Genomic DNA, 144179 nt, shown 5'->3' with positions numbered 1-144179 from the left:
TAATTACCAGAGGCTGGGATGTACAGAGAGTGGAATGGGGGGAGGTAGGTAAGGAGAATCTAAACACAGTTAGACAGCAGCAACAAACCCTAATGATCTACAGAACAGTGGGTGACTATAGTTTACAGTAACCTATGATTTATCTGATGGAAAGCTATTAAAGAGAGGCTTTTAAAGTCTCCAAACATAAATAAATAATAAGAAAATATTAAATACCCAAATTTAATCATTACATATTGTAGATATTGAAATATCACACTATATCTTGTAGAGACATATGATTGTTACCTTACTTAACAGAAAAGATAAAAATAAATACCCCTACTACCTGTGAACATTTCAAATGTATTTTTTAGCAACCATCACTACAATTGTGAACATGTGGGTATAAGAACAAATAGTGGAGTACTCACTGTAAGATGTTTAGATCATTAATCCTGTTCATATTTTAAGCACGGGTGAATATCTGGGAGAATCTAACAGTTTTTCCCCCAAATTATAAGGGGCCTGAATAAGGATAAGGGCCTGTGTAAGGACAAAATTCCTTACAGAGGTACACATAGGTCTTCAGTTCCGGGCCTCCACGCTTGTTCTCCTGAGTATCTTTGGAAACTTGTCAATAGACTGCCTACCTGATGCTTCTGGAAAGATGCAGTCTTGCCAGGTCAACTTCAATAACACTCATACTTAATGCTGGTCTCCAAGTCATTGGTGGTATGAAAGGACAACAGTTGGGCAGATGGGGCCCTGAAGCCAACAGAGGCATCTGTAGCTAGCCCTTATCACCAGGGCTGTCCATCAGCAGGGACATAGTCCCACAGGACACAATGCCACAGTGGCTCACACATCTCCAGTGTTTTTCTGCCATTAACTTTGCAGAAATATACCTGCCCCCCCCCCGCCCAAAGAGAAACATTAGTGGCCAAGAGCAAAGCAAAAACGAATGTGCTTAATCTAAACCATAAAGTGAAATTTTAGACTTGTTGAAAGGTGGCATGCATTTAGCAGAATTTGGGTAGAGCCCTGGGAAAAATGAGTCCACAGTACAGTACTGAATTCTGTGCATTTGTGGCTTTTCCTTAATGGTAGTCTTCGTAGAATCACATTCCTGTGGATACTAAGGGTCTACTGCAAAATAGTTTGATCAGTATTATTTTTAAGTTGTGATTGAAATAGATTTTATTTTATATATAATGAATATGAATGATATAAACATATTTTATAAATATAATTATTTTATTGCATTTATTATATGAAATCAGTGCTATTGTTTTGCATGCCTTTAACATGCCATATGTGTGCTACCAAAGTAAACTCCAGCCCTTATTGTTTTGGAGTATACCCCTGCATGTGTGGAAAAGTGTAATGTAAGGAGCATGCTGTGTTCCACTGGTGGCAGCCACACAAAGCTCAGGGTTTCCATTTCTCTTGATTGCATCCAGAGGCCATGGCCTCTGGTTGACCTGTACCATCCAGGTTTGTGCAAATATGCTTTGTGATGTGCACATGACAACAGGGTTACCCATGAAATATTTATCAGAACACATTTTACTTCTTAGGTGATGCATAAGTACTTTCCGAAAGATTAGATGATACTATAAAGAAGTAAAGACTTATAATCATATCTGCGATTTTAGAGGTAAGTGGTGAGGGGATGATAACTCTGAAAACACAAAGGGGAAATAAGAACAGAAAAATCTTGGGTGGAATCCGACCTAAATGCAAGGAAGAGGCACAAACATCAGTAATAATTGTAAATGTTGGCCTACCTCAGATCTAGACTGGAAACATAGGAGTGAAAATTAATAGAGAGAGTGGAATCATATTTGATAATTTAACCAGAAAGAAAGTCTGAGAGAAAAGGTGAAAGTGGGGAGAGAAAGAGAGAGAGAGAGAGCTGGGCACCGATGGCTCACACCTGTAAGCCTAGCTACTCAGAAGGCTGAGATCTGAGGATTGCAGTTCAAAGCCAGCCCAGGCAGGAAAGTCCATGAAACTCTTATCTCCAATAAACCACCAGAAAACTGGAAGTGGCGCTGTGGCTCAAGTAGTAGAGCTCTAGCCTTGAGCTGAAGAGCTGAAGGACAGTGCTCAGGCCCAGAATTCAAGCCCCACAACAACAAAAAACAAACAAACAAAAAATCAAAGAGAAAAGGGAGAGACTGACAGACACACATACACACATACACGGAAACAGAGACACATAGAGAAACAGAGACATAGGGCTGGAAAGGTGGCTCAGTGGTGGAATGCTTGCCTTGCATGCATGAGGCCCTGGGTTCGATTCTTCAGCACCACATAAGCAGAGAAAAAAAAGCCAGAAGTGGCGCTGTGGCTCAAGTGGTAGAGCGCTAGCCTTGAGCTGAAGAGCTGAGGGACAGCACCCAGGCCCAGAGTTCAGGCCCCATGACTGGACCCCCCCCAAAAAAAAGAGAAACAGAGACATACATATACATGTATATATCTCACTAAATAGATATCTATATTTATATAGATATAGATACAGTTATAGATATCTATATTGAAAGAGAACACAAGGTGAAAATGACCTTTGATAAATGGACAAACGTTATCCATGGAAGGAACCACAGGAATCTAGGAGTGTTCTGGCATTTAAAAGACTAGAAAGGGGGCTGGGAAGGTGGCTCAGTGGTAGAGCGCTTGCCTTGCAAGCCTGAGGCCCTGGGTTTGATTCCTCAGCACCACCAAAAAAAAAAAAAAAAAAAAAAAGACTAGAAAGTTGCAGGAAGCTGAGGGTGATAAAAACATGAGATGAAAAAAAGTATTTCTAGTCAAGAAATGAAACAGATCCACTCTTAGCCTTTTTCCTCTGAGTGCGTAACACACAAAAATTGTCTTATGGTGAACGCTTATTAAGCCCATCCCATGAAATCCTTGTGGAAGGGATCTGGTTCTAGGACCTCTACAAAAAATCCACCCAAATCTGTGGATGCTAGATACATGGAGTGTTTAACTCACGGTTTTAAGGCTAAAAGTTCAAGACCCAGTGGTTCCATTTGTTCTGACTCTGTTAAGGACTTTATCTATATCACAACATGAGTTTCATGATAGGAATGCATGCATATGTGCATGTGTGTGTGTGCATGTGCACAAGCATGCACTGTGTGTGTGTGTGTGTGTGTGTGTGTGTGTGAAACTCAGAGATACTGTATTCTTGACATACTGATTTTTTCTGCTATTTAGCTTTCTATTTTTCTCATGTCTTTGGTTATTTTTCTATACTAATTATATAATAAGTAAATATTTTTGAATGTAGAATTTTAAATTTCAAAGTTTTGCTTCCTTTTGGTTTTTACCCCCACAGTGATTGCTCTAAGTCTTATCATACACATCCTAACTTACCAAAATCACATTCCTATCTTCACTAACTTGGTTCTAGTGAGATATAGAATTATTACAACCATAAGAGAATTATGTTTTCTTGTCTTTTGCACAATTACTGTTTTATAAATAAATATTACAAATTTAATAATAAATCACTATACTTACTTTGTTACTTAGTGCATGTATCTTTAATAATATGGGAGAAGAATATTTTTATCTTTGTTATAATACATTTCAAAAGATAATTTCTTGTGTTCTTCATTTGTTTCTGGGAATTTTCACTATCATGCGGAATCACTTCCTTAAGCCAATATAATTTGGCTGTTATATATTACATTTCTGTATGTTTAGGCCCAACTGTTTTGTACAATTTTTTTTTTAAACTCAGCAAGGAGGAAGAAAGGCATGGAGTATTCATATATTCTACTTTGTAGGTGCAGTTATCTTTACCCATGCCATTTGTTTTTCTGTATGAATTCGAATTGCTTTTAGTGAAAGAATTTAATATTTCTGGTAGGACAAGAAACTCTCTTCACTTTTGTCCATCTGGATGTCTTTATTTTGCCTTAATTTTGTACAATGGGTTTGCTAGATGCTGGAACCTTGGTTAATAGTCCTGTTTTGTATTTTTAGCATTTTATGTACACTATTTTCTCATCTTGTATCTTTCATTGTTAAACTTACTGCAATTCCTTTGGAAGCAATGAGCCATTTTTCTCTTGCTACTTCCTTTTTTTTTACTCCAGGTCTTTGGATTTCAGTATTTTTACTCTGTATTTGTGGAGTTTGGTGTTTACTCCAAATTGAGTTTATTGAGCTCTTTAGATGTTTAGATATGTTTTTCAATAAGTTTATGGATGAATTATTCTGCTCTGATTTTTTCAGTCCAAGTTTCCACTTGTTTCTTATTTATAATTTATTTGTAATTTATTAGTATACAGCATCAGATCTGACATTGTCATAATAGCTGTTTATTTCTTTGAACACAGCTTTCTTTTGGTCTTTATATATTTAGAGTGTATTCATCACCATGCATTTGATGGATTCATAATAACTACTTTGCAGTTTTTTTTTGAGTGGTTATCTTTTAAACATGGTTCCCAGTCATCCTCATAGGCTTTTCTCTTGAATGCCACAAAAGTCATATTTTACTCTTTCTTCGCATGGCTTATACATTTTCGTACATATTTGACTATTTTATGTACTAATATTAAAGAAACTCTAGTTACAAGTCTGCCTATGCCTAATGCAAGACATTCAATTCTTGATTTCACAATTTTCTTGGCTGGATTATTTCAGGTAACTCTGTCTTCTCCAACATTACTGCAGGGCTAAAGCCTCTGATTTTGCCTGTTTAGGGGACACAGTCTTGGGCAGACCACAGCCACCTTTACAAGATGATACTTTACCTGAACTTACCTGACACACTCATATCCTAAATACCACAACTTGCCTGATCACTGTTCTATGAGTTCAACAATGTCCTAGCAATATGTTTCTGCAGAAAATATTAAATACTATTAAAGTCAGGCTTTTCTGAAGGGACTGTTATTGTGGTTAATGTTTGAGGTTTTCTTTCCTGACCTTTGGAAGGCTTCTCCTGGCACATCAGTGGTATGAGGCTGAGGAGAATCCACATGGGAATGGAGCCTCTGGGCAATCAGTGAAGCAGAAAGCTCAGTCACGGGGCTCTGGTCCTCTGAGCAGCTCTGCCATAGTGTCCAATCTATGTTCTACTTCTTTATTAATTTCACTAGGGGATTGAAGTCAGTACCTTGCATGTGTTGGGCAGGTGTTCTTATAGCCCTTTGTGGGGTGTGTGTGTGTGTGTGTGTGTGTGTGTGTGTGTGTGTGTGTGTGTGTGTGTGTGTGTGTGTGTGATTCCTGGGCTTGAACTCAGAGCTTGAGTACTGTCCCTGAGCTTCTTGAACAACAGCAACACTTTTGGCTATTTTTCCCTGAGTAGTTTATTGGAGATAGAGTCTCATAGACTTTCTTGTGTTGGCTGGCTTTGAACTATGATCCTCCTGAGTAGGATTATAGGCATGAACCACCAGCATCTATCTGCTTTAGTTATTTTGAGTCTTTGCCCAGGGATGGGCTTATTGTGACCCTCCTATCTGTGCATCTTTTGTAGCTGGGGTTACAGGTGTGTACCACTGTGCCAAGCTCTTTAATGGTTTCTTAAATACACACACACACACACACACACACACACACACACACACACACACACATACACACACACACACACACACACACACACACACACACACACAGTAAAAGGAAAGATTCTCCTGGCTATGTTTAGAGAGCTCCATAAATGATACTGAGCAGGCAGAATAGCCTAATCTGAGGATACTGGCCACGAGCAATAGACTGAACTTGCTAATGATGTTATATGGGTTCTGTGAGTTCTGAATGTTCCTATAAATTTCAGTATGAACTTTAATACATATTATGATACACATACTATCCTGGCCATTCTGCAAGTAGGATGTCAATTTCTTTTTTAAAAATTATTTTCGGGGCTGGGAAGGTGGCTCAGTGGTAAAGTGCTTGCCTTGCATGCATGAGGCCCTGGGTTCGAGTCCTCAGCACCACATAAACAGAAAAAGCTGGAAGTGGCGCTGTGGCTCAAGTGGTAGAGCACTAGCCTTGAGCTGAAAAGCTGAGGGACAGCGCCCAGGCCCAGAGTTCAGGCCCCACAACTGACAAAAAAAATTATTTTTGAATTAATATACACTAATAATACTAGGGATGTTTCACTATGACAATTCTCTCACTGAACATGGTGTTTTCCTATTTCACTTTCTTGCAAATGACATAGTATCATTTTTCTTTGTGGCCATGTTATATTTCATCTTATGTGTACACACACATTCTTTATCCATTTATCAGTTCTTCAACACCTCATGTGACTATTATGAACTGAGTTGTGATAAACAAGGATGTGAAGGTATCTTTCTTTCTTTCTTTTTTTGTGGGTGGGGGGGGGGTTCGGTCCTGGGCCTGGACACTGTCCCTCAGCTCTTCAGCTCAAGGCTAGCGCTCTACCACTTGAACCACAGTGCCACTTCTGGCTTTTTTCTTTTTGCTTATGTGGTGCTGAGGAATTGAACTCCAGGGCCTCAGGCATGCAAGGCAATCACTCTACCACTGAGCCACCTTCCCAGCCCCAAGGTATCTTTCTTTTTTTTTAAATTTTATTTATTTTTTTTATTGTGGAAATACTGTACAGAGGGTTTACAATTAAATGGGCAAGATAATGAGTACATTTCTTATCAAGCATTGTAGCCTCCTCCTTTGTTTCCCCTTCCCATCCCTTCCCATCCTCTCCCCACCCCCTCTCCTCTCCGCCCCCCCCCCCATCAAAGTTGTAAAGTTCGTTTTCGACATAACAACTTGTACTTCTCATTGTTGCAATGGGTCCACCTGTCCCAAGGTATCTTTCTTGTACATTGATTAGAATGTGAAATTTTTAAATGCAGGAACCATGTACTGAATGTATTTTTCTTCTGTAACTGATGAAGTGTCTCAAAAAATAATACATTACCCATGTAATGTAATGGGTACATACATACATTTGAGAAAAGTAGATATTTTTCATATGTAGATGGAGAATAGAACCATGTTATTTACTATTTTATTCCTTCATTAATGGCTTATTCATTGCTTCTGGATGAGAGGAAATATTTTCACTGCTTCTTACTGGGAGAATTTCTTAGTATAAAGACTTAGAAAATTGAAATGAGAAATTGGGTCATAGTCTTTTTTTGTTACTGATTATATTATTGAAGAAAGAACTTATATGAAGGAGCTAAAGGAAGTTTCACTGTCTATTGAAGTACATAGATACAATCTAAGAATTTACTGCATGCTAATATACTATAACTATGCCATAGTTAAATTTACTGTGGTTGAGCATTTGAATAACTTCTAGCTTCGGCAATTGTGCAAATATTGTCTATATGAATAGTCTTACATATTGTAAGGGGTGCACATAAAACCAAGTCTTTCTAGAGCATATACCTACTTGTAGAAAATATCTCAGGGTGTGAATATATGCATGCACATGTGTGTGTGCCGGTACTGAGGCTTGTTTGCTCATGGCTAATGCTCTAAAACCTGATCCATGCTTCTAATTCCAGCTTTTTGCTCATTAATTAGAGCTAAGACTCTCTGGGATTGGTCTGCCCAGGCTGACTTGAAATCCTGATTCTTAGGTCTCAGTCTCCTGGGTAGCTAGGACTACAGGTGTGAGCTACTGGTGCCTGACTTGAATATTTCTAAAATATGTCTCTAACACCAAATTGTTTCTAAAGTGACTGAAGCAACATGTTACAAGAAACACTAAAGTGTTTTTTTTATTGTTCTCCAGTGTTATCCACATTGCTAATATAGCCCTTTAATTTTAACCATTCAAGTGAGTGTGTAGTGTTAACCTTTTTCATGCAAACTAATGAGACTGAATCCTTTTTTAAACCTTTATTGAACCTTTGGATATTCTTTTCATGAAGAAGCTATTCATATCTCAGAGCATTTTTGTTAGTTTAGTTTTTATAGTTCTATAATTTTTAGGAGGGATTAATTACACTTTATTAGATGAGTCTTTTGCCAGGTTTCATATACTTTCTTGCCTCATTCTGTGAACTGCTTCATTAAATCTTCAGATTGTAAAATAAGGAATAAATACAGAAAAACATCCAAACAGATACATAGCTTCTTGAATCTTTCACAAGGCCAAATTACTATTGACATGAAAAGTAAAAAGAACTTTCCCAGCCAGAGATCCATCTATAGCCCTCAAAACCTACTCCTCTGCAAGTTTTTCCGTTATTAATTTTATGCTAGTCAGTTCCTTTGTTTTGTTACGTGTCTTGCCTTAGCCACTCTTTAAACAGTATCTTTTAAAAAAAATAAGTTTTAATTGTTATTATAAAGGTGATGCATAGGGGAGTTACCGTTACATAAATCAGGTAAAAAATATATTTCTTTTTTTCCCACACTTTTTCTTTATTGTGAAAATACCGTACAGAGGGGTTACACTTGCATGGGCAAGGTAATGCATTTCTTATCAAGCATTGTTGCCTCCTCCTTTGTTTCCCCTTACCATCCCTTCCCATCACTGTCCCCCCCCCCGCCACCTGCTCTCCCCCATTCCCCCACCCCGCACCGAAGTTGTAAAGTTCATTTTTGACATAACATATTGTACATCTCATTGTTGCAATGGGTCCACCTGTATCCCTATTTAAACAATTTTTTCCCTTCCCCTCCACAAATTATACCAACATCAAATACAGTGAAAACAGGGGTTATACCGTGGGGGAGGGACATACAAAACAACAGAGAAATATCTTATAAATATGTTAGAAACAATAGCAAAAAAAGAAAACCCATTTGAGTCCTTATCTTGGGGTTCATTTCGCTTAGCATCAACTTATCTGACCATTTCTGCTTGACTCAGACATATACTAGTTATTGCAAATAAGGGAAAACATGGGACCTATGTTTCTTTGGGCCTGGCTTACTTCACTTAATATAATTTTTTCCAAGTCTTTCCATTTCTTTTTTGACAATGTCATCCCTTCCCTCACTCTCGCATCTCCACCCACAAGTTGTATAGTTCTTTTTCAACCGAGTATCTAGTGAATACCATTGCTGCATTTGTTCACCCTTTGCCTCTCCATTCCTATGCCTCTCTTTTCCCTCCCAAAGACAGATAAATGAACCAACAAGACAAAAGAAAAGAAAATAAAAACAGTCACAAAGAAAAAACTTCTTGTTTCTATATCCTGGAGGTCATTTTGATACATATTATATTATATAATCAGATGCACATAGGCATGGCACTTTTGTGTTCCTCTTCTAAGTATATCTTCCCTTGGTCTCAGTACCTGTGAATGCCTACAGTCCTGTGTAATTTATCATGTCCCTGAACAGTGTCTTCTTTTTTTTGAAGAGGGGCAGTCCTGGGATTTAAACTCAGGACCTCTCACTTGTTGGTCAGATGCTCTGCAATTTAAGCTCTGACCTCAGCACTGTTTGCTTTAGTTATTTTTCAGATATGATGTCATTAAAAATTCTGGGCCTCTCTTGGACCATAGTCTTTCCAGTTGCCATTTGGCATATGAAATTAGGGGCATGAATAACTATCTCAACATTTTTTGCTGCAATGTTGTCTCAATAACTTTTTGCCCAAACCAGCCTCCAGCCATGATTTTTAATCTCTACCACCTGAGTAGATAAGATTATTCAGCAATAATGCATTATTAATAACATCTCTCAGTTTTAGATTATAAATCTTTTACAGTCAGTTGAGATTCTCTAAGATTTACTTATTCCCTCGATTGGATAACATGGTGTCAAGAGAAGAGCCAAAGGAAAAAATACCTTTGCTATTGAAGAGATGAAGACAGGCTGAAGATTGCTGAGTTTAGTTCTGCACATGGGCTGTGAAAAGTCCATGTAAGGTACATAAGCATGCAAAAGTAATCTTAATTAACATAGAAAATTATTTTCCCAAAAGGTTTTTTTGTCATTTGTTTCTCCTTTGTCACTATTTTTTGTTTTCTGTACATGTTTGCTGTACATTCATCTGTTTTGGGAATAATAAAGGGGAGTACAGAAATGGTGGGACAAAGAGTGAACAAATGCAGCAATGATACTCACTAGACATATTGAAAATGAACTATACAAATTGTGGGAGGGATGCTGGGAGAGAAAAACTGAGAGAGAGTGAAGGAAGGTGTGACACTGTTCAAGAAGGAATGTACTCATTGCCTGATGCGTGCAACTGTAACCATTCTGCACATCAACTTTGCAATAACAATTTAAAAATTAAAAAAATTGTTGATATCCATTATTTTGTATAGTTTAAAATATTTCATATGTAGAAGAGTTAGGATTGTTCAGATATTCTTGCACAAATTTTATATCCCGAGTTAACAGCAAAGTTAACAGAAAAGATTCAGGAAAGTTTCCATCCTTTTGTTTCTGAATATTTAACAAGACTACCTAATATTCTTCTGTGATAGAAACTTTAACTATCTCCCTTTCCCTCTCTTCTCCTGCACCGTCTCCTCTCATTTCCTTTCCTTTCCTATTTTTTTGTTCCTGATATAAAGAACTGATGCTACTTTATCTGATTTCTTCTTTTGTACATTAAATGCATTGTCAAAATTATCTCAAAATACTTTTCCAATTCAAATATCTCAATATCATGATATAGATAATTAACATTTGCTTTTGAATATCTTCATTTTAGAATAAATAGAAACATGTATCCCAGACTCCTGGTTCTCCACATCATGGAACCTATAGTTATTAATGTCTTGTTTACTCACATGAAATAAGTAAGTTTTCCCATACTCTAAGAAGTTAGAACTTGGCAGTCATCAGAAAGTCACAGTCAAAAACAGGATATTTAAAAAATCAATGCTGTGAATACTTAACCAATATGTTTGTTTACATGTGTTGTCTGTGTGTGCATGTGTATATCCAGGTATGCAGAAAGAGATAGTGGATTTTTTTTTGCACAATATATCCTCTCTCAGAGAGGATAAAGGAGAGAGAGATAAAGGAGCCTCCAGTCCAAACAGAAGCCACAAGTTGTCCACATGCAACATTGGTCATAAGCAAGAGTTATCTGAAAGGATTGCAAATGGCCACAAAGCAATCATATCCCATCAAAGTGAGAATGATACAGTTTATACCACCAAGTCCCAGAAAGAAACACATCTGCAAGCTACAACCTGTGATTGAAATGCTTCTGTTCTTGGCCAGGAGATCTATCAGCATCTTGGGGATATAGCCAATGTGTAGCAGGTCTCAGAGTAGGAAGGTACACTAAGGAAGAGGTACTTAGGGGTGTGGAGAAATCTGCCCACCCAAGTCAAACCCATGATGGCAGGTTACCTGCGAGGATGAGAAGGTAGAGGCACAAGAAGATCGCAAAGAGGAACGTCTGCATGTGTGAGTAAACAGAAAAACCAATGAGAATGACTTCTTCCAGGAGTGTCCGGTTTGTCTTCATTGTTTGAATATCTGAAATTAGATAGGAACAAAAAATAAACATTCAGTACTCGATATCCTCACATAAAAACGATGGTGTGAATAAAACAAATCACAAGACTTCCAAACACCACCACTCTTTCATTTAATTTAGCAATACCTTGCATATGTTTTATTGTCTGCTTATTCATTTCTTCTAACTGCTAATTATTGACAAATTATAATGTGACAAGATGGTTTGCTTCAGTCTACTTTTTAGAACTTTATTGACTGGTAATATAATACAGGAGAAAATATTCCAATTGATGTTCAGGTGAAGATTCAGGTACGTTAAGTAAGCCAGATTCACCTACGATTCTGAACAATGAGCAATACCAAGTGGTTGATACATAGAGTGAAGGTCAAACATAGCAACTTCCACAAGACATATAGTCTGTAAATATCTGCTGAATAAAGACTGGCAATTTTTTTTCTTTTTCTTTTTTTTGTGGATCATGGGGTTTGAACTCTGGGGCTGGGCGCTGTCCCTGAGCTCTTCAGCTCAAGGCTAGCACTCTACCTTCTTGAGCCACAGTGCTATTTCTGGTTTTCTAGTGGTTTATTGGAGATCAGAGTCTCACAGACTTTTCTGCCCTGCTGGCTTTGAACCGCGATCCTCAGATTTCAGCCTCCTGAGTAGCTAGGATTACAGAAGTGAGCCAACGGCGCCTGGCTTGGCAATTTTTTTCCTGGCAATTTAGAACTAAACTTGGATAACAGCTTACAAATGTTAGAGAAACCTGAAGTTATCATTCCTTCTTTAAGGAGACACGTAGTTCCTAAAATATTAAAGGACATTAGTAAATTTTATCCCTTCTGGCTACTATGAGTAGATAGAATATGCAAGGTTTAATGGTGATTAATTACAACTTGTAATAATAATTGATGAAGATAATATATAAAGAACAGGTGGTGATTGAGATTTTGTGCATTTCCTTGATGCCAAGATAATTATTAAAAAAAATAATAGGTGGCTCAGTGGTAGAGTGCTTGCCTTGCATGCATGAGGCCCTGGGTTCAATTCCTCAGCACCACATAAGCAGAAAAAGCCAGAAGTGGCGCTGTGGCTCAAGTGGTACAGTGCTAACCTTGAGCTGAAGAGCTGAGGGACAGTGCCCAGGCCCAGAGTTCAAGCCCCACAACTGGCAAAAAGAAAAGAAAAGAAAAGAAAAAGTTACTAAGGCATTAAATCGTCTTCAGCATTTCTAATCTCCTTCTTTAACCCAGATATCTCTTTTAATCTCCTCCTTTTGACTTCTACAAGTTTTCTTGCCTTTATATTTAACACACTCAGCTTTATACAACAAGCTATTGTTTCCCTTGTCCCACATGACATAAATATGCATTATGAAGCTGCTAGGATAACTTTAGTCATTTCAGAAATAAGTGTACCAAAGAAGTAGTGAATTTGTAGCTGGAATCAAACCATTTTGTCTTTAACATCATTTTTGTTTTTTTTTATCAGTGCTTTCTCTCTGAGGAAAGAGACTGTGAGCTATTTATTTCTGTGTTTCTCAATGTGACAATGCAGGACACATTGAGAAGATAGTAAACTCCAGTAAATCTTAGGTGTATTGGTCAAGAAAGTGTTTGATCTATAATTAGTTTTGTTTTATTCTGTTACTCAGCACTGTTTTTTTTTTTTTGTGGTGCCAGTATTAAGGCTTGAACTCAGGGTTTGAGCCTTGTTCCTGAAATTTTTTCTTTCCCTCCCTCCCTCCTTCATTCCCTCCCTCCTTCCCCGTCTCTCTTTTTCTTTCTTTCTTTTTTCCTTCCTTCCTTCCTTCCTTCCTTTCTTCCTTCCTTTCATTCTTCCTTCCTTCCTTCCTTCCTTCCTTCCTTCCTTCCTTCCTTCCTTCCTTCCTTCCTTCCTTCCTTCCTTCCTTCCTTTCTTTCTTCCTTTCTTCCTTTCTTTCTTTTCTCAAGGCTAGCACCCTATCACTTAAGCCACAGCTCTTCTTCCTGCATTTTGGTGATTAATTAAAAATACGAGTCTCATGGCCTTTCCTACCTGGAACCTTAGTTACTAGTCAGGATTAGAAGTGTGACTCACCAGTGCCCAGCCTAGCACTGTGATTTTTGATCATATAGCTAAATTAGCATTCCACACTAATTAGATTTAGTTCAAGTTAAGATAAAGTTTTCTAATTGTCACTGATGGTGAGAATAGGTGTAGTAAAATAATCTACAGCCCTGTGGACCTAACCCATTGTTACCTTTGATTCCTCTGTCCTCTTAGACTTGTCCAAACACTTATTATTTCATCGTCATACATGAGTTGCAGGCTCTAATCTCTTTTTAACTCCTGCCAACCCTTTATCCATTTCAGTTTGCCTATCTCAAAGGTATTTGTACCTTCTCATTTATGAAAAGGAAGGTATTGTGGGTTGTCTTGTCTTAGAAGCTATCATAGCTTCTGAAAAATCCCCTTGGCCTTCTTCATGTAGCCTTTTAATATCTAAATCCCTTAGTATCTAAATTTAGTATGAGTTTTCCTGGTTTCCACAGCCACTAGAAGATTATTGTTTCATTTTTCTTTATAATGTTTTCTGCAGCATTCTGGCTTTTAATCCTTTCCCTCCCCCAATATTATGTCATTTCTGTTACCTAAGACATTGTAAAAGCAAATTCCTCCTATCTATAGAGTACTTCACATACCCAGGGTTTTAAATGGGCAAGTGCTTTACCACTTGAGTGACTCCACAACCTTTTGTTTACAAACTAAGATGAATCTCATAATGTATTTCAGACTGGCCTCAACCTCACACTACTCCTGTTTCCCAAGACCTGAGATGAAGACATGTACCACCTTGCCTAGATTCCTATGACTACTAACACTAAAAGGAAAAAGAAATATATCTAAAATAAATAGGATTCTAAAAGCTGCTTTAACCTGTGGCATTGTTCTTGGAGTAAAACATATGATCTCTAACACAAATCGATTGGTACAACCTATGTTACCCCTTCCAAGATAACCTGGGCACATAGGGTTGTTTGCAAAGCCATTATTAAATTCAGAAGCATTCTGAGAAAACAAAGACTCACTAATATAAATGTTAAGACAGATTTTTCTTTATCTAGCCTTACTTAATGGTGAATCAGCAGCAGTATTATATGAATGTCAGAATATCTGAATACATGTCGGGGGTGGGGTAAGGGTGAGGATCACTCTTCCCTTCTCTGCTATCTGGACATCTTTAAGCCCACTTGTATTAAATTTAATTCAGGCTAGGCATCTACTGTGAAAAAAGAGGTACATATACTTGCCAAAGTCAAAGAGAAACAGTAACTGAAAGATGATATGCAATTCTATCTAAAAGATCCTTTCTTGTTGTGGTAACAAGTAATTATGATACAAGAATGTTATGCAATCTTGAATAGTCTCCTACTTGTCTTTCATTGATCTCCAAGGCCAGTTCACTGTCATAGTTATATTCTTCCAAAACGTGGTCTTCACACTGTTGTTAGAAGCATGTTTTTTACTCTACTGAGAAGGGATAGAAAATTTCCCAGTACTTCCAAGTATCTAGAGTCTTACTTTTAAATCACAATTTGTTTAGTGACCCAGAGAAAGTTGCAGGACCTTCTAAATTTGAGTTTCCCAGATGGGAAATAGGGAGTGGTTCTGATTGTTGGCAAGTTTCAGCTTTCTATGGGTTTTGAATTTTGAGTCATGAATTTATGAGGGCAGGCCAATTGTGCTGGATCGGTGCCCATCACCTTTTAAATGATGGGGCAGGAAGCTTTGTTATTACCAGTTTGGAGATAGTGTCTAATTATTACAGAAGGTTAAGATTTCTTAGCTCTAGAGCTTTGGGTCTGGCTAGGATATCCCAGGGGATTCCTCTCATGGTTCATCAGAGCAAGCAGAAAAGTTGCTCATGCAACTTTGTAATTTCCTCTCATTAGACTTTGGGTAACATGTGACTTATAAAAACATTTCTATTACTCTCTGGAGATTTAAGACTTACAGAGTTGCATTCCTGCACAAACAAGGTTTCCCGCCCCCCCCCCCCCCGGATATTGTAAGTTCAGTTTTGCCAGGAAAGTTGAGTAAAGGTTGTAACACTGGTACTCATGCACTTGATTCTTTTACTGACCAAACTTCCATCAAGGTCCACTAAGGTCTTCATGCCATGGGCATCAGGGTCCCTTCTAGCTAGACCTGTGTGTGTGCCAATTCTATGGAGACTGTTACAAAGTCAATTTTTTGAATATTCATTATTATCTTTAAGTAGTTCTACAAAGGAGTTGCCATTCAACAATGCAATTTATTCATACGTTGCAAATCTTGAGAGTCCCCTATCCTTGATATTTGAACATCCTCACTTATTTGATCAAATTCTTTATCTACCAACATCTTCTGGGTAATATCTGGTTATTGGACTGCCTATAGCAAGAATCTTTTTAGATAAGTTGAACCAGAATCCTCACTTTTAGTAATTTTTCATCCATAACATGCCTTCCTCATTCATAGCTAAAAAATCCCCACTTTTCTATGCTATATTCAAAACTGAACCCAGTACTGAATTGATATTTCTTTTCCCCTGTTGCAACAATTCCTGAATAAAATCCATTTTGTTGGTTATAATATACTGTGATTTTATTTGGCATCACTTAGTACAAACACATGATTTCTCACTGACTCCCTTCCTGGTTATATAAAGAGGGATAATAATATATTAAAGGGTGCAACAAACATTGTGGAAGAACCCAGGGAAATATAAAGCATGGTATCATCTTAGAAGTGGCTTAGGCCTTATATAGGAAATGAGATCAGGCCAATGAAAAGTAAATTATGCCATAGCATATATGCTGAGGTCTAGAACAATGATCAGACAAGATCAGACAATGATCTGACAAAATAGAATGAAGACCACTGGGCTAGGATGATCAGAGAAGGTATGCTGTGGGAAAAGTTTCCAATTAAGTTTTAATATGGCAGTATAGTTCTTGTGATTATTTAATGATTGTATGAAATTAATCAAGCATATTTCAAAAAATTATCAAATGCATCAGATATGTACTCTGACATGTAAGTACATTAAAAACACTAGCAAGAAAAAAAACCACTTGTGCCACCATCTTGGGATACATTTTGCTTAACATTATCTCATGTGGTCATATGTACATAGTCTTTGACCTCCTCTGCTTGTCCTAGACATGTACTAGTCATTGTAAACAAGGGAAACCATGGGACCTATGTTTCTTTGGGCCTGGCTTACTTTACTTAATACAATTTTTTCCAAGTGTTTCCATTTCCTAACAAACAAGGCAATGTCATTCTTTCTGATGGAGGAATAGAATTCATATATATATATATATATATATATATATATATATATATATATATATATACATAATATTTTCTTGATCCAGTCATCTACTGAGGGGCATCAGGGTTGGTTCCATCTCTTAGCTATGGTAAATAATGCTGCAATAAACATGGTTGTGCTTGTAGCTTTAGTATTTCCTTTTTGTGATCATTTGGATAAATGCCCAAAAGTGGGATTGCTGGGTCATAAGGGAGCTCTATGTGGAGTCTTTTGAGGAACCTCCATACTGCTTTCCACAGTGGTTGGACAAGTTTACACTCCCACTAACCCTTTTGGCCACATCCCCTCCAGCATCTGTTGTTACTAGATTTCTTGATTATAGCCATTCTAACTGGGGTGAGATGGAATCTCAACATTGTCTTGATTTGCATTTCTTTTATGGCTAGAGAAGTTGAGCATTTCTTCATGTGTCTATTGAACATTCTTATTTCCTCTTCAGAGAAGTCTCTCTAAGTCTTTAGCCCATTTATTAATAGGGCAGTTGGTTCTTTGAGGATTTGTTGTTGGGGGATTTAGTTTTTTGAGTTCTAAGTACATTTTAAATACGAGGCCCTTGTCTGTTTTATGGCTAGTGAAAATCTTCTCGCAGTCTGTGGGCTTTCTATTGATCTTGCTAGCTATGTCCTTTGCCTTGCAGAAGCTCTGTAGTTTCATGCAATCCCATTTGTCCAACCTTTCCTTGATTTGTTGTGCTTCTGGGTCTCTATTAAGAAAATTTTGGCCTGTGCCAAGGAGACCTAGAGTTTCTCCTATTCCTTCCCGTAATGTTTTCATGGAGTCTGCTTTTATTTAGAGGTCTTTGATCAATTTGGAGTTGATTCTGGTGCAGGATGATAAATATGGATCTAGCTTTAGTTTTCTACAGGTGATTAACTAATTTTGCCAGCACCACTTACTGAAAAGGTTGTTTTTCTTCCATTCTATTTCTTTAGCTCCCTTGTCAAAGATTAGGTGGCTATAGGTCTGTGGGTTCATTTCTGGGTCTTCAGTCCTATTCCATTAGTCCTCAGGTCTGTTCTTGTGCTAGTGCCAAGCTGTTTTGATTACTATGGCTTTGTAGTAGAGTTTGAAATTTGGAATTGATTTTCCTCAAGCAATGTTCTTTCTACTAAGGATTGTTTTTGCTATTTGGGGTCTTTTATTGTTCCATATAAATTTTTCCATTGCTTCTTATATTTCCTTGAAGAATGAGGTTGGGATATTGATAGGTATGACATTGAATTTGTAGATAGAGCCTTTGGCAATATTGCCGTTTTCATGGTGTTAATCCTCCCAATCCAGGAACATGAGAGGTTTTCCCACTTGCTTAGTTCTGCTTTAATTTCCTTTTTCAGGTTTTTATCATACAGGCACTTCACTTCTTTTGCTAACTTAACTCCTAAGTATTTCATTTTATTTTTTTGTGGAGCTATTACTAAAGTGGTTGCTTTCCTAATTTCAGCCCCAATCTTCTCATTATTGGCATACAGGAAAACCATTGGTTTCTGAGGGTTAATTTTATACCCTGCTACTTTGCCAAAGTTTCCAATCAGCTCAAATAACTTGGGAGTGGAGTCCATGGGGTTCTTTAAATACAAGATCCTGTCATCTGCAAAGAGAGAGAGTTTTACTTCATCTTTTCCTATTTGGATCCTCTTTATGTCTGCATCTTGTCTTATTGCCCTAGCTAGGCATTCTAATACTAGGTTGAAGAGGAGTGGAGAAAGTGGACACCCTTTCTGACAAGATTTTATAAAGACTTAGCTATATGTGGGTAGGAAATAAGCACTAGAGACGATGCTCAGCATTATCACTCATTAGAAAATGTAAATGATATCACAATGATTCTACTATAAAACTACCTGAGATAAATGAACAAAAGGATTGACTACATGATTGTTGGTAAGAATTTGAAAAAAATGCAACTTATGTACTGTTGTGAGGGGGTGTATAAATTATAGAATTGTTTGGAATTTTGGAAAAATCATTGTTATTTTCTTGAAAACTTATTCAGGTCCCAGGCAAGAGTATATGAGACAGTCTATGAAATTGTTGCCCTGCTTCTCATTGTTAGCGTAGCTAAATAACTTGGGAAAAAATCCAACAATTGTCAGTTGGCTTTAAAGTTGAAAAGAAAGGAGAAGTAAACTAGACAAGGCACATTGGAACTTGAAGAACATGACTTCTATGAACTAGTTAATTTTGGCATGTGGGGAGTCCTGGAATTGCCTATGAGTGTAGTAAGAAACAAAGGAAGAAAAGGGCCTCAATCATCCACTACAACACAGACAGCAGAACCAACGTGCTTAATTCATCCTCTACCTAACCCATGTTGGCAGCACTGGGCTAGGCATTTCTGAAAAGAACAGTCTGTTGTGGCCTATTACTTATCCAAGCAACTTTGTTCCAGATATCACATCAATAAAGTGTCCATGCTAAACCCAAGTAAGGAAACCTTCTATTAGAACTTCTGACTTAAATACAGTAAAAAGTTGTAAGCCCTCTGTACAGTATTTTCACAATAAAAACAAAAAAAAAACTTGTGACTTAATTAAGACCTAAGTCTCCTAACATAATAATCTATATCTATATCTATATATTTATTGTGAGAATACTGTACAGAGGAGTTACAATTACATGGGCAAGATAACGAGTACATTTCTTATCAAGCATTGTTGCCTCCTCTTTGTTTCCCCTTCCCATCCCTTCCTATACTCCCCCCTCCCCCACCTGGTCCTCCCCCCACCCCCCACCAATGTTGTAAAGTTCGTTTTTCTACATAACGACTTGTACATCTCATTGTTGCAATGGGTCCACCTGTAACCTAGTTAAACGATTTGTTTTTTCCCTTCCCCTCCACAAATTATACCAACATCAAATACGGTGAAAGCATCAGTTATACTGTGGGGGAGGGACGTACAAAGCAACATAGAAATCATCTTATAAATATGTTAGAAAAAATTGCATGAAAGGAAAAAAAAAACAAAAAAAACATTTGAATACTTATCTTGGGGTTCATTCCCCTAACATCAACTTATCTAACCTTTTATGCTTGACTCAGACATATACTAGTTATTGCAAATAAGGGAAACCATGGGACCTATGTTTCTTTGGGCCTGGCTTACTTTACTTAATATAATTTTTTCCAAGTCTTTCGATTTCCTAACAAATGGGGCAATGTCATTCTTTCTGATGGAGGCATAGAATTCCATTGTGTATATATACCACATTTTCTTGATCCATTTATCTACTGAGGGGCAACTGGGTTGGTTCCATATCTTAGCTATGGTAAATAATGCTGCAATAAACATAGTCGTGCTGGTAGCTTTAGTGTGGTCTAACTACCCAATAAATAAGTGGGCTAAAGACTTAAACAGAAACTTCTCTGAAGAGGAAAGAAGGATGGCCAATAGACACATAAAGAAATGCTCAACCTCCCTAGCCATAAAAGAAATGCAAGGGGCTGGTTAGGTGGCTCAGTGGTAGAGCACTTGCCTTGCATGCCTGAGGCCCTGGGTTCAATTCCTCAGCACCACATAATCAAAAAGAAAAAAGCAGGAAGTGGTGCTGTGGCTCAAGTGGTAGAGAGCTAGCCTTGAGCTGAAGAGCTGAGGGACACTGCCCAGGCCCAGAGTTCAGGCCCCACGACCGGACCCCCCCCCCAAAAAAAAAGAAATGCAAATCAAAACAACATTGAGATACTACCTCATCCCAGTTAGAATGGCTATAATCATGAACTCTAATAACAAAAAATGCTGGAGGGGATGTGGACAGAAGGGAACCTTATTGCATTGTTGGTGGGAGTGTAAACTTGTTCAACCACTTTGGAAAGCAGAATGGGGGTTCCTCAAAAGACTCCACATAGAGCTTCCTTATGACCCAGCAATCCTACTTTTGGGCATTTACTCAAATGATCACAATCAAAATATATTTTAAAATCACTCATAGTACCAAGAACCAGCAAAATGTCAGCTCAAATGAGGAAAGCAATCAACTAACACCATATCAAATGATCTAGGTAGTCAAACACTGACAAAAATTTTAAATTAACCACCATAAAATTGATTCAATAAGCAATTACAGATCCCTTTATAACCTATAAAAAGACCAGCAAAGAATGAAAAATTATTGAAAAGAATGTAAATTGCAAAGATGAAAAATACAATAACCATAATAAGCATTTTTGGAGGGAGGAATCAATAGTAGAATGGAAATAATAGATGATAAATTAATGAAATTGAAGAGATAGCAGTAGAATTTACTCCACTAAGACCATAATTTGGAACAAAGACAAATCTTGAGGAATTCTTAGACCATAGGAGATTTGTCATTTGAACCTCTAGAGCATCAGAATGACAGATGAATGGTTTGGGGCTATGACAAAGAAATGTAGTTGAAAGATCAAGCTTTATAAAAGACAGTTAAGAAGCTGAGATCTCTCTTTAATGATGTAAATCTAAAGAAATTAATTTCAAGACACTTCATTATTAGACTCATCAAACTAAAGACAAGAAAGAAAAAAAAAACAAAGAAAATTTTTTGAGGCAATCGAAACACACTGGCTCATGTATAGTAAACACCAACCTAGGTGACAATGGATTTCTCATGTGACTCCACTGAGGTAAGAAGGAAGAGGCACATTATTTTCTCAAGTGTTGAAAGAGAAGAACTGTCATTCACCAAACTATTTTTAGAAATCACAAGGGTGGAAGGAATAGCTATGTCTTCAGAAGAAAAGAAACCAACAGATTTCTTTTCTACTAAAAAGCCAGCCTATAAAGAATGTCTAAAGGGTATTGTATACACAGAAAGAAAATAATAGAAACAGCACTAAGACATCAGAAAGGAAACAATTTTCTGTGAAAAGGAGCAAATGTAGGTTATTCATCTCATTAAGTCTCTTGATTAGCATGTATTCATTGTACAAAGGACATGTTTGATTGATCAATAGCAACAAATGCAGGCGACTATTCAAGGTAAAAGGGGACCTAATATACTGTTGGTGGGAATGTAAACTAGTGAAACCATTATAGAAATCAGTATTAAGATTGCCCAAAAGACTAAGCCTAGAACTACACTCTGATTTGGTAATAGCACTCCTGGGCGTTTATTGAAAAACTGCATGATAGTATACAACAAAGACGCTTGCACATCCATGTCCATTGCAGCACAGTTCATAATAGCCAAGTTATGGAAACAGCCCAGATGAATGAGCCAAATAATGTGACCTTTCTCTCTCTCTCTCTCTTTCCCTCCTTCCCTCTCTCTCTCTCTCCCTCCCTCTCTCTCTCTGTCTCTCTATTTAAATTTTATTCAGCTATCAGAAAGAGTGAAATTATGTCATTTGCAGGAAGGAAAATGGATAGATTCTGGGAAAAGTCAAGTCAGAGCAGTAAAAGACAAAAGGTGCATATTTCCTTTCATATAAGACTGTTAGACCCCCCAAACACAATCTCTCATGTAAACATACACAGGTGCATATACATACATACACAATGAAGTTGACTAAAAGATAGTATATACAGGAATGAAACACTATGATATCAACTCTTTGAACACTTAGCAGACAGTTTGGCAAAATAAATTTCAGGAACCTGAAACATGTTTTGAATGGAGGGAGCGTACTGGTGGGAGAGGCTGGATGAATGGACAAAAAGAATGGTGGACAAGTAAGAGTCCTAATCCCCAGTGTATGCATGTGAAAAAGGAAGAAGGGGGAGGGATAGTTGGGACGGACAGTGATAAAAGGGGTGACTGATCAAGATGCACTGTACACATACATAGACATGTTAAACTATAACTTCCTTGGATAACCATTTAAAGATAAAAATACTAGGAGAACAGAAGCTGCGAGGGAGAAAGAAAAAAGACAGCAAGGAAGCAAGGGGAGAAGGAAGGAAGGGAAAGAAGAAAAATAAGGAAGAGAAAAAGAGGAGGAAGGGAAAGAAGAACAAGAAAAAGGGGAGAAAAGGGGAGGAAGGGAGAAAACAATGCAAGGAGAAGGAGGAAGGGAAAGAAAGGAAGGAAGGAAAGAGAGAAGAAGTGAGGGAAGAAGGGAAGGAGGGAAGGAAGAAATGTGGACATATATCACATGGACCCTATTTGAGGGTCATCTCTAAAACTCATGTTGAAATCTGGTTGCCACTGTAAATATATTAAAAGGTAGGACCATTAAAGACTGTTGAGTGCACAAAAAAGTATAAAAGAAGGAAGTGGTGTTGAGAGATATCAGGACAGTCTTCAGATCAGCTTTGAAACCAGACACCTCCATGAGATAGACTCACAGCAGCGAAAAGATGACTTCTTGTTTTATTACTATTATACTTTAAATAATAGTATGAATTTAAAAGCAATGCTTCTGAGCTCTAGGATCTTGGATTGATCATTTCAACTGTTCTAGGCATAGGTTACCCTTCCATAAAATGCAACTCTTAACCTTTCCTCACCAGATTGTAAGTTTTGAGAACTTTTTATTTTTGCCGGTGCTGGGGCTTGAACTCAGGGCAGGGGCTCTATCCTGAGCCTCTCTGTGCTCAAGGTTAGAGCTCTACCCTTGAGCCACAGTGCCACTTCTGGCTTTTTCTGTTTATGTGGTAGTGAGGAATTGAACCCAGGGCTTCAGGCATGCTAGGCAAGCACTCTCCCATTAAGCCACATTCCCAGCCCCAGATTGTAAGTTTTAAAAGGTACTTATTGTATGAAAATGTTTAATAAAATATTTAGTCCATAAACTATTTATCAAACCACAGTCTCAGCACCTCTTTGTTCATATTCCATTTCCTGTTTTCCCTAAAGGATATTGTGAACTAATGATAAGAAACACAATTAGATGTGCTCCCTGAGACGCCATCCCAGGGGATGGGAGAATCCACAGAGAGAAGCTGTTTGGATGAGAATGATTGTGGTTCGCCACCCAGAACTAGAGGTGTGGAAGACCTTGCTGGTATTGTGTGAAGACTTCACCGCGGAGTGGGAACACCTGAGCTAGATCTCAGGTGTTTCTCTGCAACTCAGCCTGTTGAGAGGCAGTCCAGAGCACCATTTCCCAGAAGCAGGACTTGTTGTCATGGTGATCCCCTTCAGGTGAGTGGAGAATCCTCCTTCCGTCCAATTTCCACCATGCTTTGGTTCATAGTAAAGTAAGGAAGGAGGAAGCAGAACCTGATGGCGATATTGGAGCGAAGGGCTGCCTGAGACACAGCCTGCCCTGAGCCTCATCCTTTCTTCAGCATTCAGCACAGTCCTTTTTCTTTTTGAAAATATGTTTTTATCATTACTACAGAGGTGATGGACAGAGGGATAACAGTTATGTAAATCAGGTAATGAGTACATTTCTTTTTGAATGCTTCACCCTCTCCCAGTTTTTCCCCTCCTGTCCCCATAATGTCTAGTGAGTATCACTTCTGTATTTGCTCACCCTTTGTTCCACCTTTTATGTGCTCATTTACTCTCCCAAAGACAAACAAACTAGCAAACAAGATAAAAGGAAAAGAACAAAAATGGCAACAACACTTGGAAAAAATTATATTAAGTGAAGTAAACCAGACCCAAAGAAACATAGATTGCATACTTTCCCTCATTTGGGTAAAAGAATGTGCCTATAATTCCACAAGTAAACACTGGATAGTAATATATATGTATAATTTATATACATAATTGTATCCTAATTATGTATATAAATGCATACATAATGACATATATAATTCATCATATCTATATCTATATATGTATATCTACAGGCCTCTAGACATTCACACAGTGAGACCAAAGGAGGATATTCATAGGAGTACAGATCATAAAGCCTCAATGCATATGATGTTCACTGCAGCATTATTTTCCATAGGCAGGATATGTAATCAACGCAGATGCCCCTCAGTAGATGAATGGATCAAGAAAATATAAACACACAATGGAATTCCATGCTTCCGTTAGAAAGAAAGGCATTGCCCCATTCATAAGGAAATGGAAAGACTTGGAAAAGATTATATTAACAGAAGCGAGCAGACCCAAAGAAACAGGCTGCATGGGTTCCCTCATTTGTAGTAACTAGACTATGTCTATGATATTCTTAGCAGAGGATCACAGTAGCTCAATAGCTATGTGCATATGACCATATAACATGATGTTATCAAGAAATGGAAATAAGAGGGTTTTTTAAGTACTGTTTTCAGTTATTTCTCTTTATTTTTCTTTTCCTCTTTGTTTTTGATTTCTGTACCCTTTGTCTTGTATATGTTTATCTTATTTGAGGAGGGGAAGGGGAAATGCAGAAATAGTGAGACAACCCATTGCAACAATGAGAGGTACAAGTTGTCATGTTGAAAACGAACTTTACAACTTTGGTGGGGGGAGGGGGGAGGATTGGGTGGGGGAGGGGGGAGTATAGGAAGGGATGGGAAGGGGAAACAAAGAGGAGGCAACAATGCTTGATAAGAAATGTACTCATTATCTTGCCCATGTAATTGTAACCCCTCTGTACAGTATGTTCACAATAAAAAAAAATAAAAAAATAAAAAAAAGAAATAGTGAGACAGAGTGAACCAATGCAACAGTGATACTTATGTTGGAAATGAGGATAGTTGAGGGGGAGTGGTAGAAAATGAAGGAGTGGGTAACACTTAAATGTAACTGTAATCCCTCTGTACATCACCTTTAGAAGAAAAATTTTTAAAATAATATTTTTCAAAATGAACTCCAAGAAATGGAAACAAGAGATTGCTGCTGATGCTGCTGTTTCAGTATAGTCAACACAAGAAAAGGGCTTGCTCTATCAACCCAAGAAATTTGGAAAGGATAAAAATGACGCAAGAAAGGGATAAGTTACAATCAATTAATATGGAACAGATGTTTCTCAATCTACATTTGTGCTAATAAGTGTACCAGACCAGAGTGTGGAGGGAATGTTATCATTGTAGGGGAAGGGATGGTAATGTTAGATCAGAATCCACCATATTTGTTCTTTTGTCCTGCTTCTGTGTGATCTTAGGAAAGTAACTCCACTTCTCTTGGCTTTTATTGCCTGATCTATAATATTATATTTATGAAATCTCCCATCTACACTCTGTATCTAAATGTGTACCTTACAAATGAAGTTTGTATTCGTGTGTATGGGATGCATGAATCTTCACATCTGTTTGTGGATGAGTACATATGCCCTTCCTGTGCCAAGGCAGAACTGATATATTTGTGGAACTAGTAATTGGGATAAATGTGTTCTGCATAATTTTGAATGTGTAAAAATATGTATGATTATATGTGAGTGCTTTGACTATGCTTGACTGCATATATGTAGTCACATGTTTGTGTATGTTTACACACCAATGTGTGAGATGTCTACTTATGCACATACATGTGCATAAGAGTGGATCCTATACATTTTTGTCTAATGTTAACCAGCCTTTTCTGCTGTCTTTCCTTTTCCAGTTAAAAAAGGCACAAAGGAAACGAGAACCCATCCCATCTTCATCTTAAAGAAGCCAGCCATCTCCTGGCATGGTGGAAGGAATCAGGAAAACCACTGAGAATGGTGCAGCCCAATGTAACCACGTGGTGGCGTGGCTTTGTCTTTCTGGGCTTCTCCAGCTTTGGGCAACTGCAAGTCTTGCTATTTGTCTTGTTCCTTTCTTTGTATCTCATCACCCTGACCAGCAATGTCTTCATCATCATAGTGATCAGGCTAGATAACCATTTACACACCCCCATGTACCTCTTCCTGTCCTTCCTCTCCTTCTCTGAGACTTGCTACACTTTGGGTATCATTCCTAGGATGCTGTCTGGCCTGGCTATGGGGGACCAGGCTATTTCTTACGTGGGTTGTGCTACCCAGATGTTTTTCTCTGCTTCATGGGCTTGTACCAATTGCTTCCTTTTGTCTGTCATGGGCTTTGACAGGTACGTGGCCATCTGTGCCCCACTGCACTATGCCAGCCGCATGAATCCCATCCTCTGCGCCCAGCTAGTGGGTGTCTCCTTCCTGAGTGGCTATCTTTTTGGACTGGGGATGACACTGGTCATTTTCCGCCTCTCGTTTTGCAGTTCCCATGAGATCCAGCATTTTTTTTGTGACACACCGCCAGTGTTAAGCCTTGCCTGTGGGGATACAGGACTGAGTGAGCTGGGGATCCTCATCCTCAGCCTGCTGGTCCTCTTGGTCTCCTTCTTCTTCATCACCATCTCCTATGCCTACATCCTGGTGGCCATCCTGAGGATGCCCTCTGCTGAGGGGAGGAGGAAGGCTTTCTCCACCTGTGCCTCGCATCTCACAGTCGTCATTATCCACTATGGCTGTGCTTCTTTCATGTACCTGAGGCCCAAAGCCAGCTACTCTCTGGAGCGGGATCAGCTTATTGCTGTCACTTACACTGTAGCAACCCCGCTGCTCAATCCCATCGTTTACAGTCTAAGGAATCGGGCTGTGCAGACAGCTCTGAGAAATGCTTTCCGGGGGAACTTATTGGGAAAAGGATGAAGGCAAGTCCAAAGAGTCATTCTTCTCTGTGTCACAGACCAGACAGACCCAGTCCAGTGGGCCAGGAATTCCAGGTGTCAGGCCCCAACTGTCCTGGCCACGCCCCGCGGGGGCACCTCAGCCTGAGGGGCCCTTCCTCCCAAGTTGCTTGAGAATGCAGAGACAGACAGGACTTCCTATTTTGGTAAGTGTGAGCTCAAAAAATCTGAATTTTTACATTAATCTTCACAGATATCACCCCTAGTTACTGAAGCCCATTAAGAAATAGAGTTTTCTTAATGCATGAAGATCACTGTTAATTTTCCAACTCAGCTGAACAGAATGAGGAAGTTTGGAGCATTCAAGGAAGAACAGGTGGGAGTTTTTTTTTAATTTTTTTATTGTAAAGATACTATTCAGAGGGTTACAGTTACATGAGTGAGGTAATGAGTACACTTCCTCTTGAACATTGTCAGGTGGGAGTTTTTATCAGGGACACTTAGAAGATTCAAAAATATTTAGACCCTTTGAGTTGTAATGTTCTTTGAAGATCTGAAATTCAGTGAATAGAAGTTTGGCAGATTAGCTTGATAGCTTGAAAAATGGAAATATAGGTTCTCTTTGTCTTCCACTAGGTGTCTTTTATCATTTACATAACTTAGATCTTAAACTCTCTACCTCATTATTTTACTTTCCCCATTTTAATCTAAGCTGCATAGATTCTATTTCAGAAAATCTAATTTTCCTATCTTCCTTGATAATTATTGGTGCTCTCTTGTGTCAAGAACTCTGGGGTCATTACCTAATATGGGTGTTATTTTTTTGAATCTACTCTACCTATGGCACTTTCTACCTACATTGTTTCCTATGTGGTTCCAGGAACTGTTAGGAATGAGCAAAAGTGTAGTGAATTCCTACAGCTCTTAGGTAGGAGTTCAAACATAAGCTTTTGCACTAACAATCTGAGCAACCCTAGATATTTTGCTTAACCTTTGTCAGCTTCAAAGCCTTCATCTGTGAAATGTTTTTAGCCTGAAAGTTTGTGTTCTCAGAGAAAAAGCATCATTCATATAAATAACTTAGCATAATACTTGGGTCAATCTCATCTTTTACTAACAATGTGTTATGAAAAATGATGCTGGCTTTTACTTTGGTAAGGGTTACTCCAGGGTGAGAATCAAAGAAGGCTCCATGCCAAAGGTAGTACTTGAACTTGCCCTAAAGGATGGATCTTGACTCGTGACAGAGGAAAAGTCATAGAAGTGTACAGAACAATCAGATTCTAGATGGTAATAGAATATATGAATTTTACAAAGGGGCTGAAAATGGCTCAAAATGCTTCTGAGAAAGTTGCTTGGGTTGAGATTACATTTTTTGCAGGGTATGGGTGACAGTTTAAAACCTTGCTTCAGACAGATCATTTTGAGGAGACAGGACACAGTAAAGCTTTGAGCAGAGAGTAGAACAGCGTCTGTGAAGTGACTGAACAAGATTAACCTTAGTAGAATGGAGGCTGATGGATTTCAGGAGGGAGAAACCAGAGGTAAGAGGATAAATAAGACATCCATTGTCATCTTCTTAAAGAGAGGCAGAGACTTAAGTGTAGAGAAAAGAATAAGCTAGAGAAAAGTAAGCAAATTCAAGTCAGATGGTAGAACGGGTCCGGGTCAGAGGAAGAAGGTCATCTTAGGCTGCCACCCCCCATTGCACTGGGGCTGTCTCAGCAAGTTCATGTCCATGGCCTATTCAGACCACGCAGCATAACAGGCCACAGATACACCCTGACTAATGGTAGACTAAGGTTGTTCCAAGAATTATTAAGTAATATTCAAAGATCTATTTACATACCAAATGCAGCAATTTTAAGTAAGGAAGGGTTCAAAAACCACTTGGGGGATTTTGAAAATAGATATTCATAGGTTTTATACCTTCAGATCTTGACATCATTGATTGGGGATGGAGATAGCAGAAATAAATCTACAAAATCTCACCAAATGATTCAAATTTCATATGCTAAGTAAGGATTTGATCATATGTTTGAAAGGGCAAGCTCTCTCTCTCTCTCTCTCTCTCTCTCTCTCTCTCTCTCTCTCTCTCTCTCTCTCTCTCTCTCTCTCTCTCCCCCCTCTCTCATACACACACACACACACACACACACACACACACACACACACACACATACACAGAATTATGTCTTGCTTTCCACTTCCACAATTGCAATTCAAGTCCTGTTGCAGCTTTCTCCAAAGCATTCACCTCTGAGTGGCAGCCCAGTGGAGACAGGACTTGCTGAGTTTTTTGGTTTTTTTGGGGGGGGGTCTGGTCATGGGGCCTGAACTCTGAGCCTGGGCGCTGTCCCTCAGCTCTTCAGCTCAAGGCTAGCACTCTACCACTTGAGCCACAGCGCCACTTCTGGCTTTTTTTCCCTGCTTATGTGGTGCTGAGGAATGGAACCCAGGGCCTCATGCATGCAAGGCAAGTGCTATACTACTGAGCCACCTTCCCAGCCCAGGACTTGCTGAGCTTTAAGCATAGTCTTGTCACCTTAAAAGAAAAGATATGTGACCTAGGAAAGTTTTGTTTTTAAAAAATACTTTATGACCCCCATTGCAAAAATGGAATGATAATAATCTCTCTTTGATAGAGCTTTTTTGATGAAGATTATTATAATGCCTTTAGAAAAAAGTCAGTTACACATTAAATGCACAATACTATTTTTATTTAGTGCTTCTAGAAAATATCACCTTAGGATGCTAAATCATTTTGCTAATTGATTCTAGCAACATCCAGCATCTTGTATTTCATGAGGCAGAGGGATCAGTAAGTATCATATGCCATCACTCTGGCATTGTGTCTGACTGGATCTACATCCCAGAGACTTGGGAGGATAAAATGCTGGGAAGTAGGTCCAGTTGAATATAGGCAGAACATGGAAACAAGAAAAGGAGATGAAAGGTACCAGAGAGTTTCACAGATGTTAAAGAGAAGTGTTCTACTAGAAATGAAATAACTTTGAAAGCCAATGAAGCAGTAGGAATCAAGAAAGAAAAAAAAAAAAAACAAGGATGCAGCCACAGTCTGAGGCTCAGGGACAGACGCTAATATGTAAGTTATAAAGGAGACCATTAGCAAAGTGAAGGCAAGGAGTACTGTATGAAGTCAGTAGTGAGGAGTCAGGAAAAGATGAGTATTAATTGGAAGGAAATTACCTCTGAGATCCAGAAGGATATTTGATTCAAATTCTAGTTGTTATGATACTAAACTATTTATAGCTTCTATTTTATGTAATTGGTTCCAATGTTCCTTTTTTTCCTTTTTGCTTGAGTGTAGTACGTAGATCAGAGTCTGAATCTGAGCTGTATGAAGTTAAGAGCTTCTTATGGCATTCTTCTTATTGCTTTTTTAGATAATCATTGCAGTTCCTGGCGGTATTATTCAATCCCTTTCATAATTGTTCTTTGCCTTAGAGAACACATTTTACTGACCACATTCCTCATAATCTGATTTTAGCCTAAAAACCCTTGGCAAGCTTGGAACAACGACTGCAACCATCCTCTCTTCTTTCTTTCTTTCTTTCTTTCTTTCTTTCTTTCTTTCTTTCTTTCTTTCTTTCTTTCTTTCTTTCTTTCTTTCTTTCTTTCTTTCTTTTTTGGTCGGTTGTGGGGCTTGAACTCTGGGCTTGGGCACTGTCCCTTCACTCTTCAGCTCAAGGCAAGTGCTTTACCACTTGAGCCATAGCGCCACTTCCGGTTTTCTAGTGGTTTATTGGAGATGAGTCTCACGCACTTTCCTGCACCAGCTGGCTTTGAACTGTGATCCTCAGATCTCAGCCTCCTGAGTAGCTAGGATTACAGGCATGAGCCACCAGTGCCTGGCCTCTCTTTTCTTTGATATTCTCAACATGCAAAGTTTTAGAAAATCCATACTTGGTAATTGTGATATTAGATGATATTGATTCTCCATGGCCTATTTGACTATACTGTTTGCAATTGTAAAATTTCTGATTACTTGTAATCATGTATATTTAAAAACTTGCCATTAATTTTCAAAGTTTTTTTTCTTGATTGTTAGATGTCATTGTATTTGGTTCTTCTTATATAAACCAATAAAATCGTTAAATGTTATTATGGGTAAAGACAATTTTTTAGTTGGAAATAAATTTTTTTTCAAGTGACTCCTGTGACAAGATTTTTTCCTAGAAAAATCTCCCCTAAAAAAGGATTAATTCCTACAAGAGGAAAGAATTGACTCTTAAGATGGTTGTCCAGGGGCAGTGTTCATTTGGGAGAGAAAGGCTGTAAGTGCAGGATACTAGCAGTTTTACACAAGGCAAAAACCAAGACAGCAATAAAAAAAGCCCCAAGAATTCTCACCAGCAAATTACACCAGTAACTTGTATAAATCAGATCCAAATGCTGGTATTTGAACCTACTCATACCAAATCTGTCCTGAAGATTCCTGGATACAGTTCCATCTCCTGTTTTTTTTTTCCCCCCTTAGTTCATCATTTTTAAAACATTTCTACTGAGCCTTACTGTAACAGGATATGGAAACAAATAGACACAGATGTTATTTTTATCACACTGAAATAAAGAGTGAATTCAGGGGGTTGGAAGACAAGATGGAGGAATCCTGTCATGCTGCAATTTTGTCATTCTGAGAGTAATGACATCAACTCTAATGGCACAGAATGGAAAGGGACCAAATTAAGAAAAAAACAGGTGTTTAGCTTTATTTCACAAACAAAAATATCCTAGATTCCCAGTATCAAATATACTACTTTTAAACTATAAAAATTCAAGCACACTCTAAAAATAAGTTGTAAGTCATCTTAGGTTTTATTTGTAGTTTATTATGGCTGTTTATCACAGTCTAATTATCTGCCCAGATTTAGATAATAGTATAGTTCTCAGAAATGCAGAATCCCAATTGGGGCAGAAACAGTTTAATCTCTCTTTAAAAAAGAAATGCTTCATCCTATAATGAAAACATGCTAAAATGATAAAAATATGCAGAATGCAATGAATAAAAAATAAAGACTTTGGAATTTCCTAATAGTGACCAGGAGAGGAGTTGTTCTTCAACATCTCTATTAGCTCCACACCCTTCCCCCCAGGCTTAGCATAATACACACACACACACACACACACACACACACACACACACACACACACACACACACACATACACACACACACACAGAGTCTTTTCACCCTCCACACTTGCCTGTCCACTTCAAACCCAATACTTCCCACCACACCAAACTTTTCTATGATCTGCTTATGAGTTGCCAAAGAAGGAATTGGTAAAGCCCACGTAGTCATAGCCGGCAGGATGACCTCGACCTCGTGGGTCCATGTATTGCTGCATATGGATGGTACAGAATGACACCTGCTCCGGGGTTAGGGCCTGCAAAGAAAAGAAAAAGATAAAGATATAGTCTCTGAGATTCAACTAGATGCATCCCCTTGGTTTCTAATGTGCTGGAAATGTGATAGGTGGAGAACCTTTGAAAGAAGAAAAAAGCCCTGTTTCTATGATGCCCTTAAAAATGTATGATTTTCAGTGAATAAGACCAATATAGAGCTCATCCACTCTATTTCTACTTCTCACTTCTTAGATTTATCTCATTAAATGAAAGTGGCAAGAAGCAGCCTTAAAACTGAGTTGCAAGTTTTGAATGAACTCTGACAGGCAGAGAACCACTCTGTTTTTCAGCTAGATGAAAACAGAATGAAGTGGCCCAGACAAGTGGCATTCTGTGAAAGAGGAGATCTGAGGAGAACAAGTGGCCAGGTTGCCAGAGGCCTTCAAAGCAGGCAACCAGTAACAAGATGGCCAAAATCTAGATTATGATGAATGCATAGTGGTAGCAGAAGCCATGGGAATCTGACCTGCTTCAAGTCCTCTTTGGTGATATAGGCCTTGCCCTCTGCCAAGGCTTGGAAAGCACTCTCTATGTCATCGCTGGTCTTGATATTCTCCGATTCCTTGTCAATCAGGAATGAGGTATAGTCTTCCAGAGAGATATAGCCCTTCCTGTGAGGAGAGTAAGAAGAAGATGAAGGGGGAGGGGAAAGGGAGCGAGAGAGGAGAGAGGAGAGAGAGAGTGAGGAGAGAAGACAGTAGAGAGAAGAGAGAAAGGAGAGAGAGAAAGAGGAGAAGGAAGAGAAAGAGTAGAGAGAGAGAGGAAAGAGGAGAGAGGTAGAAGGAGAAGAGAAAGAGGAGAAAGAAGAGAGAGAGAGAAGAGAGAGGGGAGAGATAGAGGGAGGAGAGAGAGGAAAGGCAAGGAGGGAGAGGAGAGAGAGAGGAGAGAGAAGGAAAGAGACAGACACAGAGACACAGACACAGAGAGAGAGACAGACAGAGACAGAGAGACAGAGAGACAGAGAGATGTAGCTTCCAAAGACAGAAGCAGAGCCCTATCCTAAACAGGGTTGCAGAGGCAGAATGAAGTCTGAACCTCTACGGTCCTCCTTCAAATAAGATGTCTGGTAATGTGGCTATTCTGAACCCCCTCCTCACTCCCTTAGGCAAATAAACACTGTTTCTTAAACTCCGGACTGTTTCTATAGAAACAGTTCCAGAATGTTCTACCATCACCAGCCCCAGGTACTTAAATCATTTCTGATTTTCTTCTATGTTTAATGATCAGAAAGAATTAATCTGTCATAATGGCTTGATTTATGTATAACTCTGTTGCTCCCCTACAAGTCCACACAATTCCACCCTCCATGCCTTTGAGTCATGCATATTTCCCTCCAAATCTCCCATACATGAAAGGACTCTTAAGTCCTGTGCTTACAGCCAGCTAAAACTCATAGATCAACCATTTGTCATGAATTGGGCAAGTTGCAGAGCTAGAATTTGAGTAACAGTTAGTGTTACTTCTGAGCTAGCTTTGAAAGAACACCAAGAGATGCCCAATTCTTTTCCAAACTCTTTCCAAATGAATGAATTGCATGCATGATCAACAGTTTACTTGCTGATAGATTCCTTCCAAGCCCCGATGACTGTTCTGTTGACCTGTGGTCCTCCGTTTACCTGCTTGGATCCACAGCATCCAGGAACTTTTGGAACTTGGGCTCGGGTTCATCCTCCTCCACCATGGGCAAATAATAGTTGAGTCCTCTCAGGCAGGATCGGAAATCTTTGTGACTCAAGCGCCCTGTCAAATTCTCATCAAAGTGTCTAAAGGGTGAAAACATTTTATGAAGTTCAAAAGAACATCAAGTTACAGAAGAAAAGAATAGACCTTATTGAATCAACTAGAGAGTTATTAACGTGTCATTGTTTTCAGAGAACTCAACCTGTCTGTTTGTATTGCTGTAAATTTTTTTAAACATGATGAATAGGAAGAAAGTCATAAAGCACAGAGCATAAATGAGATGTGTTTTCCAACTCCTGGAGTCTCACAGACATTATATTTAAATCAATGACTGAAAGCACTTACATATATCTAGAGCTTCATTTTAAGATTCCATGCAGCCACACAGAGAAAACTATTAGTCATTTGTAAACTTATGAAGAATGGGCAAGTAAACAAAGTGTCAGTCAACTCTGAAGTTATACTCACTTATAAGTGGTGCTAAACTCCTTTAGTGTCTCCTCACTCACACCTATGGTATCTCTGAAAGAAAAAAATCCCACAGAAATTAACCCATCAACTAAAAGAGAAAAATAGCAAGAGACATGCCATATGAAGGAGAATTAGAATGGAAAATATACTGTCAGATTCATCAATCTCACAGGCTAGCAAAATATGTTCTGTGAACCAGAGTCAGCCTGCCATCTGCTTCCATACAGCCCATGAGCCAAGAATGGTGGGTTTTTACATGATTGACTATCACTGAAAGAATATTTTATGAAACATGAATGTTTATTAAATTTAAATTTAATGTCCACAAATAAAGTTTTATTGGAACATAGCTATGCTCATTCATGTGTGAAATTATCTATGGCTGCTCTTCAGCTGTATTAGCAGAGATAAAAGGTTCCAGCAGAAGATGCATGACTCCTGGGCCTGAGGAATGGCTCAACAGTCGAGTGCTTGCCTGACAAGCAAGAGGCCTGGAGTTCAAACCCCAATATCATAAAAAAGAAGTTATACGACTCATAATGGCTTAATTATTAATAACAAGGCCCTTTAGAGAAAAAGTTGTCCAATTCCTCATCTGGACAAATAAAACCCCATACTGCCAGGAAGCTATTGAAACATAAGGGTGCCTTAATGTAATTAACTGACCTAGGAAAACTAATTTTTCTGACATGTTAGTCTGTACTTTGGTTATTCCTTCCATTTTTGATATTATATTCTTGACTGGAATTTTATAAAATGGAATCCTTTATGAATATCAGATGAAGGGACTCTAAGAACTGGATATTATTTGGGCGTATAATGAATGTGCTCTTGGGGAGAGGCATGTCTCTTATTCCCTGATAGATTTCACTATATGAAAAAAAAGTCCATCTGTGAGGCCATGAAAATAAAAACACTGGCTTTTCCAGTGCGTGTACTATATCTGAAGCAGCTTTTTTTTTTTTAAACAGATCTTAAAACTGTAGCCATTGTTATGCTCTTAATACCCAGTACCATCTTCACCCCTCCCTGTCCTGGCTTATAGACCCTCCATACTTGGCCTGGATTTGTTGTTCCAGATTGTGTTGCATTCGCATCCCCAGCTGGTGGAGCTGGTCCCACTGCTGGGCCAGTCCAATGGTGCTGTATTTGATGTCAAGAATCAGAGCCTCCTCCATGTTGTCCCCTAGGTCCTCAATCTTGGTCAGATGGCGCTTCATCGCTTGGATCTCCTTCTGCTTCCTCTGGAGGGAAAACAGAGAAGAGAGATAGATAGTCTCATCAGCTACAAACCCAGAGATGAGAGGGAAGATGCAGATTAGCTCGAGTTTCTCTTAAATTGCTCCTTTTTGATTATTTTTAGGATGCTTTTTTTTGCCCTCTATGAAGAATTAGCAACTTGGGAAAGCTGGTTCACTTCTGCAATCATTTCTAAGATAGTGAGAAGTTTAGGTGTGATGAATTCTGTCATTCTGATACTCTTCACATGTATAGCTAAGTGTGAACAAGTGCCTACTGCAGACAAAGAAGAGTAGAATTTCTGCTACTAAGGCATCATCAGCATCCAGTGATCACATTGTAAATTATCTATGCTATTGGCTGAGACTGAGTTCTTAGGTTCATATCAGCTCTGCACTGTCCAGTACTGGACCTCCTTCATCAGTGTGGACAGATGTGCGTGGGCACCTTATGTGCCAAATTTCTACATCTTTCCTACGCTTTCTAATGAAGTAATATTGTTCCCTAAGAAGAATAGGAGCAAAGTGATTCTGATGATGAAGAAATGCATGAGAAAAAAACATATAATACTTGTGTTCTCAAATTCTATCAGTCATCTTACCTCTTCTCCTGTCAGGAAAAAATTAAATTTAACTAAACTTTTTTGTTTTCTGAAAAGAGGCGATGAAATAAAATTGAAAAACATTATTTCGTTCAATTGTCAGGAGATAAGATAATCTAGGTTGGATAACATCACTTGATCACATTAATTGCTGCAGATATTTTCTGGTGTTCAGGCTGTAGGCTGGGGAATTTTATATCTGTTCTGTTCATCATTATAACAACTTGGAATGTAGACATTAACTCTGTTGTGTAGTTTGATACATTGATATATTGATAGGCTGAGGGCTATACCCACAAAGTAGTGGCTTATAGTTATGGATACAAATTGAGAGTGTAGTGGGACGGCAGCCTTCGTTTCATGATTTTAGATGATATTTGCCTAGAAATGTAAGCAGAGTTTTTCTCTTAAGTGGTTTTCCTTTCACTCTTAATAATTCTAGCAATAGCTTCAGCTACTGAACAAATGTTACTTACTTTATTTGCTTCCAGTTGGGATTCTAGAGTTCCTGTTTCTTTGAGCAAAGATCTAGTTAAAGATCAAGAGGAAACATTATTCATATAGTCAGAGGTCAATATTTCATGCAAACATACCAACTCAAACCACCTATTCTGCTTCTACTTCTCCCAAGTTACTTGGCTTGTTTTGAAAAGATGCATAAAGCCTAATCTTTGTAATCAAATCCTTCCATCTCTGGCAATCTTTCCAGATTAATGAGAAAGGAAGTAATGTCTATCCCAATTTTTCTCTGCCTAGAAGAGGGCTTTCACTTTGTCTCTCCTAGGTCTGTTCTCATACACAGTTATTCTTATATATCCTTGGGAAATTAGTTTGAGGATCATGTGGCTACCAAAATGGTGAGCGCTCAAGTATCATAAAGGATTTGCATATAACCCACATATTTTTCCATACACCTTAACTAATCTCTAAGTTATTGATAATGCCAAATACAATATAAACATCCTGCAAAGTAATTGTTAGCTCATAATGTTTAGGGAATGTCTGTATGTGTTTCTCACAGACACATTTTGCTTTCTGAATATTTTCTTTTCCCTTTTTGGGATATTTATTCTACAGGAGATGTGAATCATGAGGGCAGAGGGTCAGAAAATCAGCTGCAATGAATGCTGTCAGTCTATGCTAATCCACAGATGGAGGCAACCTAGACACAGAGGGTTGACTCTGCAATGAAACAATGAAGGCAGGGTGCCACCTGCTGGAGGATAAGTAGAATGACCTATTTCTCACCCTACATTTTAGTTTAGGTACTATCAGATCACAATGGGATAATGATGCATCATTACTGAGGCCTCTCTATCTAATGCTTGCATAATAACATGAGAAAGAAAGCATGATAAGGTAAAATACTGACCCATCCAGAAAATAGGCCCTGGATATGGAGAGCATGGAGCAGGAATCAGAAGAAAGAAAAGAGAAACAATACATTAACATGGATCACTTTAATAATCTTATTTCTTCAGGTTTACAAAACATTCTAAGATTTTTTCAGTCACAAAATATAAACCTGTCCACATGCTGTTTCCAGGGGGCCTCTCTCCAAGAAGCTCAGCATTCCACAAAGCTCTTTGCTTCAGCACAGAGAACACGCATGTCAGGGGATGTGCTTAGCACCGAGCATCCACTGCCAGGGTATGACAAAAGGTCAAAAGGCAGAGGCAAGGGGAGGCCTCGTGCTTCTTCTGATCTTTGTCAGATGTGTTATAGACCTGACACAGGGTCTTACTTTGTTCATTGTTTCATTTATCCTTACCAATGAGTATGTAGGGATGGCCATACTTTAATCCTCAAAACACAATTCTGACCCACGTAATGGACACAGTCTACTAACTTTGAGCTTTTATCCGAATAGATTCCACCCTCTGTACCTATTCTGTTCCAGGTCATCACCCAGAAGGCAAGACAAATTTTATCTTCACATACAAAGCATTTTACATTGATTAATATAATTAGCCTAGATTATCTCGTTTGATTCTCATGACAGCTTGGGTGGTTGGGTAACATGACAGCTTCATATTTTTGCTTTGTATTGTATAAGTTGCATGGGTAAATATGTATGTGACCTTTAAACAAGTCAAGTAGTCTATTGAAGTTCCTTTCACTCTTGGGAGCAGAGGTACAGAGGTAATGACAACTGCTCTGGGTACTTTTCAAGGTAGCTCTGAAGGTTATGTAAATACAATAATGGATATGGAAGTAGTTTGAAAAAATACAATGGATCATATACACGTGATTTTTATTGTTCTGATGTGCAATTATTTCCTTCAGTTGAAGGAAAATCAGGGGGATGAAGAGAGGGCCCTCGATGGACAGCAATTCCCTCTCATGATTTTTGCCAGGACTGATCCAGAAACAAATTCTAATGGACCATAAAGAATAGACAAAATGTCATGAGTTGGACATAGACTACATCACATAAGAGCCCCTTCATTTACTTAAGACACATGCCGTATGCCGGGCGCTGGTGGACACATGCCGTATGCCGGGCGCTGGTGGACACATGCTGTATGCCGGGCGCTGGTGGCTCACGCCTGTAATCCTAGCTCCTCAGGAGGCTGAGATATAAGGTTTGCGGTTCAAAGCCACCCGCACAGGAAAGTCCGTGAGACTCTTATCTCCAATAAACCACTAGAAACCCGGAAGTGGCGCTGTGGCTCAAGCGCTTGCCTTGAGCTGAAGAGCTGAGGGACAGCGCCCAGGCCCAGAGTTCAAGCCCATGACTGACACATGCCGTCCCATAACGTGTGCAGCCTAAGCACGCAGGTTTGGAGGGCGCAGAGCCTACCTCGTCTCCTGAACCCACTGGAGGAAGGTACTGGCATTCTGTTCAAACTCCTGGCACATCTCAAAATTCTTCACCTGTCTCTCCTCTTCCTTTTGCAGCTCCTGCTCCCGTTCCTAAAAGCCCAAACCACAGACAGTAGAGTTCACATCACAGGCCTTTCATTGCAATAAAGGAACCAGTTTGTAGACTCAGCTGCACTTCCTTCTCTCAAAATAGTTCCCATCTCCCACAAACGAATGTCCATGTGCTTATGCAAAAACCATGAACTTTTCAGAACTCATTACAACTTCAGTCTTCTACTGGGGCTTCCATTCACTTCCATGAATCATTTCTCAAACCCCAAAGCATGAGATTATCCAAACGATGGCACATCAAGTATGCCAATGGTACTGTAGATAATACAGGTTTTCCAATTTTTCTCAATCTTGGTTCATGGCTTGATACTGACAGTCTTCCTTTATTTCTCAAAAGTCCCTCGATTCTGATAATATACTATGTGGTCATGGTCACCACAGACAGAAAACATCTTAGTGCTTCCCTCCGCACCTTACCTCAATGATATCAGGCAGATGCTTCCAGATCCTTTCTAGCACCTCCACTGTTAACCAGGTATAAGGGCTAGAAGGCACATCTAAGGCCTTAATCTTCTGGTCTAGCTCTAGCAAATAGTTGAAGTCTTCTTGAGCCCCAGCCAAGGAGGCCAAGAAAGCCTCGTGGTCCTTTCGCAGCTGGCGAATCTCATTGAGGGAGACACAATGCACAGGCTCCGATAAGTCCTCTTCTGCATTCTCACACCAATTGTTGAAAGCCGACGCCTTGTGTGCAAATTCCATGAATAGCTCCTCAGCCTGCAGGGAAAGCAAAAGATACCCCCATCTTTCCTGATAAAACCTCAGCTAAAGAGAAGGTTGAGGATCAAAATAAATGACAGATGGTCCCAATGCAAACTAAAACCAACAGGCACAAGGTGGTCATATATATATGGTATATATATGTAAAATCACCAGTCTAATTGCTTTAGATTTTCATTTGAGAATTATTTCTATAGGCTCTTCAGGAGAGTAGAAATTAACTAGCAATCCAGAGTCTCTGACTTGCATGTTTGTTTCTCTGTATCTCTAACTCTGTGCCTTAACTTCTTGCCAAGTGCAGTGTTCCTTTTGGTCTAGGGGTATTCAGTAATTTTACTAACCCCTGAGATTTGTTTTTTTTTTATTTTTATTATCAACATTGCAGATACTGTAACAGAAAGTGCTGGAAAGAACATTTGAATCACTCCTTCTATACAGGACTTACTAGTCTACACTTATGTCTAGATCCATCTTCTCCTTTAAATAGTAATAGCTCAGAAAGGTAAGAAATGGTGTAGGCAACATTGTCTTATTTCATAAGAGGATGCCACCAGTTCAGAGATATTACATGACTCCTGGAGGCGATCTCATGTAAGAGTGGTTAGTACAGTTGAGAACACATGTTATCGCTACTTTTCCTGTGCTCCATTTGCTCCTTGAACAAAGCACAAGGCCAGCTTTGATCTTTGCCTGTCAGTTTTGTTTCATTTTACTGTGAAGTAAAGCCTTCTACTCTCTTGTCCACTTGCCCTTTCCATTATATGTACCTTACTTCCACCTCAAATCAGTTGCGTAACTGCTCATTTTAAAAAAGCTTCCATCTTAATGGATGAGTCATACTCTGTTATGAACATATGCCACATTTTCTTTATCTATTTATCCACAGATGGGTGTCTAGGCTGTCTACATGACTTGGCTATTGTGAATAGTGCTTCAATAAACATTAGTATGAAGATATCTCCATTATAATGAAAACCATTATTTTGTACAATTAATAGATACTAAAATTGCTTAATAACTTCCTACCAATCTAAAAAATGAACTCTTTGTTGCTCTGTAAGATTATTTTCTTGACTGTGTGTGGTACTTCATATCCATAATCCCAGATACTTGAGACACAGATCATAGCTTGAGCCTAGCCTAAGCAAAAAGTTAGCAAGATCCTATTGCAACAAATAAGCTGGGCATAGTGGTACATACTTGCTATGTAAGAAGCACACAAATAAGCTGGGCATAGTGGTACATACTTGCTATATAAGAAGCACAGAAAGTATGATTGTGGTCTGTGATGGGCCCTAGGTAAGAATATAAATTCTATTAAAAATAAAGCAAAAAAGAAAAAAGAAGAAAACAACCCTCAAACAACAAAAACAAACACAAAACGTGAGTTCTTGGCTCAAGTGATACAAAATCTGCCTAGCAAGCACAAGATCCCGAGGTTAAAACCCAGTACTGCCAAAAACTAAATGTCTTCTTGATCACTTTTAATGGCTTAAAACATTTATAGATTCTGTAAGCAGATTTCTAGTATTTCTAAATTCTGCAACCACTATCCAGATGATAGAGATGGAGCATGCTTCATCACTTTTCCTTGTTTTACCTTCTGTAGAGGCAGTTGCTTCTCTAACAATTTCTGTCTGTGGTCTGCAGAGGCTTCGAGCAGCTGCTCCCAGCGCCGCAGCAGGGCAGCATGGCGCTCCTCAATGGCTTGGCTCTGGTGATGCTGAGCAGCCACAAGTTGGTCCTTCAGCTCAGTGATCTCTGCAAGTCGCTCTTGCTGGAAACTCTGAAGACTGGCATCCAGTGTGTCCTAAGAAGACCCATAGACAGGTTATTAATGGGAGAATTGAAATAGGCCAAGGGCCAGGCACACCCAATGATGGCCTGCTTTTAATTATGGACAAGATAAAAAGTGAAGTGAGCCAGTCCCAAAGAAATTTAGGCCCCATGGCTTCCCTTATTTGCAATAATTAGCATTATGTATAGGACAATCTTATCAGATGAGCTGAAAAGCTCAAACATTATGTACATATGATCATATAAGTTGATGCTAAGTGAAATCAACCCCAAGATATGGACACAAGAGGTCTGTCTTTGTTGTTGCTGTTTTAAATGTACTAGGTGATTTTTTTTTGTTTCCTCTGTATGTTCTTTCCCCTGTGGTATATCCCCTATTGTCACTGTACTTGATTTTGGTACCTTGCATCTTGTATGTATATTTGTCTAATGGGGAGGGAAAGGGGAATAACAAAATGGTGAAACAAGGACACAGGATGACCCATCGCAACAATGAGACCCACAGGACAGTATATTGGAAACGAACTTTACAACTTTGGGTGGGGGCAAGTGGGGGCTGGAGAGTATGGGAAGTGAGGGAAGGAAGGGATAGTGGGGCATCAACAAGGGAAGTGGTAATAATGATCAACAGCAATGAATGGACTCGTTGCCTTATTCATGTAACTGTAACCCCTCTATACAACATCTTTACAATAAAATTAAAAGAAAAAGAAGAACAAAAAAAAGAGTTGGAACAAAGAAAATATGTAAGTAGGGTTGGAATGATTGCTATGTTCCAATTACATAACATAATATAGTATATTATATAATGTTATATATTATATATAAATAGATATATACATGTATATAAATAAATACAAACATACATAGATATATACATACATTATATATATTTATATATATTTTTTATATATATTTGGTCGAGTGGCTTAAATGCAGGGTCGGGACGCTGTCCCTGAGCTCTTTTTCCTCAAGGCCAGTGCGCTACCACTTTGAGGCACAGTTCTACTTCCAGTTTTCTGGTGGTTAAATGGAGATTAGGGTCTAAGAGTATCACAGACTTTCCTTTGAACCATGATCCTCAAATGTGAGCATCCTGAGTAGCTATGATTACAAGTGTGAGCCACCGGTGCCTGGCAAGTGAATGCATATTTTAGAATTAGATTTTAAATTATGTCAAAAGTTAGTACGATATTGGAATGTGATACAGTATTTGAACCTAGCAGTTTCTCAATCCAAGCAAAATACTCAGGAAGACTGAGCTTCTGTGTGATGCAGGCTGAGGCTGTCACCCTGCGTCCATCCGTCTGCTCTGACCTGCTTTGCCAGGAGAGTGAGGAAAGCAGTGAGATCCGCGCCACCGTCCTTGGCCTTCATGCTTGTTTCCTTCTCACCTAAAGAGTCAAGAACAACAGTAAGAAGAGAAAGATGGTGGCTTTTCTTTCTTTTTGTTTTTAATTGTGAAAATACCATACAGAGGGCTTACAATTACATGGGCAAGGTAATGAGTACCTTTCTTATCAAGCATTGATGTCTCCTCCTTTGTTTTCCCTTTCCATCCCTTCCCATTCCCCCCCACCCCCACCCCTTACCCCCCTCTCTCCCTGGCCAAAGTTGTAAAGTTCTTTTTTTGACATAATGTCTTGTATACCTCATTGTTGCAATGGGTCCACCTGTATCCCTATTTAAATGATTTGTTTCTTCCTTTCCCCTACACAAATTATACCAACACCAAATTCAATGGAATTCTATGCCTCCATCAGAAAGAATGACATTGCCCACTTGTTAGGAAATGGAAAGACTTGGAAAAAATTATATTCAGTGAAGTAAGCCAGGCCCAAAGAAACATAGGTCCCATGGTTTCCCTTATTTGCAATAACTAGTATATGTCTGAGACAAGCAGAAAAGGTCAGATAAGTTGATGTTGGGTGAAACAAACCCCAAGACAGTGGTTTTTCTATGTGCCTTTGTGAGGAGGAAATGGATATTTAAAATAAAGAGCAAGAAAATCTCTTGATTCTTTGGGTAAGCAACCCATTGATACGGGAGCACTGGTGGGAAATGGATGGTTTTTCTGTCCTCTAGCAAAATAAAAATGGAGGGATGTTGAGCTTTTTATCAACAATGGAAACTTGCAGATTGGATAAAATTTGTGAGCAAGTCAACCCATGTTAGTTTATGTCCCAGAATGTTTTGTGATAGAGTCACCTTCCAGAATACCATACACAAAATTACCAGTCCTCTGCAAAACCCTGTGTTCTGTGGAATTGTGGCACTTAAGCTTCCTATGTTCTCATGCATATATATGAATTCAATTTTGTCCAGAAAGAATAAGAGCAGGTTGTAAAGGAAGCATCTCTTTTTATCATGGAAAGGGAAAACAGCCCCCACATCCAATCTACACATGGAATTGATTAGGATTTCTTAGACCCAGAGAATCTGCTTTTGACTCTTCATACCTATCCAGGATTCTACCACGTCAGCCTTCCAGTTAAACTGCTGGAAGGCGTAGTCATCTTCCAACTGCAACTTCCAAGAAGCCATTGCTTTGGCCAGAGAAGGAGCCTTTTCACTGAGAGCCTGGATCTTGGTGGAAATCTTGTCCTTGTTCTGAGTTTCCTCCTGAAACAGCAAGGTTGGAAAAAGAAGAGATGAACCTGTATACTGAGGAGTGTCCAGAGCGAGAAATGTGAATTTGGTAGTTCTTCTCATGTTTACCTAAGTGTGACTTAGAATCCCTGGATGAGCTCACCTTACTCAGGATGTCTTCTGCTTGTGCATATACATTTTGCACTCGGATCTCATGGACAGCAAAATCAGTATTCAATGCTTCATGTTTCTTCAGCAAGTTCTGCATAGACAAATCAGTGAAATTAGAATAACTGCTCTGGAAAATCTGTATCTATTCACATTGAGGCATGTTGTGATACTATTCACCAAGGTCAGTTCAGCAAAAATTATAAACTGAGTTTATGTTCTATATCCTCTGTAACAATGTTGCTGAATTGCCTTCTCAAAACACTTTCCTTTTCAAAGAAGGCACTCTTACTGGAAAAATGTCACAGGAATACAAGTGACACTGTTTCTAAATGATCATAATATGGCAAGTATTTTTTTAAGTTTTTCAATAAGGGTGTTGATCAACATGCTAAGAATATCCCCATATTTAGGGTTCACATAATTCTATGAACCATTATATCTATCAGAAAAATGTTAAGTATTAAGAAAATTCTACAAACCAGGATACAGTAAAGCCACCAGCACAACCATATTTATGCAGCTCTATTCACTATAGCCAAGATATGGAATCAACCCAGATACCCCTCAATGGATGAATGGATCAAAAATTTTGATATACATATACACAATGAAAATTCACCTTTCCATTGGAAAGAATGATATTGTACTATTTGTAAAGAAATGGAAAGACCTGGAAAAATTATGCTAAGTGAAGTAAGTCAGGCCCAGAGAGATGAAAGATGCATGTTTTTCCCTATATGTGAAATCTAGATTTGGCTTATAAATGTATACATAAATACACTGGGTAGTATGCAAGTGTATACAAATGAGGTAACTGAAATATAGTTGATTCAAGGGAGATCTCAAATAATGTAATTCTTTAGAAATGCAAAGTTAAAGTTTGGCAAAATAAAACATCAGGAAGGGGCTAAGGGAAAAAGATAGATGAATGAAGAGGAAATAGTGGCAGTCAAGAATCCAATGGATATCCTACAAAATTAAGAAGACTGAGGAAGGGGGTAGAGAGGGATGGATAAGAATGTTGAAAGAGGTGACATTGATTAAGACATATTGTATTTCACGAACTGCTTTGTTAAATGGCAACTCTTTTGTACAACTACTTAAAGATAATTTTAAAAATCAAAGAATAAAAGACCATTCTAAATCAAGGACAGATCCTATGGGCAGAATTTAAGGAGGGCATAGAAGTGTCTTTTTCTAAAATACCAATTTAAAAAAATGATGAGTCCTGCCTTCATGACTCACTAGTTCCATGGTCTTGTACAAGTTACTTATAGCTTCTGACCTTTGATTGTTCATATTTAAAATTGGAAGAATTATCTATATTTCAGTATCTTCTTCCACGGGGAGAAGAGTTCTGATTTTACATGTGAAAACTCTGACTACTGAAGAATAGATCCCAGTAAAAGAAAGTGGGGAAACATGAATCGTATTTGGCAGTTCTTCACCTGGGTAGCAGCCAGTGTGTCTCCAGAATCCCCTCGGGTAACCATCGCTTCCTTTTCAGTGAGCCACACCTCCTCTTCCTCAGCATTCTCCATGAATTGCAGGAATTGCAGAGACTCTTCCAGCCTCAGCCCTCTATAACAGGTGGTTAGCAGGGTAATGTTAAGAAGGAACAGATGAGCAGTGAGACCCCCATAGTGTAGCACTATCCCAACCAAAGCACACTAGCTGATTCCTACCAGGCAGCCAGAACAGAACAAGGGAAGAATACAGTCCAATACATGTCTGCTCATCAGTGGTGTGGATCTCCCTGTGAAATGGAGGGAACGACTTCCCTACAAATTCATTTTGGGGCATCATCTACTCTCTAAGAAAGTACACTGAAGAAAGGAAACCTTAAGCAAACAAAAGGCAATGCCTTCACTGTGAGGGAGTAGCCCTCTGTCTATGCCAAGCCCTGCCTTCTTTTCTTGCATAATAAATAAACTACAAAGCTAGAAGTTTCCCTTTATCCGCTACGGGAAAAATGTCTTCTTACTGCCAACAGGCATTGTTACATTTGTCACGGAGTTATATGGCTCATTTTGGCTGTGTGGATGCAAGGGAGAAAAATACTTCATGCTTTCATTACTAAGGTCAGTGTGTAATATCAAAACTGGTGAGATAAAGTGAAACAGAGAGTATGAAGGATGACAGTTATAGAAAATAATGGCAAAAGACAGCTGTGGAAGAAAGGCATTTTCAGAGAAGAAGTTTAGGATAAATGGCAGAAAGCTTCTTGGAAGATGTGGATCTTGAGCCAGGACTTTGGGGAGAGATAGGTCATCATGGAGAAGAGTCAGGCTGAGAGGGGACTTCAGCATCCTGGCCTTCCAGGGCCAAGCTAATACCTGAGGCCCAGGAAAGTAAGTGAGTCTTCTATCTCCAACTCACCGTTCCTTGGCCAACTCTTTGAGCTTCTCCCAGTGTTGAACAAACTGAGCCAGCCGCTTCTGGATCTCCTCTTGCTCCACAGCAGCCTTGTCTGCCAATTTCTCTGCCATGTCTAGTACATTCTGAAGAACACACCCCCTCCAAGTTGTGTTATCCCCAAAATGATCTCCCCATTCAGCCAGAGGCCCTGACAAATTTTCTAGTCCTTTCCAATGTCCAAATCATTTATAACTCTCCACCCCCGGGAATCAAGGCAGCCCTAGAAATCCTGGGGAAATGAAGGGAGATGCAGCGAGAGCTATGATGCTAACCTATTCTGAGTTGTTGGCAAATAATCTCAGTGCTCACTGTTCCCTCCATCGGCCTTATGGATTATTCATGGTCACATGGGGCCTCTGCTTCCAAGTCAGACCCAGAGCTATCTTCTTCTCCTAAGACTCAAGTACAGTTTTCTCAGATGCCCCAGCCTACATCTCAACTACAAATGACTGCCCTGAATTGTTGGAGGTACTCCTTCCAGAAACCTCCTATTTAGAGGAGAGAAAAAATGTGGATGAGAAAATGAATTCTCTTTCTTTTTCTTTTTGGTCAGTTGTGGGGCTTGAACTCAGGTCCTGGGTACTGTCCCTGAGCTCTTTTGTTCAAAGCTAGAATTCTACCACTTGAGCCACAGTGCCACTTCCAAGAAAAGGAATTCTTATGAACTATATAACTAGCTGCTGGTTACCGAGGAAAATTACTTTCGCATTTTGTAACATCAACTTATCTACTACAACATAAGGGATGGCTATTATATGGATATGAATATCTCTTCAGGTCTGATATTCAATCTTACCTGGATAGCAGGTTCATGGGCTACCAGCTCCCCCTCTAAACGTTTATGCCTTCTCAATAAGTTCTGAACGCTCTGCAAATCCCTTCCATAGTCCTGGGAGCTTACTCGTAACAACTTCTCCCTGAGACAGAAGAAGCAAGTAGAATATCCAGAGTTTAGACACCTGAGTCCATCCTAGATTAATGATTTTCTAAGTGTATGTGCATGGGGAGGGGGAAAATTCTGAAACACATTGATGCCAATGCCAAAAATACAAGTGATGGCAGAATCTTCCAGCAGTACTCTGCTCATGCCAATATAAATTAATGACAGTAACATGTAGGTGTCTTCCATGTACATGGCTGTAACAATCTCCCCATAATCCCTGATTACCTGCACATATTGTCCTTTCTGCACAAGAGTACACACTATTTCTCTCTCTTTAAAAAGTGAGAAATTATGTGTCTCCCATGGTTCTTAAAATTATTCTTTTCATTCACACCAGTAATGTAATTCAGCTAGATGTGTGTATAAAGAGTTAATATTACAGGTGTCATGACAATGGGATGGCTCCAATGCAAAACGTTTGAACAGTGCCATGAAACAGATAGACTACATAGACAGGGTTATGCTATTTATTTTATGGCTTCTAAAGTTTTTTTTTAATGTCCTATTTATTGCCCACTACAGTAGGTTTCCCTTACATTTTCATTATTCATAAGAATCAGTAGATTTGCAGAGAAGAAATTTGATAAAGCAGGTTAAATAAGAAGTAGACAAAAATAACAAAAATGAGATTAGCAATAAAACCACAGCAGATACTGAGTTACATTTTCAGTGTTCATTTAGTGTAATGTCTGAACTTGATACAGAAAAATAATGGGAATGATATTATCCATGGGTAATCTGCATACACTCAGCTGGCTCTGTGTTATAAACTATTTAGACAAACATATATGGTACGCATGTAACTGCTTCCCACTCCCTCCACACTTCCATTTCTCTGCTTACACCCTATGGGGGCATTTGGGAAAGAGAAAACCAATATAATGAAAACATAATACTAAATTCCAAAACCAATTATAAATTTCATATCAGCATAAATATGAACATGCATGGTGAGTTACACAGCTACGGTCCTGGATTTTTTACACAGTGTGCTGAGGATACCTACTCTATCCAGGATTCCTCATCATCCAGGTCCTGAAAGAATTGGAATAAGGCATAGGCCTCCTTCAGTTTTTCATGGTGTGCAGCCGCCAGGCTCTGGACATTCTTGAAGCGCTCATTGACACTATCCATTTTCTTCTCTATCTGGTCAACGTTGAAAGTACCACTGGAGATCAACTCTTTAGCCAGGTTATTCAGGTCCTTAAGTGAGTTCTAGAAAACCCAAGTATGCTCATGAATTGCAAAGTACAGGCATTATATAGACCCCAGACTTTAATCACTACTAGTTCTGGTTCAAAACTAGGTCAAATAGATTGTCTGTGATGATGGTGATTTTTGACATTATATAGAATTACGTGTTTTACACATAGGTGTGTGAGTCAGGTTGGGTATGGGTCAGATCAGTGAGCAGTATGGATAATAACATGACCATGTCACTCCAACTGTGTGTTTGTTCTCTCTCTCCTGTTCTTCCTTTCATCATGTTTGCCTGTGCTTTCCCTCTCTCCCCACCTAGGAAACAAGATCTTGATGAATAATTACTCGTATAGGATAGTTTCCACTCACAGTACTGAATTTGATGACAATGCTTGATTGGTCAAAACATCCAACAACATTAATTTTATTTGTAACATTCCTAGACTGACTCTGGAACACATCCAGGCTCTTCTATGTTTTATTCCCATTTTAACACTGTTCCCAAGTTGTCAGCTAGGAAATGCCGCCAAATCCTATAGATTTAAATTTAGAAAATCTTTGATTTTTTTTGCCTTTTCATTTTGGCTCTAGAATACCGAATAAAAGAGCTGGCATGTGATTCTCCAAGATGAAATTAACATCAACCAGAACTTTTTGTCACTTCTCCAGAACAAATTTTTGCTCTTAGGTAGCTACTAGAATCCTCAGGATTTCTAGAATGTATGTATACTTCAAATGGATTCTGTGTTCTCATCTGAATTTTTTTGTTTGTAATTTTGTAATAGAAATTTAAATTTTCTTTCAAAAGATTTATAAAGTATGTAGTTAGGGAAAACATCCAGTTTATTTACATGTATCAGTAAAAATACATACAAGATAATTTTTAGGATCCATTTTCTGAAGTCTTAGAGTTTATCTTTTGAGTGGGAAGGGGTAGTACTAGGGCTTGAACTGAGAGCCAAAGTGCTTTTTTGCTCAAGACTGGTGCTCTGCCACTTGCTATACCACTACTTCCAGCTTTTTGGTGGTTAACTGAAGTGATGAGTCACATGAACTTTTCTGCCTGGATTGGCTTTGAACCAAGATCTTCAGATCTCAGTCAGCTAAGTAGATAGGATTAAAAGGATGAGCCACTGGCACCTGACTAGACTTTTTATCTTATTGGTAATTGGTAGTGACTGTCACAAAGGCTCTGAATCCCTTGGACTTAGCCTGGCTAAAATGAGTGCTGGTTGAGAATATCAAGGTGAGTTTTGCAAGGCTGAGTTCCCAAATGATCTTCTAAGACAGACAAGAGAGAGATGAAAACCACTTCTATTCCTTCCAGAAGAGCTGGACTCCAGCACTACTTACCTCTCGAGCCACCATCTCCGCTTCCAGGAGTTGATGCTTTTTTAGCAGGTTCCCTGCGGAAGCCAAGTCTCTGGCCTGATCTTTCATGGCTAGCAGTCCCTCTGCCTAAAACAGAGAAGTAGATAACAAAGTTGATAGATTCAAACTGTATTTAAGGAGAATACAATTTGGTACCCATGTCCCCCAAATTTTCCCAAGAGGTTCAAGTAAACCATTCATATATAAATTCATCACTTAACAAGTATTTACTCAATTCCCATGCTCCAGCCATTTTCTGGTGCAATTACCTCCGAGAGCCAGAACTCAAAGTCCCGGATGCTGGTGTTGAATCTCTGCTGACGACTGGCCTCGTTGAGCTTCTGCCCTTTGTCAGTCGTTCTCTCAAGGAGGTAGTCCCAATGTTCCTGTAGCTCATCCAATTGCCTCTAGCTCAAAGAAGGCAAGAGCTCATTATAACTGTTAGGACCCTTAGTCCTGTGGTACATGAAAAGCATAATGGACAGAGGATTTGGTACTTATATCTGAGAGAATAATAGAAGCTGTTGGATGGAAGGCAAAGGTTGGGGAAAACAGTATCCTGAAATGCTTACACAGACTTATTCTACATGCCAAGAGATTTTTGGAGGAAATACCAGAAAACGTAAAGATAAGGATGATAAGACTTATGTGGAATGCTCTCTTGGAGTTGTGGGAACCGAGTGAGAAGGGAGTGACGTGGCCTGGGCAGCACTGTTTTCTTTTTCCTTTGTGCAACAGAACAGAAGGAAGACTATGGCTCACAGAACACATGCCACATGGGAAACATTGAATTAGTCAAAGGCTTTTCTCTTCATGTGACTTTGTAACTACCAATTGCATGCATTCTGAGCAGAACCTTTACCTTCACTGTCTCTTCCTCCCCATCGCATGCCTTCCGTTCAATTAGGGAATGCCCTAGGTCGATGACTCCTGTCACTTGCTCAGTTCGACCAGTGACTTCATTTTCAAAGGTCTGGTGTTTCAGATATTTTCTCTGGAGATAAAGCAAAAGTTAAAACTGAGTTTGAGTGATCCATGGATTTATTACAGGTAGTTCTTACCAGACACAGCTGAAAGAAAGAAAGAAAGAAAAAGTAAATATTTTGAATCAAAAGTTTATTTCCATACACTCATCATTTAACTAGTTGATATAGACAGAAGCTCTGTCAGTCCCATATTATTGTCAGTTGTGTTTCTATAATATGATCTTCTATATTTTTTCTGCCTTTAATTTTATGAAAATATGTCTCTCCCAAAGCAAGCCATACACCATCAGAAAAGTAAAAGTTATAGAAATCCTCTGAAGCCCCAAAGGGCAATGTCATAGGTTTAAGTGATAAAATCTAAAATTTTAGATTTGTTGAAAGATGATGGCCTGTCTTTAGCAGAAGTTAGGCAGTGTTTTAGGAAAAAGAATCAAGCACCTGCAATACAGCATGGAACTCTATGTTTCTGAGCATTGGTATTTTTTTCCCTTAATGACAATCTCCTTGCAACCACATAATGTAGATATTGTAGATTACCTCCTCATATAAGAAAAAGTAAGATAAGGTTAGTAAGATAAGAGTTCAGTATAAGAGAATGACCATTCAATCAACAATCTAGGGATGAGAACATTTTCTGAGATTTCTGATTTGAACTTACTTGAATGTTCGTGGTGTCTTTGTATGATTCATCACAGGCTGTGGGTAACATCTCACTGATCCATTCTTCTAGCTCCTCAAGGTCATGATAGAATTGTTTCAGATCAGCTTGGTCTCCAAGCTTGGTCCTCTCAACAATCAACTGTTCCTTGAGAGCATTCCATCTGGAAGAAGGGGCCAGATCACTCCCAGCCCTCCAACCTTCACTCTATTCTGATGCAATAGATATGAATTCTTTCCATTCTCTAAACTATCCCTTTTCCATGCACACAGTCTCATGGTTTTCAGATATAAAACACAGTGGTTAACTGAGGTAATTTATAAGGTCACTTCCAAGTCTTTCACTCTGTATACAAGTCTAGACTAGAAAATTTCCCAAGATGTCAGGTTAGTTAAAGGCATGGGGAAAGGACAAGGACTCAGAGTATCACCCTCATAATGATGCCAGCAAAGAGAGATTCTGCTATATTTTCCTGTAGCAGCAGGTCTGACCTGTTGAGCACATGTTGGAGCCGAGTAACAATTTCTTCTTTGGCATAATGGTCATCAGCTATGAGTCTATCAGCAAAATGTTTTAGGTCAGTAATCTTCCCTTCCTGGATAAAGCAAAAGAAAAGATCCCAGATGCTTAGAAAGCAGGCCATTGGAGTAATCTCTGATTGGATCCTAGAGTAGAATGGAGATTCCCTTTGTGGCTTCAGGGGCCAGAATCTAGGACCAAAGAATACATGCCTGATGGGCAGGTGCATTTTAATTCATCAGTCGAAGAAATAGTGAGTGATCATACTGAGATGATCTGCTTATATAGTGTTGAGGTCCCTAAAGAACAGACGATTCTTACTGTCATGGATGAATCCTGCATCAGACAGGGTGTTGAAATACAGACATTTATAGTCCCAAATTTTTGGGTTTTGAAAGGTGAATTCAATTGTCACAGGTGATTTGGGTAAAACACTGTCAAGCTACCTTACCTGATCCCCACCTCTGTAGGAATGTAAATGTGAATCAAAACACTTAGAAACCAGAAAGCCAGGATTTGTGTCATAATTGCTAACAGTTATGACTAGAACTTTTATATTAGCTTATCACCTGGGCAATGATTGCTTTGTCCAAATCATCCCGTTTCTTCATCAAAGTTGCCAGACTGCTTAAGGAATCCTCATCATCTGACCTCAGAGAACTCTCACGTGCTACCATCCAGCTCTCAATCTGTTCACAGTCTCCTCGGAACAACTGTAGGGGTAAAATTAGAGAGGTAAGCCATGTTTAGTCCAGTTGGACCAAGGGAATTAGACTCTCCCTCTCCACGGTAGCAACACTAAAGATCCTGTGAGGGCTGCCTACATTCTTCCAAGAATCATACCGACAGTGAATCTGAGCCATAACTAAAACTTGTTGTCTTTCCTAAGTACACACTTGAAAAAACAGCTATACCAAGTTTTAAGGGTGTTATCTCCTATATCTTGTAGCCGGTAGAGACTGAATGGTCATTTCAAGACTTACAAATATTATCCATAGAAGTAGCCTTTTAAGGGTTCTACATTCGTATTCCTTAAGTATACCTTCCTTCTCAGCTTTGACATATTGATATATTTTGTTTTATTAACAACCATCTCTTGTAATAGAATGATGTGTTCTACATTTCTAATTTCATCATTAAAAAAAATGAAACACTATTGTACTAATTTTTGTGGCATCAGGGCCTGTATATTACATGCTCTCAATGAAAATCAATCTGTCTTTTAAAAAAATCAATAAATTTTAATCACATCCTTTTGTATGGTACTATCTGTTTGTTTTTCTAACAGGGATAAGAGTAGAGAAAACAGTAATGCTCATCCTACAATGCAGAGTACTGAGCAGATAAGAGATACCCTTGTGTTTATAACAGAAAGTCCAGTGCATTGAATGCCTGTAATAAGCATATAAAATGGCTACAAGAAACAGACTGCAGCTAAGCCCACATCACTGTTGGGAATTTGCTGTACCTGCAGTTCCAGACATTGGCCTAGCATCTTCTTGCGTTGTTCCCAAGCCTTCTCCAAATCATCTCTTTTGTGTTGAACAGCCTGAAGCTTATTGGCAATCTCAGGGCTATTGCGGTGCCCACTCTTTATAAGTTCTGTGCCAAAGTCTTCTAAGGCCTGGAAGGTGGGAGCCTCTGCCTCCATGTCTACACGATTCTCCTGTGGGAAAAGGGGGAAAGAGCCTGGTAAGACCAATCCTGGTGAACGATTTTAAATGAGGTCATGTGACAAGTGGCTGTGGGCTTGGTAGCTATACCTCGTGTCGCTCCAGTAAGATCTCTGTGCTAGTTAAGTCTTCAGCCAACTCAGGGGATGATACAATGACACCAATGCCTTTGATCCAATTCTCTAGGTCACTAGGGAAATAGACATTGGGATCATCAAGAAAACTGCAACCTAATACAAGTATGCTGTCAAGGCCTATTTTCCACTCATGGTAGTCCAGAAGTTAGACAAGATAAACTAAGATGTACTAAGGAGGGCAAAAATCAACCATGCCTTAACTTAAACACTATGTATGATGGTTAAATTAAATATCTTATAAAGAATATTCTTTTTTACTTTTAATTTTTTTTAGTGTCAAGATGATGTACAGAGGGGTTACAGTTACATAAGTAAGGTAATAAGAAATCTTGTCGAACTTGTTACCCACTCCATCATTTTTCTCCTATTTTTCCTCCTCCAGCCCCCTCAAGTTAAACAGATCATTTTCAACATGTTGTCCTGTGTATATTGCTATTGCATTGGTTTCCCCATGTCCTCAGAAGAATGTTCTTGTTTAAGATTAATTCTCTGGGTACAGAGAATTTTTTTTATAAACAAAATTTATTCAAGCAACTCGAGAAAAGGAAACCAAAGTTAGACACTAATAGCTCCTTTAAACTCTAAAAGCAGGACTATTATAAAGTTGTAAAGTAGTCTTAGGTTTCACAAAGTCTGGGGGCATTATTATATCTCTGCAATAGTAAGGAATAAGATTTCATATTAAGGAAGTGTCACGTGACCTGTAACATTAATGATATATATGAATATATATGATTTTCAGGAACAGGTGTGGGTACTCTCTGTTTATATTGTCATTTTTAAACAGTAGATTTTCATATATGTGCACACATACACCCACAAGATGCTAAATTGGAAGAAAATCATTTGGCTAGTTTGCAAAATAATTTTCTTCAAAAGCACTGTGTTCTGAGTTACTCCTTCCTGGATTTCCAATACCAATTGTTCCTCCAACCAGATGGATATAATGGGGTTGAATTGTTCCACAATGTGTATATTTGCAAGGTAGATTTTGAGTTGTGATAATGTGTAGACTGTATTCTCTAGGATTTGATTCTAACATTTTACAATATTTACCTCTCCTTACCACCCTAGCATACAAAGCCACACTTCGGTTGTTCCTGTTTTGTGGACCTTTTTTGCTTTTCTCATCTTTGTGCCTTTGTTTGCTCAGTTCCAGCTGTATAAATAGCTTTCCATTCTGTTAAAAGCTTGACTTGTAAGGAATAAAATGCTCCTTTGTCTCTATAATTCAGTATCTATTTTGTCTAGCACTGTGGTGTGTGTGTGTGTGTGTGTGTGTGTGTGTGTGTTTTGTTTCATCATGGTTATCTGTAGTCTGCCTCTCCAGTGGAAAGAAAAATCTTTGAACCCTACCCTACTCAAGGCATAGCACTGTAGATAGAATATGTGCTTTACAAAATCTTACTTAACTGGCAAATGTGGCTTTATGTTCCTTAAATTTAATATTTTATGGCTTCAAGGCACCGAGCCTGACATCCAGACATAGAATGTGGTAGTTTACAAACTCAGCAGTGAACAGTCCCTGAATCCCCACTGCTCTGGCAGGATCTGCTCGGTGCCAGATATGGACACTGCCCAGCCTGCCTGGTGGAAGTCGACCTTTTGAACTTTACCTGGCTTTGCTGAGGAACTGGTAGAACTTCTGGGCCTCATTAAGGCTCTCCTTACGATCCTCTGTAAGTCCTTGTAAATAATCCCAAGCCTGGTTTAGCTGTGTTCGCTGCCTCTGCAGGTCCTCTGTGGCATCGGGGTGGGATTCGCAGAGTCTGTCTGCTGTCTCCCCTAACATAGTGACCTGGGGGAGATAAAGCAGGTCTGGTAATCACCTGAACCTTAGTGGAAGGAGAGTCCTGAGTCTTAGCAGTCGTCTCCTGAACTAGATATCTGTTCACACACACATAAAATAGTATCAACCTTTTACCTCATAGGATAATGTTTTTGAGGCAGTCAAAATGGACCTTAGTCTTCATTTTAAAAGGAGAAGTCAAGCCAGGTGCTGATGACTCACATCTGTCATCTTAGCTACTCAGGAGCCTGAGATCTGAGGATTGCAGTTCAAGGCCAGTCAGAGCAGACAAATCAAAGAGACTCCTATCTCTGATTAATCAGCAAAAAGCCAGAAGTAGAGGTGTGACTCAAGAGGTGTAGTGCCAAGCTTGAGTGGACAGTGCATAAGCCTTGAGTTTAAGTCCCAAATCTGGCACAAAAATAAGTAAATAAATAAGTAAATACATAAGAAGTCATGGGGGAATAGTGGTTAAGTGACAATGCCAGCTAGGGAACCCAAACATTCTGATTCTTCATATAAAACCCACCTACCTTTGTCTCTGAGTCAAATCACCAACCTGTATGCTAGCTACAATGTGTCTAGCAAGCTCCAGGCTTTGCTTTTGGGTTCTGATGAAACATATCTACTTCCTACCCGAGGAAACTGCATAATTACTGGATATAGGCTTGACCATCCTGCATATGCTGTTTTTCCTCAGTCACTAGTCTCTGTTTGCCACAAGTTCTGATCACAACACCTATTAAAGTGGAAAAGAGATATAGAGTGCTCACTTGGAAAGAGGAAATTCAATGTATGTTTCTCCATGTTTGTATCCACATGAGTATGAACTTTTAGTGGATTTGCTTTAGGGCAACGTGCAAGAACAAATGTGGTTCAAGATCAAGAAGCTATTAAGTAGAGCTGTGGCTCAAGTGGAAGAGTATTAGTCATGAACAAAATGAAGCTCAAGGAAGTGCCTGGGCACTGAGTTCAAGCCCTAGGACTGGCACTGCAACTGAATCATTCAGTCTGGGGCAGATCAGTGGCAAAGTGCTTGCCCAGTAAGTACAACATTTTGGGTTTGATTCCCAGTAACAAAAAATAAGACAAAGAAATACAGTTAACGAAACATCCTAACTAAGGCAAATAAGAGTAAAAAAGAACCAGGGAAGGAGACACTGATACAGGCATAAAATGGAGAGGAAGGTGTTGTTAGAAACCTTGGAAGCACTGTCTTACCTTTTCCCCCAGAGGAGTGAGGTCTCTCTCAAAGCTGTCGTGCTGTCGCTGAAGGGCTTGGACACTAAGCAGGTCTGAGCCAGGGTCAGCAGCATTGAGGGCTTGGCATTTCTTCTCAATCTGTTCCTTTGTGTCATCTGCTTCTCTGGTGAAGAAATGTGTGCCAGAGGCAGACTAGCCGTGTTCACCAGAAAGTCACCACTAGAACCATCACCATCACCATCACCACCACCACTAATGTCATCCTTTAGATGGGCTGGGCTTTAAGCTCCTAAACCTTCACAACTCCTAGTGGCATAGGTACCATGGCCATTTCCAGTATGTCTAACCAGAAAACTAGGACTCAATGAAAATAAATATTTCTCAAGGTGATATCATTGCCAAGTGGTAGGTCTAGCTGAAGAGCTAAATTGTTGTAATATATATGTGTGTGTGTGTGTGTGAGTGTGTGTGTGTGTGTATACATCATAAGCTAGTTTGAACAGTGAAGCCCATCCAAGTTTCTGTTCTCTCTTCCTTTCATCCTTAAAAATACATTTATACATATGAAGGTGCTTTGTTTGTATACATGTTTTTATATGTGTTTCTTAGGTAAGTAAGAGATTGAGAATCACACTTGAAAAAGTGTTGAAGGAATGGTCAGAGTCAATGAGATACCTCTTGTCCCTCACTGCTTACTTCAGGTTCGGGAATATAATGACTTAAACCTGTTGTTTCTACTTTAAGTTTGATTTGCTGCCTTGGAAGCATACATAAACTACTAATGATGTGCCAGGGTCCAGCCTGGACATTAGAAAAGTGAAGTTTGTTGTCTTGGGCTATCCAGTCATCAAGTGAGGGATCTATTGCAGAAGAGCTTAATCTCCTATTAGCAAACTGTCTCCATCTCAGCAAGAAGGGTGCTACTGGTGGCTACCCCAGCAACCAGGTCCATGGCTTCGGCGTGTGGGTTCTGAGTAGCAATGTTTTTTGGAGTTAAAATTCTTACCTATGAAACATCTGGACAGCATGGGCACTGCTTAGCATCTGCTGCTGTTCATCTGCTAGCCTCTGCAAGGAATCCCAGCGCGTATTCAACTCCTAAAAGAAGCAGACACATAGGACTTTAGCCAGAGAGCTTGCTAGCTCAAGTGAGCCAATGGCACCTATGGGCTGTTGGGATTTAAATGATTATTTTCATGTTATCTCCTTCACAAGTTGCATAGTTCTACTTTTTCCTTGAATAGCTCAAGCTTGGTTCACTTTCATGGCAATGCAGAGATAAAGGGATTTCTGAATGTTGATGATGCAGGTGTAACTATCATGCTTGTAGCTAGGATCACTGCTTACTGTTACAAAAGGTAGATGGGAACTTCTGAAAAAAATAAGTGCAAGTATTGTGTTAGTCCTTCCATGCTGGCTTTTTTCTCTATGGCAAACAATACCTTTCTGTATTCTGAATTGAATAGAGTTAGTAGTCTCTTCAAGTATTGTTTTCCACAGGGGATAGATACATTATTTACATGAAGATTCATTCTTGCTTTTATTCAAGGAAAATTGCCACAGAAAGCAGAGGGGAACTTATTCTTCCTGGCTTATAACAAACCAGAAAAAATTTGCCTTCTGTTAACATTCATTTGGTCTTTTGTGGAGTCATAGCTCCAGACATAGATGGGGTGAGTTATTCCCTTTCTTCAATCTCTACAGATAAGGAGGGAATTCTTAAATTCTCTTATGTTTCTCTAAGCTCATCTCTTCCAATGAACTTTGCTGATTATCTTCTTTCCCACTACCCTCGTTCCTTTATCCATACTATCTTTACATTCATATATTTGAATACTTGATTTAGTGTGTGGAAATGAAGGGAGATGGGTATGTGTTGTAATTTAATGATTTCAGGTCAGTTTAAGTACATGTATTCTGCATTTTCAATTCAAGATAATTTCGGTGGTAGGTCTAAAAGGTAAGAACTTTATGTTCAATATGATGAAACACATCAGAGAAAATTAAAAGGAAATGTAAAAATGATCCTGTTCTACTTTGGGAATGCAAAGACAGACCCACAGACAGCCAAGAGCAGAGGCAGGATTTAAACCCAACTCTCCTCCAGATCAGTTTGATATTCTTTAAACTTCATAATAATTTCTCCTTAAACTAAATCTGCAATTCTTTGATCCTTCTCTCTCCAAAATGCTGTGCGGGCACACAGAGACCAAGCTGAACCTGCTTTAATGATGTTCATTAGAAAATAAAGGTGGCTGGACTGTGTGGACTGCTGTGCTTAGTGTGTCCTCTAGCCAGTTTCATAATTTTTGGAACTGTGACTTTGTGCATGTCACAACTGATCTGTGGAGTATGAAGCCAAATACATGGAAGGAAGATGAGGATTCCTAAGAGGAAGAGTGAAAGGAGCCTTCGTTACCTGCCGGATGTGAGCTCCTTCTGGTGTTAGAAGTTTTTCATAGAGCAGATCATCAGCTACTTTGTTGATATCCCTTAATCGAGGCTCATTGGTCTTCAAATCCTGAAGGACAAAATGTGCCCATTTGCAATGTGAATCCTTCTCAGAAGTCTTCCACACTCACTAGGCCATTCCAATTGCTATTTGCTAAGCACAATTGAAACCTATTGCCAAAACTCACTTGCAAGCACACAGCTACTCTCCTCTCATCTGCCACTGAAAGAGTTCCCAATGCCCTGATATCTGGGAGCCAAACTCAAAACTTACCAAGAGAACTACTATTTATATGGAGGGTGAGGCCTATCCATATTCTTAAAATCATCCCTGGATTAATTCATACTACCATAGCGAACCATACCTAACCTACATGATATTGTTTTCTATTGCTCCAAATTCCTCTACTTTTACAGAATTTCATTGGCTCATTTATTTCCCTATATTAAAGGATGTTTACGGAGCAGCTCTAGAATGCTTTCCTTCTCTGTATATATATCTGTACATATGTATATATATATATATTATACACATACACACATACATATGTATATAATGTACATATATATGTATATGTACATAAATATATGGTGTATGTTCCACATAGAGAATATCATAAGCATAGGAAAAGAAGGAAGTTTGTACTCAGTGCTAGTAAAGATGGTGAATAAATACAAGTGAAGTAGTGATGAAGGGGTTTTCAGTGGTTAGGTACTTAGAAATTGTCACTACTCTTCCCACTCCAGCTTCCATCCCACAATTCAATTCTATACAGATTTCCACTCCAGCCCACTTTGAGCCCAGGCTTTAGAAATACAGTGTGTTGTAGGTCAAACACTGAAGAATTCTTGGAGACCAGCACTCCCAAGGAGATTTTAGAGTGTTAATGAGTGGAAAGTTAGCATAACCACTTTTCTCTGAGCTTGCTTTCCTGTTGGGAACAACTACAACTACCCAGCAGAATTGATATTCATTACTGAGTGGAGTTCTCAGTAGCTTTGGGGAAGACACTTAACCAGTACAACATAAATTACAGCCTTACAGGAAGAGACATGGAAACTGACAACCTCCAGAAAGGAGTCTGGAGAAGCTTCTTTTTTCTTACCCTCTGGAACTCATCAAACTTTTTCTGCAGCTCCCAAACATCATCAAGTTCCACTCTGGTGTTTTCATCCTTTTTCTCCTGGATCCAGTCCAGCATGTCTCCTGCCTCATAGGCCAGCAAAAATTCATTGTAACGTTGTAATAGACGACGTCTGCGATCTTCTGCCCGATCCAGGAGGGAGTGGTACCTGGGTGAACAAGTTAGAAAAATAGGAAGAATAGAATACAAAATGGAGGAGAAAAACACAGAAGAATAGAGTGGGGTAAAAGAAGTAGAGGTTGAAAAGGACAGAAAGGAAAAGAAGAAAAATATCAAGATCACTAATAAAAGTGGGGAATAAAGTTGGCAGAAAAAAACATTAAGAGCAGAGACACAGGATTAGTTTTAAATCAAGAAAAGTGAGGGAAGGGGTGAGTTGGGTGGGTGAAAGTTTGAAAGGGTGACATTGATCAAGATTCACGGTATTCATAAACTGTTTTGTCAAATCCTTTGTATAACCCCTTAACGATAATAAAAATATTTTTTTAAAAACTACGAAGATGTTGATGACTCCAGTATGACTGGAAGCATCCTTTATCAATTCAATAATTTTTGATTATCAACTGAAAACTGGATATGAAATAAACACTATTTATAATGGATCTCAGGAAATGCTTTAGTAATCGTGAAGGAATGCTGACCAGGGAGGCAGAAGATGGTTTTATTAAGGGCATGACTGCAAGCAAAGACCTAATATGGTTCTAGGCTTTCTTTTTTTAAAAAAATTACTACAAAAACGTTTTTGAAGCATCCTAAGTTTGCTCAGCCCTAAAGACCTGTAAACTGAGAGACACAGAACCATGTGAAGCATCTTCAGTCAACAGGAAGTATTTGGCCAAACACTGCCCAGGTCTCAAGCCTCCAGAACTTACAGGTCCTCGATCTGCTCCTGGCGCTGGGCAATATTGCCTGGCTCTTCTAGTCGCCGCTGTGGGAGACTGCGCAGCTCATCATGGGCCAGTTTCCTGACATAGACAGCTGGGACAAAACCCTGATGATCATCAGCTTCAACTTTCCACCAGTCCTGAAAAAAACCCAGCAAATTCTCACTCCTTCCTTGATTTCTGAAAAACTCACAAGGAATACAGGCTTCAATTCTCACAAGGAAGTCTCTACACATAGGTTGGAGGCTGAGAGTTGTTACTCTCACCCTCACGAACAGGTGGCCGATAATTTCCACCATCACAAAAAACAGCCAGTGAGGAGTTGCAAGAATTGTTAAAGTAAGTCTAAGTCCCTGAAATCAAGCCATCTGGTGATTGATGTCAGACTCTCTCTCTCTCTCTCTCTCTCTCTCTCTCTCTCTCTCTCTCTCTCTCTCTCTCTCTCTCTCTCTCTCTCTTTCTCTCTCTCTCTCTCCCTCTCTGTCTGTTATTGGGTTTGAACTCAGGTCCTAGCAACTGTCTCTGAGCTTTTGTGCTCAAGGTTAGCATTCTGACATTTTGAGCCACAGCTCTAGTTCTGGTTTTTAGGTGTTGATTGGAGAAAAGAGACTCACAGACATTCCTGCCCAGTCTGGCTTTGAAACATGATCCTCAGATCTCAGTCTTCTGAGTAGCTAGGATTACAGGCGTGAGCCAGTGCCTGGTTAATGTCAGAGTCCAGGTGATAAGGAGCTGTAAATCTAGCTGGCACATTTTTCTGCATGGGACAATACTGCATGCGTATCTCTCCTGTCTGTTCTACTTCCAGAGATACTGAAAACTGTCAGTTGCTCTGACTCATCTAAGTGCTTCTCTAAATAAATATTGTTTTTTTTTTTTTTTGACTGCTGCTTTACTAACCATTCTGGAGTTAATGTTGTCAGAGAGTCATTGTCATGAAATGCAGAGGCCTAGGTAAGGAAAACTGGCACTGAGTTTGTTTGATAATGAAATATCTTGCTTCTTGGAAACATTCATTACTCAGAATAACAATAGCCCAACTCTCTTCTTTTCTCATCAAGAACTTTTGGAAATTAATTAAGCATTAGAATATACAATTTCTTGACTTCTTTATTTTTTTGTCAGTCGTGGGCCTTGAACTCTGGGCCTGGGCGCTGTCCCTCAGCTCTTCAGCTCAAGGTTAGTGCTCTACCACTTGAGCCACAGTGCCACTTCCGTTTTTCTGCGTGGTTTATTGGAGATAAGAGTCTCATAGACTTTCTTACTTAGGATGGCTTTGAACCGCGATCTCAGCCTCCTGAGTAGCTAGGATTACAGGCATGAGCCACTGCCGCCTGGCTAATTTCTTGACTTCTTACAAAAGAAGTATATTAAAAAATTCCAAATACTATTCTATCACTATTTTTTGTGGGCACAGAGCATAAAACAAACTGAAGCCAATAAAACATTTTTTTTTGCCTGTCAATATTGCCAATCTGGCTTCAAATGTCTCAGACCTCTAAATAGCTGGGACTATAGATGTGAGCCACTGCACCCTTCACAAAAACCTGTCTTTCATCTGATTCTTACTGACCCCAAAGTTTGCCACTCTGTCCCTAGGGATACTTGTACTGAAGCAGAACAAGCAAAAAGATAAGAAGACAGGGACAGCTGAATCCTGTGAACCTATCAGAGAACCGGAACTCATACTTTGTATTACATCTTATATTACTTAGCCTCTTTAATTCTGTATTTCCTTAGTGGTAAAACTAGTTTTGGAAAAAGATACTACTTAAAGAAGTGTGGCAGATAAAGGGTTAGAGTAATGAAACCATGGACACCTGACAGGGTCAGGAGAGATGGGTGTGGAGAAGCCACTTTGTCTATGGAAATGAGGATGAAGGAAAAGTCACCTTGTTGATGGAGCTGAGCAGAGTTAAGATGTCATTCTTCTTCATGGTGACTTCCCGGCGGCTGCGGGCCTGGAAGTCATACAAAGCCACAACCCTCACTTCTTCCGCAGCATCCTCCACTGGTACAGCCTGCTGTTGCTGTGGGTTGGGGTAGAATATGTTTATTACAACAAACCATGTCCCTCTGGTGCCGACCAGTGGTGGGCACTCCCTGAGGTCTCTCAGCAGAGAGCAATGTCTGGCTAACATGTCTTCTGTGGCCACCAGAGGTGAAAACAGATGACCCTTCGGAGTTACCACTCTACTGTACCATGAATCAGAGGGCTGGCTTGGTGGATAATATGAACATAAGTGAACGTAAGGATGCAGCCTGCCAGAAACAGTAAATGCTGGAAGATACCATTCTTAAACTGGGTGGAGTGATATGCTTCTCTAAGAAGGCCTAAAAAGATTATATACATCAACATTCCAGAAAGCTGATTAACACACCGAAAGACCCATAATTTGTCATCATTAGCTCCTTCTTCTGGGCCTCTACTGATCATTTTTCATACCTGCTTGAACCTTTGTTATTATTTATTTTTTTAGTGACTACTAATTGTACAAAGGTGTTTCATTGTGATATTTCACACATGCATCTGATAAGGGAATAATAAATGGAGTATGCAAGAAGTTCAAAACGCTAACTCCAAAAGGATTAACAACCCAGTTAATGAACAGGCAAAGGAACGGAATGGGTAATTCTTGAAAGAAGACATAGAAATGACCAATATGTATAATGAAGAAATGTTCAATATCCCTGGCCATAAGAGAAATGCAAATCATTATGACAGTAAGATAGCGAGAATGACATTATAAAGACTGCTTGATCTTTTATTCCTCCTGTATTTAGATTTTCTTTTTTCATCTTTAAGGTATTTCAATTCCACATAGTTTGTAAATACAATGCACCTTGATCTGTGTCACTCTTTCTTCCCGTGGCGCCCCTCCCTTCCCCAATCTATCTCAACTTAGTCTTTAAGTCTTTCTGACAAAGATTTGTGGACCTTCTGTTTTAGAGATGGGTGACTCATAGAACAAGAAAGAGCACACAATTTTTAAAAAATGACAGCATAAATGTATTATTAAAAGTTTCTTTTGGGGAAGAAAGTTGTTCAAGGTGGGGTTTTCTGCATTTTTTGGTAAATATTGTATTTCTGCCATGATAAGCAAAATATAACTCTTCTTCCTAAGCAATGACCCACTCGATCTTCAGATTAGATCTGATGGGCCTTGTCTTACAGTTCCCCTGGCTCAATGTCTCTCACATAGCACATTTCCCCTTGACATGTATTATGTAAGTCTATCTGCTAGTGACGACTAAGCATTCACTATTGACAGTCTGGCAAAGGCCCAGCAAGGGCTCTGTGAATGTATGTTGACTTTTCATGCTGAGTCTGAGTGTGCAAAATCCCACGAAGTCTTTCACTAAAAAAAATTCTTGAATGGAAGATGAATGTGTTTTTCTTCTTCTTCTCTTACATATAGGAAGCTCTGTGACATCATTTACTTGATTACAAATTCATCACTTCCCACAATTTCATTTCACCTTGTGCCCTAGCCGTTCTCATATTCTCAGTTGATTACATTTCTCATTACCAAAAATACTTGATTGATTTGCACAGTTCATCTATTCTCATGGCTTATCAACTAGAACAGCCCTTTTCTTCTTCTCCGCACAAAAAAATTCATTTAAAACAATAACTCACATAAAATGGTTCACCTCAGTTAAGAAATTTTCTCTGAAGGGTAAACAAAGGAGGAGGCTGCAATGCTTGGTAAGAAATGTATGCATTATCCTGCCCATGTAATTGTAACCCCTCTGTACAGTATGTTCTCAAATAAAATAAAATAAATTTAAAAAAAATTTTCTCTGTCTTCTGGTAATATTATTTCAAGAGGACAGAATATTCCTTCCTTTTGGGACTCCTTTTTGTGTTTATACATATATAATGTAACATTTATTCCTACTCCCCTGACAAAGTGCAATTTTCTTGTTAGTAAGAATTATTCTTATGCATGCATGAATATGGCAGACATTTACTAAATGTCATATTAAATGAAAGTTAAGTATGAAATGAACAGAATTCAGAAGGAAGATAAGAATCGTAGCTACAAATAAAGAACAGAGGAAAGAAAAAAAAAGGGGAAAGCCAAAATAGATAATGATGTACATGTGATGATATTTATTGAAAACTTATTTGAACTAAATATTTATGGATATTTTAGTAATATAGAAGATAGAACTTAGTGTTCCCTGTGCAATTGCTTCAGTGGTTGTAAAATTTTTTTAAAAAAAGAAATCTGTGACAAAGAGAATTCTTTTGCCACTGAATGAGGAATGTGATTTTTGTCATCACAGAGTTCTTACCTGGCAAGCTTCAGCCTGGTCCCGTAGGGCTTGCATACTGTTTCCAAATGCATTGAGATCCACTAAGAAGGCCTCGTGTTTCTTAAGAAGAGCCTGGATTTATTGATGAAAGAATCATCAGAGAATATCTAAGAGGCACACTAACTGTACCAGGAGAGGTTTCGACTACTCATTATTTTGGCTTATGGTGATTGTCTTACATGCTGTGAAGATTTGTTTTATGTTTATTACAAAGCTCGTCAAATCCTAAATTTGCAAGAGTCAAGCATACTGGATTAACAAGTGAAGAACAACTTCAATATATTTCCTGAAATAAAAATGAACTAAAATTGGCACCCATAGGTTCATCAATTTATCATAGCTGAAAGACGATACTGCTTGCCCTCTCTCCTATCGATGAAACACTTTATCACGTCACTTTGAACAATTTTAAATGTACACGTCAATTATGCTTAGTGCCTAAGGTTTGTGAAATAGATGTGCTTTCCATGGGACAATGAAAAAAACAGGCTTGCAGGGTCATTATCATCACTGAGGATTTTCTGGCTGCAACATACTTGTCTAATTTTATTTCAATATAGAAATCAAGAGCTACTCAAAGAAGCTACTCAGGAGGCTGAGATCCAAGAATCATGGTTGGGAGTTAGCAGAGAAGACAAATACTTGGACTCTTATCTCCAAATAACCAGCAAAAAGCCAGAATGAGAGGAGGCATGGTTCAAGTAGCAGAGCACCAGCCATGAGCAAAAAAAATGTCCAATGAGAGCATGAGGCTCTCACTTGTACTGAAATTAAGATATGTATATCTTAAGACCGTGATTGGCTTATGAAAGCCCAAGATTGAATTTAGATATTTTCTACAGAATCTGTGGATTTATATGGGATTAGAAAAATTTGACACCTATTTTGGGAGCTCTTGCTAACTGTGACGGAATTCCAGGAGAAGAAGGCCAAAGGTAATTGTCTGTGGAAACTCCATACTGTCCCAACCTGAAGCTGTCTTATAACCTCAACAAACCTAAATTCATAATTGGGTGGCATTTTAAGTATTCACTAGACAAGGTTCCTCCCACCCTTCACCTTACCCCAGCTGCTTCTTCGTCAGCCCCATAGTTGGTGTTGTCGACAATAGGTTCCTTCTCTTTAATCCACGCTTCTGCTTCATGCAGGTCAGCCAGGTACTGTTGGAACTGGACATTGGCTTGAAGATCGTTGTGCCGCCTAGTAGCTCGAGTGCAGAGAGACTCCATATTCTTGTTCAAACCCTCAACCCGAGAGGCTATATCTTCTGCAGCAAAGTGTTCTGTGGATAGTTACAGTCCCAGTGAACATGAATGCCTGCCATACTCTAGTCCTTTGAGAACCTGGACTAGAGAAACAGAGGCACAAGAAAGGTGACACATTTGGTCGATGTGGCACTTTTCTTATGTTCCCTGGGAACATCTGAGGATGCTGAGATTAAGTAGAAAGGGCAATTAAATAGGGAATTAAAGTTTATATGTGGTGGTAAATGGGTCTATACCTGGAAACAGAATATCCTTGTGTTATTTATACTCAGAATTAGCAAAAGCATATCTCAAAAATATTGAACTAACCCAAGTCCTATACCCATCTGTCCAAAGGGAATTTTTGCATGAAGTGGAAAAAAAAATGGGCCAGTTATAGTTGAGTCTCCAGAAGCTCCAAGATCATACAACTTTCTTCCCAGAGGTCTAGAGTAGTAATTCTGGCCAGCTCAGTCTAAAGCACACATACCTTCCTCTATCATTTTGTTTCCTCTCTGTGTTATCACTTGGATGCGTGGCTCATGGCTAGAAATATCTGCCAGGATGACTTCATGCCTGTTCAGGAGATTTTTAGCTGCAACCAAGTCTTTACCTACAGAGAGAAAGAATGTCAAGGATGTGAATTAGCCTAGTGTACTAGGAATAGCTTATAAAATCTGCTTCATGAACTAGACATGGTGACGCAAGCCTGCAATCTCACCATTCTACATCCATCTCCACTTAGGAGCTCCCAGATTCAGGCAAAAGAATCATGAGTTTGAGGCCAACATGCGTAGCAAGCCAAGTTTTAGGCAAGCTTAGACTGCACAGCAAGACTCCATCTCACAGAGAAAATGTACCTCATTAACTTCACACAATAAAGTATGAACACTGAATCTTGTCCATCTTAAACAATCTGCTTCACCTTCCTTAACCATGCTTTACCTCTCTTCTGTCTAAACTTTCTTTCTCTGTACTTCTCATTCAAAAACTTCCCCCCAGAAACTCTATGCTTTCCAAAAAGCCTCAGAGTTTTCTCCTCTAGGAAGTTTTCCCATTGTCTAGACTCTTGTAGACACACCCAAAACATTAGCACAATGTTGTACAATACTTATATCTGTTTTTACCTGAGCTTTAATTAATTATCCTGGTATTCATTTTTGTGATCTAATAGCTTTCAAAGAGTAAGACAGTCTTATGGCTAATTCACACTCTCATCTTTGTGACAGCTCTTATAGTTTATAAAAAGCAGTCATCAATAACCCAACAAAAGTACTTGGTACCTCAAATATTAACTATGACTGCTCAGTTGAGAACCTTCACAGTAGCTTAAGGTTTAGAACATGTAGTAAAAAGTTGAAGACTAGATCTTCTCAAGTTTTCATGTGTCACTGAGAAGGAAGAGCTGAGAACAATTTTCTATCCTTCCATCACTGTACCCCAGGTCTCTCAAATGATCTGCAGATGTTCGTTCTTTCCTTCCTTATTGCTCATTCTTCTCAGGCTCTACTGACCAAGGTAGGTGGAAGCTGCAGAGGGCTCAGTCTCTTGGATCCAGGCTTCCTCATCTTCTGTGTCTCTGCAAATCTGCTGCAGACGGAGGAGGTCAATGAGCTTCTTCTTCCTGGTGGCCAGTGGCTCTTTCAGAGCTTCAAATCGAGACACCAAGGACTGTTGCCTTGCACGAATATCCCCAGAATCGGGATGTCCTATTTCTTCAAAATGTGCGGCCATGTCTGTGAGGGTGTCCACCTGATCCTGAGGAAGAAATAAAACGTGTCAGAAAATCTTGTAATTTAATAGGGAGGTGAGAGCAATGGGAGAATCAGCTCCTGGATGTACAGTGTTAAGAGTTTTAAACCAGTGACAGAGACTGGGAGGGGTCATTATGTTGACAGCTCTTTTACTGAAAAGTAATTTTCAAAATACGTTCAGAAAGGACAAAGAAGCCCCAAGAAAATCAGACAAATCAGAGCTATAGTCCTTTCATGGTGGGTATTGATAAACTGGGGACCCCAGGGGAAAAACTAGGATCCTTTTTTACTTGTGTACCTCTTCAGTTCTCTCCCTCTCCCTTGGAAATGAGCTATGTTTACAAATGAAAAGGAAATCTTCTGGAAGTTAAGTTCCTAGGAAATAAAATGTGGTGTTGTGAAAACAAATGTTAGAATCCTGGAACAAAAGACACAATGGATATCCTTGACTACACATAGCTATTCTCATTTAGAAAACGATATAAAAACAGGATTGTGAGAGATCTTCCCAGAAATAAAATTCTAGTTGCACATCTTTCTCTCTATATCAAAGTAGATATGAGATGAATTTCATCTTTATTAGTGAAGTCTGATAGAATTATGGTACGTAGCATTTTTATTTGATTGGTTTGTTTATTGGAAGGAGATGTATAAGAGAAGTTTTTCAAGAAACAGGACAAGGTATTGGTTTTACTGATTCTATGTTGTTTTTCAGTGTTCAGCTACTAGAGTATTTGATTTTGTCTTTCCTCACTTTTGAACAAAATTGTCAATATATATATATATTTCCTTCTCTATAAAAAAATTAAAAGATATACAAAAAATGGAAATTTCTTGATAACTTTTCTCATTTCTTATAATGCTTTAAAAATACTATAATAAAACAGACATCCGATATCCTTGTTAGTGAGACACTTTTCACTTCCACAACCTTGAATGTAGAGCAAGATGTTCCGGGCTGAGGGGATAGGAGACCTGACTTCTATTCTTTGCTAATGGTTGATGGCAATTGGATCTTGGAAGTTTGTTGCCCTGTTTGTTTCCTCATGTACATAAGGAAGACTTTGTGATAGAAAAAAACTGAAGATAATGTCCAACTTCAACATTCTATATCTAAAATTTATTCTGCAGAAGAACCAATTCCTGGTTACTATCTTCCCTGTCTTTCCAAGAAGGGTTCCACCTACCTGTTGCTTAAGAATTTTAATGGGGCTGGGAAGGTGGTTCAGTGGTAGAGTGCTTGTCTTGCAATGCATGAGGCCCTGGGTTCGATTCCTCAGCACCACATAAGCAAAAAGAAAAAAGCCGGAAGTGGCACTGTGGCTCAAGTGGTAGAGTGCTAGCCTTGAGCTGAAGAGCTGAGGGACAGTGCCCAGGCCCAGAGTTCAGGCCCCACAACCGGACCCACCCCCAAAAAAGCTGAAGAGCTGAGGGACAGCGCCCAGGCCCAGGCCCCACAACCAGACCCCCCCCCAACAAAAAAGAATTTTAATATGCTGTTTATTCTCTTGGATTTAAATTTATTTTTGAATAAATAACAAACTTCAACAAGAATCTGCTCTGCCCTCCTTAAAATTTGATTCCATATCCACCTCCTTTATATAGATTCAAAGCCATATTTCCCTCCCTCTAGCCTTTCACTTAATTTAAAGTGCTACTGAACATTCTTAAAACTATGAAAGCAACTGAACTCTTTTTATGCCTTAGGTATATTATTTTGGCTTTCCTATATAAGTCAGAATAACAAAATAGCAGATATTAAAGATGTGTTTTTAAGAGCATGACCTTTCAAGGAGCAGCAGAGTCATTAAAAAAAAAAGACTACCCCTGGAGTAAGAAATTAAGTCAGCTGGAAATGAACTTCTACTGAATGCTCTCCAAACTCATAGTAACTATGCTACAAACATGTAACCAGATAAAATTATTTTAAATAGGAGTCTGGTATTTTAAATACCAGACTCCTGCTGTTAATTTTGTCTGTGGAAATCCATTGTCTTTGTAAAGTCATTTTATAGCTATAGATTTTAGTTTTCTTAATTAAAACATGGGTAGAGTTGACTTTGAATATTCTATTTTGTATTTAACTTTGAATCATAGAATATCCACATGGTAAAAGACAATTTTATTCCAAACACTTACTTTACAAGTAATAGTATCCAGGCAAAAGAGGTGAAATGACCTTCTATAAACCACATAAGGAGAAAGAGTCAAGGCTGTCTATAAAACCTATGGTTTCTAAATTGAGAGAACGGTATTATATTTAGAAGAGTTTAAAATGCTGTGTTTAAATTTTAATGTTCGGCAGTATTAGGATTTGAACTACTCGAGCCATGTCCCCTTCATATTATTCATGTATGCTAATTTTAAAATAAAATAGTGTCATATCAGATATGAGGTTCTGAAGAAAGGCACTCAGGAGAATGGCAGAATTGGAGGAGATACTGGGAAGGGATAGCCGACTAACTAAAATTTTTGAAATCTTTCCTTTGATTCTTTGCTCTCTCACTTTCTTTAATAGTAATTACTTAATATGGGTACGCTCAGAGAACAACTACAAGCTCCTACATTTGCCAGACACTTAACAACAAACCTGACGAGCATCCACGGCTGACTCAAGGAGGCCATGTTTCCTGAGTAAATTCTGAACATCAGCCAGGCCTTTCCCATAATCCTCAGAGGCAACTTGCCATTCAACCTCCTCCAGCCAATGCCTCAGGTCTTCAGCATTGTTTTCAAATTGCAGCTGCTGGTTGGCTTCATACAGCTGGGACCCTGGGAAAGACATTAGGTATAAGGTATTAATAACGATCACTGTTCCTCTTGACACTATGATAATTCGCCTTCAACTTAAGGAGATATAGAATAGTTTTATAGTACCAAGAGAAAAAAGCAAGATAACTGTCTTGCTTATCATTATACAAAAGTCATCTTAAAATTTTAGAATTCTGATGGAATTTAGTTTTAAATATTGTAAAGATAGCAAAATAGGGATAAATAATAGCTATATTCTTAGTGAAATATATCTCTGCTCTGACAGATTTTTAACTACCTTAGATACTTTCATGGGTCACTTGTTATACTCTATTGAGACTTTACAAAGAGATCCAAACTGAAATGACACATTTTTCAAAGAGAAAATGACACATTTTTCAAAGAGAAACATCAAATCTGGAGTTGGTTCAGTGTGAAGTTTTGGTTTCTTTGAACTTGGCACCATCTTTCTTACTGCCTGTCCTTCTATCATAGTCCATTTCCCACAATGTTTTCTTTCAGATAGTTGATTAGTCACATTATGAGTGGGAAAATTCTTGATTCTATGATATTGAAGCAACATACTGCAATTATTTTTGTAAGGCAATTACTATGTCTCCTGATTGCAAGAAATAGCCATGACATCCTATGCTATTATGATTTTTCTCCTCAGTAAGTAGGGCAGAGTCATGTCTATAGATGGCACTCAGAACAAATACTGAAGGTATTACCTGTAAAGAAGTGGAAAGACTTGGAAAAAATTAACTTAAGCAAAGTAAGTCAGGGCTGTTTTCCCTAGTATGTAGAAGCTAGATTTAGCTTACAAACTCCTATGTAAATACATTCGGTGATTTGCAAGTATATACAAATGTATTAATGTAAATAGGCAGATTTAAGGGCAATCTCAAATAGTGTAATTCCTTGGAAAGCCAAAATCAGACTTCAGCAAACTAAAATACTCAAAAGTAGGTACTCAAAAAGGGTTAAGAAGCAGATACTCAAAAGGGATTAATTAAGAGGCGTGAGGGACGTTGGGGTTAGAGGAGGGATGGGTGAAAATGTTGAGAGAGATGACACCAATCAAGATATACTTTATTATTATATGTTTGTGGTTCTTTTCTCATTTCTTTTTTCTTTCATTTTTTTCTTTTGTTTATTCCCTTCTGTTACCGTTTTTTGATTTCTGGACCCTTTGTCTTGTATATAAGTCTATCTGATTTGGGGAGGGACGGGGAAGCACAGAAGTGGTGGGACAAGGGGTGAACCAATTGAGCAGTGAAACTTACTATGTTGGAAATGAACTATACAACTTTGGGGGGAGGGAAGTTGGGAGGAGAAAAATTGGGAGAGAATGTGAGAGGGGGTGACATTGTTCAAAAGGAAATGTACTCATTACTTGACTCTTGTAATCCCACTCTATATCCACCTTTACAATAAAATTAAAAGAAAAAAAGATATATTGTATTCAAAGCAATTGCTTTGTTAGATGGCAACTCCTTTGAACAACTACTTTAAGTAATAACAATATGAAGAAATAATGAAGGTACTAACTCATTATTTGTGATAAAAAATATTGACAAATGATTAACTTTCCAAAGTAAGAGGCAAGGTAAAATATGAGTAAGACCATTCAAACATACATGTGGGGAGTTTTTTAAAAAAAACTTACGGCAGAGAATAAATATTTTAAATCAGTTAAAAAAGGAACAGTACAGTAAAAATAAGATATTGTAGCATCATATGTGTTGCCAATCCTCTTTTCCTGTAAATCTAATAAGGTCATTTTATGTACATTTTATCAGCACATATTAATTGTACATGGTGAGACATTTTATTGTGAATTTTCACATATGAATGTAATGAACGCTGATCACATTCACCCCACTAATACACTTTCTTATCCTCCTCCCTCCACTCTGCTATTTTTATCTTTCTTGCAGTTTTAGATGACTGAAATTATAATTTTTCATAAAATATACTTTGCTTAATGTCAATTTTACATATCTAAATTATAAATTATTCACATGTCACCATATTCTGTCTAGTTTATAGAAACAACATGTGCAAAACCAAATTTAAATGCATTAGGTTTTCATACAAGTCAATAGATGATCCAGTAACATTTATTCAAGAACAGTAAAAAAGGAAAAAAATTGAAGGAAACAAAGGAAATCTTACCTAAAAATCGACATACAGAAACAAAAGATCAGTTTTTGTTAGTATAAATGGTTCTGTACTTTAGAATCCAAAATACTGACCAACAAAAAGAAGAGATGGGAAAGCAAGTGGGAAGCTTTCCTTTTTTTTTTTTTTTTTAATGGTCTCCAGGTGAGTTCATGATAACAACAATGGAAGTGGTAGGTTTCAGAGTTTAGGAATAATTAGCATTCCACCAAAACCTCTGTTTCTGACCTTTCTGAGCTGTGGCTTCCAGCAGCTCCTTCCAGAGGCTGGCAACCTCTCTCACACGAGCGGCCACAGCATCGGAAGCATAGTGATCACTCTCAATCATCTCCTGGCCAGTTTTCTCAAGGTTGTTGAGCATGATCTCATTAGCTGCCAGTTCCTCTTCAAAGTCTTGCTGCTTTTGAACACGACTCTTCAAGTTCTGTACGTCCTGATAAAAGATGGAAAAGTACATCACTACTCTAAGAATGAAGGGCAGAAAAATTTGAGGAGAAGAAACTACTTTCCCATGAACTTAACTATACTGAGAAGCGATTACAATTACCATTCATTCACTTGCACTATTATACATGACAGAATGGTTCATCCAGCACTTATTTCTACTGGGCCTGAATAGCTTGAATGTGACCCACATGCAAGCACTAACAATCAGTCAGAGCTGTCATAATAGATCCAAATTATTTTTCATTCTTCTCATAGTATATAAACCATCCTCCATTTGCCCCATATAGAGAAGGTCTGTTTATTGTGTGTGGACTGAAATCATAACTCTTCTATAGAGTTCAAACTCATGCTACACAGAGTTAAAAGTACAAGTAAGACATTATAGTTCTAATAAAGAGACAAGAGAATGTATTTACTCACTGGAGAGGTAAATACTTTCAATAGATATGAACCTAAAAAGCAAGAGACCAATTCTACCCTTGAGTGTAAATGTGAAGGTATATAAATAGCAAACATATATAATAGTTTATATTATATAGTATTTTTGGAACAACCTTAAGGACTAGAAGTTGAAGGCTTAGAGATAGTTCTGGAGTTAAACTAAAAAAGTAGACAGCAAGAATCTGAACTTAGGTTTGCCTTCTCCAAGGTTCATGCTCCTTACCTATATGGCAAACCCCATTCTAATTAACTGAATACATTTGTATGACTTCAAATTCAGGGCCTACTTCCCTCAAATATAACATTTAGAATTTCCCCTTTCCAGCAAAACTAAATTTAGCCTGTATTGTGCCAAACTCTTAGTGAGATGAGGAATGCTTTCCTACTGTAAGACTGGTGACACATGTCTATAATCACAGCTACTTGGGAACCTGAAAAACAAAGATTGTGAATTAAGGTCAACTGGGGCAAGAGAATAAAGCCAGGAGCTGGTGTGGCTCGCACCTGTAATCCTGGCTACTCAGAAGGATGATATCTGAGGACCATGGTTCAAAGCCAGCAGGAAAAGTCTGTGAGACTTATCTCCAAATAACCACCAGAAAACTGGAAGTGATGCTGTGGCTCAAGTGGTAAAGCACTAGTCTTGAGCTGAAGAGCTGAGGGATAGTGCCCAGGCCCAGAGTTCAAGCCCATGACCACCACCACCAACAACAAAATAAAATAAAAAATAAAAGAAATAAGGATACAGATGGGGATGAAAACAGTGATAAAAGGGGGAAAAGCAGACACATATGGAGCATTCTTTTCCTTACCCTGTTTTGTTAAGGACCATTATAACTATATGTACCAGAGGAAAGAGGAGAGTGATGACTGAGTGTAAGAATGCATAATCTGGATTCCTGGTTTTTAATAAGGTATACGTCTTTAGGGAACGATTTCCTTTTTTCAAGCTCTATATCTTCATTTTATAAGTAGGGATTACAAGCTCTCAGTTTAGCTCCAAAGCTGTAATTCTGTGAAAACAACTGATGCTAAACATTCAGGCTCTGAGAACTTTGCCTACCTTGTATTCTTCATCATCTGCCACTTTTTTCTTCTTGTTGATCCAAGTTTTTAGGTCATCTGAGTCTTGATACAGTTGTTGCAGAAGCAGTGAATCCACCAATAATTTGCGTCGAGTGGCAGCTCTGTCACGTAAGGCATCCCTCCGGGCCAACAACTGCAAAAAATATGCATAAACTCATTGTTAATGAGACCTAACTGGATACCTAAGATCCACTGCCATCATGGACACCAGGCACACAATGCTTTTCCTGATCCCAGTGCACAGCAAGTGGAAGCTTGGGGACTGTGGACATACCCCGTCACGGATAGCAGCAATGTTCTCAGAATCATAATGGTCATTGTCAATAAGTTTTGTCGCAGTCTCATCCAAAGTCTAAAAGAAAATAAGAGAAAAAAATGTTTTGCCTTAGTGACCCCTGAGTAAATGGCCACAGTTTAGCTCTTTATAGCTGAAACATAGACAAATGGGAAGATGAAAAGTCTGAGAGTCAGGTCTTATTCCTGATTTCTGTAAAGATCTGTATTTAAAACATACACTTTAGGCATGCCAATTGCCTTGTCTGTGGTACAGTACTCTTCCAGTCCAGGTTACAGTAAATAAATGCCGATGAATATTTAATCAGTTCTGAAATTATCTAGACAAAGCAAGCACCACATCAACAGTGAGTCCCTGTCAAAGTCTTTCTAGTTCTTTAATCTCTTTCCACCCATTTGTGTACCATATATATCTGTAGCTACATCTCTGTCTCTAGTTATTTGGGAGAGAGGAGTCAGAAAGTATAGAGGTGAGTGCTTATACATACGCATTCCCAAATCTCCAAATGGCTATAGTGTAGAATTTATTCATTAGAATTGGAAAATGATCTAAAATAAATAATAACTATAAAAATTAACTGTATTACATTGTTAACTACTAGAATAAACAGAATAAGAATATGAATTAATTAATAAGTATCATTACAGGAAATATTTGGAATTTGACTATTGGATTTTTAATGCTGGTGGTAAGATGGTGTACAGTGTGTGTATATGTTTGCTTGTGTATATGTGTTTAAAGTAAGCGCTATTTTGGGAGACAGGCAAAGACACTCCAGATATTGGGTTTATAGAGTGTTCTTTGTACCTTTAAAGTAGGTTTCATATATTGAGTAATTCTCTGAACTTAGGGTCATAGAAAAATTGTAATAATATTAGGTGAGAAACATAATGATGAAGACATAAAAAGGAGAACTATATAATAAAGGAAAAGAGTAGATATTAAAGAGTAGATATTATTTAGATCTTCTAAATATGACAACTGAAGTAAAAACTATATTGAGATATAACTAGGAAAGAAAAACTTTAAAAATAGATTTCAAACTTTTAAGTGATGACTCTATATTGAATATGGACCAAGTAACTTTTATTAAAAAGAAGACATATCAGATATTTCATCAGAGGAAAATAATGGCCTACCATTTTGAAACATTTTCAAAATTCACTTTGTACTAAATTTACTTTGTATAATGAATGTGTTTATAAAAGTAAGCAGGATAAGTTTCCTGGTATGTCCTACTTTTTATCAGAAGATAAATCTTTATAATTTTTGGCTTTCATATTATCTAAATACATTACACGTCTGTAAAATCAAACCCAGAGAATATTTTTTTTGTCGGTCCTGGGGCCTGAACTCTGGGCCTGGGCACTGTCCCTCAGCTCTTCAGCTCAAGGCTAGCACTCTACCACTTGAGCCACAGTGCCACTTCTTGCTTTTTCTGCTTATGTGGTGCTGAAGAATCGAACTCAGGGCTTCATGCATGCAAGGTAAGCACTCTACCACTGAGCCACTTTCCCAAGCACAAACCAAAGAATTTGAAAAAAAAATACAAGTAAATATTACCACAAACACCATTGGGATGGAACTTTAATAAGGCTAATCCTGTGTGACTGCCATAGGAGTGGTTCTATCTAGGAAAGCATCCTGGATGAAATGATAAAAGCAAGCAGGAAGAAAATGCCTGACCAAGATCCATTTCTTACTATGATCTTCTCTTCCTGGGCAGTAAAGGCTTCTTCAAAGTCATCATGCTTCTGAAGAAGGGCTTCAACACTGCCCAGTGAGTTTCCTAGATCTTCATTGTCCAGGAAGGCCTGTAGGGCAAAATAAATACATCCTGATGTCCTTATTGAAGAGAAAGCTTCTTCTTGAAATAAGGACTAATGAAAGAGGCAGAAGGTTTGGAGAGCAAGGTGGGAATTAACACAGACTAATACAATAAGCGGAAAAACTTGAAGCAGTATGAGCTTTGGACTTTTCTCCCATTGGTCTCACAGAAATTTTTCACCACTATCTCTGGGTCTGTTTACATACAATTATCTCAACCAGTCTAGGCATTATTTAAGGTTTTAAAACTACCTCAAGAGGATAACTCACTTCCTCCAGGAAATCACCTCTGATACTTCCTCTTTTCCCTGTCTGACTCATCATAATTTTTTTCCCCTGATTCCTTACCCACTTGATATTCTTTTGACCGTTTAATTGAGGTCAAAGTTTCTGTGCTAGCATTTAGATATACATTTTCTGGAGACAGAATTTTGCTATGTAGTTGAGGCTGACCTTGAACTTTTGATCTTCTTGCCTTAGTCTTCTGAGTGCCAGGATCATTGGTGTGCTACTACAATTGGCTTGTACTTAAATATTTTTCCATGTCTTTGCCTGTGAGGAAACTGTGGGAGGTTTGTTGAGCATGCTCTGATGTTTGTTTTTGTCATGACTCATTTTCCAGTTTCCAGACAGTCTGGTTGTGAGGGTTATTGATAAAAGCCACCGTGCTAAAGGAAAGGCAGGGGAAGTGATTTCTGGGGACTGGCTGGAATCCCTCCTGGATTACTTCTTATTGTTGTGACCAAAATACCCAGGAGAAGAATGGAAAGGAGAAAGGATTGATTTTGGCTCATAGTTTCATCATGTTCAGTGGTTCCATGATTATTTGATGCAGATGCTTAGAAAGAACATTACAGTGGCAAAGGATGTGAAAGACAAGAGTGTTCACCTCATGCTAGGCAAGAAGAATGGAAAGAGACAGGAAAAGACATGTCCCCAGACCCACTTCTTCCAGCTAAAGAAAGCACCTGAGAAAATTTCCAGAGCCTCCTATATTAGTGCCACCACTTTGCAACCAAGCTCCCAAACACAGCCCTTTGGGAGGAGATTTCACATTCAACCCATCACATTTCATGTTACCTCTTGTCTGCTCATCCAACTGTCCACTTGCTCACTGTCTCGAGAGAAGAGGTGAAAATCCAAGCACTGCTGGTACTGATGCTGACGCCTGTCCCACAGCTCCAGCAGAGCAGCCCAGGCATTGGCAAGGGCTGTCATCTTGGAAAGGAAGAGAGAATATATTAAACACAATTTAACTCATTAAATTTATCTATATTTTTCTGAGTAGCTAATAGATATAAATTTGGGGATGATTGAGAGATACAAAAATGCATACAAAGAAAGCATTTTTCTGAAGGTTCCAACATCTAAATGAATAGCTGTAATATTAGAACAGTGGGATGAAAAACCATAAAAGAGAAGTATTCTCTACATGTATAAAAGGGAAGAAAAACATCTATTTAGATCAACAGAGCCAGAGAGCAAAAATACTGGGCTAAACAGTGTTTTAAAGCAGAATGAGTATCAGGAAATGAGTATCGGGAAAGAATAGTAAAGTGATCCATTGGGACAAAATGTAACTGTTCGAAATGTACTCCAGAGAATATAGAGTCTAAAAATGGGTAGCATTCTGATGAAGTTCAAGTTTGTATAACACATAAAATGTCAGAACAAGAATTGGTTTGTAATAAAAAAAAGCCATTAGTACATGAGAAAAACTGCCACCAAGAGAAAAAAATACATTCTTAAGTCTAGAAAAATAGTCTTTGTTTCTAAGCAAGAATCTATTCAATGAATTCCAGCTCATTTTAGCTATTGCTATTCATTGCATCAAAAAAGCAGCCTAAATTCTCAGAATTCCAGGAATAAAATTCACTTTTCAAGGACTTAGGGTTCTGCCAAAGAACACAATCGATATTGTAATGTTTCAGAGTCCTGGGCAACTCAAAAATATGATTGTTTCAACTTCAGCCATTACACACAACTTCAGGCTGTACTCAGAATTTAGAGAGCTAAAGAGAGGCACACAACCCAGATGCCCCTCAGTAGACGAATGGATCAAGAAAATGTGATATGTGTGTGTGTGTGTAATTATATACTTCCATCAGAAAGAATGACCCCACCCCATTTGTAAGGAAATAGACTTAGAAAAAAATCATATTAAGTGAAGTAAGCCAGACTCAAAGACACACAGGTCCCATGGTTTCCCTTATTTGCAATAATTAGTATACATCTAGGATAATCTTAACAGATGATCAGAATATCCCAATAGCTATGTACATATGACCATATAAGATGATGTTAAGCAAAATGAATTTCAAGACATGGACACAAGAGTTTTTTCTTTGTTGTTGTTGTTTTTAGTGTACTATGTGATTTCTTGTTTCTTATGATTTCCTCCTATGGTTTATTCTCTATTGTCACTGTATTTGATTTTGGTATCCTGGAATTGTCTATATATTTATATGAATTAGGGAAGGGAAAGGAAGAACAGAATTGCGAGAGAAAAGACAAGGGGGAACCAATGTCACAGCGATATACACAAGACAATATGTTGGAAATGACCTGTACACCTTGGGGGGGGGACAGGCTGGGGGGAGGAAAAGAGGGAGAAAATTGAGAGTCGGGGTAAGAAGTTCAACAAGAAATATACTTATTACCTTACTTATGTAACTGTAACCCCTCTGTACATCACCTTGACAATAAAAAGAAAAAAAGAAAAAGAGAGAGAGGCACACTAATACTGTCATGCCCCGATTATGCATCTGGAACAAAATCTCACTGGATCAGGGGACTAAGGCTAGCTCCTATGACCCATGGAGTTGGAAAGATGGAAAACATGATTTCCTCATCACTGCAGCTCTGTGTTTAAATTTGAGCTTAATTTGAGGTTGCATGGAAGAGTGAAGAAGTGGCATAGGTGCCAGCCATGCACCAGGCATTGGTATGGACACAATAGAGGTCCTGTGGCTCAAGGCACAAAACTCATTGAATTTACAATCTAGGGATGAAACAGAATATGTTAGGAAGGCAAATATATGGAGGTTAAGATTAGGTAGATGTCAGACCATTGATGAAATGAAGCTCAAGAGGCAATCACTCACTGGTGTGCTGAGAATGTCGTTAAAACTTCTGAGCTGCAGCAATGTGAAAGTCATGTCCATACTATTAGCATGTTTAGGTGGTTTCTAAGTTGTTTAAATCAGAGAGTACCATAGTAACGAGGTGAAAGGAGAGCTATATTTGTAATTGAAATGTCACAAATCCCCTTAAATAAATTACCTTTTCTCTAATTTCATCAGAAGCATCGTGATTGCCGTCCAGCAATTCTTGACCAGTTGCATCAGCCGATTGAAATCGGTCGTCATAAGAGTCGATCTCATGCTGTGGCCACAAGACAAATCATCTCAAACAGAGCAGCAAACCCGACTTTCTTGGCACTGAACCAAACCCCCTCCCTTCTATAGGAGAGGCCTTTACTCTTTACCTTATGCTGCTGGTGCCTGGCTAATAGGGCTTCCCCGCTGGCCACATCTGTTGGCAATTCATCAGCATTGATGAGTGCAGTTTTCTCATTCATCCAGCCGGAGAGCTCATCATAGTCAGACAAGAATCGATGGTACCTGTAGGACAGGTGAGGTGTAGGATAGGTGAGGCAAAGGGTAGCCAAGGGGAAAAAAAAGAGAGAGATTTGAAAGGACTTGAACAACCAGTTAGGGTTGGGCTGGTCTCTGACATGTGACATGCTTCTCCTGCTAATACTCCTCTTCTTCCTCTGATATTATAACGGGAGTATGTGTGTGTGCATGAGTGTCCCAAGTACGACACGTTAAAGTCACACCTACTCCAGAGGCACTTGAAATAGAGGAGAAACCCCACAATGCAACCAGTAGATAAATAACAGACATCATTTCATGGCCAGAAGTACTCGAATTAGGAATTCTTTATGTACCTGAGCTTATATTTAGCTTATTAATAAAAACAGGAAAATGGAAAAAATGGTCTCCTATTAAAAAAAAATTAAGTTCATTATTTGGATTTATGCCACAAGATAAACATGGTCTTCTGGTGATGACAATACTAAGTATAAGAATCAACTATTAAAATAATGCCTGATCATGACAATTTCTTGTAAGCTGTTGTTGTTGTTGTTGTTGGCTGTGGGGCTTGAACTGAGAGTTTGGGTGCTGTCCCTGAGCCTCTTTGTGCTCAAGGCTAGTGCTCTACCACTTGAACCACAGAATCACTTCTAGGTTTGGGATTCCTTCCTTCCTTCCTTCCTTCCTTCCTTCCTTCCTTCCTTCCTTCCTTCCTTCCTTCCCTTCCCTTCCTTCCTTCCTTCCTTCCCTTCCTTCCTTCCTTCCTTTCCTTCCTTCCTTTCCTTCCTTCCTTCCTTCCTTCCTTCCTTCCTTCCTTCCTTCCTTCCTTCCTTCCTTTCTTCCTTTCTTCCTTCCTTCCTTTCTTTCTTTCTGTGGTTAATTGGAGATAAGAATCTCAAAGTGCTGAAACAAGGATACAGGTTGACCCATTGCAACAATGTTGGAAATGAACTTTACAACTTAGAGGAGAAAGGAAGAGTTGGGGAGGGAGAGGAGGAAAGGGATAGTAAGAGAAAAACAAAGGAGGGGGTAACAATGTTCCGCAAGAAATGTACTTATTACCTTGCTCATGTTACTGTAGCCCCTCTGTACAGCATCTTTACAATAAAATAAAAATTTTAAAAGAGTCTTATGGTGACTTTTTTGCCCTGGCTGGCTTTGAACTGTGATCCTCAGATTTCAGCCTCCTGAGTAGCTAGGTGTGAACCACCAAAGCCTGGCTTCTTGTAAGCTTTTAGGTTTCAGTCTCAGGAGATGATTCTGGAGTCATGTTGAGGCCCTTCAGATGGACAATTTAGCTCTTTAGCTAGAGCTATTCTGGCATGATGTGTCTACTTTGTAATAGCCTATAATGATGGAACGATGGAGGCATATGGATGAGTGGGGGGGTAAGTGTGAGGCCATAAGAGACTTTCCTTGTTAAGGTAAAACTTCATTTGCTTCTACTGAGTAGGCAGAAGACTTGACTCCCCCCCTATTCTAGCCCCTTCACCCATTTTTTACTTTGGGAGAGGCAGGTAGAGCAACAGAGAAGGGGGATTCCCACCCATAAGAAGCCTGAAGTTTTGCATATCTGGCCGTAGCCAAGGCCCGAATGTGGTCCCAGTTGGAGATCAGCTCCTCCTTCATCTGCTGGATCTGAGGGGCATCTGCAGGGTGGGAAGTCATCAGCTTGTCTGCTTTGGCACATAACTCCTTTACCTTTGGAATAAGAAAAAAACCTTTGGAATAAGAAAGAAATAAGAGAATCCATGCACTTTGACTCCTTGCTTAATTTAATGACAGAGATACAATAAAACAACAATTATATGAATACTAATCGTTGACAAAATTTCACTATTTTAATATAATACTTAATACTGATGAATTAATATTGACAAATTTTCACTAATATATTAATATGCTATACTTATAACTTATTGAGCATTTTGTATATCTCACTGTGCTTAGCTCTTTACATGCATTTGCTCATTTGGCATTCATCATTTAATAATCATGAGGTAGAAACTTCTTTTTTTTAATGACAGTACTAGGGCTTGGGCTCAGGGCCTAGCTTGCTTTAGTTTTTTCCATTCAAGGCTGGTACTCTACCACCTGATCCACAGCTCCACTTCTGGATTTTTTTTGCTAGTTAATTAGAAACAAGGGTGTCTCAGATTCATGTGCTCGAGCTGGCTTCAAACCAAGATCCTCAGGACTCAGCCTCCTTAGGAGCTAGGATTGCAGGCATGAGCCACTGGTGCCCAACTTAGAAACTACTGCCAGACTTAAGTCTCGATCTGTTCCTCACCACCTTGTAGCTCTGAATATTATAGTGGGAGTCAAGACGACATTTCTGCCCAAAAGATGAAGAAAATTCCAGTAACACCAAGCAATTTTAAGCACGATTCTCAAAAAGCAGGATCACTTTTGCCAAAAGGCAACCCTGGGCAACTATCCACGTGTTACCATTAGTTCATGCATTATGTTCAACTATAATCAGATATTGAAGAGGAGTTGGAATTTTATTATCAATATTCATCAAGGCCTGGGGTTTTATTATTCAAAAGTAAAAACAAGGAGGAAAAATTAAGGAAGTGAAATAGTGGCAGTTTGAGAAACTGGTCAGAGGCGGGCAGAGTTATCATTAGATAACAGAAAATACTCTACATGAGCAAACTCTTGTAGACAACCAGTAATAATGGGATTAAATTTGGGCAAGAGTTGGGAGCAGGGAGAAATAGAAGACGGGAAAAGTTCAAGGATATAGGTTTGCTCTAAGTCTAGCATGCCTATATTTGCTCACATATATGAAACAGAGTTTTCCAGACTTTAGAAAGAAACTTAAAGGCAAATGTAGTTTAATGGGTCTCATAGCTTATTAGAAAAGAAGAAGAAAATGCTTCCCCAGTCTACTGAGTGAAGGATAGAAAGAAACAGCATTCAACTATAACAGAAACAAAAAAAAATGTACTGAAATGAAAAACTTTGACCACAGGGTATTTCAGAGAATTCTTCTCACAGCAATCCTTTTATTTTTAAATTATGCATTACTTAATGAGAATATGAAGCACAGAGCATGGATACATCGAAAAAATAATTTTAATAAAGTAAGAACTTCCCAAAATTGGTGGACAAGTCCAAAGTAGTCTAAGGACATATCATGAAGTACCACAAAACTTGCCTTCCATTGATGATTAACACATAACTTTTCTAACTTTATGAGCAAAACCATTCCTCCAACAGTGACTTACCTTGTCCTGCATGACTGCAAGGTTCCTCTCAAGTCTCTTGTGACTGTGAAACAGTGACTCTGAGCTTACGAGATCCTTGCCATAGTCCTCTGAGGTAAGTACAGGCTCCTTCTCCTTGATCCACTGAATGGCCTCAGTCACATCCCTATCAGATAGACATTAATATAAGCACTAACAAAACAGTATGATAGGCCCCACAGGCAAGCAGAACAGCAGAACACACAGCAAGGACCTGCCTAGTTCACCCACGTAGCAATTACCCTACTTTTCCTACATGCTAGCAAAAATTAAGTTAAAAGCTTAATCCTTGAGGGTTGTGTCCACTGGGATATTAAGGACCTCCTAACAGTTGGTCTTCCAGAGTTACTTCTCCTATCAGAACCAGCTATTCATAAATGGCATTTTCCCCACTCTCCCTCATCAAATTCTTATTTGCCGATCTAGTCTCAGAAGAGATTCTAATACACCAGTGTGATTTTTTTTTATAATTTGGCCTTCAACTTCCATATCATTGCTTTAGAGTACATCTCAATTTTCTTAACTCTCACTGTCATAAAGGCAAGAAAAACCTGATGCTCATTGATTTGAAGTATTAACCTCTAGTTTCTAAGAGGAGTAGACAGGGCTAATAGAAAGAACCACACCTGGGGATGCATGCCTGTAATCCCAGGTACTTTGAAGGCAGGGGCAGAAGGATCAAGGTCTGAAACTGACTCAAACGAAAGCACATGATCCATTTTGAAAAGCAACAACAGCAAAACAATAACGAAAACCAAGCTAAACCAGAAGGACTGGGGCATGACTCAAATGGCAATGCTTACTCAAGAACCTGAGTTCAAAGCCCAGGATTAAGAAAAAAAGAAAGATTAAAAAAAAAAGAAAAAAAAGGAAAGACAGATGATGTTTTTTTCTGTTTATTTTTTCTTTCTATAAGAAAATCCATACCTCTTGAATCTTTGGAGGTCTGCAGCACTGGACAGTGTTTGCTGTCTTTGGAGAGCCAAGTTACAGAGACGCTTCCAAGCAATGTTTACCTCATCCTGCTTTGACTTTATCAAGGGCAGCTTAGGATGTTTTTCCTGCAAAGAAAACCAATACTTTGAGGTATGCAAAGATGAAGTTAGATTAAAAAATCACTTAAACATGTAATTTCACACTGCAATACTTTGTTGGAAGTGGAGAGGACCACAGTAACTGGCTTCCTAGTTGTCATTTCATGCATATTACCAAAATATAGAAAACCCAGTCTGCCAGAGATTATATCCTGTGCCAACAGCATTGGACTTGATGCACACTTGCCTGTGTGTGGGCACACACACACACACACACACACACACACACACAGAGTGCCTGATAAATCACCTTGAAACTTAAAAGCAAAGGGAAAGACATTTCCCTTTGTGAAGTACAACTTAATTTTCTTAAATGCTAGTTCTGTGGCTCTTGATACCTTTTATATTTCAAGGAAAAACATTTTCCTCTTTCCTTCCTTCCTTCCTTCCTTCCTTCCTTCCTTCCTTCCTTCCTTCCTTCCTTCCTTCTTTCTTTCTTTCTTTCTTTCTTTCTTTCTTTCTTTCTTTCTTTCTTCTTTCTTTTTCTTTCTTTCGTTCTTCCTTTCTTCCTTTCTTCCTTTCTTCCTTTCTTTCTTTCTTTTTCTTTTTGTTGGTCATGAGGCTTGAACTCTGGGCCTGGGTGCTATCCCTCAGCTCTTCAGCTCAAGGCTAGTGCTCTACCACTTGAGTCACAGCACTACTTCCAGGTTTCTGGTGATTAATTGGAGATAAGAGTCTCAGGAACTTTCCTGCCCGGGCTGGCTTTGAATCAAAATCCTCAGATCTCAGCCTTCTGAGTAGCTAGGATTAAAGGCGTGAGCCACTGATGCCCGGCGTCTTTTTCTATAATTATGTGTAGGCCATGCACATAGGGTTTTGTAGAAATGTTCAGGTGTTTTGCAAGCTACCTGAAGCGACGATGTTTATGAATACTTAAGTAGTAGCCTCTTCCTATTTTGATATTTTAGGATTTTGAAGAGCTCTCATATGTACAAATCCCTTTACCCCTCACTCATCTCGCCAGTTCTTTTCATTCATAGTCTATTTCCAAGGCTCCTCACACTGAATTGTCTCCAGTCTCCACCCTGAATGTCTGGTCCTTTCTGTTATAGCTGTGGAGGCCCCACGCCAAAAGAGAAGCTGTATCTAATTGTAGATGCGTTTTTTCTATTTCTCCCTCCTAGAGGTAGGGTCTGTTTTCTCCTGCTTTGACTCCAGGTCAGCCTTGGACTGGGTTAGTGGTAGGTGACAGGATTAATTTTCTGTAAGTTCCAGCATCTCTGCTGCACGGAAGTCTTTCAGCTTCTCTTCTCCTCCCCTGCCTGATATTCAAAGAAGCAGGCCTACTGAAGGACAAGAGAACACATGGAGACATTCCATTATCTCTGGCAATGCTCCAAACATGGGATTGATGCAACTCTAATTAAATCATCTACTAACTGCAGTCACATTAAAATACAGGAGGTACAGGAGGACAATAACCCAGCTGGTGCTCAAATATCTGACTCACTGAATTATAAGCAATTTTTTTGTTTTAAGTTTTATAATGGTTAGAAGTTTATAGATAAATGAGAAGCCTTCACAACAAGAAAAAATGTTGCAAAGGGGGAAAAGGTAGGAACTGTTGGAAATATGGCATGTAAAATAAATTAGAAAACAATCATTTTTTCCTTTGTTAGTGCCTGTCCACCCTGAATTCTTTGTTCTTCCAACACAAGGTTATTAACATTTTTCAATATACAACTGAAATCATTATAGATCTATATATAGAAAAGCATGATCTAGGCAACCATTGGAGTTTACTATTTCATGAACATGTACTATATGTGTGCATGTAGGTATATGCATTATGTAATACATTATATATGTCTGATTTTGCACATACACACATACACATACACATGTACCATTCCAGTTTTTTCTTACATATTATGTTCTTGGGTAATTTATTATGATACCAGGCCTTTGTCTACCCATTTGTGCACTTTCTTGAGTTAATGATAGTAAATAAATCAGTTTTCCTTTTTGCAACTTCTAAAAATAATCATGGAAACCATGTACAATGGATAGCATACCTGTGTATATATCTATATCTATATCTTGCTATATAGTGATATCTCAGCACTACTTTATGCTAATTTGTTCTTATCTCTACATCACAAACATGAACACACAATATATTGCATGGTACAGGAGTTACTTCATTTAATCCCTCCTCCTCTTCTTCTTCCTCTCTTTCTCTCTCTATCTTTGTTCTCTGTCTCCTTGCATCTCCTCCCCCCACCCCTGTAACTTCCATTTCTATAGACTTTAAGGAGTGGATGGATCCAGAAGGTAAAGGGAGCTGCTTATGCCTATTACTTTAAGAATATGCACTCTGTTTTCTTGCAATGCCCTATTTTTTCATAGCCCACCTACTAATTACTAGAAGTTCTTCACGAAGCTCAGGATATTTCCCCACCTTGGCTCCACTGCCCCACCTCACCTCAGCACACTCATTGGCATACTGGTTCACTCTGTCCACTTTCCCTTTTCGAGCTGCCAGCTCCTCCTGGAACTCTTCAAACTTCTTATGCAGAACTTCTGTGCGCTCCCAGTCTTCACCCAGCTCTACTAGTGTCACTATAGCCTCCTATAGACACAGAAAAGTTTCCCAAGTCACCAGTAAATATTTGCATTGGGACAACTCGAATGGAAATACTGGTGGAGCCTGGGAGAGTCCTTCTGGGAAAAGCCAGAAGCAGGTGTGTATTTCTTGAGGTGAGGACAATGCCTTTTGACACTCAGTAAGATTAGAGGAGTTGCTGACCAGAGCCTCTAGAATCATCCTTTTTATGTTCCAAAAGATGATGAGTCAATATATCCTGATTCTATTACCTTTGTGTACTGCAAATCTACAAAAAAAGCATTACATAGTGCAATCGCTTTAGCATATCTTCAGTCTTTAGAAAAATGTGTTTAGAAAGTTAAGGAAATATAAAACTCAACATAGTAGTAATAAGCACGGAGAGGCAAGAGATTAGAAAAAGAATGGGAAATATTTTCAGTCAAGACCTTGAATATGATCAAAAAGTAGGAGAGGGAATGAAAGAACCCAGGGTGTAGAGGGGAGATGAGCCTACATTAAATTTAAAGCATGCTATTTCTGTGTAAATTTTTCTCTTCTTTATATTCAGACCTATAGGTTTTTGTTTGCTCCCTACCATATTAATCTCTTGAACATCCCTACATCTTTGCCCAATGTTCTATTTCTTTCAAAATGATAAAGTCCAGGATTGGGCTTTCTTTTTTGCAGAGTAATCTGCAGAAAGTTGCTCTAGAATACCTGGCTCAGAGGGCTCAGAGGGTTCAAAGGCATGCTGTATTTAATATAGATACAGATAGAGATATAGCTAATGTATTGGATGTATATTAAGTAGTTGTACAAAGAGGTTACTACTTCACAAGTCAGGCTATGAGTACAGTCCTTCTTGGTCAATGTCACCCCTTTCTTCCTTCTCCCTCATCCCTACCCTCAAGTTATGTGGTTCAATTTTTGCATGATGTACACTGAATGTAATGACCGTGTTTGTTGATACCTTGTCCCTGATCCACTCTAAGATGTCGTCACACTCCTGTGAGTACTGATGGAACTTCAGGGCCCGCAGCAGCACATCGCTCTTCTCCTGGGTCAGCTCCAGCAGCAGGTCCCACAGGCGACGCAGTTCCTCCAGGTGGGTCTTTGTGAGAGAAGAGGCAGAACCGTTCAGGCAGGGGCTATGAAGTAGATCCAGACTCAGAGTTGTGTGCAGAAGAAAAACCCAGCTTAAAAGCTTTCCTCCCACTCAAGAAAGACACAAATGAAACAACAGAATATGCATGAAAATAGCTACCGTATCATCTGTGAGAGGAAATCTTGTTGAAATGCTTTGGGATTTTAGAGAACAGAACAATGGCAATCTACAAGATGAGCAAGGAGAAGGATACAAGAATATGTATTTAAACTGAGCCAACGGAAAGAATTTCCACAGGTGGATGATAGATGGAGAATGTTTCACATACAATAAATAGTCAGAACAGTGCCCTAGAAGAAAGAGCATGAATATTTCCCAGAAAGTGTATACAGTTCTGCTAAGCTACTAGAAATAAGTGGCACTAGAATATTTTGGGACTATAGAGTTTGGGACTTTAGAGAAGATTTTGAATTCCAGATTAGCTTGGAACATCTGTGTTACACATTTTGTGAAATTTACATTACCATCTGAATGCCATCTTCAAGAAGCTTACATTTTCAACTTCTCCTTGCTCACTGTAGCATATGAACCATATTTCCTTCCCCCTTGTCATAATGCTGTCCAATAGAGCCCTAGTGTTTCTGACATGTGAAAGATGTTTTTTAACAATTTCTCCAATTTTTTTTATTACAGTAGAGGATTAATTACACACACAAGTGAGTAATACAAAATGACTTCTATCTTATGTAAATGAACATACACTTTTCTTGTTCTGAGTTTCTCTTTCTACTAAGATTCTTTTCTTGCTAATTTTTATTTTCCCTGATCTTATTTTGCTAGCAGTGAAATGAGCTAGAACTTTTATGCTGCACAGAAGGACCAGTCCCAGATTTTAAATATATAGGGCAATCATGTTTTAGCAACAGATGAATTCTTCAATATACCAAAAGGAACTTGAATTGACTATCAATAGACATGTCTGGAAGAGTATGAATGCACTGGTTAAGTTAGAAAGTAGCTAATACAATAAGAATAGGAGTTATAAATTTTCATTGAAATGACTGTGATTTTTACCATCATTGTGCTCAAGGTTGATTTTTTGAAGACAAGATAGTCTAGGGTTATCTTAAATTGAGTGTAAAGGTGAGTTTGGAAAGGTTAAATGGTGTGGTGTGTGAAAGAAAGCTTTCAGAGGCAAAAGAGGAAGGGTTTCAGAGAAGATTGAAATAGGTGATCATTAATTTTTGGAAAGTTTTAAGGTAAAAGACACTGAAGTCAGAAGAAAGAATGAGGGGAAGCATTGGAAACTTCATTACCTCTGAGAAATGTGGAAGAGGTTGAAGCAACATGATCTTGAGGCACATTAACTCCCAGTGCAAAAGAGAGAGATGTAATCTTATCAAATGATATCTTCCACATCATAGTGCAACTCCCTCCCATCCCCCTGCCGAGTTATAGAACACAAGGATCTCCTAGTTTATTTATTTCTTCTACCTTAACACCAGCAGAACACAAAAGACAAGAGCTCTTGTTCCAAGCCATCAACATTATATTTGGTATACTCAATTAAAATCTTATTAACATAATCAACAATTGGAAATTTCTCACTGAGACAATACCAGTGATTTACCTTAGTGTCTTCATGGGCAAAATGATCTTCAGTAAACCGGACTTCTCTAATTTCTTCCAGTTCAGGAAGGACTTTTGATTTTGCTTGCACCTCTGCTACAAAGGTTTCATGTTTCTGATATTTTGCCTGAAATTTATAAATGAAACAGATCCTCTAGATTATGGTGTGGTCTTCTTATTCCTTCTATTCATACTAGGCAAAATAGCTTGCTTCCCAACCTGAATTAACTGATAACCTCTGAGCATAAATGGAACAGTTGTGTCTTCAAAGAAATGGTCACTAAAGGTAGAGTTACTAACCATAGATATGAAGGAGTCCTAGGAGGAGGCCAAAGAGAAAAAGACAGGAATTCTTGTCTCTATGATCTTTGGGAAATTATCAGTAAATATACTATTGGCTCTGCAAGCTCCACTAAGACTAAACATATGTAACACTTAGTGTTCTTATTCAGAAAAGACCAAAAGAGCTGGGCTCTATTCAAAACAGATCCCTAACTGATGATAGGTCTCATAACAACTTTTATCATGTGTAAATGGATCCATTGCATAAGTCACTTTGATCTTGTTCCAGGAGTTCCCTACTCAACATCAGCATGTGAGCTCTCTCCTTCCTGGTGGCCACATCTATGTCAGATGCTATAATACTTAGTTACCTGATAGCTCTAAAAGTTTCTACCAAACCTCTGGGACTAGGGGAACAGCGTGTCTGCTCTGTGTGATTGCTTGCCAGAGTTTTGGATAGGACACTTTTCTGCAGAAGTAAATTTTGCCTTGCTGAGAAAAAAAAAGCAAAGCAAAGCAAAACAAAACAAAACTTCTGCACCAAGAGCCATGAGTAGAAATTTAGGGAGATCTAGAAAACCTTTTGGTTGTGTAGACGGTAGGAAGTATACGTCAGAAACGCTGAAGATTCTTGACTTCCATAATTCCAAACTTACTATAATAAAACATTGAAAGCACTTGGTATGTCTGAGATTTCTTGAATGATTCAGTCACTGTTCTGTTTGGAATGAGTTTTCTTGGCAAGTAAGATCTTAGAAGTTAAAGACATGGGATATTTAGAGGTGGAATTGTTGTTTTTAACTGATAACCTGTTCACTATATTACATCATTATCTTACCATTAACCCTCTGTACCTTTACATGATAAGAATATGAATTTTGAGTGTAAGTGCATTATAAGAAACAGTTCTGAGCTTTCAACAACTGATGGACTCCAGTTTTTCTTTCCTTAGTCTCATCCCTTGGACACTTTAGGAGATGAGTAGAACTGGAAGAACTTGGCATGTGCATGTTCATGTTCTGATCTATTTCTTTCAATTTAATTCTTAAACCTCCCACCTCAATGCCTCAACTTTGTTTCATTTGTTTCTAAATAATATCATATTTTACTCACATCCATCTTTCAACTTTAAGATGAAGCAAACAAAACCTCCTGCTTCCCACCCTAGAGTTCTTTGGATCTACTCTAAAGGACTGTGTGGAAAGGTGACCTGTATATTTGTTGGCTCATAGCTCTTATCCTTTGCAATCTCGAGTTTCTCCATGATCCACTTTTCCAGGTCATCTGCATCTCGCATGAAAACTTGGTAGTGATAGGACTCTTCAAGTTTCTGACCCCTCTCAGCAACACGTTGCTTGAACCTCTGGTACCGATTCAACACCTCTTCACGCCTCTGCTGGATTTCTTCTGCTGTTTCCAAAACTTTTGGCCCACTGCTTTCTGCAGCCTGCAAGTTAAAAAGTTTCTATGTGTTTGGAAGTATCACATAGTGCCTCATATATATGTAAAATTGTTATGTGCCAAGTGAAATTTTATAAAGAAAAAAAGAAAGGAAGGAAGCTTTTATTTATGGCTACTTCTCAAGTCTTTTGTTCACTGCACTCTTATGTATCCCAAAGCATTTACTCATCATGAGAAATCTATGCCAAGATTTATGTAAGCCTATAAAAGCCTATTGTTAGAAGGCCTAAGTGAATTTGCATAACTTTAACTGTGTGAGGTAATAACTCTTATCATGTATACTACTCATACAGATGTGTGCCAATATTTAGTGTTTATTCTGTTGATATAGTGAAGTTGGACTGGTGACAAAGCTAACCACAGAATTTCAAATAGATTAAAATAATGTATCCAATTAACTAGTAAAAATCCAGAAGTGGAGGTGTGGCTCTAATAATAGAGCAACAACTTTGAGTTATACAGCCAAGTGAAGCTCAAGGGTCTGTGTTCAAGCACCAGTATCAGTACAAAAAAAGTAATTTTATTGACTCCTAATCCATTTTTTACCTTTTTAGTGCTTAAAAAGGCACTGACAAGTGCTGATTATTCTGAACTTAGTTTAATAACTAGAATTAATTTAATGAATTATATTATATAAAAACAAATTTGCTTTCTGTATTTAAAAATGTAGTCCATATATCATGTAGCTCATGTAAAATGTAGCTCAATGGTTGCCGATTTATATACTATTTTTATTTGGTTTCTTTCAAAAAACACTGCAAATCTGAATTCAGCATGTCTTCTACCTACTTACTATAAGCTTCAAATTGTTTATTTTTCAATAATTGGTATTTAGAATATTACACCTAATTTTTATGTTGGATAACATGAAAGAATTCTCTTCTTTAGTAAATAGCATTCAGGCTATATGTGACAAGATCAGCAAAATATCCATTGGGTCTGCTTCATGCATGAGAATATTGGTCCTGTTTTCTAGGCTTGTTTTATCCAGAACATTCAACAGAGAGTTTAAATTTCAGTTTTTCTAAACATAATTGCTTCCCTGTGGGTGGCAATAATCACTATGGCTATAAAGTTAAATCATTCCAGGGAGACTGAAATCTTATTGATGTATCATTTTGCCTCAAGTTATTAAGTTTCTCTCTATGTAAGCTGACTGAGTCTTGGTGGTTGTAGAGATATATACATCCTAAGTTATTGTTTGAAGTGAAACATTCAGAAAGGATAGTTAAAATTAAAACTCACTACTGTTTAAAAGTCAAAGAAGAGGGCTGGGAAGGTGGCTCAGTGGTAGAGCGCTTGCCTTGCATGCATGAAGCCCTGGGTTCAATTTCTCAGCACCACATAAGCAAAAAGAAAAAACCTGGAAGTGGCGCTGTGGCTCAAGTGGTAGAGCGCTAGCCTTGAGCTGAAGAGCTGAGGGACAGTGCCCAGGCCCAGAGTTCAGGCCAGACCCAAAAATAAAAAAATAAAATAAATAATTTTTTAAAAGTCAAAGAAGAACAATTCTAATGAATCTGTTAACAATAATACAGGATGCTCAAAGGGGGGCAGCTTTCCTAGTATACTTAAGGATGAATTGCATTGAAGACAATTGAATTCTGTACTCACGGTTTCCTTGGCAAGGTGCTCCATCTTTCCTAATGGTCTGGAATTTGGGAAGAGAAAAATATATGTAGGGAAAAGACAGAAAGATGTCTCATCTAATTCAACAGAGATGCCAGAAATGTGAATGTAGTAAAGAAAAAAAAAGTCTCAATATTCCGCCAACCAGAGACATTCCACATTATCTATAGAAGGCATACGCAGCTACTCAGCTGAGGCAGAGGCTGACTTTGACAGACAAGGTGACTCAGCAGCTTGGATGGGGGAAATGAAGGCTTTCAGTTTCTCAGCAGGATTTCCAAAAACTAAATGAAAGCCAAATTTGCAGATAAAAGAGTAGGAATAAAAACCAGCTATAGACATGTTAAGAGTGTGTTTTAGTTTTTTGATTAGTTTTAGATTTCGTGATGTCTGAGGGTTAACAAATCAAGGAAGAATCTTGTATTCCTCATGTTTCTGCCTCTTTGTAACACAGAAGTAGAAGAACTCGGCACATATAGATTCTTGCTATATCTGTTTCCAGAAAAGATAACTCAATATCTTTCTCAATACCCAAATGTGGGTATTTAAGATCCTCTAATGAATTATACCAACTTTTGCTGCAGAGGTTTTCCTAAAATATTTTATTTATGGCCTAATATATGAGGTTTCAAAAATATGATACAGATGTACCCGTAAGCATTTCAACAGAAGGAACAAAAAGGGAAGGTATGAATGTGTATTTCATCTGACCAACTATTGAATAGCATCTCAGAACATTTAAAAATAAGACTAATATCTAATGTGTAGGAAAAAGGTTTTACAATCTCTTTTTAATGGAGGAAAAATACTTTAATGGAGGCATAAATACTTTTCATAATTCTTTGATGCTGCCTTACTAAAGTGAAAACCCCAAAATAAGAAAACAATTGAAAAGGTTTATACCCTTCTTCAAAGCAGAGGAATATCCACACCCAGCTTCATTCTCTGCTTTTCTTGCTTATACTTTTTTGTTCCTGTGTCCCAGAGGCCATTTCTAAGACCAGTGTCATGAAACTTGTGCTGTATTTCCATTTGGCAGTTCTATACATCTCTTACATTTAAACCTTTATTCTGATTAGAGTTGATGTTTGAGTCCAATTTCAGTGTTTTGGGTTGATATACAATTTTCCCCCAAACTATGTGTTGAAGAGACCATTTTATTTCATGATAATCAGTCCTTCTGGCTGGCTAATTAAATACACACACATATACAGCATATATATATATATATATATATATATATATACATACATAGACATACACATATGTGTGTGATCACCATGTTTGCTACTTTTGATTATTGTATGATGAGAAAACAGAGAAGCCACATTTTGAGAGGTCAAATCAGAAGTGTTTATTAGAACACTGGCAGTCTACAGATAGACTCCTGTCCCAAAGATCTGCAGCCCAGAACAGAGCTAGCACACAGCTTTTAAAGACAAAAAGCATGTGCTTAGGGTGGAGACAAAGCCTTGACAGCCTTAATGAAAGTGTTATAACTAAAACAAAGCAAGCTAGATGAGGATAGTTATTTCTAGTAAAATTGTTATACACAGGCAGAGAAGACTTTCCGGGGGAACGATAGAGGGCAATAAGGACCCCAATTTCCTAGAGGGATCATGAGTTTCCTGGAGCTCAAAACTCAGACACATCTGCAAACCAAAGAATGTCCTCTCACCTCTGGAGTTCTCAGAAAGTTCTCATCGTCTGTTTACTTCTATTAAGATGCCAGGATGGGCATTACTTAGCTCCAGTATCCTTATTTCATTATGACATGATCCTGGACTATAGGGAACTGAAGTGAAAATATTAGTACACCAGGAAAAGATTGCTTAAAATCAAAGAGAATCAGAATGGCACAATGATTATATTGACTTGGGGTTGACTCATAATTGAATACCTAAAAGCTATTAAGTATAGGAGGAGACTATTTCAGGCCATATTTTCATATAAAATGGAATCTACATCTTATAGAATCTTGTAAAAATTATGAATGAATGCAAATTAATCTTGTGGAAGGTATTCAAAAAAGTTGGTTCTTGTCTCTTGGGTGAAGATAATTTCCCCTCCTCAGCTTAGTTCTAGGCAGAGAACATGTACAATTGGCATACTTGCCAAACACATATTCACTTTTAGTGCCAAATTTTATTAGATATAATGGATGTATATAAAACTCCTGGAGGAAAACATTGGGGAAGCTCATGAAATTAATTTTAGCAATGATTTCTACAATATGGAAACAAAAGCAAAAATCAACAAACAATGCTGGATCAAACCACAAAGCTTCTGCCTTGTAAAGGAAGCAAGCAACCAAATATAAGGGCAACCTATACAACAGAATAAAATGAACTTGCTTATATTTGAGAAAGGGTTAATATACAAAGCATATCATGAATTTCCTTAGCTCAATAAATAGAAAAATAATAACAAAAATCCAATGAAAAATAGACAGAGAATTAGTGATAGAGGACTGCTCTAGCATGCACACAGCCCTGTTGTAATGCCTGCACTGAAAATAGAAGTGAGCATGGGGCTTAAATTGATGTTTCTCTAGAGAAGACATAGTTGTGTCCAACAGGTATACTAATAAGTGATCAACATCAGTAATTAGGGGAGATAGAGAGACAGAAACAGAGACAAAGGGACAGAGAGACAGAGATTGTCTTTCTCTGATATGGAAATAGCCAAAATAACCATTAGTAGATGAATAGACAAGAAATTTTATATATAAAGGCAATAAAATATTATTTAGTGTTTAAAGTGAAGGAAGTCATGACATCTGAGACAATAGTATAAACCTTGGGGAACTTATACTAAGTAAAATAAGCTAGTCACAGAAGGATATGCAAACCACTAACATAAAGCATATAAAAATAATTGAGTCATAGAAGCGGAGAGCAGAAGGGGACTAGTAGAAAGGGTACAGAGTTTCAGTTATGCAAATGATTAAGTTCTTGAGATACATTATATATCTTTATGCCGTTATACAATGTTGCATTAATGATGATAATATAGCAGGTATGTTTAAACTATTTTTTAATGTAGAGTTCAGGTTAAGTGTGCCTACTATATTTTAAAAATAAGATAAGAATCATCTTTGGAGCAAGAAAGTGATGCTAAAGCAAGGAGAGAATCAGGGAAGAGGCTTGATAAAATAAAACAGATAAATTTAAAAAGTTCTTTTTCAGTCATTGTAGCCATGAGAGACTCATTATAAGGGTTACTCAGACAGCTCTTTAGCTATTATTTCGGAAGTTGCTAACTTTAAATGTAGTCCTACCTGGTATTCCTATTCTTTTGAAATAGACATATAAGTCTTCAAAATCTAAATATTCTTTATCCTTAATGGTACGAGTGTTAAAGCATGTCCTTGGGATAGCTTGAAAGACAGGATGAGAGCAATCTTTTCCTTGATGACTTAACAACCTCAAGCTCTGACTCTCTTAGTACTTCTGTTGTTTCTCAAGAAATCCCATTGGTCCTGATCACATGAAGAGCCTGATTAGAAAAGACTCAGATAAAGAATGCAAGGCATTCTACTTTTTGATTAGAGATTTGCATTTGAGAAGTGTGTACATTTTTTTTGTTTTGTTTTTGTGTTTTGTTGTTGTCTTTGAGCTCTTTTTGCTCAAGGCTAGTAATCTACCACTTTGAGCCACAGCTCCACTTTTGGTTTTCTTGAGTGGTTAATTGGAGATAAGAGTCTCACAGGAACTTTTCTGTCAGGGCTGGCTTTCAACTGCAATCCTCAGATCTCTGCCTCCTGAGTAGGTAGGATTACACATGCATGAGATGCCAGCACCTGGGTATGTGTGTACATTTTTAAAATAAAGTTAAGAGGCAAGGGACTTTAGAAGATCTGAGGTGATGAATTCATTTCAGTTGACTGAAAAAAGATCTTTGGATTTATGTGTTATTTACTGTTCTGACATGTTGGGGTCAACAGTTGGACAATTTTAAAATAAGAACTCTTTTTTAAAGAGAAGAATTTTATACACTTTGACAAAGGTAGGGTAATATGAAGGGCTGTCTTTCTTGTCCATGGTTATCAGTTCTGGGCAGGGCTCTCCTTCGTACAGTAAAGTAATCAGCACTGAGCAGCTTGTATCAGCCCTGCTCAGGCCTCAGACCTGGTTGATCTTCTTCTGGGCTCAGAGGCTCCAAGATCTATTTAGACAAAAATATAAGCCTTATTTATTGTGTTTTATTTGGAGTCTGACTTTCTCTGCTCATTTACCAACTAAGATGAATTAATTTTCATGTAATGCTATTTTTTCTCAGTAATTTGTTGTTTTTACTTACTTTTTAATTATTTATTTACTTGCTTATTTATTTTTATGTCAGAGTTTAAGCCAAACCAGCCGTGAAGTTTCTGTGTAGCCTCAGTTGGCCTCAAAAATGATTCTCCTGCTTTAGCCTCTAGAGTTTTGTATAATCATAAGTAACACCTCCACTATCAGCTAGGAGTTTGAAATTTTATATTTTATTTCTCTGATTATTGACTAGTAAATGGGTCATGACAGTAGATACACTATGTAAAAAAAATGAAAGTATTTTTGTAGTTATCTAATTTAATTCTCAGGATTTCAAGTCCTTAAGTCTAGCTGAAATTTTAGTATGTGTGTGTGTGTGTGTGTGTGTGTGTGTGTGTGTGTGTGCTGGTCCTAGGGCTTGAACCTATGACTTCCCTGAGCTTTTCGTGCTCAAGACTAGTGTCCTACCAGTTGAACTACAGCTTCACTTCTAACTTTTTGGAAATTCATTGACAATAAGAGTCTTATGGACTTTCCTGCCTGGGCTGGCTTTGAACCAATATCCTCAGGTCTCAGCCTCCTGAGTAGCTAGGATTACAGATATAAGCCACTAATGCCTGGCTGTGGTTGAAATTTTATAATATTCCAGTTTGCAATTCTGTAGTAAAAAAAGCAGAATTCTTTCCTTTTCTTACCTTCACTCTCTTTTTCTCTCCTTTTAACTTTATTTTTCTGCTTATTTATTTCATTTCATTTCTTTAAGAAAACCCACAAATCTTGATGTTTCCCCTGACTTTCACTGTTGAATGACAAAATAGTTTGACTTATTTTCCCCTTATAGAACTTTAGGAGATAAAGTTTACCCCTAATTATCTATTAACTTTTTCAGTAAACTATTGCCAAATACACATCCATCAGACACTGGGGATATTGTGATGAACAAAATAATACACTTACTTCAAAGTAGCCCAACAAAATTAAAGAGGCACAGAACTTGTGTGAATAGAAGAGAATTAAAATCATGTGAATTAGTGGCCTAAATAATATATTATAGAAATGCTGAGAAGTAGGCTTATTTCTATTTTGATAGTTCAGAGAAAATGTCAAAGCAGAATTGTATTTTAGGTTCCTCTTTTTGGGATTAAAATAATAAATGAAGGGGCTATGTCAGATTGCCATTTTGCTCTTAGGTTATCCAAGAGGTAGAACCATGAGTATGAATTTTTGTTGTTTAAGCCACCTAGTCTGTGATATTTTGCTATAGCAGTCTGAAAAGATGAATACACCCCTACAAATGATTCTACTTGGATTAATTTTCCCTCCTGTGTATTCTCTTGACAATTAAGTTTTCATTTTTTATATCATGTCTTATCCATGTAGAGAAAAAAGACTCAGGTAGCCAACTGCTGCAGATAGATAGGAAGATGAGCAAGCTGGATTTGTAACCATTGCAGATTTTACCTGATTTCTAAAAATGGAGAAAGAAGTGGCCATTTTTTTTTTGCCTGGAGAGGAGTTTGGTTAGTTGAATTCTTTTTGGTGCGCATATCCTATGTGAAGTGAGCAAATAATGTACAAAAAGAAAAAGATATAATTGGAGTACTTGATCTCCAATAGTTTGGGGGATGAGGTAGAACATAAATCAACACAAAAATGAGACGAACACTTTATCACAGTTTAAAGGAATCATCATTCTTCTGGTTATTTAAGCTCAGGTTCCTTACAGCCAATCTTGTTTCTTCTCTCTCAGACCCTATATCCAACCTGTAAACAAATTCTCTTGGCTATATCTTTAAAAGTTACCCAGAATCCAATTACTTCTTATCACATTCATGTTGCCACCTTAGTCCAAGTCATCAATCCTTAATTGGATTTTTGAAGTGCGTTTAAATCTTGTCTTCTTTTTCTCTCTTTAGACTCGTTTGGTCTATCACCAGTATAACAGTGAAAAAGATCCTATTACAAAGCAAATTAGATGATATCACATGTGTACTGTAAACCTTCCAATTGCTTCACATTTTACTCCAAGTGAAATCCAGAAGTTGTTACAATGGTCTTTTAGTTCGCATGTGATCTGACCCGCACTGATTTTTCTTACTCCCTATCCCATTTCACCGTAATCACCTATCATTCTGTCTGTATGCCACATGGAATGATCCTAATTCAGAGCCTTTGAATTATTTCTCCCTAAACCATACTTCCTTGAAATACCTGTACTTCTTTTCCTACACTTGTGTTAGTCATTGCCTATATATTACCTTCTAAGGAAGAACATTTTTTAAACTAGATTTTTATTGTTATTATAAAGGTGATGTACAGCAGTGTCACTGTTTAATAAGTATACTTCTTTTGTGACAATGTGACCCCTTCCTTCACTTTCTCCCAGTTTTTCCCTTCCATCCTTGCCCACAAGTTATATAGCTCATTTTATACAGTGTCCGGTGAGTATGCTACTCTATCCTTCAACCCTCTATTTCTTGGCCACAGCTTACTATTTTTAACTTCTTAGGTGACCCCAGAGCTATTCTCATTCAAGATAGGAAGGTATACAACTCTTCAGTACATCATTGAGAAACCAGTGGTAGGTGTCATATGGGACTTGTGGTTGATAGAACTACAAGCTGTGCTATGGTTGGTACAAATATAACACTTCATTTTCTAATCAACCATGTCACACAGAGGAGTGGTGAAATTAGGCTGACAGCCAGAAGATTTGTGTTGGAGGATGGGGAAGGTTTGTTTGTTTTATTTTTTAAATCTATCAACATTTGCATAGTAATAAGCTTTATCCTATCCCAACTGAGGTATGAGGTCTGGAGGAAAAAAAAAACTCTTTATGAAGCCAATGCAAAAAAAAAATCAACCAAGGGAAGAATCCTCAACCTGGTAAGATAATGAGAAGTCCAGAATCCTGAAAGGAGAAAAGAACTTGAAAACCCAATTGATTTTCAACAGAGCCGACCAATTGACTTAACAATCAAAATGTAGCATGGTGATGCTGTTTGTTAAGTTCACAAATTCTTGTCAGATTTATTATGTAATATATACAATGCATGTGATCACAATGAAGAAGAAGTGTTTCTCTTATGAACAAAGTTCAATTATGAGACACATAAGTTAGATTACATATTGATCAATACTTGAATATTCAATATAGAAATGAGGAATATTCTTCAACTATGTACCTTGGTGATAACATGAGGTCAACTTAGTGTTCTGAAGTTGGTTTTAATTTGCCATCTCTCACACAAATTATTTTTCTTTGTTGTTTCTCTTTTGCTGTTTTTGTTGTTGTTTTATTATTCTTGTGTGGTTGGGTTGGTTTTTATTTTTGAAGTGCTAGAGCTTGATCTTAATGCCATGGCCATGCTAAGTCAGCACTCTACGAACTGAGCCATTTTCCCATACCTCAAAGAAATGTTTTGTGTCAATTTAAGTGTTTACCCAGATCATTTCAACAAAATGAAATCATTTGAGTCTTTTGAAATCAAATCATTTGAGTCACATCAACTTTAACACAGATCCCAAAATGTGTTGAACTGAATAAAAATGAAAAACAAGCTACCAAATTCAGGTATGAGTGAAATTTCAATAAAAGACAGGAGGGAAAGGACAGATTTTTGAGAGCTGAGAATTTACTTGATGTCCCTGGTCTTAGGAAAAAAAACTCTTAGCTTGACCTATGTGTTTTTTTATAGCTTCTTTTATCTCTTTATTTCTCAGACTATAGATAATGGGATTGAAGAAGGGAGACAAAACTGCAAAGGCCAGGGCAATAGCTGTATCCCAGAACAAAGAATAGGTGGCAGAGAAGCGTAGGTACATGAGGGCCACACTGCCAAAGAACAACAAAAAGACGGTGAGGTGGGACACACATGTGGAAAACGCTTTGCGGCGGCCTTCAGCTGAACGAATACGTAGAATCACAGCCACAATGCCAACATAGGACATGAAAATGAGCATCACTGCTGTAATAATTTCCACGGCATGGACAATATCCACTACCTGGATCATGATGATGGTATGTGTGTCTGTGCAGGCCAGGCGCAGCACTGGGAGGAAGTCACAGAAGATATGCTCCAGGTGATTGGAGCCGCAGAATGGCAGTGTGGCGATCCAGGCAATCTCAGGGAGGGGTGTGATAAAGCCACAAATGCAGCAACCTAAAGTCAGTTGGACACATAGCTTAGGGGTCATGATAGTAGGGTAATGAAGAGGGCTGCAGATGGCTAGATAGCGGTCAAAGGCCATAGCTGTCAAGAGACAAACTTCACTGATGCCTGTGGAATGGAAGAAATACATCTGCAGGAGACAACCATTTAAGGAAATGCTTCGTCTTTTACTAAGCAGGCTAGCGAGCATGGCTGGGATGGTGGCTGTGGTGTACCAAATCTCCAGGAACGAAAGGGCACTGATAAACAAGTACATTGGCGTGTAGAGGTGAGAATTCAGCTGGACCACAGTGATGATAACAAGGTTTCCAACAATAATGAAAGAATAGATGAAGAGCAGCGGAATGAAGCAGATGACAGAATTTCCCCAGGAATCAGGGAAAGCTGAGAAGATGAACTCTTGAGCAGTAGTCCGATTGCAGTTCTCCATCTCCAAATGGGAAGTGAGGTTTTCTAGAAAGCATCTACTCTAGGTCTGAGAGGAATTACACTTACCAAAAGGCAGCCTTTTGTTAGACCCCTGAACTGGGGATGTAGAAGAAGAGAAATGAGAAATGAGATTTTCTGTATCCCATGTTGATGTAGAACTAAAGTCTGGTATGGGGGAAAATGCAGTCAGAAAATACAACTAATGTTTTGAACCAGTGATTCTCAAACAGGAGCATGAGTCAGAATCAGTAAGCGTGTTTGTTAAAATTGCTGAGAGTTTCAAACTCAACATGTCTGAGAATATTTTAATGCTATTTTATCTTTTTTAAATGGAACATTCTACCTTCTTTTAGACTTTACTAACTTTCAAGGTAGAGTAATTTCAAAAGTACTTTCTACTAGAAACACTTGATCAAATGAAATAATTTATGGAAGCAATACGTTAAGCTATAACTGATGGGCTACATTAGTAGAATCATATGCATGGCTTAGTAGGAGTTTAGAGATAGAGACTTTAACTGAGTACAATATAAATATCACATATATTAATGCATTGTCCTATTCATTTATGCCCATTTCACAATTATTTGTTTCATTTTATTATCTTCTGCCACCAACTATATTTATATCTTATTTTGGAGAAAAACACATCTTTTTAGCATCTTTTTCTAATGCATAACACATATGGATTTTCTGAATTTCTTTAAATAAATTACTTACCCTCAACTTTCATTATTGCTTCCCCAAGCCTCAAAATTCTCTCTATCATTTCCTTTTCCATTTTCTACCTTCCAGCTATGAAGATAATTCAAATTCTGTTTTCATTTTTTGCTTCTCTTTCTATATTTCCTTCTACACAGAAGACTTGTTCATTTCAATATTACATTTAGTCAAAACCATCAACTTCTATTGGCCTTTTATTAATCTGAGTTAATGTGACTCTAGAATTCCTTATTTTGGATCTCTTCCTTGAGTCCCACATTTTCTTCAGGACTCTCATACTTACAAGCTACATTTTGAGCTAAACTTCCTATTATGACCTGACTAGAATCTTTGAAAAGATAATTCAGTTGAAATAGGGCATTAAGGTAAGTCCTACTTGTTCAGTATGACTGATGTTCTTGTGAGAAGAGATTGGGATGCAACCAGCTTCAGAAGTAAGGCCATAGGGGCACACAGGGAGAAGATATAAGCCAGGGAGAAAGGCCCCAGGAGAAAACACCCAATCAAAACTTTTATTTCAGGCTTCTAGTCCCCAGGATAATGAGGGCATAAATTTTGGTTGTTTAAGATACACAGTCTGAAGTACCATGTTATGTACCTTCTGCACTCAATGAGTTTACTGCCTTTCTGATTTTTATTCACCTATAAACCAATTTCCTCTTTTTTATGTCTATTGCCTCCTCAGTTTCAAACCAAATGCATCATCCAGGTTGTTTGAACTTAATTTTCTTGCTACATGAACAATATATTTTATCTACAGTCTTTATCCTAATTGGATCTCTAGTCATAACACTAGTAGGGTGTTAATGCAAGCCTAAAAGTCTCTGCTTGAAAATCATTGTCTCTACACAAGCCTCCACTGCCTGCCTTAAGGTCAATCTTACAAATGCATCAGTTTTCTCCTTGAGCCCCTTCCACAATTGTTTTTTTAATATATATTTTTCTTCGTAAAGATACTATACAGAGGGGTTACAGTTACATGAGCAAGGTAATGAGTCCATTTCCTATTAAGCATTGTTACACCCTCCTTTATATTTATATTTCCCCCACCATCCCTTTCCTCCCCACCTCCCCAACTTCTCCCTCTCATCTCCCCTCTCCCCCCCCCCCGCAAAGTTGTAAAGTTCATTTTCAACATACTATCTTATACATCTCATTATTACAATGGGCCATCCTATATCCTTATTTCAGCATTTTGTTATTTCCCTTCCCCTTCCTAAATTAGAAAAAAATGTATATACAAGATGCAGGGCACCAGAATCAAACACACTGACAACAGGGTTTGTACCATGGGGGAAGAACATACAAAAGAAACAAAATATCACAAAATTTTACTTTCTTACCATTATCTTATTGCAGACTTAGAACACACACACACACACACACACACACACACACACTCAAATTCTCTACTAACATTCTTTGCTTAACAATGGAGCCTTTTATTTATTCACAATCATCATCTTATTTTTTATGTGCTATAAAAGGATTTTGCTTGCTTATTTATATTTAGCTGTGTGAACTTAGGGCCATGTTTACTCATTTTTATGTCTGTTATCTTCTCAGTTTCCAAACCAAATGTATCATTTTTCTTTATTTTTTCTTGCCAAATCAATTTCTATTTCCACTATCTTCCTTATTTGTTAATTGATTATGTGATCAAGTCCCCATTACACTCTTTATTTAGAAACCATAGTAAGCATCATCTTTTAATATTATACTGGTTTTATTTGGCTACATTTTGTAGAAAACAAAGCCATCTCCGGTTGCTATGGCAACATGCTACTTACCCATCCAGTTAAACAGAAGTGTTATTATTCCATGCCTGTAACTTACTTACTTTTTATTTCCCTTCCAAACTCTGCTTCCTAGTTCCTAAACAAGAACTATACATGTCTGTCTTGGTTTTCAAAACACAATACTGTGTTTCTATTTATCCATTTCTCTTCCTTATGATACATATGCACATAGGTGGGAGTTGGTGGAGGTGTGGGGCTGTATCCTGCTTATCTATACCTGTGCATTACAAGTTTATTCTTTTAAAGATACTCTTACTTTTCTTAATTTTTCACATACATAGCTGATATATAATTCTTCACATCCTCAACAGTCTTTAGCAAGACTAACTATGCACCTGAGAACAAAGTTCTAAGAAGTTAGAAAGACACTAGTTGCAGAAGTTGCTTTCTAAACAGACTGGTGCCTCTTTTCTTTTTTTCTTTTTTCTTTTTTTTAATTGTGAAAATACCGTACAGAGGGGTTACAATTACATGGGTAAGATAATGAGTACATTTCTTATCAAGCATTGTTGCCTCCTCCTTTGTTTCCCCTTCCTATCCCTTCCCATCTCCTCCCCTGCCCCCAAGGTTGTAAAGTTCGTTTTTTGACATAACAACATCTCATTGTTGCAATGGGTCCACCTGTATCCCTATTTAAACGATTTGTTTTTTCCCTTCCCCTCCTCAAATTATACCGACATCAAATACAGTGAAAGCAGGCATTATGGAAGAAAGACAGCCTTTTCAGTAAATGGTGCTGGCAAAATTGGTTAACTACTTGTAGAAAACTAAAGCTAGATCCTTATATATCACCCTGCACCAGAATCAACTGCAAATGGGTCAAAGATCTCTGAGTCAAAACAGACACTCTGAAAACATTTCAGGATAGTGCCCTTTTTAATCTCTAGAGATGCCTTTAAGCCAAAGACAGAAGAAGGAAAATCTGAACTGAAAAATTAGCTTTGCCATTGAAAGTGCTTTTTGTCTTCATCCAACATTAGCTAATGATAAGCTCAGTGAAATTGGAGCATGTGTTTCTAATCATTTCAGAAATCAGTCTCAACGATCATTTGTGGTTTTCAAGCAACCCTTGGAGCTTTACCAAAATCTTCCCAAATAATACTTAGACTATGTACAGATCTATTGTGACTGTCTGTTGGGTTATGATGCATATATATTGTTCTTTCTCCATTTACTTTTCTGTAGCTCACTGACCTTGCAGCTGTTGGGATCCAGAGCTGGAATGAACATGAGTGAAGATTCTACCTTCCCTAATGTAGGCTATAGAGCTGCTCTTCTGTTGCGTGTCTACCCTGATTCCTCTGTCTAAACTGAATTTCCTTCATCAACAGATAGGTTGTAGTCTCCTTGGACACACTTTCACTCTCCTCCTCCTCTTGGTCTTTTAAAATATTTATTCATGTCTTTTCCTGAACATAAGTAGTTGCTAGAATGATACAATAGACTCTCTTGGGAATTCTACAGGAATGACTCAAGTAGAAAAACAACCATCCAATTAGGAAAAACATCTCAGACGAGTAATTAGGGAAACTCCAATCCCCAGAAACTCCAGTCCTGTCCAAATGAAATATCTTGGGACCTCTAGGCAACAGAATAACACTAGTTTTCATTGTTTGTTTTTATTTCTCTTTCTCTGGCACTTATGGTTGAGTTGATTTTTTTTAACAAATGAAAATACAGAAGACCCAAGGGATGTTGATATAGTAAAGGAGTAGAAACCCATAGAACAATGACAAGAGGGAGTTAGGCTTGCATTCTACTTCTTGAGTCATTCAGCTTATTTTGAAGAACATGATTGGTCTTTTGAATGATTTATTTGGTGTCATTGTAAAGTTTAGAAATAATACTTCAGCTAATGATGTTGATTTTTTACCCATTTTTAACCTTTTCTCCTGATTTACTACTGTTTTATTTCTTTGAGAAAAGATGTAATAAACGTTTGAGGAAGACAATCCTCAAACAAAGTGAATTAATAATTTTATGCTACTCCCATCAAGATTGTTTCTATATCACTCTCAACCTTTACTTAATTGACTTATAAGTATTATATCATTCTGAGTAAGTCAAATTGTGTGCGTTAATTATCTGGAATGAAAAAGTGGCTGAACAGAATTATTTTGGTTATTTTTATGAGCACACAGAATTCATGTTTATTTTTCAATTTTTCAAAATTCTCATTTATTTTTTTTCATTTATTCTTTCACATTTTGCTCTGAAACTTTTGAAAATGATTTTGTTTTCAAGCTGAAAGGTACCCTATTCTCCACTAGAATTTCCTTGACTGTGTGACATGAAATGATAGGCAAACTTATTCCAAAATTTCTAGCCATTTTCTACCTAGTTGTAGTGTTAGGAGATCACCATAAAGAAAAACAGCTGACATGGTACTCTGTTATTTTTTAAAATAAAAAGCAAAAGTGGAAGATGTGGAAGGTAATTTCCTGATAATATCAATATTGTAAGTTAGAAAATGAATAGAACATGGAATTATTTCTATTAAAGTTTGTTAGTTCAAAGATCTTGGTAATTTAAGAGGGGAAAATGAAAAATGTCAAATCTTGTCTCTGAAAATATTCACAGGGGCTCTGTTCAAATCATGTTTAATGATTCTGCTGAAACTCTTGAAAATTTCTAATTTTTCACCACAAAGTAATGAAAGGTTGATGTTTTTCATCAAAGGTTGACAGTTTTTATGTTACCTTCTCCCATCTCCTTCTTAAACTTCTGTAATTGCTCCTGCTCCCCTGTCACTGATTCATGATCTTTGTCATCACATTAATTTTCCAGCAAATTTGAGTGATTTTGTGTGAGAAGATTTGTTATCATATACCATCATTTGTTCTTATATAACGCTGACAGTAAAGACTGCTTCTGAGGACTCTCATGAGGATTGGACTGGAGGCCATTTTGGCAAAGGACTTGTCTACAGGTTATCTGTGCCCTTGGTGAGAGGATGAGTTAAAAAATGATACATGAATGGAAAGATCTGGAAAATCTTAAGTTTGGGCAAAAATAGCACATTGAACATTATAGTGTTATATTTTACAAGGTTATTTTTTTTTTTTACAAAGAGTGTTATATTTTACAAAGAACACCATTAAAAAAGGAACCAAGTAATTGGCTCTGGGACAACATAGAAATTGCTTTGCAAACACTTTATGAACCAGTGTGAACCTTTCCAATGCAGGGCCAAGGCTGAGAAGGTATAAATTTATTGAAAAGGTTTTCTCTTAGGAAGAATGTGTCACTGAGGCAGCCCACTATCATAGGGCTCCACTAAGGATTATTTACCCATGGTTAAACCTTTAGACATTCAAAGACTATGGGAGTTGCTGTCTAAAGAGGCACAGCTACTGCTTGAGTTGGCAGCCAGATGTGGAGCATATTAGCATGATCCATGTGATTGATGATGGTTTTGAAGGAACGCAGAGTACATGGAGGCTATGGACCAGATTTCAAAGCAAAACCTAGAATGCCAAGCAGTGTATGAGTGCAGGAATTCTTGGAAGAAGTTCCTGAAAGGATAAAGTGTGAAGCTGTGAATGTGAATCTAAAACTATAGGAAGGGGGAAGATGCCAGGAACATAGAATAAATGTTCTGTGTCTGCTGAGGAAAGCCATTAACAATGAGCAGAGCCAGCCCAAAAGAGAGAAGACCATGAGGGCTACAATTGGAAAGGCTAAGAGTGGGACTTTCAAACCTTTTGTAGCTCCATCCTGCCATGATGTACCCCAGATGGCAGACAATGGATATACAAGATTTTTGTCCATCATAAGTTTCAGTCTTGTTTTGGTCTCATATCTCCTTTCTATACCATCATTCTCCTCTAGTGTGATGGGAAGGTGAACTCTATCCCACCATTGTATTATAGAGGAACTTAACTTCTTTTCTCATTTTACAGGGATTTGTAGATAAGAGTTTTCCTTCAGCCTCAGAGGAGACTTTGAGCTTGGATTTTGGGTCAATACTGCAACTGTTGGGACTCTGGGAAAGGAATTAACAGGTTTTCAGTTGTATGCAGCACAGTTACCTATCATGTTAGGTAGAATCATGACCTTGTCATTTATTTGGAGATTAACCAGGAAACATGTTTGAATGTCAGACTAAAACAAGGGTGAACTTGTGGTAGTTGATTTTAAGTGACAACTTGATTAGATTGAATGGTATCTAGAACATTAGCAATTTATACCTCTGGGAATACCTGTGAGGGAATTTTTACAGACAAGAGGGAGAGAGTTACCATAAATGTAGGCTATCTGTTATTAGTCTAATAGGCTTAAGGCCCAGATGACTGAAACCTAAAAGGGAAAAAAAGAAGCTGGATAACAAAAACACACTTGCTCTCTGTGCCAGGCCAGGCTTTCCTAAGGTAAACAGCTTTGATCTCCTATGCCTTCTCCACTATGAAACTCTGCCTCACTACAGGTACACAGAATGGGGCCAAGTAATCAGGGACTGAAAATTTGAAAATATGCACCAAAATAAATCCTTTCTCCTTCAGTTGTTTCTCTGAAATAATTCTCTCAGATATTAGTCACAATGTTAGCAAAATGGACTGAAACAGTTCCTACAGTTTTACTTGCCTCAAAATACTTTTATCTATTTTTGTTTTACGGTTTTATTGCAAAAATGCTATACAGAGGGATTACAGTTACACAAGCAAGGTAATGAGTACATTTCCTATTGAGCAATGCTGTCTTCTCCTTTGTTTTCCCATTACCATACTTTCCCTCCCACCTCCATGACTACTCCCCCCCCACTGAGGGTGTAAAGTTCATTTTCAACATAGTGTTTTCTACATGTCATTGTTAAAATGGGTCAACTTATATCCTTATTTAAGCATTTTGTTTTTTCCATTCCCCTCCCCAAATTAGAGGAGTGTATACACAAGATGCAGGGCAGCAATATCAAATACAGTGAAAGCAGGGGTTGTATCGTGGGGGGGGGGGAGGGGGCAAACAATGAAACAAAAAAATCACATGGTACATTAAAAATAGGTTAGAAACAATAGCAAGAAAGAAAAAAGATATTTGTGTCCCTATCTTGGGGTTCATTTCGCTTAACATCATCTTATCTGGTCATATGTACATAGCTTTTGCCCTTTTCTGCTTGTCCTATACATGTACTAGTTATTGCAAATAAGGGAAAGCATGGGACGTATGTTTCTTTGGGCCTGGCTTACTTCACGTAATATAATTTTTTTCCAAGTCTTTCCATTTCCTAACAAATGGGGCAATGTCATTCTTTCTGATGGAGGAATAGAATTCCAATACATACATATATATATGTATATATATTATATAGATATGAATTCTATATATATATACATATATCACATTTTTCTTGATCCATTCATCTACTGAGGGGCATCTGGGTTGGTTCCATATCTTAGCTATGGTAAATAATGCTGCAATAAACTTAGTTGTGCTGGTAGCCTTAGTATGGTCTTGTATGGTCCAAAAGTGGGATTGCTGGGTCATAGGGGAGCTCTATGTGGTCTTTTGAGGAACCTCCATACTGCTTTCCAAAGTGGCTGAACAAGTTTACACTCCCACCAACAATGCATTAGGGTTCCCTTCTGGCCACCTCCTCCATCATCTGTTGTTATTAGAGTTCTTGATTATAGCCATTCTAACTGGGGTGAGGTGGTATCTCACTGTTGTTTTGATTTGCATTTCTTTTATGGCTAGGGAGGTTGAGCATTTCTTCATATGTCTGTTGGCCATTCGTATTGCCTTTTCAGAGAAGTTTCTCTTTAAGTTTTTAGCACACTTATTTATTGGGCAGTTTTTTCTTTGAGGATTTGTTGTTGGGGGATTTAATTTTTTGAGTCCCAACTATATTTTAGATATGAGACCCTTATCCATTATATGGCTAGTTAAGATCTTCTCCCAATCCATCGGCTTTCTATTGATCTTGCTAGCTATGTCCTTTGCCATGCAGAAGCTCTGCAGCTTCATGCAATCCATTTGTCCAAAATTTCTTTGATTTATGTGTTTCTTGGTCTATATTAAGGAAATTTTGGCCTGTGCCAAGGAGACCTAAGGTTTCTCCTATTCTGTCCTGTAATGTTTTCAGGGTATCTGCTTTGACTCCAAAGTCTTTGATCCATTTAGACTTTATTCTGGTACAGGGTGATATAGAAGGATCTAGCTTTAGTTTTCTACAGGTGATTAACCAATTTTGCCAGCACCATTTACTGAAGAGGCTGTCATTCTTCTATTCTCTTTTTTAACTCCCTTATTGAAGATTAGGTGGCTATAGGTCTGTGGACGCATTTTTGGGTTTTCAATTCAATTCCATTAATCCTCAGGTTTGTTCTTGTGCCAGTACCAAGCTGTTTTGATTACCATGGCTTTGTAGTAGAATTTTAAATTTGGGATTGATATTCCTCCAGCACTGTTCTTTCTGTTAAGGATAATTTTTGCTATTTTGAGACTTTTATTGTTCCATATGAATTTTTGGATTGCCTCTTCTAGTTCTTTGAAGAATGAGGTTGGAAAATTGATAGCTATGGCATTGAATTTGTAGATAGCCTTTTGAAGTATTGCTATTTTCACGATGTTGATCCTTTGAATTCAGGAGCATGGGAGGTTTTTCTACTTCCTAAGTTCTGCTTTGATTTCCTTTTCCAGGTTTTTAAAATCTTCATCTTAGAGGTCCTTCACTTCTTTAGTTAAGTTAACTCCTAGGTATATTTTATATTTTGTGGGGCTATTAAAAAAAGTTTTTTTCCTGATTTCAGCCACACTCTTCTCATTGTTGGCATACAGAAAAGCCACTGTTGAGGGTTAATTTTATACCTTGCTACTTTGCCAAAGTTTTGAATCAACTTGAGTAATTTGGGAGTGGAGTCTGTGGGATTCTTTAAATAAAAGATCATGTCATCTACAAAGAGGGAGAGTTTTACCTCATCTTTCCCTATTTGGATCCCCTTTATGTTTGCATCTTGTCTTTTTGCTGTAGCTAGACATTCTAATACTAAATTGAAGAGAAGTGGAGAGAGTGGGCATCTTGTCTCATTCCTGAGTTTAGAGGAAATGGCTTTTCACTGTTAAGTATAATTCTGGCTGTACATTTATCATATACAGCCTTTTTTATATTGAGGGATGTTCTATGGATTCCTATTTTTCCAGAACCTTCATCATAAAGGGGTGTTGGATCTTGTCAAATGCTTTTTCTGCATCTATTGAGATGATCATGTGGTTCTTATCCTTGCTCTTGTTGATGTGATGAATTATATTAATTGATTTGTGTATATTGAATCAGCTTTGTATCCCTGAAATGAATCCCTTTTGATCGTGGTGTATGATTTTTTTGATTAGTTGTTGAAGTCAATTGACCAAAATTTTGTTGAGAACTTTTGCCTCGATGTTCATCAAAGAAATGAGTCTATAGTTCTCTTTCTTTAATGAGTCCTTGCCTGGTTTTGGGATGAAGATTTTGGTGGTTTCATAGAAGGAATTCAGTAGTGAACTTTCTCTTTCAATTCCATTGAAGAGTTGGAGAAGTATTGGTGTGAGTTCTTCTTTGAAGGTCTTGTAGAATTCCATTGTAAATCCATCCAGTCCTGAACTTTTCTTAGATGGGAGGTCTCTTATTGGTGTTTCTATTTCGATGCTTGATATGGGTCTGTTAAGTTGGTTTAACTCATCTTGGTTTAGTTTTGGCATGTTGATATTTGCTAGGAAATTGTCCATTTCTTCCAGATTCTCAAACTTATTAGCATAAAGGTTTGAGAAATATTTCCTTATAATGTTCTGAATCTTGGTTGTTTCTGTGGTGATGTTACCATTCTCATCTCTGAGTTTATTTATTTGACTGTGTTCTCTTTTTCTGATAAGATTTGCTAAGGGTCTGTCAATTTTGTTAATTTTTTTGAAGAACCAACTCTTTGGTTTGTTGAATCTTTCTATGGTATTTTTGGATTCTAATTCATTCAATTTTGATTTAATTTTAATTATTTGTTTCTGTCTACTGGATTGGGGTTTAGCTTGTTGCTCTTTTCCAAGGAGCTTCAGATGTCTCATTATTAATCTAATTTGTTGATGTAGGAACTCAGAGCTGTAAACTTGCATCTGAGTACTGCCTTTGCTGTGTCCCAGAGGAGCTGATAATTTGTATGTTCATTTTTGTTGAATATCATGAACATTTGAATTTCCTTTCTAATCTCTTCCATGACCCACTGGTGGTTCAACAGTGTGTTTTTCAGCCTCTACATGTTACAGGACTTTCTTTGGTGGCTTTTGGTGTTGAGTTCTAATTTTCTTCCCTTCTGGTCTGAGAGAATGCAGGGCATAACTTCAATGTTTCTTAATTTGGACAAGTTTGCTTTGTGACCTAAAATGTGGTCTATTTTGGAAAATACTCCCTGCACTACTGAGAAGAACGTGTATTCTGATGCTGCTGGGTGAAATATTCTGTAGATGTCTGTTAAATCTAGTTGATCTATGCAGTTGTTTAGATCTGCGGTTTCTGTCTTGAGTTTTTGGTGGGTTAATCTATCTTAGTGGGGATAGTGGTGTGTTAAAGTCCCCAACAATTAATGTCTTTGGATCTATGTGAAATTTGAGGGAAAGTGATGTTTCTTGGATAAATTTGGGTGCTCTATTGTTTGGTGAATGGATATTTAGAATTGTAATATCCTTCTGAAAGAGAGATTCCTTAATTAGTGTGTAGCAACCTTCTTTATCTCTTCTCACTAATTTTAAATTGAAGTCTATTTTATCTGATATTAAGATTGCAACTCCCGCCTGTTTATGGGGGCCATTTGCTTGGTAGATTTTATTCCAGCCATTCACTTTCAGAGTATGTTTGTTTTTATGGGAAAGGTGTGACTCTTGAAAGCAGAAGATAGAAGCATCTTGCTTTTTAATCCAACTAGACAGTCTATGTCGCTAAATTGGAAAGTTAAGTCCATTAATATTGAGAGTGAGGACTGAGAGCTATTTGGTAGTTCCTGCCATGTTATCCACCTTCTTGGGGGCTGTAACAACTGGGTTCTTCCTATGGTTCTTGGATTCTGTTTGGGTACAGTTTTTTGGCCTTTATTGTGGTCTTGTTGGTTTTCTATGTGTAGGACATCTTTAAGTATCATTTGTAGGGCTGGTTTGGTGGAGATATATTGTTTTACTTTTTCTTTGCTATGGAGGGTTTTTATTTGACCATCCATTATGAAGGAGAGTTTAGCTGAGTACAGTATTCTTGGTTGATAGTTGTTTGTTTTTAGGGTGTGGCATACATTATTCCAGGCTCTTCTTGCTTTAATTGTCTCTGCTGAGAAATCTGAGGTGATTCTAATTGGTTTCCCTTTATAGGTGATTGATCTTTTCTCCTTGATAGCTTTAAGGATCCTTTCCTTGGTCTGAATTAGTCCTGTGTGGATTATAATATGATGGTAGGATGTCCTGTTCTGGTCTGGTCTATTTGGGGTTCTAAAAGCTTCTTGTATCTGAATAGGGCTATCTTTTTGCATGTTTGGGAAGTTCTCTGCTAGGATCCTGTTAAATAAATTTCCTAGACCATTGACTTCTGTCTCTAGGTGCTCCTCTATACCCATCATCCTCAGATTAGGCCTTCTGATGGTGTCTTCCAAATGTTGAATAGATCTATGATATTTCTTGGATTTGTCTTGGATAGTTGTATGTTCTTTCTCTATAATATCTAGGCTGTCTTCAATATCCAAGATTCGATCTTTTGCATGGTTTAACCTACTGTCAAGACTTTCTACTTTGTTTTTTATTTCCTTTCCTTCTAATTGGTCAGCTTTGATGGCTTCAAATTCTTTGTTGGAGCTTTATTTTAGATCTTGTATGGACTTCTTTACTTCCTTATTTTCATTTTCTGTATTCAATCTCAAATCCCTTAGTTGATTGGTTATGGTTTCATTGGACTCCCTTTCCTTCTGACAGGCTCCATTCAGCATGCCCATTGTGGCTTCCCTGGATTCCTTCAGCTGTCTGTTTATGGATTCCATGAATGCCTTCATTGATCTTTGTCTCTTCTCATCCCACTCACACAATTCCTGCAATACTTGTTTAGCTTCCTCACACTCACATAATTCCTGTATTACTCTTCGACTATTAGCCTGCTCATGCAATTACTGTATTAATCTTTGATTAGCTTCTTCAAGCTCATGAGATTCCTGTATTAACTTTTGATTAGCCTCATTATGCATGCAAAGTTCCTGTATTAATCTTTGGTTTGTTTCCATCTTGCTCCCTATCACGCTCACACTGAGTCCTTTATAGGCTTTCAATCTTTTCATTCACCATGTTTACCAGTAGTGTTTGTAGAGCTTTTTGGGAACTCTCCTCTGGATTATTCATTAAGTGTTCTCTCACCTGATTATCATGAGTGGGAATTGAGATGCCTGGGACTTGCCATTTTTCTTGTGTTTCTCCAGCTTGTTCTGCTCATTTAGTATGAAAGTAACACCAATTTCACAATAGAACACTATTTTAAGGCAAGCATCAACCAGAGTCCTGTTCTTGCAGATTGATTGACACTGTCAAAATGGCTGCAGATACAATCTATTTCAACAGATACATTCTAATTCAACATAAAAAAAACAACTCTAGATTAATGGGCAAAGAAAAAAAAGGACCAAAAAGTTAAAAAGAGATAAAAAAAAAACAAAAATAAAAACACCCCCCCCACATACATCTAAATTAAAAATTGTGAAAGAAAAGACAAAAATAGAAAACAATTTTTTTTAAAAATTTAAAAATTAGGTAGAAAAAAGAGTTCTTTGATTTGGGGAGGGGGGTGAATCTTGTATCTCCCCTGTGTCCATAACCAGTCTCTTGGTGGAGTCTCTGGTTTGCTTGTAGTGTTTAGTTTTCCTGTGGCTTGATTGTTTTCTTAAGTCAGTTTGTTTGAGCAGGCAAAGGCCTGCCTTACCCAGGACTTTGTGATCCTCCTCTCAGGCTAGTTCAGTGGGAGGGAGATCTGCTTTGAGTATCACAAAAGAGGGAGATGGCTGCTTCCTCTGGCTTGGAGTTGCTGTGATGAGGCTAGGTTGTGGATAGGGTTGAAGACTATCAGCCATTCTCAGGATTTATTTTTACTGAGTTTCAATTGTTTTTCTTTTACCCCTCCTGCTGCTGAGTCTGCAGCTTAGGTTGCAGTGGGGAGGGCAGCCTCTGGCTCTGTTTACCCAGTGAAGAAAGTCACTCCTCCAGGATGGAGCTTTCTCTGCCTGGGAAGGGCAACTTCTCCTGGGTATAAGTGAGCAGAGCAGGTCAGGTTCCTGTGACCTGTTGAATGGCTCTTATTGTTGTCTTCAAAAGCCTGAATTGGAGCTATTTGCTCAGGCCAGACCTTTGTCAGTATCAAAGATGGAGTTCTTCTCTGGTGGTGGGGGAAGGGCTACCTTCCTACCACTGCTCCTTGAGAAAGAGTGAGAATGTCTTGGGTGTACTCCCACCAGTCTCTGGGCTGCCCATGATCTGTGATCAGCAGGATTTCTGCTCCTTGTCAGTTTTTGCTGGCAGTGAGTAGAATCTGCTCGCACCCAACATTTGGCACCTTTGGCCTGGACTTTCTCTGTTGATATGGTGCTGTTGTGGCAGACACCAACAAGTGCTCAGATCTGTCTTCTTAACCAAGCTGCCTGGATTTTTCCTCTCTGGCCAAACTCTCTGTACTGTGATGGTACACTTGGTGTGATTCCCTAGCCTAGGACTGTTCACTGGAATACTAAAACTGCTTTCTATGCGAGAGTTTGTTTAGCCTCTAGCTTCTCCTCCACCATCTTCCTCTGGATCACCTTATCTTATAATTTTTAATAGAAGTATGTTCAGTCAGGTGCTGGTGGTTCACACCTATAATCTCAGCTATTCAGGAGGCTAATGAGATCTGAGGATTGTGATTCAAAGGCAACTAAGGCATGAAAGTCCATGAAATTCTACTTTTCATTAACCACCAAAAAAACAAAAAGTTAAAAACAAAAGAAACAAAGCTGGAAGTGGAGCTGTGGCTTAAGTGGTAGAGCACTAGCCTTGAACAAAAAAAATTATATTAAGTAAGCCAAGCCCAAAGAAACATAGGTCCCATGGTTTCCCTTATCTGCAGTAACTAGTACATGTGTAGGGCAAGCAGAAAAGGCCAAAAGCTATGTACATATGACTATATAAGATGATGTTAAGCAAAATGAACCCCAAGATAGGGACACAAATATCTTTTTTCTTTCTTGCTATTGTTTCTAACATTTTTAATGTACCATGTGATATTTTTTGTTTCATTGTATGTTTCGCCCCCATGGTATATCCTTGTTTTCACTGTATTTGATGTTGTTGCCTTGAATCTTGAATATACACTTCTCTAATTCAGGGAGGGAAAGGGAAATAGCAAAACTCCAAAATAAGGATATAGGTTGACCCATTGTAACAATGAGATGTACAAGACACTATGTTGAAAACAAACTTTACAACTTTGAGGCGGGGAGAAGAGGGAGAAGTTGGGGAGGTGGGGAAGGAAAGAATGGTAAGGGAAAAACAAAGGGAAAAACAATGGTTGATAGGAAATGTACTCATTACCTTACTCATATAACTGTAACCCCTCTGTACAGTATTTTTACAATAAAAAACATATTAAAAGAAAGCTAAGGGACAATGCTTAGATCCTGAGTTTAAGCCCTAGTAATAACACACACACACACACACACACACACACACACACACACAAACACACACACATAAAATTAGTTCATAGAGTACTCAAATTTGTGTTGTGAGTTATTTTCTTTAACATTTTAAATAGATTTTCCCGTGTCTTCTGGATTTATTACTTCTACTTGTAATTCAACTCAGTGCTACTTTAAAAGTAATATATATCTTGACTGATATGGTGTCTTATACCTATAATCTCAGCTATTTGGGAGGCCAAAATAGGAGGATCACAATTTAAGGCCAGCCTAGGAATAAAGTTAATGAGACTTATCTCAAAGAATAATCTGGAAGTAGTGAGTCACATTTGTGATCTCAGCTATACAGGAGGCATACATTGCAAGATCGAGGTCCAAGGCTGTTATGTGCAAAAAGGATATTATTTGAAACACAATTAAAGAATAAAGGGCTAGGGGTGAAACTAAACTGGTAGAGTACTTAACTATGAGGCAAGAAGTCCTAACTTAAAACCCCAGGATTGTCATAAAAAAGTAGATTCCATACCATAATCACTGCCTCTTCAGTGATTTCACAATTATATCTTGAATGATTTTTATTAAGGTTAACCCATAAAATGTTTCCTTCATCCTTTCTGAATATTTTTAAGGCTTCTTGAATTTGTAGTTCATGCCCAGTTTGGATTACCTTATGATGGTTCTAAAATGTTTGTAAATGAATTACCTAGGATTCTCAAAGGCAAATGACCCATGGATTAGTCTTCTAATAAATACTGAGAAATTGGAACACCAAGGAAAAGCACGTATACTTTCTCCATCCATCTCAGAGCACAGAAGGCACACATTACCACATGCTCCCCACTTTGGGAGTGCTTTTTTTTTTTTAAGAATTAATCAACAAATATAAGATCATTCTGTATCTTAATTATTTATTCTGGTTTGTAATAATACCACCTCCAAACTGTATATTTTTAAATTAGATCTTCAAGTTCGTAATTATTATATATGGAGGAGTATTCTGTTTGAATTATGCAGAATTGTGCATGCCTTCCTTAACATCTTCTAGTAATAAAAGAAACAGGTTTTTGCTCCTCTTCTCTTTTCCCCCTTCCCATCTCCTCCCCAATCTCCTACCTCTCTTCCCTTTCCCTTTTCCTGTCCCTTTTTTTCTTTCTACCCCTCTTTCTTCTTTTCCTTTTCTCCTCTCTCCTTTTTTCTCTTTTCTCTTCTGCTGTCTGTTGGTCTGTCTGCCTGAGTCTCTCTTTTTCAACTATTTGGATACAGTATGTGCAATTAGATTTTTGTACAGGTCCTACAGTTGTGCATTATAGCAAATACTGAATTGCATGATTACTCTGTAGGTAGGTCCATTCCAACTCAGGTTTCTGAAAACTCAGGAATGCTGGCATATTGGTGTTCATTTATGGCTGCCCATAGGAAAAATACTGATTTCCTGAGGAGGTTACCATGAGGCCATGGAGCTCAGCTCTTGGTCAAGTATAATATAGGGGCAGGGCCAGATAGGATTTTTGTTTCTTGTCTATTTTTGTAATTATCAAAATCAATTTAGTCTGGAAACAGCTTAAAATACTATATAGGAATTAAATTTATAGTCATATAGAAGGTTCCCCATATCAACTTTGTTTATTATTATTCATTTCATTTTCATGCTTTTCTCATAAGATTTAGAAGTCTCATTCTTATGTTAAAAATGAGTGCAGTCAAAGTCTATAGTCCCTGAGCAATCATGAATGTGTCTTTTGATCTGTTGGTTATGGGATCCTAAGGTAGAACTTCTGAAGCTAGGGTATCTTAATTTTACTTAGCATGCCTTTCACTAAATGAAAACTAGGAAAGGAATATGTAGGCTAGCTAATTTCTAGGTCAGTGATATTCTAGAGTTCTATTAATTATTGCTCCCTTCCCTTCAAAATGTTTCCAAACAGTAAATTTCATTCAACAGTATTTGTTTCCTTCTTTGTTTATACTGCTCATTTTCTCAGAAATGGCCATCTGGTTTAGGGTTATTTTTGTTGTTTTGATTTTTTTGGGGGGGGAGGGTCCAGTCATGGGGCCTGAACTCTGGGCCTGAACTCTGAACTCTGGGCTCAGCTCTTCAGCTCAAGGCTAGCGCTCTACCACTTGAGCCACAGCGCTACTTCTGGCTTTTTTCTTTTTGCTTATGTGGTGCTGAGGAATCGAACCCAGGGCCTCATGAATGCAAAGCAAGTGCTCTACCACTGAGCCACCTTCCCACCTTCCCCAGTTGTTTTGATTTTTTTTCTTTAGTAATACAAAGATTTGAAAACAGGACCTCTCATTTGATAGGCAGGCCCTCTATCACTTGAACTAGATACATCCAGTTTTTTTTTTACATTAGTTACTTTTTAATAGGGTCTTACTTCCCCCTCCCCCAGGCTGGACAGGACTGCAATCCTCCTTATATACCTCCCACATTGCTGGAATAATATATGTGTGACACTGTACCCAGTCTTTTCTTGGTTGATGTGGGATCTTGACAACTTTTTGCCTGGTTTAGCCTTGATTCTTGATCCTGTTGATCTCTGTCTCGTAAGTAGCTAGAATCACAGACATGAGCCACCATGCCTGATTCACTAGTGTTTTATAGAGACAACTGGAATGGTTATGCATATTATGCTAGAAAATTAAATTAAGGTAATAGACATGGTAGTAGATATGGAAAGATCAGGAAAGTGTTTAGACTTATGTAGCTAGAAAATTAAATGAATCATAAATTTTGAAAGCTGTTTTTCAAAATTAACATATGGAAGACTTGTAATTATAAATAGGTAAGTGAAGCTGTATAGCCCAGGAAGGCAAACAATAACTAAAATTCCTATCAGTGTATACTAAATGGTATTGCCTATTCTGTATTATAAACACTTTTATATTGTTATTTTTGACTGCATCTGGCAATCTTAATAATCTTACTAAGTATGCTTGCTTATTGCCATATTGAAGGGTTAACTTAATAACTGCAAATGAAAGTATAATTCAATTAAATATTATTTTAGATTTTTCTTTGATGTCTACTTCTGGGTGTACTTAATCAGGTAATCTTTGATCCATAATTAAACAGAATATTTTCCATGACCTATTGCCTTAATGAGATATATGACCTCAGAGCACAAGGTTATTTCTAAAGAACAAGCTCTGCTGTTATAGTCCCCAAAATGGTGAGCCATGTTTCTTTAACTACAATATTCCAGAGGAAAGAAACAACAGTCACTTAAACACAAAATAAGGTTTCTAATGATACACACAGCAAGTTTCCAAATGATAACGCAGAGGGTATTAATAGATTTTTTTCTTTTTTGCTGATCATGGGGCTTATACTCAGATAATAGATCAAGAGGACAAAAGTTTCAATGTGATAAAAGGCTAGTTACAGATAAATGTCCTGCTATACCCTGTGAAAGAAATATGTGAATAACGAAAGGGAACCTGTGGCTCAGAATTAATCTCTGGCTGTGCTCAACACTCTTCGAACACTGAAGAGTCTTTTAATTGCATTTTTCATGTCCTTGTTTCTCAGACTGTAAATGATGGGATTGAAAAACGGGGCGCACACGCTAAACATGACTGCAATGGCTGTATCTAAAACTGGGGGATAGGTGGCATTGAAGCGCAGATACATGAGGCACACACTGCCAAAGAATATCAGGAAGACTGTGAGATGACCAGCGCATGTAGAAAAAGCCTTCTGCCTCCCCTCAGCAGAGGGAATTCTCAGGATCACAGAGACAATTTTCATGTAAGATAGAGCAATTATGAGAAACGTAATGATAATAACTACAGCGTGGGTCACGTCCTCAATCAGAATCATGGAAGTGTCCGTACAGGCTAACCTTAGCACAGGAACCAAGTCACAGAATATCTGATGGATTTGGTTGGACCCACAGAAGGGCAGTGTGGAAATGATCACGATCTCAGGAAGCAGGACGAGGAAGCCGATGACGCAAGAGCCAGCAGAGAGCTGAGCACATAGCTTAGGGGTCATGATCATTGGATAGCGAAGAGGTTTGCAGATGGCAAGGTATCTGTCAATAGCCATGATGGTCAGAAAAAGCCCCTCTGTGTTTCCCAGTGAGTGGAAGAAATACATCTGCAGGAGGCAGCCGGTCATGGAGATGGCCTTCTTTTCATTGACGAGGTTGAACAGCATCTTGGGAATGGTGGCAGTAGTGTACCAGATCTCCAGAAAGGAAAAGATACTGATAAAGTTGTACATGGGGTTGTGGAGATGTGTATCCAGCCGGACAGCAAAGAAGATCAGTAGATTCCCAATGACAATAAAAATATAGATGAAAAGTAGAGGGAAGAAGTAGAGGAGACTCACTTCTTTGTGCTGTGGGAACCCAGTGAAGATGAACTCAGTCACTGCTGAGAGGCTTCCATTTTCCATGTCCCTTGAACAGCTACCTGTGTATGAAGTAGAGGACTCACTCCCTCCAGCTCATGGCAGGTGGAGGAGAAAATAAATCATATGCACATTCAATACCTTGAAATAACAGGGAGAAACCTGGAGGTTTCCCTCCCTATTTGTCCATATTTATTATCATTTGGTCATTTTCTTCCTCTCTTACTCATCAGAAGCCCAATTATAGAATTAGAGGTTTCCAGATGTTTTATTGGTACAAAAATTACATTATTTTAGTTTAATCACTAGTCATCTGTAGTTGTTGTGCATGCTAATGTTATAATATCTGTACCACAATGATATATAATAAGAAGTATGATAATAAACAATAAGAATTATAAGCAACTGTATGACATAAGAATTATTGCATGATAATAATAAAATTTTAAACTAAAGGCATAAAACAGAAATGGTAAAATAAATGTTCTGTTTGTTGACTGCCCAATTGGACTGTCTCTTTGGATGCATAGGTTCAAGGGAATTGGAATATAAACCTGGAACTGACATTAAAATCCTGGACCAGTCTCTCAACCATCTAGATGTCTTTTGGAGAATTACTTAATTTCTCCAAATCTCCATCACTTTAAAAAAGTGTGTGTGTGTGTGTGTGTTTGTGTGTGTGTGTGTGTGTGTGTGTGTGTGTGTGATTTAAAACAGCACAGAGGGAGTTGAACTGTGTTTGTTTCAGCTTTGGGTCTTTTTGCTTCTCTATATGCAGCCACAGCTGACTTGGGACTCTCTAAGGAGGCCACGCTGTTCTTGGATTTCAGATCTTCTTGCCTCTCTAGTGATGAGATTACAGAGTACACCACCATACCCAGCAGTTCAAATAGGACTCGAAAGGAAACTTCTCCAAGGAGTGGTAAAATCAACTCACCCTGTTTCTCATTTTCCTTTCATGCTTTGTTCTGTACTCTCTCCCCTGACATTCTACTGATAGTACTTGGATGCTTTTCTTCTCAGCCCTGACACTGGTTGCAGTTCATTCTTCTCCTATGTTGCCACATCTCCATTTTCAAATGGTGTGGTATCCTGATGGTTTTCTGAAGTAGGTCTGCCTTTGGCTTTGACTCTTGTTTTACTTATTTTTATTTATATCCCATTTCCTACCCTTTCTTATATTAAATTATGTCCTCTTAAACTCTACTTAAAACGCATATTTTCCCTGGGATCCTACTGCATTGCTACTGCTCATAATTTTATATTCTCCATTGGTATGTCATTCATTTGCCAGATTTTAACTAGTAACACGTCTAAACTTTTTTGTTGTTCTTGTCACAGGGCTTGAAGTCAAGGACTGGACACTGTTCCTGAACTTTTTTTGCTCAAGGCTAGTGCTCTATCACTTTGAAGCTACAGCTCCATGTCCTCTAAATGGTTTTTCTACAACTTACCCCCTTCCCCGTCGACTTTAAAAAACAGCATTCTTGACTCTTAAATGTCTCTAGCATCACCTCCTAGCATTCCTGACTGCACATTCTCCTGCAATCCCATTACTTACAGAGCTTTTGGTGTGCTACTTCTGCTGACTTCAGTATGCATAGCTTTCCTCCTCTGCCCTCTCTCCTTACACATAAGCAAGATATAGTACTGGATAAAAGTCTGATGTTAGGAAAAACTGCCAGCCTTTGCATCCTCTCTGCTACCTTCACGTTCTATGGCTTATCAAATTACTCTGCCTTAAATTCTCTATTTATACGTGGAGAAAAAATTAGTATGAGCTCATGAAGTTTTTGATAATGAGGGAACATTTCATAACAATAGTAGTACTGATACTTAGTACATTATATAGCATAGCAATTTTTGTTTCACTGCTATGGACACTATCCTAAGTATTAGAATATATTGCTCACCTAATGCACATAATCCTCTCATGAGATAAAATTGCTATCATCATTTTACAGATGAGCACATTTAGACAAACAGGTTAGGTAACTTGTTTGGTAATCCTTAGCCAGAAAAGTACCAAATTAGAATTTAAATCTATGCACTACCCTTCTAGAAGAACACTTCCACCTTCAGACACTCAGCTGCTCTAACCATATGTATGAAAGTGTATGGTGTTTAAAATAATGTTAGGAATATAGTAACACTCAAAAATTTAGTACTATCATGCTTGATTTGCTATATGACTACTGTTTATTACACTCCATTCTCAGCTTACTTGTTTTGACTTCCATAAATTCAGACTTCCTCTTTCAAGGAAATACTTGTCACAGTCTTGTGGAAGAAATGGTCAGTGTCAAATAATTTAGAATTGGGTATAGATATAACTAATGTAGGACACTCTCACGTATCCATAAATAATGTTAGAAACAGATTGCATGGCACTTCATTTTAATGATCGTCCTATCCAAGTATAGACTAAATGACCTAAATGTCAGAAGATGGGCTCATAAATGTGGTATCTTGTTTCATATATGTCCAAATTATCTTTGCACATGATAAGTATAGTAATAGAAACATCAGTCATCCACACTTACCTCTGTCAAAGAGACTCCTCAGTGTGTGGGATTCTGCATCCTTGATTTCCCTTCAGCTTCTCCAAAGGGGGATTTATAGTCACCTCACAGGTAACCCAGGAAAAGCAGGAAGGGGAAGTAGGTTCTATACGGGATTCTTCGCCTATACTCTGGTGGGGATGTTCGTCTCTCCTGAGGCTAATTAATTCTTTCTCCTCTCATTGTAATTCCAGATCAACACCTAGTAAATCCAGCACCCAGGAGGCAAAAGGACTGTCTGGGCTACATTTTGAGGCTTGATTTCAACAAAATTAAACAAACATAAAAATAACATCACCAAAAAGATTTTTCTGGTCAAAGTTTAATATCTAATTTTCCTCATTGTGTTCATCTTCTTACATACAGTAAATTCCTTTCTTTTGTATTTTCAGTATTGTCCCTGTGGTTCCTGAGCTGACTTGAGCTTATTTAAAGAATTCCTGCTCATCTAACATGAACACACAGCTATGGAAAGACTTCGAGAGTGTATATTGATTATGCAAAGAAGTTTCATTGTGGTATTACCATAAATACATATGTAATTGGCTTTGACCACATTCATTCCCTCAAGTACTACTTCATACCTCTGTTCTTCTTATTCTATTTTTGAAATTATAATTGGTTTTATTATAACATTTTCAACTGTGCATAGCATATAATGTAATTTGATTCTTTTCAACTCCCCTATATCACCCTTACTTTCCTTCTTCCACCTTCTGCTGGCCAACCCTTATTTATTTTTATATAAACTCTTTATATTTATGTCTTTCTTCATCTTTAGGTCAAGATTCCATATAGGACAGAAAAGCAGTATTTGTCTTTCTGAATCTGGCTGATTTCACTTAATATGTTCATATCCAGTCAATAGTTGGTAAAGATGCTCTCCCAGTCTATGGGTTCTCTTTTAGTGCTGTTAATTATTTCTGTACTCTTTACTGTAAGAAACTCTTTAATTTGGTGTAATCGCATTTGTTTCCTGAACTATTGGGTCTCATTTAGAAACTCATTGCCTATGCCTGTGTCTACGTTCTTCTCTAGTAGTTTTAAAGACTTAGGTCTTCCATTAAGGTCTTTCATCATTGATTTTTGTAAGGGTGAGAGTTAGTGATCTAGTTTTAATTTTCTACTTACTCAGTTTTCATAGTACTGTTTGTTGACATCATATCTTTTCTTCAGTATATATTCTTGCCATGTTTATTGAGAACCAGATGATTGTATCTGAATGGGGTCATTTGTGTTCCTTTTGTTCCATGAATCTTCTTCCATTCATCCATCTGTTTCTATGACTCAGTAGTGTAATTTGATCAGGTATTGTCATACACCCAGCATTTGCTCTGTCAATATTGCCTTGGCAATTTGTGGTCTTCTATGTTCCCATGTGTATTTTAGAATTTTTTTTTCTTTGAACATCATTTAGATTTTGGTGGGGATTGAATAGGGTTGTAAGATCACTCTTAGTAAGCTAGTCATCTATTTTCATCGTGTTAATTTTGCAATCCATGAACATGGGAAGTCTTTTTCTTAATTTTTATTCAATTTATTTCCTCAGTGTTTTATGATTTACATTGTAGAGATCTTTCACCTCCATAGTTAAGTTTATTCTCTAGGGGATTTTCTTAGGCTACTGTGAAAGGGATTGTTTCTCTAGTTTATTTCTTAGCATAGTCATTATTGGTAAATAGATAAGCTACCAATTTGTAAATTGATTTTTGTATTCTGTTACATTGCTAAAAGTGTCTATCATATCCCATATGGTGCGGTGGTAGGGTCTTTTAGATATAAGAGTATACCACCTTCAAGCATTGGTAATTTGATTTCTTCCTTTCCTTTTTGTATCTCCTTTATTTCTTTCTCTTGTCTTACTGCTCTGGCTAAGAATCTTAACACTATATTGAATAAGAATGGAGAATAAAGAGAGGAAGAATGAGAGTAGAGTCATGATAATCAACATATATATGTGAAAATGGAACTAGGAAAATTGAGGGAATAGATGGGGTTGTGAGAGATGGGGAAGAATGAGGGACGGGTGACACTGATCAAAATTCATTGTATTCATAAACTGATATGTTGAATTGCAACTCCATTGTACAACTACTTAATGATGTTAAAATTATAATAATATGTTAAAATTATAATAATAACAAAGAATGGAGAGAGTGGGCATGTTTGTCTCATTTCTGATTATAAAATTAATGTTTTCTTTTTCCCATGTGTGCTATAGATATATCATACATACCTATTATTATGTTGAGAAAGGATCTTTCTATGTCAAGTTTATTCAAGATATCTCTCATGACAGGATGGTGCTTTTTCAAGCTTTATCTGTATATATTGAGATGAATTCTATGTATGTGCTGTGTTCTCAGAATAAAGCTGATTCCCAGCATCGGCTGGGAAATTCACCAGGTACTTTGCTACATTCTCTATATCCTGAGTTCCTAAGTAGATCATAACTTTTCCAGACTTTGCCTATTTCCTCCACAATTCATGGGCAAAATTTCACCCAGTTAATTTCTAGGTTCTCCTCTTTTCTTTCCTCTTGCAATATCTGGTAGATAACTACTTCCCTCATTGACTCTCAATAGCATTCCTACTTAAGAAATGTTTTAGCTTTGGGAATCAACTGAGACAACTCCTTTTATCCCCCAAGACAATAATGTTTTGCCTTCTGTCTTTGTTTCTTTGCTCTCCAATTGCTGATAATTTTTAAACATATGTCTTTGGTGCCCTGTGGACTCAACAGTAGGCAGATGTCAATGGTGCTTAGATATTATAGGCAAACAGGAACCTTGTTACATTTTTCCTGTACTTGAGAAGAGTGGGATACATGATACCGAGGTATTAAAAACATTATCCTTGAAGTCTCTGGGAAATCTTATACATATTTTATTCTTCATTGTAATAGTCTTAATAATTTTCAGTAAAGTACCTAAGAGTTTATATGGTCTTAAGTTTATGGAAGAAAATTTAAATAGGTAAGTTTCAACTCCATTGTTACATACAGGTATCTACATTTGAAATTGATAGGTTAATTGTGACAATGCACAGAATACTTCTCAAAGGTCATAACAATGAAAGCAAGAGTTATCTATGTATCTGTCTCTCTATCTGTCTGTCTTTCTGTCTGTCTGTCTATCTATCTATCTCTTCTGAATGTATTTGAGACTGCTTTTACCCAAATAGTTTAATTCAATTAGGTTTGATGAATTTAGATAAAATGGTTAAAATAAAATGAAGACTATGTTATATTTGGCAGAAAGAATAGTAGAAACCCCATTATGAATTATAATCACATGTACATATTCTTAATTGTGTGATTTTGTTTTTAATATATTACTGTTATAACATTATTTAAGTATTCAACCACAATGGTGAGGATTCTTGTTAAACAATAACAGCTACATTTTGTTAAGTAAGTTTTTTATTGTGAAACTATTGTTTCAGTTAATTGAGCAAGGTAATGAGTACATTTCTTTTCCAGCATTGTTGCTTCCTCCTTTGTTTTTTCCCTACAATCCTGTCACTCCCACCTCCACAACTACAACCCTCACCCCCTCACTCCCACCCACTATACCCCCAACCCTGCCTAAATTGTAAAGTTCATTTTTCAACATAGTGTCTTGTACATCTCATTGTTGCAGTGGGTCAATCTGTATGGCTATTTCAGCCTTTTGTTTTTTCCCTTCACCTCCCCAAATTATACCAACATCAAATACAGTGAAAACAGGGGTTATACCATGGGTGAGAGACATACAAAGCAACAAAAAAATCACATGGTACCTTATAAATACATTAGAAATAATAGCAAGAAAGAAAAAACCACTTGTGTCCCTATCTTGAGGTGCATTTCACTTAACATCATCTTATCTGAGCTTTCCCGCTTGTCCCACATATTTACTAATTATTTCAAATAAGGAAAACCATGGGACCTATGTTTCTTTGGGCCTGGCTTACTTCACTTAATATAATTTTTTCCAAGTCTTTCCATTTCCTAACAAATGGGTCAATGTTATTCTTTCTGATGGAGGCATAGAATTCCATTGTGTATATATACCACATTTTTAAATTTATTTTATTTTATTTGTGAACATACTGTACAGAGGGGTTACAATTACATAGGCAGGATAATGCGTACATTTCTTACCAAGCATTGCAGCCTCCTCCTTTGGTTTACCCTTCACATCCCTTCCCAGCCTCCCCCCTCCCCCCCTCCCAATCCTTCTCCCCCCTGCCCCCCCATACCACATTTTCTTGATCCATTCATCTACTGAGGGGCATCTGGGTTGGTTCCATATCTTAGCTATGGTAAATAAGGCTGTGATAAACATAGTTTGGCTGATAGCTTTAGTATGGTCTTGTTTGGGATCATTTGGGTAAATGCCCAAAAGTGGGATTGCTGGGTCATAGGGGAGCTCTATGTGGAGTCTTTTGAGGAACCTCCATACTGCTTTCCAAAGTGCTTGAGCAAGTTTATACTCCCACCAACAATGCAGTAGGGTTCCCTTCAGTCCACATACCCTCTGTTGTTATAAGAGTTCTTGATGATAGGCATTCTAACTGGGGTGAGGTGGAATCTCAATGTTGTTTTGATTTGCGTTTCTTTTATGGCTAGGGAGGTTGAGCATTTCTTCATGTGTGTCTATTGACCATTCTTATTTCCTCTTCAGAGAAGTTTCTCTTTAAGTCTTTATCCCACTTATTTATTGGGCAGTTGTTTCTTTGAGGATTTGTTGTTGGGAGATTTAACTTTTTGAGTTCCAAGTATATTTTAGATATGAGACCCGTATCCATTGTATGGCTAGTGAAGATTGTTAGGTTTTTTTAAAAAGAGGTAGCCAAGTTAAGAACAGCACCACGCACGTGGTATTCAGGTAAGGGGTAGGTTTATTCATCGTTCAGGCTGGCACCAGGCCATCTTGGTCCTCCTTGCGGTGGGGAAAGGCCTGGGAAAGAGAGCTGGGAGAGCTGGGAAAGAGAGAGAGCTGGGAAAGAGAGAAAAAAAACTAGAAAAGAGCAGAGAGAGACCAAAGGAGGGGGCTGCAATGCTTGGTAAGAAATGTACGCATTATCCTGCCCATGTAATTGTAACCCCTCTGTACAGTATATTCATAAATAAAATTAAATTAAATTAAAAAAAGAGCAGAGAGAGAGCTAGAAAAGAGAAGGGAGCTGGGAAAAAGAAGAGAAGGAAAAAGCTGAGAGCTAGAAAAGAGCAGAGAGAGAGCATCTGGGCCTGCACTAGGCCTTATCTAGGGTATGGGCAGAGAAGGGTGTGGCCACATCAAATTCAGACATGACCTCAGCAGATGCAGATGTGACCCCTTCCAGGTGTCCCAGTTGTCTAGGTAATGCAGGTACTGGGTGGAGACTTTGCTGCGAGGAGGGTGGAGTCTGCTGGACAGCCAGGAGGGGACCTTACAAAGATCTTCTCCCAATCAGTGGGCTTTCTATTGATCTTGCTAGCTATGTCCTTTGCCATGCTGAAGCTCTACAACTTCATGCAATCCCATTTGTCCAACCTTTCTTTGATTTATTGTGTTTCTGGGTCTCTTTTAAGAAAATTTCCGCCTGGGCCAAGGAGAACTAGGGTTTCTCCTATTCCATCCTGTAATGTTTTCAGAGTGTCTGCTTTGACTCTGAGATCTTTGATCCATTTGGACTTGATTCTGTTGCAGGGTGATTGATATATGAGGATCTAGCTTTAGTTTTCTATAAGTGATTAACCAATTTTCCCTGTACAATTTACTGAAGAGGCTGTCTTTCTTCCATTCTATTTTTTTAGCTTCCTTATCGAAGATTAGATGGCTATAGGTCTGTAGGTTCATTTCTGGGTTTTCAATTCTATTCCATTGGTCCTGAGGTCTCTTCTTGTGCCAGTACCAAGCTGTTTTGATTACTATGGCTTTGTAGTAAAGTTTAAAATTTGGTATTGATATTCCTCCAGCATTTTTATTTCTGTTAAGGATCATTTTTGCTATTTAGGGTCTTTTATTGTTCCATATGAATTTTTGGATTGCCTCTTCTATTTCCTTGAAGAATGAGGTTGGAATACTGATAGGCATCACATTGAATTTGATAGCCTTGGGAAGTATTGGCATTTTCACAATGTTGATCTTTCCAATCCAGGAGCATGGGAGGTTTTAGCAGCTAAGATTTATATTGAACTTGTTTTGTATTATTCATAGAACATAAGATTTAAATAACTTATTCACAGAAGTTATTTGAATAACCTATTTCTGTGTTATTTTCTAGGCCCAGAATAGAGTAATCCATTTTATATTTATATTAATTTATGAGTATCATATTAAACTTATTTTAAATTATATGACTTTTTAGAATATAGAAAGATACAGACAATTTGATTGATAACTTATACAATGTCACAAAGTTATTATATGGCACCAATGTAATACATATAATCGGAATGGAGGGGAAGATGGCAGAGGAGAAGCTGGAATCTGAACAAGCTCTCGCATAGAAAGCAGCTTTAGAGTTCCAGGGAACAGTCCTAAGCCAGAGAATCACACCAAGTGTGCCATCACAGGACAGAGAGTTAGACAAGAGAGGGGAAGCCAAGGCAAAAAGACACATCTGAGCGCCTGCCAGCTGCCGCCACGGCGGCGGTGGCAGGGTCGCGGCGGAGAACGCAGCCGGGGCCATACCTGAGCGCTCACACAGAGAGTCCAGGACGAAGGAGCCAGGCGCAGAGGGCTAGAGGATTCTACTCAACACCAGCAAGAACCGACAAGGAGCGGACATCTTCATCCTGCAGTTCGCAGACCAGAGACGACCCAGGATCCAAGACTCGACCTTAGTAGAAGCCCGACGTCCTCACTCCTTCTCAGGGAGCAGAGGAGGGAAGGCCACCCCTCCCCCCCAGCACCAGTGATCTCCATCTTGGATACCGACAAACCTCGGAGGAGCTGCCAGCTCCAACCCAGGCCTTGGAATAAAATGAGTCATTTAGCAGGTCACAAGAACTTAACAGTGGCGAAGTGACCTGCCAGACTCGGCTCCATCCAGGGAAAAGTCACCCAGCTCAGGCACCAGCCATTGGAGTGGCTTTCCTCACTGGGTAACCAGAGCAAAAGGCTGCCCCTCCCTCTAGCAGCCTCAACAATCAATTGAAAAACAGAAACCCTGAGAACGCTCCAGGCTGGGCTCTGTGAGTTTGTTTTTTTTTTTTTCACAAAATAGCCCCAGGAAAAAGCTACTGATTGTTGAAAGGCCTCAACTCTACCCAGAACCTAGCCTTACCACTGCATCCCCCTCTTTTGGGATTCTCAAAGCAGATCACCCTCCCAGTAAACTAATCTGGGAGGGGGATCTCAAAATCTTGGGTAAAGCAGAGCATTTTTCTGCCTGTTCGAACAAACTGACTTAAGAAACCAATCAAGCCACAGGACCTCAAGCTGACTAGAGACTCCAACAAGAGGCTGTTTACAGACAAAAGGGAGATACAGGATTCTTCCCACCCCTCCCAAAAAATCAAAAAAAAAATCAAATAACTTTTTTTTTCTTCTCTTCCTCTTCTTTTCTTTTTTTTTCTCTTTTTTTCTTTTTTTTGGTACCTTATATATATATATAATTTTTTTTCCTTTTCTAAAAATTTTATTAATCTTTAATTTTTGCCTTTTTTGAAAAAATAATTGTTTTCCAGTAACTTTTTTTTTCCTCTTATAATTTTTATTTTAGGAATACATGAATGTGCGTTTTCCTTTCTTTTCTTGTCTTCTTTCTCTCTTTCTTTCTTTCTTAACTATCTTTTTGTTTTTTTTGTCTAGCTCTACTGAACTTCTGATCTTTTTCTCTCCCTTTCTAATCCTTTTCACCTTTTGGTCTTCTGTATGTGACTTAACTCTTGTCCTGCACATCCTCAGATAAACCCGTAGTTAACTAGTAGACCCTATCCCCCATTGTGTACACACTTAATCCACAAATTTATTACTCAATTCAAAACCTCTGAGACTTAAATTCCTTAATAGCAGTACTACCTCTTTATACCTATATAATATTTTAAGCATTTTCTTAAGTTTTTCACTTCTCCTCTATGTCCCTACCCTTCTATTAATATACTCACATTCCTCTCTAAATAGATGGTCTTTTAATCTCCATAATAATTTTAATTTTTACGTTTCTATTTTTTTCTAGTCTCTTTTCATTTCCCTTTCCCTTTCTTCCTTTTCTCTCTCTCTCTACTTGCATCCTACCCAACCTATTTCCTGTATTGCGATTAGGACATAGTTAACTCTCCCTGTGCCTCCCCACACCAATCTATTCCTATTTTTTACCCACATCTCTCCCTAACCCTAAAAATTTCTGGTTTTCCAAATTCTTCTCTGTGGTTCGAAACCCATTAACATATAGTTGTTTGATGTTGAATAGATGTATCTGTTGAACTAGATTGTATCTGTAGACTATTGACTGTAAAAATGCAAACGTTGGTTGATGGTTGCCTTAAGATAGTGTTCTAGCACAAAACTGGTGCTATTTTCATCTCAAATGGGCAGAGTAAGCTGGAAAAACACAAGAAAAATGGCAAATTCGGGTTTCTCAATTCCCAATCTTGATAATCAGGGGTCAGATCAGATAATGAACAACCCAGAGGAGAGTCTCCAAATAGCCCTACAAACACTGGTGGCAACCATGATAAATGAGAAGTTTGACAACTTACAAAGGACTCTGTATGAGCGTGATAGGGAGAGAGAGGAGGCATCCCAGAAGTTTATACAGGAATATCATAAGCGTGAGGAAGCTACTCAAAAACTGATACAGGATTTGCGTGAACAACTTGAGAATACTCAAAGAGAAAGGGAGGAATGGCGTGAGCAGGCTGGGAACACTCAAAGAGAACTGCAGGATTCCCACGAAAGGGAAGAAAGAGAACTGCAGGAATCCCACAGACGGGAGGAAGCTAATCAAAGAGTAATTCAGGAATTGAGAGACCAGGTAGAGAATACACAAAGATCACTAAAGGCATTCATGGAATCCATTAACAAAGAGCTGAAGGAAGTCAGGGAGACCACAAAGGGAATGCTGAATGGAACCCAACAGAAGGAATGGGAGTCCAAAGAAACCATAACCAATCAACTAAGTGATTTGAGAACAAACACTGAACACCAAATTAAGGAAGTAAAGAAATTCATACAAGACCTAAAACAGAGCTTCAACAAAGAATTTGAAGCCATGAAAGCTGACCAATTAGAAGGAAAAGAGATAAAAAACAAAGTAGAGAGTCTTGACAGCAGGTTAGACCATGCAGAAGATCGAATCTCAGGGATTGAAGACAGCCTAGATATTATAGAGAAAGAACATACAACCATCCAAGACAAGTCCAAGAAATATGATAGGTCTATCCAACACCTGGAAGACACCATCAGAAGGCCTAATCTAAGGATAATGGGTGTAGAGGAGCACCTAGAAACAGAAGTTAATGGTCTAGGAAATTTGTTTAACAGGATCCTAGCAGAGAACTTCCCAAACATACAAAAAGATAGGCCTATTCAGATACAAGAAGCTTTTAGAACCCCAAATAGACCAGACCAGAATAGGACATCCCACTGTCACATTATAATCCACACAGGATCAACTCAGAACAAGGAAAAGATCCTTAAAGCTGTCAAGGAGAAAAGGGTAATCACCTATAAAGGGAAACCAATTAGAATTACCTCAGATTTCTCAGCAGAGACAATCAAAGCAATAAGAGCCTGGAATGATGTATGCCATGCCCTAAAAACAAACAACTATCAACCAAGAATACTGTACCCAGCTAAACTCTCCTTCATAACTGAAGGCCAAATAAAAACCTTCCATAGCAAAGAAAAATTGAAACAATACATCTCCACCAAACCAGCCCTACAAAAGATTCTTAAAGATATCCTACACATAGAAAACCAACAAGACCGCAACAAAGGCCAAGAAACTGCACCCAAACTGAGAATCCAAGAACCTTAGGAAGAACCCAGTTTTCGCAGCCCCCAAGAAGGTGGATAACATGGCAGGAACTCCCAAATACCTCTCAGTCCTATCTCTTAACGTTAACGGACTGAACTCTCCAATTAAGCGACATAGACTGTCTAGTTGGATTAAAAAACAAGACCCTTCTATCTGCTGCCTGCAGGAGTCATATCTTGCCCATAAAAACAAACACATTTTCAATGTTAAAGGCTGGAACAAAATCTACCAAGCAAACGGCCCCCATAAACAGGCGGGAGTTGCAATCCTAGTATCAGATAAAATAGACTTCAAATTAAAAATCGTGAGAAGAGATAAAGAAGGTCGCTACATACTAATTAAAGGATCTCTCCTTCAGGAGGATATTACAATTCTAAATATCTATTCACCAAACAATGGAGCACCCAAATTTATCAAAGAAACACTACTTTCCCTCAAATCCCATATAGATCCAAAGACATTAATTGCTGGGGATTTTAACACACCACTCTCCCCACTAGATAGATCAACTCGGCAAAAACTCAACAGAGAAACCGCAGATCTAAACAGCTGCATAGATGAACTAGACTTAACAGACATCTACCAAACATTTCACCCAGCAGCATCAGAATACACGTTCTTCTCAGCAGCACATGGAACGTTTTCTAAAATAGACCAAATTTTAGGCCACAAAGCAAACTTGTCTAAATTCAGAAACATTGAAGTTATACCTTGCATTCTCTCTGACCACAAGGGAATAAAATTAGAACTCAACACCAAAAGCCACCAAAGAAAGTCCGGTATCACATGGAGGCTGAACAACACACTGCTGAACCAAGAGTGGGTCATGGAAGAGATTAGAAAGGAAATTCAAATGTTCATGCTTTTCAACAAAAATGAACACACAAATTACCAGCTCCTCTGGGACACAGCAAAGGCAGTACTCAGAGGCAAGTTTATAGCTCTGAGCTCCTACATCAACAAATTGGAGAGATCTGAAACTAGCAATTTAATGACACATCTAAACCTCCTTGAAAAAGAGCAGCAAGATAAACCCCAATCCAGTAGACGGAAAGAAATAATCAAAATTAAATCAGAATTAAATGAATTAGAATGCAAAAAAACTATAGAAAGAATCAACAAAACAAAGAGTTGGTTCTTCGAAAAACTTAACAAAATTGACAGACCCTTAGCAAATCTTATCAGAAAAAGGAGAGAACACACCCAAATTAATAAACTCAGAGATGAGAATGGAAACATCACCACGGAAACAACCAAGATTCAGAACATTATAAGGGAATACTTCTCAAAACTTTATGCTAATAAGTTTGAGAACTTGACAGAAATGGACCTTTTCCTAGCAAATATTGACATGCCAAAACTAAACCAAGATGAGTTAAACCAGCTCAACAGGCCCATATCAAGCATTGAAATAGAAACAGCAATAGGAGACCTCCCAGTTAAGAAAAGTCCAGGACCAGACGGTTTTACAGCGGAATTTTACAAGGCCTTCAAAGCAGAGCTCACACCAATACTCCTCCAACTCTTCAATGAAATTGAAAGAGAAAGCTCACTACCGAACACATTCTATGAAGCCATCATAACCCTCATCCCAAAACCAGGCAGGGACTCATCAAAGAAAGAGAATTATAGACCCATTTCTTTGATGAACATTGATGCAAAACTTCTCAACAAAATTTTGGCCAATCGACTTCAACAATTCATCCAAAAAATCATACACCATGATCAAACAGGATTCATTTCAGGGATGCAAAGCTGGTTCAATATACGCAAATCAATTAATATTATTCATCACATCAACAGGAGCAAGAATAAGAACCACATGGTTATTTCAATAGATGCAGAAAAAACATTCGACAAGATCCAACACCCCTTTATGATGAAGGTTTTGGAAAAATTAGGAATCCATGGAACATTCCTCAATACAATAAAGGCTGTATATGACAAACCTACAGCCAGCATTATACTCAATGGTGAAAAACTAAAGCCATTTCCTCTTAACTCAGGAACAAGACAAGGATGCCCACTCTCTCCACTTCTCTTCAATCTAGTATTAGAATGCCTAGCTACAGCAATAAGACAAGATGCAGACATAAAGGGGATCCAAATAGGGAAAGAAGAAATAAAACTCTCCCTCTTTGCAGATGACATGATCTTGTATTTAAAGAATCCCATAGACTCAACTCCCAAATTACTCAACCTGATTCAAAACTTTGGCAAAGTAGCAGGTTATAAAATTAACCCCCCAAAATCAATGGCTTTTCTGTATGCCAACAATGAGAAAAGTGTGGCTGAAATTAGGAAAGCAACACCATTTGTAATAGCCCCACAAAAAATAAAATACCTAGGAATTAACTTAACTAAAGAAGTGAAGGACCTTTATGATGAAAACTGTAAAATCTTAAAAAAGGAAATCAACACAGAACTTAAAAAATGGCAAAACCTCCCATGCTCCTGGATTGGAAAGATTAACATTGTGAAAATGGCAATTCTTCCCAAGGCTATCTACAAATTCAATGCAATACGTATCAAAATTCCAACCTCATTCTTCAAGGAAATAGAAGAGGCAATCCAAAAATTCATATGGAAAAATAAAAGACCCCGAATAGCAAAAACGCTCCTCAACGGAAAGAACACTGCTGGAGGAATATCAATACCAAACTTCAAACTCTACTATAAAGCCATAGTAATCAAAACAGCTTGGTATTGGCATAACAACAGACCTCAGGACCAATGGAATAGAATTGAAAACCCAGAAATGAACCTACAGACCTATAGCCATCTAATCTTCGATAAGGGAGCTAAAACAATAGAATGGAAGAAAGACAACCTCTTCAGTAAATGGTGCTGGCAAAATTGGTTAACTACATGTAGAAAACTTAAGCTAGATCCTTATATATCACCCTGCACCAGAATCAACTCCAAATGGATCAAAGACCTTGAAGTCAAAGCAGACACTCTGAAAACATTACAGGATGGAATAGGAGAAACCCTAGGTCTCCTTGGCTCAGGCCGAAATTTTCTGAATAGAGACCCGGAAACACAACAAATCAAAGAAAGGTTGGACAAATGGGATTGCATAAAGTTGCAGAGCTTCTGCAGGGCAAATGACATAGCTAGCAAGATCAATAGAAAACCCACAGAGTGGGAGAAGATCTTTACTAGCCATACAATGGACAAGGGTCTCATATCTAAAATATACTTGGAACTCAAAAAATTAAACCCCCCAACAACAAATCCTGAAAGAAACAACTGCCCAATAAATAAGTGGGCAAAAGACTTAAGGAGAAACTTCTCTGAAGAAGAAAGAAGGAGGGCCAATAGACACATGAAGAAATGTTCAATATCCCTAGCCATAAAAGAAATGCAAATCAAAACAACATTGAGATATCACCTCACTCCAGTTAAAACGGCAAAAATCAAGAACTCTAACAACAACAGATGCTGGAGGGGATGTGGACAGAAAGGAACTTTACTTCATTGTTGGTGGGAATGTAAACTTGTTCAACCACTTTGGAAAGCAGTATGGAGGTTCCTCAAAAGACTTCACTTAGAACTCCACTATGACCCAGCAATCCCACTTTTGGGCATTTACCCAAATGTTTACAAACAAGCCCACACTAAAGCTACCAGCACAACTATGTTTATTGCAGCATTATTTACCATAGCTAAGATATGGAACCAACCCAGATGCCCCTCAGTAGATGAATGGATCAAGAAAATGTGGTATATATACACAATGGAATTCTATGCCTCCATCAGAAAGAATGACATTGCCCCATTTCTTAGGAAATGGAAAAACTTGGAAAAAAATATATTAAGTGAAGTAAGCCAGGCCCAAAGAAACATAGGTCCCATGGTTTGCCTTATTTGTAGTATCTAGTATATGTATGAGTCAAGCGGAAAAGGTCAGATAATGTGATGTCAGGAAAATGAACCCTTAGATGTGTATTTTAATGTTTTTTTTTCTTTCATGCATGTGTTTCTAACGCATTTATAAGATTATCTCTTTGTTGCTTTGTATGTCCCTCCCCCACAGTATAACCCCTGCTTTCACTATATTTGATGTCAGTATAACTTGTGGAGGAGATGGGGAAAAACCAGTTGTTTAAGGATACAGGTGGACCTGTTGCAACAATGAGAAGTACAAGTTGTCATGTCTAAAACGAGCTTTACAATGTCAGTGCGGGGGGGTGGGGGGGGGAGGAATAGGATTGGGATGGGGTGGAGGGGGGAGGCTGGGATGGGATGTGAAGTGTAAACAAAGGAGGAGGCTGCAGTGCTTGGTAAGAAATGTATGCATTATCCTGCCCATGTAATTGTAACTCCTCTGTACATTATGTTCACAAATAAAATAAAATTAAATTAAAAAATACATATAATCGCTTCTACATTGTAAGTTTTGGAACCAGTATATTTTATTTATTTTATTTTTATTTTTTTGCAGATGACATGATCTTGTATTTATTTTTTTATTCGTAATTTTTTATTGTAAAAATGATATACAGAGAGGTTACAGTTACATAAGTAGGGTAATGAGTACATTTCATAGCAAGCATTGTTACCTCCTCCTTTATTTTCCCCCTACCATCACTTCCTTCCCTGCCTCCCCAACTCGTCCTACTCCCCCGAACTTTGTAACATTCGTTTTTCAATATAGTATCTTGTACATCTTGGCATCACAATGGGTCAGCTTACATTCCCATTTAAGCATTCTGCAATATACCTTCCCCTCCCAAAATGACAAAAATGTATATACAAGATGCAGAACACAGGCATCAAATCCAGTGAAAACAGAAGAACCTACAATAGAAACAAAAGAATCGCTTAATACATTTTAAATACATTAAAAACACTAGCAGGGAATTGTTCAGGGACAGCTCCCAGGTCTAGAGCTCAAGCCCCACGACTGACCAAAAAAAAAAAAGAGAGATCTTTCATGCGATTGTTTCTAACATATTTATAAGATTATGTCTTTGTTGCCTTGTATGTCCCTCCCCCGTGGTATAACCCCTGCTTTCACTATATATGATGTTGGTATATGTGGAAAGGAAGGGAAAAAACAAATTGTTAAAACAGGGATACAGGAGGACTCATTGCAACAATGAGATGTACAAGTCGTTATGTCGAAAAACGAACTTTACAACTTTGGTTGTAATTGTAACCCCTCTGTACTTTTTATTTTCACAATAAAAAAATATATATTAAAAAAACACTAGCAGGAAAAAAAAAACATAAAACCTCTTGTGTCCCTGTCTTGGGGTACATTTTGCTTAACATTATCCCTTGTGGTTGTATGCACATGGCCTTTGACCATCTCTGCTTGTCCTAGACATATATTAGTCACTGCAAAGAAGGGAAACCATGGGACCCATGGGACCTATGTTTCTTTGGGCCTGGCTTATTTCACTCAATATAATTTTTTCTAAGACTTTCCATTTCCTAACAACAGAGGCAATGCCATTTTTTCTGATGGAAGCATAGAATTCCATTATATATATATTCCATTTTCTTGATCCATTCATCCTCTGAGGGGCATCTGGGTTGGTTCCCTATCTTAGCTATGGTAAATAATTCTGCAATAAACATGGTTGTGCTGGTAACTTTGGTATGGCCTTGTTTGTGATCATTTGGGTAAATGCTCAAAAGTGGGGTTGCTGGGTCATAAGGGGAGGTCTATGTGGAGTCTTTTGAGGAACTTCCACACTGCTTTCCAGAGTGGGAACCACTATATTTTATAATCTGTAGTTGCTACTAATGGTTATGTAATACCTAAGACATAAAACTTTTGTGAAAAGCTAATAAAATAAAATCTCACAAAAATACATTTTATGGATATAATCATTTTATCTCTTTTCTACATTTTGTACACATGTCTAAGACTAGACAGGTACTACATATTATCTTAAAAACATGCGTAAGCAGAATAAATATGTGTATGAAAACAAGAACTGTGATAGTCAAAATATCATTGTAAGAATGAATGAATTATATGCAAATATGATTTAGAATGCTAGAGGAGCATCTACAGTGAGAAGTATTCATGAATTGGCATTAGCTTGATGATGTAAGGATTTTTTTGGGAGGAAAAGTTTCTTAATTGCAGTTTTCATGTCCTTATTTCTCAAACTATAGATGATGGGGTTGAAAAATGGAGCAAGAACAGCAAACATTAGTGCAATGGCTGTGTCCAAAATTGGTGGAAAAATGGCAGAGAAACGCAGGTACATGAGACTCACACTGCCGTAGAACATCAGAAAGACGCCAAGATGTGCTGCACAGGTGGAAAAAGCCTTCTGACGGCCTTCAACAGAGGGAATCCTCAAGATCACAGTGATAACTCTGATATAAGAGATGGAAATAATCAAGACAGAGAAGATGATGGCCACAGCATGGATCACATCTTCAACCAGAATCATGGATGTGTCTGTACAGGCCAAGCGCAGTACAGGTTCAAAGTCACAGAAGATCTGCTGGATTTGGTTGGGGCCACAGAAGGGCAATGTAGAAATCCATACAATCTCTGGGAGCAACACAAGAAAGCCAAAGATACAGGAACCCGCAGAGAGCTGAGCACACAAGCGTGGTGTCATGATGGTTGGGTACCTGAGAGGGTTACAGATAGCTACATACCTGTCAATAGCCATGGTGGTAAGCAAAATCCCCTCTGAATTTCCTAGGGAGTGGAAGAAGTACATCTGTAAGAGGCAGCCAATCATGGAGATGGTCCTCTGCTCACTGATGAGGTTGGAGAGCATCTTGGGAATTGTGGCAGTGGTGTACCAGATCTCCAAAAATGAGAAAATACTGATGAAATTATACATGGGATTGTGGAGACGAGTATCCATCCTGACTGCAAAAAACACAATGAGATTCCCAACAACAATGAACATGTAAATGAAGAACAAAGGAATGAAGAAGATGCTACCATCTTCAAGTCGGGGGAATCCAGAGAAGAGAAACTCTGTCACTGCTGTAGTGCGATTATTTTTCACCGTAGTCTCAGCAGTGTTGACCATTGTGGGAGAAAAGATAGTGCACTTTTTAGCTGAAAGGTAAAAAATTAAGATGTATTGGTTTGTATGAGAATCAGATGAAGAAGAGTCTTTACATAATACCCATTCCCAAAACCAATAGAGATCCATCCAAGAAAGAGAACTACAGACTGATCTCCTTGATGACTGTTGTTGCAAAACTTCCCAATAGGTGATTAAGTAAGTTTTCTCAATAACATTCCTCAATATATTGAGGAATAAGGGCTGTATACGACAAACCTACAGTCACTGTTATATTTAATGGTGATAATCTAACATCATTTCCTCTAAAATCAGGAATGAGACAAGGATGTTCCCTCTCTCCTCTCCTCTTCCAAATAGTATTGGAATTCCTAGCAATATCAATAGGCAAGAGAAACACAAAGGTGAAGAAGTAAAACTATCCCTCTTTGCAGGTGGCATGATCCTGTGTTTAAAGAGCCCTATAGATGCTCCCCCAAGTTATTAAGCTGGTCTGAGACTTTGGCAAAGTAGTAGGGTATAAAATCAACCCACAAAAATCAGTAGCTTTCTGTATGCCAGCAATAAAAAAAATTGAGACTGAAATCAGGAAAACAACTCCATTTGTAATAGCCTCAAAAAATACCTAGGAATTAACCAAAGAAGTGAAGAACCTCTATTTTGAAACCTAAAAATTTGAAAAAAGAAATTGATGCAGATTTAAGGAAATGTAAAAACCCTCCATGCTCCTGGATTGAAACAATTAACATTGTGAAAATGACAATACTGCCTAAAGCTTTCTACAAATGCAATCCCCATCAAAATCCCAACATCGTTTTTTTCAGAGAGATAGATGAAGCAATCCAAACATTTATATGGAATAATAAAATACCCCAAATAGCAAAAACAATCCTTTATAGGAAGAACAGTGTTAGAAGAATATCAATACCAAACTTCAAACTCTTCTCACTAAGCCATAGTAATAAAACCAGCACAAGAATAAGCCTGAGGACCAATAGAATAGAAGACCCAGAAATGAACTCACAGACCTATAGCCACCTAATATTTGATAAGGGAACTAAAAATATAGGTTGGAAAAAAGACAGCCTCTTCAACAAATGGTACTGGCAGAATTGGCTATACATGTGCAGAAAACTGAAGCTAGATCTGTAT

The 144179-nt window shown here is 38.2% G+C and overlaps 5 protein-coding genes across 5 annotated transcripts; 1 reads left to right on the top strand and 4 right to left on the bottom strand.

Moving 5' to 3' along the window:
* The first annotated feature begins 26235 nt into the window (after positions 1-26235).
* Positions 26236-27180, top strand: Or10z1 (olfactory receptor family 10 subfamily Z member 1). The gene has a single exon (XM_070000066.1). It carries the CDS (start codon positions 26236-26238, stop codon positions 27178-27180), a length of 945 nt encoding a protein of 314 aa, XP_069856167.1.
* Positions 27181-31894: 4714 nt separating this feature from the next.
* Spta1 (spectrin alpha, erythrocytic 1) lies at positions 31895-95178 on the bottom strand. The gene is made up of 52 exons (XM_069999975.1): positions 95099-95178; positions 93237-93473; positions 91746-91871; positions 89981-90121; positions 88888-89034; positions 86296-86429; positions 85351-85495; positions 83664-83818; positions 82006-82141; positions 81801-81902; positions 79599-79736; positions 78395-78505; positions 76671-76748; positions 76374-76529; positions 74651-74855; positions 72078-72259; positions 69248-69491; positions 68224-68346; positions 67554-67771; positions 66469-66561; positions 64059-64196; positions 62155-62306; positions 61244-61430; positions 60106-60207; positions 58693-58784; positions 57705-57849; positions 56311-56492; positions 54648-54747; positions 54353-54550; positions 53454-53597; positions 52857-52960; positions 52366-52528; positions 51584-51715; positions 50991-51128; positions 50704-50808; positions 49157-49365; positions 48004-48124; positions 47169-47290; positions 46238-46370; positions 44782-44880; positions 44489-44651; positions 43347-43423; positions 41833-42042; positions 39933-40229; positions 39382-39494; positions 37951-37968; positions 37055-37106; positions 35795-35982; positions 34736-34789; positions 34204-34350; positions 33054-33198; positions 31895-32568 (listed from the first exon to the last, which is right to left on the bottom strand). Exons 1-52 carry the CDS (start codon positions 95120-95122, stop codon positions 32440-32442), a joined length of 7254 nt encoding a protein of 2417 aa, XP_069856076.1. The 5' UTR covers positions 95123-95178; the 3' UTR covers positions 31895-32439.
* A 7842-nt stretch (positions 95179-103020) lies between these two features.
* On the bottom strand, positions 103021-103968 carry Or6k2 (olfactory receptor family 6 subfamily K member 2). The gene has a single exon (XM_070000064.1). The coding sequence runs from the start codon at positions 103966-103968 to the stop codon at positions 103021-103023; it is 948 nt and encodes a 315-aa protein (XP_069856165.1).
* An 18625-nt stretch (positions 103969-122593) lies between these two features.
* On the bottom strand, positions 122594-123559 carry LOC138812139 (olfactory receptor 6K3-like). Its single transcript, XM_070000063.1, has one exon. The coding sequence runs from the start codon at positions 123539-123541 to the stop codon at positions 122594-122596; it is 948 nt and encodes a 315-aa protein (XP_069856164.1). The 5' UTR covers positions 123542-123559.
* Positions 123560-132727: 9168 nt separating this feature from the next.
* Positions 132728-143030, bottom strand: LOC138812075 (olfactory receptor 6K3-like). The gene is made up of 3 exons (XM_070000014.1): positions 142103-143030; positions 140057-140073; positions 132728-132778 (listed from the first exon to the last, which is right to left on the bottom strand). The coding sequence occupies exons 1-3, from the start codon at positions 143028-143030 to the stop codon at positions 132728-132730; spliced, it is 996 nt and encodes a 331-aa protein (XP_069856115.1).
* Positions 143031-144179: the final 1149 nt, after the last annotated feature.

Source organism: Dipodomys merriami, unplaced genomic scaffold (assembly GCF_024711535.1).
Source record: "Dipodomys merriami isolate MVZ:Mamm:240054 unplaced genomic scaffold, mDipMer1.0.p SCAF_56, whole genome shotgun sequence".
NCBI classification, from domain to species: Eukaryota; Metazoa; Chordata; class Mammalia; order Rodentia; family Heteromyidae; genus Dipodomys; species Dipodomys merriami.
This window is presented reverse-complemented; position numbering and strand designations above follow the sequence as displayed.

What these genes read in the sequence shown, in the direction of transcription:
- Or10z1 (XM_070000066.1), top strand. Translation starts at nt 26,236, where the DNA reads ATGGTGCAGCCCAATGTAACCACGTGGTGGCGTGGCTTTGTCTTTCTG.
- Or6k2 (XM_070000064.1), bottom strand. Translation starts at nt 103,968, where the DNA reads ATGGAGAACTGCAATCGGACTACTGCTCAAGAGTTCATCTTCTCAGCT.
- LOC138812139 (XM_070000063.1), bottom strand. Translation starts at nt 123,541, where the DNA reads ATGGAAAATGGAAGCCTCTCAGCAGTGACTGAGTTCATCTTCACTGGG.
- LOC138812075 (XM_070000014.1), bottom strand. Translation starts at nt 143,030, where the DNA reads ATGGTCAACACTGCTGAGACTACGGTGAAAAATAATCGCACTACAGCA.
- Spta1 (XM_069999975.1), bottom strand. Translation starts at nt 95,122, where the DNA reads ATGGAGCACCTTGCCAAGGAAACC. An exon ending in CCAGGCACCAGCAGCATAAG is followed by an intron (nt 81,903 to 82,005) that starts GTAAAGAGTAAA and finishes TTGTGGCCACAG; the next exon opens with CATGAGATCGACTCTTATGA. An exon ending in TTGCTGCTATCCGTGACGGG is followed by an intron (nt 76,530 to 76,670) that starts GTATGTCCACAG and finishes TATTTTTTGCAG; the next exon opens with TTGTTGGCCCGGAGGGATGC.